This window comes from Parasteatoda tepidariorum, chromosome 11 (genome assembly GCF_982258835.1).
Source record: "Parasteatoda tepidariorum strain Cologne lab strain chromosome 11, Ptep-v5.0, whole genome shotgun sequence".
NCBI classification, from domain to species: Eukaryota; Metazoa; Arthropoda; class Arachnida; order Araneae; family Theridiidae; genus Parasteatoda; species Parasteatoda tepidariorum.
The window spans coordinates 101073317-101217495 of NC_141765.1; the positions used below are offsets into that span (position 1 = coordinate 101073317).

Here is a 144179-nt window from a genome sequence, read left to right on the forward strand (position 1 = left end):
TGTTATTTTTCTAACTTCTTTTAAAGTATTTTTAAGTGAATAAAGTGTTCTATATATGAAAAGAATTATTTTTCTTTGTTAAAGAACGAATAATGGCGGAAAAAGGGACAAAATTCATATCAGGATGCACGCACATATCGCACACCGTAACTCCCTATAATATTAACCTATAAATTTCAAACTCGGCCTGAAATTAGAGATTAATGCAACAAGCTATTGTACCAATGGGATTTTTTATAGACTATTTAGAAGGCCCACAAAGGGCCAAAATAAGTTTTGTTGACTGACCGGGAGTAGGTGTATTTAGCTAAATATTCGTGAGGCTGGCATGTGAAGAGTGGCGCAGTTGGTAGCGCAGTGTACAAGGTTGATGTGTAGTCCTGGAGGTCCGGGGTTCGAAACTCTGTGATGTTCGATTTTAAATTTTTTTATTTATTTTATATTATTTTTTTAAAAATACTTTTCGGTATTACAACGCGAATCAAGTGTTCTGTATATAAAAATAACTATTTTTTCCTTGGAAAATAGCTAATAATAGCTAATAAACGAATAAATTTTGGATATTTTTTATTTATTCATTTATTTCATTTTATGTTATTTTTTTAACTTCTTTTAAAATATTTTTAAGTGAATAAAGTGTTCTATATATGAAAAGAATTATTTTTCTTTGTTAAAGAACGAATAATGGCTGAAAAAGGGACAAAAGTCATGTCAGGAGGCACGCACACATCACACCCCTTATCTCCCTATAATATTAACCTATAAATTTCAAACTCGGCCAGAAACTAGAGTTTAATGCAACTAGCTATTGTACCAATGGAATTTTTTATATACTATTTAGAAGGCCCACAAAGGGCCAAAATAAGTTTTGTTGAGTGACCGGGAGTAGGTGTATTAAGCTAAATATTCATGAGGCTGGCATGTGAAGCGAGGCACGGTTGGTAGCGCCGTGTGCAAGGTTGATGTGTAGTCAAGGAGGACCTGGATTCGAAACCCTGTGATGGTCGATTTCAAGTTTTTTTTTAAATTGATTTTATTTATTTTTTTTAAAAATACTTTTCGATATTATAGAGCGAATCAAGTGTTCTGTATATAAAAATAACAATTTTTTCTTTGGAAAATAGCGAAAAATAGGTAATAAACGAATAAATTTTGGATAATTTTTATTGATTCATTTATTTTATTTTATGTGATTTTTTTTAACTTCTTTTTAAATATTTTTAAGTGAATAAAGTGTTCTATATGTGAAAAGAATTATTTTTCTTTGTTAAAGAGCGAATAATGGCTGAAAAAAGGACAAAAGTCATATCAGGAGGCACGCACACATCACACCCCGTAACTACCTATAATATTAACCTATAAATTTCAAACTCAGCCTGAAATTAGAGTTTAATGCAACTAGCTATTTTACCAATGGAATTTTTTATAGACTATTTAGTAGGCCCTCAAAGGGCCAAAATAAGTTTTGTTGACTGACCGGGAGTAGGTGTATTTAGCTAAATATTCGTGAGGCTGACATGTGAAGAGTAGCGCAGTTGGTAGCGTTGTGTTCAAGGTTGATGTGTAATCTCGGAGGTCCTGGGTTCGAAACCCTGTGATGGTCGAATTTAAATTTTTTTATTTATATTATGTTGATTTTTTAAAAATACTTTTCGATATTATAACGCGAATCAAGCGTTCTGTATACAAAATTAACTATTTTTTCTTTGGGAAATAACGAATAATAGCTAATAAACAAATAAATTTTGGATAATTTTAATTTATTCATTTATTTTATTTTATGTGATTTTTTTAAACTTCTTTTTCAATATTTTTAAGTGAATAAAGTATTCTATATGTGAAAAGAATTATTTTTCTTTGTTAAAGAGCGAATAATGGCTGAAAAAGAGACGAAATTCATATCAGGAGGCACGCACACATCACACCCCGTAACTCCCTATAATATTAACCTATAAATTTAAAACTCGACCTGAAATTAGAGTTTAATGCAACAAGCTATTGTACCAATGGGATTTTTTATAGACTATTTAATAGGCCCACAAAGGGCCAAAATAAGTTTTGTTGACTGACCGGGAGTAGGTGTATTTAGCTAAATATTCGTAAGGCTTGCTTGTGAAGAGTGGCGCAGTTGGTAGCGCTGTGTACAAGGTTGATGTGTAATCCCAGAGGTCCGGGGTTCGAAACTCTGTGATGGTCGATTTTAAAATTTTTTATTTATTTTATATTATTTTTTTAAAAATACTTTTCGGTATTATAACGCGAATCAAGTGTTCTGTATATAAAAATAACTATTTTTTCCTTAGAAAATAGCGAAAAATAGCTAATAAACGAATAAATTTTGGATATTTTTTATTTATTCATTTATTTCATTTTATGTTATTTTTCTAACTTCTTTTAAAATATTTTTAAGTGAATAAAGTGTTCTATATATGAAAAGATTTATTTTTCTTTGTTAAAGAACGAATAATGGCGGAAAAAGGGACAAAATTCATATCAGGAGGCACGCACACATCGCACCCCGTAACTCCCTATAATATTAACCTATAAATTTCAAATTCGGCCTGAAATTAGAGATTAATGCAACAAGCTATTATACCAATGGGATTTTATATAGACTATTTAGAAGGCCCACAAAGGGCCAAAATAAGTTTGGTTGACTGACCGGGAGTAGGTGTATTTAGCTAAATATTCGTGAGGCTGGCATGTGAAGAGTGGCGCAGTTGGTAGCGCAGTGTACAAGGTTGATGTGTAGTCCCGGAGGTCCGGGGTTCGAAACTCTGTTGATGTTCGATTTTAAATTTTTTTATTTATTTTATATTATTTTTTTAAAAATACTTTTCGGTATTATAACGCGAATCAAGTGTTCTGTATATAAAAATAACTATTTTTTCCTTGGAAAATAGCGAAAAATAGCTAATAAACGAATAAATTTTGGATATTTTTTATTTATTCATTTATTTCATTTTATGTTATTTTTTTAACTTCTTTTTCAATATTTTTAAGTGAATAAAGTGTTCTATATGTGAAAAGAATTATTTTTCTTTGTTAAAGAGCGAATAATGACTGAAAAAGAGACAAAATTCATATCAGGAGGCACGCACACATCACACCCCGTAACTCCCAATAATATTAACCTATAAATTTAAAACTCGACCTGAAATTAGAGTTTAATGCAACAAGCTATTGTACCAATGGGATTTTTTTATAGACTATTTAATAGGCCCACAAAGGGCCAAAATAAGTTTTGTTGACTGACCGGGAGTAGGTGTATTTAGCTAAATATTCGTAAGGCTTGCTTGTGAAGAGTGGCGCAGTTGGTAGCGCTGTATACAAGGTTGATGTGTAATCCCGGATGTCCGGGGTTCGAAACTCTGTGATGGTCGATTTCAAAATTTTTTATTTATTTTATATTATTTTTTTAAAAATACTTTTCGGTATTATAACGCGAATCAAGTGTTCTGTATATAAAAATAACTATTTTTTCCTTGGAAAATAGCGAAAAATAGCTAATAAACGAATAAATTTTGGATATTTTTTATTTATTCATTTATATCATTTTATGTTATTTTTCTAACTTCTTTTAAAATATTTTTAAGTGAATAAAGTGTTCTATATATGAAAAGAATTATTTTTCTTTGTTAAAGAACGAATAATGGCGGAAAAAGGGACAAAATTCATATCAGGATGCACGCACATATCGCACACCGTAACTCCCTATAATATTAACCTATAAATTTCAAACTCGGCCTGAAATTAGAGATTAATGCAACAAGCTATTGTACCAATGGGATATTTTATAGACTATTTAGAAGGCCCACAAAGGGCCAAAATAAGTTTTGTTGACTGACCGGGAGTAGGTGTATTTAGCTAAATATTCGTGAGGCTGGCATGTGAAGAGTGGCGCAGTTGGTAGCGCAGTGTACAAGGTTGATGTGTAGTCCCGGAGGTCCAGGGTTCGAAACTCTGTGATGTTCGATTTTAAATTTTTTTATTTATTTTATATTATTTTTTTAAAAATACTTTTCGGTATTATAACGCGAATCAAGTGTTCTGTATATAAAAATAACTATTTTTTCCTTGGAAAATAGCGAAAAATAGCTAATAAACGAATAAATTTTGGATATTTTTTATTTATTCATTTATTTCATTTTATGTTATTTTTCTAACTTCTTTTAAAATATTTTTAAGTGAATAAAGTGTTCTATATGTGAAAAGAATTATTTTTCTTTGTTAAAGAACGAATAATGGCGGAAAAGGGGACAAAAGTCATGTCAGGAGGCACGCACACATCACGCCCCTTATCTCCCTATAATATTAACCTATAAATTTCAAACTCGGCCAGAAACTAGAGTTTAATGCAACTAGCTATTGTACCAATGGAATTTTTTATATACTATTTAGAAGGCCCACAAAGGGCCAAAATAAGTTTTGTTGAGTGACCGGGAGTAGGTGTATGAAGCTAAATATTCATGAGGCTGGCATGTGAAGCGAGGCACGGTTGGTAGCGCCGTGTGCAAGGCTGATGTGTAGTCAAGGAGGACCTGGGTTCGAAACCCTGTGATGGTCGATTTCAAGTTTTTTTTAAAATTTATTTTATATATTTTTTTAAAAAATACTTTTCGATATTATAGAGCGAATCAAGTGTTCTTTATATAAAAATAACAATTTTTTCTTTGGAAAATAGCGAAAAATAGGTAATAAACGAATAAATTTTGGATAATTTTTATTGATTCATTTATTTTATTTTATGTGATTTTTTTTAACTTCTTTTTAAATATTTTTAAGTGAATTAAGTGTTCTATATGTGAAAAGAATTATTTTTCTTTGTTAAAGTGCGAATAATGGCTGAAAAAGGGACAAAAGTCATATCAGGAGGCACGCACACATCACACCCCGTAACTACCTATAATATTAACCTATAAATTTCAAACTCGGCCTGAAATTAGAGTTTAATGCAACTAGCTATTTTACCAATGGAATTTTTTATAGACTATTTAGTAGGCCCTCAAAGGGCCAAAATAAGTTTTGTTAACTGACCGGGAGTAGGTGTATTTAGCTAAATATTCGTGAGGCTGGCATGTGAAGAGTAGCGCAGTTGGTAGCGTTGTGTACAAGGTTGATGTGTAATCTCGGAGGTCCTGGGTTCGAAAACCTGTGATGGTCGAATTTAAATTTTTTTTATTTATATTATGTTGATTTTTTAAAAATACTTTTCGATATTATAACGCGAATCAAGCGTTCTGTATATAAAATTAACTATTTTTTCTTTAGGAAATAGCGAATAATAGCTAATAAACAAATAAATTTTGGATAATTTTTATTTATTCATTTATTTTATTTTATGTGATTTTTTTTAACTTCTTTTTCAATATTTTTAAGTGAATAAAGTGTTCTATATGTGAAAAGAATTATTTTTCTTTGTTAAAGAGCGAATAATGGCTGAAAAAGAGACAAAATTCATATCAGGAGGCACGCACACATCGCACCCCGTAACTCCCTATAATATTAACCTATAAATTTCAAACTCGGCCTGAAATTAGAGATTAATGCAACAAGCTATTGTACCAATGGGATTTTTTATAGACTATTTAGAAGGCCCACAAAGGGCCAAAATAAGTTTGGTTGACTGACCGGGAGTAGGTGTATTTAACTAAATATTCGTGAGGCTGGCATGTGAAGAGTGGCGCAGTTGGTAGCGCAGTGTACAAGGTTTATGTGTAGTCCCGGAGGTCCGGGGTTCGAAACTCTGTGATGTTCGATTTTAAATTTTTTTATTTATTTTATATTATTTTTTTCAAAATACTTTTCGGTATTATAACGCGAATCAAGTGTTCTGTATATAAAAATAACTATTTTTTTTTTGGAAAATAGCGAAAAATAGCTAATAAACGAATAAATTTTGGATATTTTTTATTTATTCATTTATTTCATTTTATGTTATTTTTCTAACTTCTTTTAAAATATTTTTAAGTGAATAAAGTGTTCTATATATGAAAAGAATTATTTTTCTTTGTTAAAGAACGAATAATGGCGGAAAAAGGGACAAAAGTCATGTCAGGAGGCACGCACACATCACACCCCTTATCTCCCTATAATATTAACCTATAAATTTCAAACTCGGCCAGAAACTAGAGTTTAATGCAACTAGCTATTGTACCAATGGAATTTTTTATATACTATTTAGAAGGCCCACAAAGGGCCAAAATAAGTTTTGTTGAGTGACCGGGAGTAGGTGTATGAAGCTAAATATTCATGAGGCTGGCATGTGAAGCGAGGCACGGTTGGTAGCGCCGTGTGCAAGGCTGATGTGTAGTCAAGGAGGACCTGGGTTCGAAACCCTGTGATGGTCGATTTCAAGTTTTTTTTAAAATTTATTTTATATATTTTTGTAAAAAATACTTTTCGATATTATAGAGCGAATCAAGTGTTCTTTATATAAAAATAACAATTTTTTCTTTGGAAAATAGCGAAAAATAGGTAATAAACGAATAAATTTTGGATAATTTTTATTGATTCATTTATTTTATTTTATGTGATTTTTTTTAACTTCTTTTTAAATATTTTTAAGTGAATTAAGTGTTCTATATGTGAAAAGAATTATTTTTCTTTGTTAAAGTGCGAATAATGGCTGAAAAAGGGACAAAAGTCATATCAGGAGGCACGCACACATCACACCCCGTAACTACCTATAATATTAACCTATAAATTTCAAACTCGGCCTGAAATTAGAGTTTAATGCAACTAGCTATTTTACCAATGGAATTTTTTATAGACTATTTAGTAGGCCCTCAAAGGGCCAAAATAAGTTTTGTTAACTGACCGGGAGTAGGTGTATTTAGCTAAATATTCGTGAGGCTGGCATGTGAAGAGTAGCGCAGTTGGTAGCGTTGTGTACAAGGTTGATGTGTAATCTCGGAGGTCCTGGGTTCGAAAACCTGTGATGGTCGAATTTAAATTTTTTTTATTTATATTATGTTGATTTTTTAAAAATACTTTTCGATATTATAACGCGAATCAAGCGTTCTGTATATAAAATTAACTATTTTTTCTTTGGGAAATAGCGAATAATAGCTAATAAACAAATAAATTTTGGATAATTTTTATTTATTCATTTATTTTATTTAATGGGATTTTTTTTAACTTCTTTTTCAATATTTTTAAGTGAATAAAGTGTTCTATATGTGAAAAGAATTATTTTTCTTTGTTAAAGAGCGAATAATGGCTGAAAATGAGACAAAATTCATATCAGGAGGCACGCACACATCGCACCCCGTAACTCCCTATAATATTAACCTATAAATTTCAAACTCGGCCTGAAATTAGAGATTAATGCAACAAGCTATTGTACCAATGGGATTTTTTATAGACAATTTAGAAGGCCCACAAAGGGCCAAAATAAGTTTTGTTGACTGACCGGGAGTAGGTGTATTTAGCTAAATATTCGTAAGGCTTGCTTGTGAAGAGTGGCGCAGTTGGTAGCGCTGTGTACAAGGTTGATGTGTAATCCCGGAGGTCCGGGGTTCGAAACTCTGTGATGGTCGATTTTAAAATTTTTTATTTATTTTATATTATTTTTTTAAAAATACTTTTCGGTATTATAACGCGAATCAAGTGTTCTGTATATAAAAATAACTATTTTTTCCTTGGAAAATAGCGAAAAATAGCTAATAAACGGATAAATTTTGGATATTTTTTATTTATTCATTTATTTCATTTTATGTTATTTTTCTAACTTCTTTTAAAATATTTTTAAGTGAATAAAGTGTTCTATATATGAAAAGAATTATTTTTCTTTGTTAAAGAACGAATAATGGCGGAAAAAGGGACAAAAGTCATGTCAGGAGGCACGCACACATCACACCCCTTATCTCCCTATAATATTAACCTATAAATTTCAAACTCGGCCAGAAACTAGAGTTTAATGCAACTAGCTATTGTACATATGGAATTTTTTATATACTATTTAGAAGGCCCACAAAGGGCCAAAATAAGTTTTGTTGAGTGACCGGGAGTAGGTGTATTAAGCTAAATATTCATGAGGCTGGCATGTGAAGCGAGGCACGGTTGGTAGAGCCGTGTGCAAGGTTGATGTGTAGCCAAGGAGGACCTGGGTTCGAAACCCTGGGATGGTCGATTTCAAGTTTTTTTTAAAATTTATTTTATATTTTTTTTTAAAAAATACTTTTCGATATTATAGAGCGAATCAAGTGTTCTGTATATAAAAACAACAATTTTTTCTTTGGAAAATAGCGAAAAATAGGTAATAAACGAATAAATTTTGGATAATTTTTATTGATTCATTTATTTTATTTTATGTGATTTTTTTTTAACTTCTTTTTAAATAATTTTTAAGTGAATAAAGTGTTCTATATGTGAAAAGAATTATTTTTCTTTGTTAAAGAGCGAATAATGGCTGAAAAAGGGACAAAAGTCATATCAGGAGGCACGCACACATCACACCCCGTAACTACCTATAATATTAACCTATAAATTTCAAACTCGGCCTGAAATTAGAGTTTAATGCAACTAGCTACTTTACCAATGGAATTTTTTATAGACTATTTAGTAGGCCCTCAAAGGGCCAAAATAAGTTTTGTTAACTGACCGGGAGTAGGTGTATTCAGCTAAATATTCGTGAGGCTGGCATGTGAAGAGTAGCGCAGTTGGTAGCGTTGTGTACAAGGTTGATGTGTAATCTCGGAGGTCCTGGGTTCGAAACCCTGTGATGGTCGAATTTAAATTTTTTTTATTTATATTATGTTGATTTTTTAAAAATACTTTTCGATATTATAACGCGAATCAAGCGTTCTGTGTATAAAATTAACTATTTTTTCTTTGGGAAATAGCGAATAATAGCTAATAAACAAATAAATTTTGGATAATTTTTATTTATTCATTTATTTTATTTTATGTGATTTTTTTTAACTCCTTTTTCAATATTTTTAAGTGAATAAAGTGTTCTATATGTGAAAAGAATTATTTTTCTTTGTTAAAGAGCGAATAATGGCTGAAAAAGAGACAAAATTCATATCAGGAGGCACGCACACATCACACCCCGTAACTCCCTATAATATTAACCTATAAATTTAAAACTCGACCTGAAATTAGAGTTTAATGCAACAAGCTATTGTACCAATGGGATTTTTTTATAGACTATTTAATAGGCCCACAAAGGGCCAAAATAAGTTTTGTTGACTGACCGGGAGTAGGTGTATTTAGCTAAATATTCGTAAGGCTTGCTTGTGAAGAGTGGCGCAGTTGGTAGCGCTGTGTACAAGGTTGATGTGTAATCCCGGAGGTCCGGGGTTCGAAACTCTGTGATGGTCGATTTTAAAATTTTTTATTTATTTTATATTCTTTTTTTAAAAATACTTTTCGGTATTATAACGCGAATCAAGTGTTCTGTATATAAAAATAACTATTTTTTCCTTGGAAAATAGCGAAAAATAGCTAATAAACGAATAAATTTTGGATATTTTTTATTTATTCATTTATTTCATTTTATGTTATTTTTCTAACTTCTTTTAAAATATTTTTAAGTGAATAAAGTGTTCTATATATGAAAAGAATCATTTTTCTTTGTTAAAGAACGAATAATGGCGGAAAAAGGGACAAAATTCATATCAGGAGTCACGCACACATCGCACCCCGTAACTCCCTATAATATTAACCTATAAATTTCAAACTCGGCCTGAAATTAGAGATTAATGCAACAAGCTATTGTACCAATGGGATTTTTTATAGACTATTTAGAAGGCCCACAAAGGGCTAAAATAAGTTTTGTTGACTGACCGGGAGTAGGTGTATTTAGCTAAATATTCGTGAGGCTGGCATGTGAAGAGTGGCGCAGTTGGTAGCGCAGTGTACAAGGTTGATGTGTAGTCCCGGAGGTCCGGGGTTCGAAACTCTGTGATGTTCGATTTTGAATTTTTTTATTTATTTTATATTATTTTTTTAAAAATACTTTTCGGTATTATAACGCGAATCAAGTGTTCTGTATATAAAAATAAGTATTTTTTCCTTGGAAAATAGCGAAAAATAGCTAATAAACGAATAAATTTTGGATATTTTTTATTTATTCATTTATTTCATTTTATGTTATTTTTCTAACTTCTTTTAAAATATTTTTAAGTGAATAAAGTGTTCTATATATGAAAAGAATTATTTTTCTTTGTTAAAGAACGAATAATGGCGGAAAGAGGGACAAAATTCATATCAGGAGTCACGCACACATCGCACCCCGTAACTCCCTATAATATTAACCTATAAATTTCAAACTCGGCTTGAAATTAGAGATTAATGCAACAAGCTATTGTACCAATGGGATTTTTTATAGACTATTTAGAAGGCCCACAAAGGGCCAAAATAAGTTTTGTTGACTGACCGGGAGTAGGTGTATTTAGCTAAATATTCGTGAGGCTGGCATGTGAAGAGTGGCGCAGTTGGTAGCGCAGTGTATAAGGTTGATGTGTAGTCCCGGAGGTCCGGGGTTCGAAACTCTGTGTTGTTCGATTTTAAATTTTTTTATTTATTTTATATTATTTTTTTAAAAATACTTTTCGGTATTATAAAGCGAATCAAGTGTTCTGTATATAAAAATAACTATTTTTTCCTTGGAAAATAGCGAAAAATAGCTAATAAACGAATAAATTTTGGATATTTTTTATTTATTCATTTATTTCATTTTATGTTATTTTTCTAACTTCTTTTAAAATATTTTTAAGTGAATAAAGTGTTCTATATATGAAAAGAATTATTTTTCTTTGTTAAAGAACGAATAATGGCGGAAAAAGGGACAAAATTCATATCAGGAGGCACGCACACATCGCACCCCGTAACTCCCTATAATATTAACCTATAAATTTCAAACTCGGCCTGAAATTAGAGATTAATGAAACAAGCTATTGTACCAATGGGATTTTTTATAAATTATATAGAAGGCCCACAAAGGGCAAAAATAAGTTTTGTTGACTGACCGGGAGTAGGTGTATCTAGCTAAATATTCGTGAGGCTGGCATGTGAAGAGTGGCGCAGTTGGTAGCGCAGTGTACAAGGTTGATGTGTAGTCCCGGAGGTCCGGGATTCGAAACTCTGTGATATTCGATTTTAAATTTTTTTATTTATTTTATATTATTTTTTTAAAAATACTTTTCGGTATTATAACGCGAATCAAGTTTTCTGTATATAAAAATAACTATTTTTTCCTTGGAAAATAGCGAAAAATAGCTAATAAACGAATAAATTTTGGATATTTTTTATTTATTCATTTATTTCATTTTATGTTATTTTTCTAACTTCTTTTAAAATATTTTTAAGTGAATAGAGTGTTCTATATATGAAAAGAATTATTTTTCTTTGTTAAAGAACGAATAATGGCGGAAAAAGGGACAAAATTCATATCAGGAGGCACGCACACATCGCACCCCGTAACTCCCTATAATATTAACCTATAAATTTCAAACTCGGCTTGAAATTAGAGATTAATGCAACAAAGCTATTGTACCAATGGGATTTTTTATAGACTATTTAGAAGGCCCACAAAGGGCCAAAATCAGTTTTGTTGACTGACCGGGAGTAGGTGTATTTAGCTAAATATTCGTGAGGCTGGCATGTGAAGAGTGGCGCAGTTGGTAGCGCAGTGTACAAGGTTGATGTGTAGTCCCGGAGGTCCGGGGTTCGAAACTCTGTGATGTTCGATTTTAAATTTTTTTATTTATTTTATATTATTTTTTTAAAAATACTTTTCGGTATTATAACGCGAATCAAGTGTTCTGTATATAAAAATAACTATTTTTTCCTTGGAAAATAGCGAAAAATAGCTAATAAACGAATAAATTTTGGATATTTTTTATTTATTCATTTATTTCATTTTATGTTATTTTTCTAACTTCTTTTAAAATATTTTTAAGTGAATAAAATGTTCTATATATGAAAAGAATTCTTTTTCTTTTTTAAAGAACGAATAATGGCGGAAAAAGGGACAAAATTCATATCAGGAGGCACGCACACATCGCTCCCCGTAACTCCCTATAATATTAACCTATAAATTTCAAACTCGGCCTGAAATTAGAGATTAATGCAACAAGCTATTGTACCAATTCGATTTTTTATAAACTATATAGAAGGCCCACAAAGGGCCATAATAAGTTTTGTTGACTGACCGGGAGTAGGTGTATCTAGCTAAATATTCGTGAGGCTGGCATGTGAAGAGTGGCGCAGTTGGCAGCGCAGTGTACAAGGTTGATGTGTAGTCCCGGAGGTCCGGGGTTCGAAACTCTGTGATGTTCGATTTTAAATTTTTTTATTTATTTTATATTATTTTTTTAAAAATACTTTTCTGTATTATAACGCGAATCAAGTGTTCTGTATATACAAATAACTATTTTTTCCTTGGAAAATAGCGAAAAATAGCTAATAAACGAATAAATTTTGGATATTTTTTATTTATTCATTTATTTCATTTTATGTTATTTTTCTAACTTCTTTTAAAATATTTTTAATTGAATAAAGTGTTCTATATATGAAAAGAATTATTTTTCTTTGTTAAAGAACGAATAATGGCGGAAAAAGGGACAAAATTCATATCAGGAGGCACGCACACATCGCACCCCGTAACTCCCTATAATATTAACCTATAAATTTCAAACTCGGCCTGAAATTAGAGATTAATGCAACAAGCTATTGTACCAATGGGATTTTTATAGACTATTTAGAAGGCCCACAAAGGGCCAAAATAAGTTTTGTTGACGGACCGGGAGTAGGTGTATTTAGCTAAATATTTGTGAGGCTGGCATGTGAAGAGTGGCGCAGTTGGTAGCGCAGTGTACAAGGTTGATGTGTAGTCCCGGAGGTCCGGGGCTCGAAACTCTGTGATGGGCGATTTTAAAATTTTTTATTTATTTTATATTATTTTTTTAAAAATACTTTTCGGTATTATAACGCGAATCAAGTGTTCTGTATATAAAAATAGCTATTTTTTCCTTGGAAAATAGCGAAAAATAGCTAATAAACGAATAAATTTTGGATATTTTTTATTTATTCATTTATTTCATTTTATGTTACTTTTTAAACTTCTTTTTCAATATTTTTAAGTGAATAAAGTGTTCTATATGTGAAAAGAATTATTTTTCTTTGTTAAAGAGCGAATAATGGCTGAAAAAGAAACAAAATTCGTATCAGGAGGCACGCACACATCACACCCCGTAACTCCCTATAATATTAACCTATAAATTTCAAACTCAGCCAGAAATTAGAGTTTAATGCAACTAGCTATTGTACCAATGGCATTTTTTATAGACTATTTAGTAGGCCCACAAAGGGCCAAAATAAGTTTTGTTGACTAACCGGAAGTAGGTGTATTAAGCTAAATATTCGTGAGGCTGATATGTGAAGAGTGGCGCAGTTGGTAGCGCTGTGTACAAGGTTGATGTGTAATCCCGGAGGTCCTGGGTTCGAAACTCTGTTGTTGTTGTTGTTACTTTACGTCGCACTAGAGCTGCACAATGGGCTATTGGCGACGGTCTGGGAAACATCCCGGAGGATGATCCGAAGACATGCCATCACAATTTTGATCCTCTGCGGAAGGGATGGCACCCCCGCTTCGGTAGCTCGACGACCTGCGCGCGAAGTCGAGCACTTTACGGTAGCACAGTTTAACGAGGACCAATACCGCACACCCTCGGTCCCTACGCAGCCTGATCCAAGTGGTCACCCACCCGCACACTGACCGTAGCCAGTGATGCTTGACTTCGGTGATCTGCTGGGAACCGTGTCTTAACGATCAGTCCACTGCGGGACTCGAAACTCTGTGATGGTCGATTTTAAATTTTTTTTATTTACATTATATTGATTTTTTAAAAATACTTTTCGATATTATAACGCGAATCAAGTGTTCTGTATATAAAAATAACTATTTTTTTTTTGGGAAGTAGCGAATAATAGCTAATAAACGAATAAATTTTGAATAATTTTTATTTATTTTATTTTATGTTATTTTTTTTATCTTCTTTTTCAATATTTTTAAGTGAATAAAGTGTTCTATATATGAAAAGAATTATTTTTCTTTGTTAAAGCGCGAATAATGGCTGAAAAAGGGACAAAATTCATATCAGGAGGCACGCACACATCACACCCCGTAACTCCCTATAATATTAACCTATAAATTTCAAACTCGGATTGAAATTAGAGTTTAATGCAACAAGCTATTGTACCAATGGAAATTTTTATAGACTGTTTAGTAGGCCCACAAAGGGCCAAAATAAGTTTGTTGACTAAACCGGAGGTGGTGTTTTTCATCTAAATATTAGCTGGACTGACACGTGAAGCGTCGCACAGTTGGTGGCGCTGTGGGGAAGTTAAATATGTAGTCCCGGAGGCTCTGGGTACGAAACCCTGCGATGGTTGACTTTCAAATTATTTTATAATATTTTTTTCGATATTTTAACGTAAATAAAGTGTTCTGTATATAACAATAGAATAGCTAGAAGCATTCTTTGTTTCTTTCTCAATTTCAGTTATTTGGGCAACAAAATTAATTACTCAATTTTTTTCATTACTTTTTTACACTTGCAAAACTATTTACAGCAACATCAAAAGAATCCCAGTGTTTTAAATGGTGACTGGTGTTTTAAATTCAATTTATGCTATAAAAAACAAACATCGCCAGGAGTATAGAAAAGTCTTCCAATAGTCTACTTTTCCTGATAACAGTTTCTTTTTTAGTCTTTTAATGCAAAAAAGTTGCCGTACTCGCCTCATGCTGAAAATAGTTGCAGTTGAATTCAAATTGTAACAGAGGGTAAATCACACAAGCATTTTATTCTAAAAAATGTATTAAATATTTTTGAAAACAAAAACTCTTCTAGAATATGCTACTTTAAGGTGCAGTGTTTAATTAATAGGCATAAAATAGCCTCATAATTAAATTTTACGTTAATTATATGTAGTTGTAACAGAGGGGACAAATAAAATACCACATTTTTGACATGCACTGCTATTGATGCTTAATTCTGTGATTTGGACTATCCTAAACACTATCTGTAAATTTTTTTTCTCTTTAATTATCACATTTCAAGGTAAAATAAATCATCATACTCTTATGTTATTTAAAGTTGGCAGCACTGCTATAATTGAAACCCATGCTACTTCTTTGTAGTTATATTTGAAAGTTTTTATTTTACCAGACCCTGGTGTACATTAAATATGTCGGGTCCCAAAGTCCTCCAAGTTCCCAAAACAAATCAATACTTTTGTGGGTACTGATCGAGGAGTATCCTTGTATTTTGGAATAGATTCAAAATTTCAAGGCTATGAAGCTAAACATTGGGAACCGTTAACTCAAATTTGGATCTGCTGTTCAACGACGGTTATAAAATAAAAAGTCAATTGAGCGATTGTTGCAAGTCGTTATATTTAGTAATTTTATGCAAGTGTTAGGCAAACAATTGTGATTTTAATAGAAAATTCACATTTTCGTGAATAGCGCATACGCATTTTATATGGTGTTTACCTATGCATAAAATATGGATAGGTCATAGTACAGCAAAACTTCGTCAATTTTTAAGTTTGGTGCATCTGCCTTGATACTTGATATGCTTCCATCAAGGTGCACATTTGGCTTTGCGGACTTTCTGTCCATTTTCGTTGATAATCATGCACTCAGCTCTACCAGAAGTCTGGCAAGAAAGTTTATCAGATGAATAAAAATTTATTACAAGTTTTTTTTGTTTCATCAGAAACTTTGTTACTAGGCTATTTCTTTTGTTTTGGTAGTAAGGTTACAGAGTATGCATAGAACAGTACAATGTTTTCTTGGAGATACAGGTAATACACGGTTTGTTTTTATAATAGCTTTCTTCAATGCCTATGAAATATTATAAAGAGAATATCCTTCCTGAATTTCTTCTGCTTGAATCAGTGCCTTTTTATTTTTTTAAATTTAAATTTTCTCTTAAATTTTCGTTTTATATTCTTTAGCTTTCTTCATACAAATATCTTTTTTACTTGGAACATTCTATATTCTCTCATTCTTTCAGCTGCTGTTTTCCCCATATTAATTACTCACTTAAAAAACTTTTAACTATAAACTAAACACACTATTAAATAAAAACGGCACAGCGTTGTATAAAAAGTGTGCTCTTATAATGGAGAAACTGGTTTAAACTAGTTGAATCAAGATGCATTGGCACTTGTTTACATTCCTAGAGTTCCTTTTGAATTATCAACCTATCAATTTTGTGTAATTGAGTTTTGCCCTCTCTATTACATGAGAAACTTTAAAAAATAATTTCAAAAATATAACATAACATGATTGTATTAATAGACTTTATTGTAAAAACCAAATATTAAGTTAAAAAAGTTTTTTGTGTAATGAATAAAATAAACTTAAAAGAATAAGAAAAAAAAAAATTTTTGACGGTAATCACTGCATAATTAGACTCAGGAACAGTTTATTTTACAATATAAATCAAACTATTTGTAAAATCGTAATATTTTTAATAACTTATTCTTCTTTAAAATAGAGTTTTTATTTGGTACAATAAATCAAAATCATGAATGCTCTCTATTTATAATAAATTTTACTATAATCATTAACAACTCCAAAAAACAACTTTTGAATTCATAAATTACAACAAATTTTCTTTAAAATGATACCAAATACAAGGATATAGCTGAAACATTGAAAATTCAATACTGGTTTCAGTTGGCATGCAATTCAACCAGGGTTGCAAAATACCCAGGTTTTCCAGAAAAACCCAACACAGGTGGGTTTGATTGGGCTTTTCATATTTTATTGGGGGTTTTTTCAAAAGAGAGGGCAAGGATAAGTAAGTATCTTATTTCAAAAAAGCTTATTTTACTAGTAATAATTATGTTTAATTTTATGAATTGACTTCACATATAGGTAATTAATACAAATAAATTGATGCAAAAGTCTGAAAGAAGTTTCTTCTGACATCCCAAAATGTTATATGCACTCACATACATCACACATTTGAAACTTATTTTGACACAAGATATTTTTTTATTTATATTCTTACTAATCAAAACCCTCTTTAGGGTGGGTTTTACCCAGTAAAAGCCACCCGGGCTTAACCGGGTAAGTGGTTTTTTTGCAACCTTGAATTCAACGGCACTTTAGTTGCCCTGTGGCAACACTGAATTTATTTCCCAGAAAACTTACACACAACTAATTATAAATAAGAGAGACAGAGTCTACATTGAGATATAGTTTATTTACACAATAGAACATATTGATAAAAGCATTATTATTTACATTTCTGATAATAAAATAATGTTTATTTAAAATATACTTTTACTGATTATAGGATGAAACGAGGAACATCGAAATATCATCAACAGTCCTCAAAGAATCCAGAATTCAATGCACTTTGAATGGCTTTTTGGCAGGTGGGAGAAAGCCACATTTGCGGTAGAAGCATCGCCTCCGTCTCCAACACCAGGGGGAGTTGAATGTGCAATCGCATCTTTATCATTGCTTTCGTTGCTTGCACACTCTAATCAATATTAAAAAATAAAATCATATTCTTAAACAAGTAAAATATTTAAAAAAAATTTAAACTCAATTACTACATATTTTATCGAAATGAAGTTTTCAAAAGAAATTAACTTAAGACTTTGAAGTTAACTGTAAAAGAAATTTTTTGACTAAAATTCTACATTAATTCTCAGTATAAAAATATTAACTCTCTAAAAATGTAATAGAGAAAAAAAATTATTTAGATTTTGAGGTTGACAGCAAAAAGTTTCTCCAAATTTTTTAGAATTTTAAACGTATTCCCTACATTAAACTTTCAAATCTTTTAACAAGGTATAGAGAAAAAATATACTACAAAATTATAAATCAGAAAAAAGGAATTCAATAATAAAGAAAAATTAAATCAAAATTTTTTTTGTTTAATAATATTATACAAAACATGCTTAGGTGTAAGAAATAATGAAAAAAATATTTAAAAGAGAAAAATAATTATTCTTTAAATGAAATTTTAAAGCAGAGGTAAAGGCTATTGTGTTATATAACATCATTCTAAATTTTTTTTTGAAGATAAAAATTTCAAAACATCATTTACTTAAAAAAAAAAAAAAGTATTTAAGAATCAAATGCTAATCTGAAAAATCAGAACAAATATTTTTGTAAATTTAAGGAAAAAGAATTTAAAAGGCCATTTATGTTTAAGATTAGAGACACCAAACCTCAGGATTTTGCAGTCAACTACTATAAAACAATATATATATATATATATATATATAAGGCCTGGGCAATATACCGTAATACCGTCATTTACCGGTATTTCTTTGATACCGCGGTAATGATATTCGGAAGTATATTCTTCGGCAATACCGAGTTATTGAACTTCGGTATGCCTGCACCTCTCGGTACTCACCGCTAGCCAATATCTTCGGCCGACCGGCGGCGAAGAAGTGGCGGTATGGTGTGGTATCTAGGAGGTATTGGTATGGCACGTGATTGATTTAGGGGTGAAGAACTCAAAGGCTTGCGCGTAATATTTACGGTACCTCCTCTCGGCAGCTAGAAATTTCTCCTACAATATATTGTGGTATCATTTGACTTTAAAGCGCATGCGTCATATCCGTGGTATTGGCGATATCGGATTTCAAACACCCGCGCGTTATATCAACCCTCCATGGTATACTTAGTTACTGATTTTGGTTTCATTTTGAGAATAGCGTGCTTCTGATTTTAAAAATATCCGAGATTGTCGGATCTCCTTGTGATGTTTATAATTGTGTTGATATTTATAATTGTTGATGTTTATAATTGTGTTGATGTTTATAACTGTTTTGATGTTTATAATTGTGTTGATGTTTATATTAGTAATTGATGTTTATATTAATAAAATTTTTCTGTTTTAAAATAATGATGCTTTATAATTAGTTGATTCCATGGGATAATTATGCTGCGAGCTAATATAGGATAAGTACCCCATTTTTTTTAAATGATGCTCTTTAAACACATTAATTTTTAATTACAAAATAGTCTTAGCATTTATAATATACATAACAATTTAATTACCGCGGTATATCATAATATCGTGATATGAAGCTCACAATATACCACAATATCGAAATTCTGACATTGCCCAGCCCTAATATATATATATATATATATATATATATAAATAAATAAATAAATATAAGAAAACACTAAGAAAGTTAAGAAAAACAATAAGTATCATTTATTGCGCTTAAGCTGCAAGTAAACAGCACTCATAAGATAAGTTCAAAATGAAGAATAAAACGAAGAAAAATAATAGACATATGAAAAAAAGGGGGTGGGAAATAATAAGTAAAAAAATAACAAACAACATTTTATTTAAAAAAAAAAAAAATGAATTGTTAATAAAAAAAACGGAAAAAAAAAGATATAATCTTTTCTTCAGCCCACACGATTATATCCGCAAAATAGAGTGCTTTCTGTTATTGTATCAATAAAGCCAAAGCAAAATTTATTAATACAATAGTGTGAGGAGCACTCAAAAAAAAATTTTTTTTATAAAATAACTACATAAAAAAAGATCATAAAAAGTAAAAATAACATGTAAAAACAGATCATAAAATAAAAAGAAAAAACATTAAAAAGGGGGGACTATAAAGCGAGTAGCAAAATCATAACAACTTACATGGACTGTTATTTTTCAAGAATGATTTAAAAATGTTTTCGCAGAGAGATTGCCAGATTACAAAATATGAAAACAAAAGATGAAAACAAAAGCGCAAATTGAGTGTAACAAGAGGGTTTTAAAGTGTCGTTCTTACTGCACTGCTGAAGTGAATTGTTATTCTGGGTTTTGATTTGTTAGTTACCAAGGATGGGCCCGAAATGGATGTGCGCAAGGTAATATTATACTGGATAATTTTAAAAATTGATAATAAATAGTTTTAGAAGATAGATGTTTATTTAAGAAAAATATAAAATAGAAAAGAGAAACATAAATTGCCTGCTTTACAAATAATTTTAGCCGCGTATTTGCACAATATGGATTAGCACATAGAAAAATTATTTAAATTATCAAAGAAAAAATTTTAATAGATAATTTTAACACGGATTTGCCCGAAATGGATTTGCACATGGAAAAATTAACAAAGAAAAAATTTTAGCAGATAATTTTAACCACGGATTTGCCCGAAATGGATTTGCACATGGAAAATTATATAAATTAATAAAGAAATTTTGAGCAAACAATTTTATCCACGGATTTGCCCGAAATGGATTTGCACATGGAAAAACTGTATAGATTTACCAAAGGAATTTTTAGTAAATAATTCTTTAGTAAATAATTATTTCCCACCCCCTTTTTTTCATATGTCTATTATTTTTCTTTGTTTTATTCTTCATTTTGAACTTATATATATATATATATATATATAAGAAAAATTTTATTTTAGTTACTTTTTATTAAATAATTACATTTTTTCTTCCCTATAAAACTAAATTTTATTATACAAAATTTAATTAACGAATTAATATTTGAAGAAAACAAAACTATATTAACATCGAGTGTCAGCCGATATAAGTTTTAAAAAAATGTATTCGAATTTGAGTGGATGAACAAAACATATTCTATTAACGATTGAAGTGTGAACTAATAGTAGGAAATGAAAAATAAAAGTTCACAAAAAATACACATCTAAAAATTTTTTTTTTCTGTTGGTTTATTGTCTTTTCTTTAGTTGAATTCACTGGTGAAATTTAATTTTTGAAATTAAAATGAATTTTAAATAATGTTACATTAGATCTAATGAGTTATCAGCATTTGAGTCCCAAAATATAGTTAGAAAAATGAAGAAACAACATATTGAGTGGCTTCGTCTTTAATATCCCTATATAAAAAAATTAACTTGTGTACAAGAATCATGCTATGTAATGTAGTAGTATTGCATTTTTGAGAAAAGGGTAATTCTCTGCACACAAATAGACTAAAATGACGTACTTCAGTTTTAACTATAGATAAATGAATGTAGTTTCATATTGTTTGAAGATTGTCCTTTTTAGATTATCCCCTAAGTCTGAAGTAAATAGCTGCCAACATGGATAGGAAAACAATCCAGTTGATTTTACGGAATAATATAAATTTCATAACTGTTGCATAGTATACAAAATATTTTACATATAGGGAATTTTAGGGATCTTTATCGTCATCAAAATACAAAAATTTGATTACCCTAAAAACTATAAATGGTCTGCAATATTGGTTGACAATATAACTATAAATGGTTGACAATAGATGAATTTGAAATGCTTTTTTATTATGGTAACATATAATTTTAAATAGTAGTAGACATTATTGATGATTAAAATATTTTGTAATTTAAAAAGGGAGTTCTGTATAAAAATAATCTGAAAATTTCAGAACAAAGAAAAGCTTTAAACTGATTTCTAAAAGTGAGGCTTGCTTCATTATGTATTAGTAATACTTATTTAAATAGTCAAGCAAGCAATAAACTGAGTAAAAAAAATTTTTCACCAGGGATTTTTTTTCGAAAACCTTCTCAATTTTAGGAAATTTTCAAAAATGTACAAAAACCAGAAAAAATTCTTATTATACCAGTAGACAAGGAGAAACTGGCACAATCCAGTAGAGTTGATAGCTATGGAAGTATTACTTGAATGTAATATTTTTCATTAATTTTGAAATCTAAAAAATCTCATTTCCTCGCATGCAACTCTTAGCATCTTACAAATACATATACTTTTCTTTTCGATTTTTATCCTTAAAATCAACGCTTGTAGCATTCTACCTATGCATTATGCAAATTTTTTGGTCCGTCAATGAATTTTCAGAAGGATTTTTTGGAAGGTCAGAACGGGATGTCAAAGATGCTTTCCGAGCTCTCGTAGCTGCTGCCACAAATATGGGCCTTTCTATTAACGAAGATAAGACAAAATTTGTGGAATTTTCGTCCTTAACTGTAAATTACAGTGCCCTTTATATATTAATGGTTATACCTTTGAAAGGCTTAACGAATTCAAATACCTTGGCACTGATGTAAACGATCCAAACATACTTAAAGCAGAAATCGACAATAGAATCAAAATGGCTAATAAGCGCTTCTTTGGATCGAGGACAGCTAAGATATAATCTTCTCAGCCGAAAAACAAAGTTAAAACTATATAAGACACTCATACTTCCTGTGCTACTTTATGGAAGCAAAACTTGGACCCTAAACTCAGATATACAGCAGACACTAGATACCTTTGAAAGAAAAGTCCTGAGAGCCATCTTTGGCGCAATTCAAGAAAGGGCAATAACTTCGAGCTCTACCGACTCTAAGAGCAGCCCCAAATTTCACAAATAATCTGTATTAATAGGCTGAGATGGCTGGGTCATCAATAGAGAAGTTCTGAAAATAGAGCCATGAGAAATGTCACTTTGAGAATCCTGAGGGATCACGCCCCAGAGGCAGACCCCCTACTAGATGGCTCAAGGACATCGAAAATAATTTGAAAACCCTAAAGATAAGAAATTGGAGGGAGTTGCTCTGGATAGGAGGCGCTGGCATTTGTCAGCTGTTGAGGTAGCCAAGGCTCGCAAGGGGCTGTTGCGCTGACGAAGAAGAAGAAAAAATGGATTTTTATTTGGCAAAATAGTTCAAAACTCATGATTCCTACACTCATAGTGATTTGAAATGTTTCTGAGAAAACTGCAAAAGAAATTTCATTTAAATTGGGCTACAGTATGTAAAAAGAAACTGAATGAGCAAATTGGACAGATGTTAAGATAACATTTTTATTCCTTCATTTAAATTTATGAAGGTAATTTATTTTCTAAAAATGTATTTAAGAAAGTTTTAATTTCCTTTAATGGGATGGTTTAAGAATAGACACTGCTATTTCATTCTATTTGTGGGTATAAACAATACTATTTTCTCATTCCCTAACTATTATCATTCCTTTACAAAGAAAAAAATAACACTTGTGAGGGATTGACTTTATGTTTCTAATGACTAGTTAAGAAAGATATTTTTGTTCTTTTTTAATACTTTTGAAAGCAAAGGATTGTCATATAATTAAATACATTCATTAAAATTATTTTTTATAACTTATCATAAACAAAAATTATCATTCCTACACTTTAATAAAAATAATAAGACTGACAGCCTTGTTTTTTCTTGTTTTTGAACCTTCTGTCATATCTTACTACAAAAAAATTAGAAATTTTAGACACAATTTTTTTTAGCTATCACTACCTGAAAATAGTAAAATAGCTTATTTGTAGTGAATGACCCAAAAATTATTGATGTATACCAAGTTATAAAACAAAATTTCTAAAAGGAGTTATTATGCATCTTAAGACAGTTTTCTTAATTTATTCAGTAACTAAATCTATTATAATTAGCTCAATATATTACAAAAAATAATTTATAATTAACAATTTATCTCTGTACAGCATTGAAACAGATAGTTTAATCTACAATACTCAGTATTTAATTGACATTGAAATGCTAGGTTGACTTATTCATAAAAATTATCCACACCAGTGGTCAGAAAACTACATTAATTTATTAGTTTACTACAACTACTTTTTTTTCTTAATGCAGTGACTACTTTGGAATTGTATTTCATTGCTTTAAGGAGACGAACTTACATTAAAGGAGTAATAATTAAAAAATATTTATTGCTGTATACATGAGCCAGTTTGCCCAAAATTTTTTCGTTCATTTAACCTTCAAGTTTTTGTCTTTTTCGACAGTGGATATTTATTTTAAGAAATGCAAAAGTATCAAATACTTCCAAATTTTTTAGTTGTTTAATGCTCTTTTATTTCCTCAGAAATTAGGTACACCGAAAATGCGTTCCTTTCCTTTGAAATATCATCAACATAGCTGCATACTATACTGGATTTTGTTCATTTTGGAAAATTCCCTAAAATTGAGTAAATTTTCTTAAAAATTCCTTATTGAAATAAAATTTTTGTGCAGCTTATTGCTTGCTTGAATATTTAAATAAGTGTTACTAATCCATAATGAAGCGAGCCTCATTTATAAAAATCAGTCAACCGTCCTTGATGAATTAAATGGTTATTACTGTTCAAAAATACGAGTAAACATAATATAGTTTGTCTACGCAAAGAACCCACAACCCTACTTGAAATAGTTATACCTCATTACCATAGTCATCGCCACCAGTCCAGACGAATGGCTAGAGGAGTTCTAACTTTAGAGAAACTATACCTACCCAGTAAGCACACACCTCACGGCAAACGTAAGGCCGTAAGCTGGCATTCTAGGTAGGGTAACGGCAAAAGGCAAGTACAATAGGGTCCTTTATCGTTTGTTTTGAGGCATTTCAGGAAGAGGCGGAATAACTCTTCACCTATACAGGCCCGAAAAATAAAACCGTTGTTTGGCCTCTTACACTTAATTAGTTACTGGACCTTTATTGTATACCGTTGTTTGGCCTCTTACACTTAATTAGTTACAGGACCTTTATTGTATACCGTTAATTAAGTGTAATGTTACAATAGATTAATAATGAATAGATGCAGAGTTGGTAAAAAATGTGCTTTTAACTCAAAAATTTGAAAAAAATCAGGAGAGAATGGAAAAAATCCATAAAACGTTAACCGTATTTTTGAGAGGAAAAAAACAACTTTTATTATTCTTTGAAAACTGCTAATTTTTTACATAGAATATTAAAAACTTGAATTTTATTATTTTACTATAATCTAAATATACTTTATGTGGTATTACCTATTATATTTTTAAAAAAAATAATTTTATTAAAAAATAATCATTTTAAATTTTATTAAAATTTTTAAATAAATATATATAATTATTTATTTTTTCTTTTTGAAATCATTTTCTGAAGTATAATTTTTAACTCGAAATATAATATATTCTTTCTTTCTAGAAAAATTTAATACATATTCCCTTAAAAATAAGAATAAATATTAATACTTTTAACTAGAACAATTCCTTTGTTCATTGAGAAAAAGTTTTTATTTTTTCGATTGTTTATTATAAAATTTTGTTAAATTTATTGTATCAAACATGTACTTAAGAAAGACTTATTGAATTGAATACTTATTGAAGACTTTTTCTTATTGAAGACTTATTATTATTTTTTTATTGAATAAGCGATACATTTATTTTTAACGTTAAAGGATTCAATAAAAAATCCATCATTTTTGTAATTCATGGTAAAAAAAAAAAAATCTAGTATAATTTATATGATAGCAGTAAAAGGCTAAAGGTCCGTCATTGTCTATTTTTTGTCATTTTAGGAAGAAGCGATATGAAAACTTTTCCCATTGTTTATGTTTTGGTCGCTTGAAAATTATTACTGTAAGCCCCAAATGAAATTAACATAAATTTTTTCCAGACTATGACTCCTTTATTAAACCTTCTCTAAAACAAAAATGAATAGGTAAGTTTAAAATTCATGTAAATAAAAAAATCCATTTTATAGAAAATAAATGAATAAAAAAATATTGTAAATTGCTTAAATCCTCCTAGAAATTATAAATATCTTGAATTTAGAGCAAGGATTTTTAATGAGATGGGCTTTTTTATTACATTAATTTACTAACTTTTATTACAATTTAAGTGTTTTGTAATAATGAATGTATACCATTTATAATAGTAAACGTTTTATTTATATAAATTGTTTTTTATTTTATTTTTATTTTAATGTTCATTTCAAATTTAATATCTTAGTTTAATCACTTACTTCTTAAAAACTGGATTCAAAATAGTTTAAATGGTCTTAAGAATTTTGAATTTTAAAAAAATCGTGTTTAAATTTTCTGACTGTTTATAGCAAATGTCTAGTCTAATAAAGTAAATAACTTTTTTTCCCCTAAACTTTTAAGCAATACTTGAAAATAATAATTGTTTAGGAAATTTTATTCTTAAATATACGTTTTTAAGTAATAAAAATACATTTGGATATTTTTATTAATTAAACTTCAAAATATTAAGCAAATAATTTTTTTTAAAAACTTATAATACAGAATATAAATAAAAATTAAAATTATACTTTCAAAACGTTAATTATATTTATTTTTTATTTGCATTACAAAAATATTTTTTCATGCAGCATTAATTTATTTTTAAAATAGTTTATATACATTAAGGAAAAAAAACTGTTTTGAATGCAATACATAGATGGCGCTGTTTTTTATTTTTTACTCTAGACGTGTTTCTGAGTCCTGCGGATAGATGGCAGAAAATATAAAGTGTAGGGTCTTGTAGGGTTGCCTTTCTTTTAACTTTGATAGAATTTCGCCAATTTACACAGAATCACAGTCGGTACGGCTTTTGTCCAGGCATAACCAATTGAGGAGACTGCGGCGACAATATCCCCCCCCTCTCCCTTCTGCTTACTATAGTCAAGCAAATTTATCATTCATGTGTGGCAAGGGTCTGCACTATTTATTCTAGCATAAAATGTGACATAAATAAAAAAATGTTCTACTGCATATTGCCTTAACCAATTAAATAGCGGAGTAGTTATTTAAAACCATAATTGCGTTATTGAGTTTTATTTTGAAACTAAATTCTTTAAATAGCAAATTAGACAAAATTAAACATTAAATTTCTCTGTTTCAATCTTTCTTTACACTACATTCGTCACATACTTCAATTCAAGTGTTAATAAAAATAGCATAGTATTTAAAGCTGGAAAAAATACAAAAGTTACAGCAGGATTGAAAAAAAGTCACCGATTTTTTCTTCTACGAAGTCGATATAAGATTTAAATAAAAATGCATTGTGTGAAAAATTACTCATTTTCCAGTAATGTTCCCTAGTTGTAGAAAAATGAAAGAAACATAACAATACAAAATAATAAACATACATTTAATCATTTTCAAATGTCATTTGCAAAATGTTTCCTATACATGAATTAAAAACATTGTTTTTTTCTCACAAGGGGTTTTGGGTTAACAAATTTTAAAATTGTGCTATGTTTTAAATCTTAGGAACTAATAACAGAAATATGGCTGAAATATTAAAATAACGGTAAGAGAACCGAAATTTTATCTGTTTGTCCCATTAAACTGTAGGTATAGTTTTAAATTTACGGTAAATTTGCAAATCAATATTTCAGAAAAGGCATAACTATTTAGACGAAATTGAATGATTATGTAATTAGAACTAAGTGGAGCTCTTTTAACCATAAACTGGTGAAAAATGAAATAGTATTTCATGCTGCCGAATCGACTTGGCAATTTTCATAGTACAAAACGAATCCAATGAATCATTTTCATACCTCCTTTTTAAAGAATGCAGTTCTTTTTGAACTAATTTATTGAAATCCGGTTAAAGTTTGACGTTAATTTAAAAAAAATTCAAAAACAGGTCATAATTCGTAAACATGCTAATATTTAAATATATTAAATGTTTTTCAGATAGTGATGATAATTTATACCTTGACTGCAGCAGATAAATTTTTATCAATTGATCAGCTTCTACAGTCCTTTTTTAGAGACAATTTTAAATATTAATCATACGCTTACTGATAATAGTTGTTCGACACAATTTATTTTTATGTATCCTTGTTTTCTACATGGAGGCACCGTCACCTGTTCGCTACGCTCGATAATCCCTGTAGTTGAATCTCATTCATCAAGTTTGAAATAATTGAAGATCAAGTACAAATTGTTTTCTTCCACTTTTTTAAGTAAAAATTACGATTGGATTGCCAGCAGTTGCATTTTAAGGATTCCTAAGTTTTGACAAATGAAGAAGAAGGAAAAACGGTCTCGCCGAGAGTTATTACGCATTGAAGATGTTCTATGGAAAAAGCAGTTTATGCCCGCGCGCAAATTCGTTTTTTTATTCTCTCAGAATTAGAGGCATTTGGCACAAACTGTTCTTAACAATGTTCTTAAAAGTTTTTTTTTTCCTGAAAAGTCGATTAAAAATTATTTGCTTAATGTAAAATTATTATACTTTTATTTAAGTTCATTATATTAACTTGTTAATTTTGACAAAATAAAAAGGATAGCTGGATTTGAATGATAAATAACTGCGCTTAAAAAAATTACATTTTAGAAAGGCAGAGTGTGCGACACAATGAAAAGAATTTATAAATTAGAAGTAATTTTTTCTTGTTAACCGATCATATAAGAAACAATTCTTATTTCTCTTTATTCTACACATATTTTCAAATGTCGGTATAAAATGTCGAAGTTTTATATTTGGCAACACCTAGCCTTTTTCTATATAATATTTTTTTCTTTATTTTCATTATTTTTAATATTAAGTCAAGAGGGATATTATGAAAATCGCGTAAATGAAAACTTTTTCCACAACAATCAATAAATAATTATTAGTTAAAGAAAAAATGAAAAAAAAACTTTTAAATTGTAATAACTTTCAAACAAATAAGAGTTTCTAAAAGGAAATAAAGACTCTATGTTACGGTTAAAAACAAATTTGGCTCTTTCAGCATACCAAATTTAACTTCCGCAGCTGAATTCTTGCGGTCACAGAGCGGCCCGCATGTTATTTTTCTAACAAGTATAATAGTAAAAATAATCTTGACTTAATTTTAGAATTATTTTTTAATTCCATTGTAATCTCCGTTCAATTTCCTACATATTAACGTAATTTGAAGTTTCTAAATCAAACAGTGTTTGATAAAATGTAACGTTAAGTTGAAAACCCCAAAACAGTGGCGGTATCAGTGACCTTTTCAGTTTTCTGACAGAGAAGGAAATTTATTCAGTTTTCTGACAGAGAAGGAAATTTATTAATATCTGCTCGTTTCACGTTAATTTAACAATGCAGTTTATTTTTCCAACTTCATATAAAAAGAATTTTCAGGAATGGTCAGTGTTAATGCTATTATTCTAGGTTCTCATGCGTTCGCACTTTTCGATTCGACCAATTTAATCGATTAGATTAACTTCAACACTATTATCTTAAGTAAAGAATTCTAAGAGTCATGAAAAAAATCATGATAGCATCTCGAAAATCAAAAAGCATCTCGAAATGATATAATTAAAAATAAAGAAGATAATTTTTGAAATTCTTGGAATTCATTGTTTTACAGACTGACCTTTTTCTTTTTACTTTCACCAGAGGGTAATTTTAATAGTGTTACATTAAATTACCTTAAAGCAATTTTATATTCGTTTTATAATTAACTTATACACAACTATTGTTCTTCTTTTTGGCAGCAATTATTATATAAATATTAATACTGAAGAAAGAAAAGAATTTTCTGCGAAACGTATATTGGCTGGAATTAAAAATCAATTTAGCCCATTGACTGACAAAAGGACAAAAATTAATTTAGACACCTTCTGTAATTAATGACGACCTTAAAAAAAATCTATCCAAGAAAAAAAAATGATTAATGGGTATCCAGTGATTGGAATAGTGCAATTACAATTCTCTCATGTTATTAAACAAATAGTATTCTGTAACTTCCATTAATCATTTTATTAACGAATAAAATTGTAATTGTATAGTATATTTCTTTCTCTTAATAACACATACTTTTTTTTAATTTTTTACTTTAATAATCTTTTTTTGAATTGATTCTGTTTTTAGAAAACAGTTCAAACCAATCTTTCAATAAAATTTTATATAAATAATATCTGATATCTAGTAACTTATTCTTAGTTTATTTACAGTTAAATATAATAAATTTCGCAATTATAGTAAGAATAAAGAAGTTTAACAAATACGACATAGTTAAGTTAAATTTTTACTCTTTATTTTGTAAAAAAAAAAAAATTATTTGATATGCATATTTTTTGTAGAATATTTATTTTGAAGAACTTGTAATTCAACATAACGTTGAGTAATTTACGCTGCGTAATTCTTTTGCCGCATTAATTTATTTATTCTTTATTTGACTTAGCTCAAATAAATATCCCCATAAAATCAATTTAGAGCAGTTCAGTATACATATCTTAATAGAAAATTAAAGGAGTTTAGTTTCCTCCTCAGAATTTTAACACTTTAATCTTTACGCTACTATGACAGATATTAAATGAAAATATTATTTTGAATTATTTTCGTAAAAACAAAGTTTACTCACTGTCCCTTCTTTACACGACCCATCATGATAATTAATTCCTCGAATTAGTGCTGTTTTAAATAGTTTTCGATAAAATTATAATAATTTGTATTATTGGTAATTATTGCACTAAAATTAGTAGTTTGTAATGCAAGCACTTTTGTACGTGGTAAGAACTAGCGATTTTTTACTGTATATATTAAATGTAAAGTCTATATCAAAAAGAGAATCATAAGAATTTTAATGGTCAATTAATTTTATGCAATAGAATTTCAGGAATAAAAAGGAGTTTGTAAGTGTATTTGTGTGCAAATACACTTACAAATACAGGATCTTATTTTGAGCTTTTCCTCTCTTTGTTAGTGTATGGTAAATTGAGAAGTTAACGACGTCCGGTTATGCGCTTCTTGCATCCCACCCTGTTGGGGGTCAGAGTTCTTGAGGAACTTTACACTTTTCCAATTTTTTTTTTTTTCTTCACTAAAATTTCAGTTTTTATTTATTTCCTTATATTGCTGATGATTATTATTATTTAACATTTTCATAAAACCAATTTTGTTTTCAATTGTTTGCAATAAGCTTTTAATTGAACTATTTATTTTTTCTAAAAAAATAAATAAGCAAATGTATAACAGAAAAACGGAAAATTCTCATATTTCATAGATTGCGAAAAGCAATACACAGTAAAAATCTTTTACAGATCAAAATTCTATTTCTTATGCATCTAACAAAAATCTTTCAACCGGATATGGGAAATTGTAAAAGTAAATAAAAAATAAATACATAAATAAACTCTAACTTTTTAAAAATATTTTTTGATTCAATATTAAAGTCTTATTTGATTAGTAATATAACTTGTTAAAAATGGAGAGAGTTTCGCTTTTTATGATTTATGGGTACAACTAAGCATCATAATTTTTTGCACTTTTTTGGATTTTTAAACCCCTTGTATCTGAACAGTCAAGAGTTTGTAAATGATTCAAATAAATCAAATTCATTCTCATTCATGTGTTTTAAAATTATAAGCAGATATATTTGTTTGTAGGAAAAAAAAACATTATAAAGCGAGAAATCAGTTTCAACCTTCCTTAATTTTAACAATTGATATAATAAATCGGTAGCTTACTTAATTAGCTATATCTCGTGGTTCGTGCACTAATAAAGAAAGCTAAAATATAAAAAGAAAACTATAAACGAAAAATTAACGGTAACGAAATTGTTAAATCTTCTTATTTCATAAATTAGTAAAATCAAATTTTTCTCTCATCTGGACACAAATGCAATAAAAGTTAGATCTTTTGTAATTCATACATTTTAATTTTTTAATGTCCTAATTTTTATGAGTTAAGGTGGAAACTTCTAACCGTATTTCATTTATTAAATTGGCTAAAATGTTCAGACTACACAACATCATTTTTCGTTCTTTTCTTTATCTTCCATCTCTTTATCTAAGCAGTCGAAAGTTTGTAAATTATTTAAATCATGGTGAACGACTATTTGAGTCTTTCACAACTATTGAGATAATATAGTACGTTTATAGTACGCCATGATACAAATTAATCAAGTTTCTTTAAATGCTTCAAATATAAACACATATATATTTTTGTGCAGGTAAAAAAAGAACATTAAAAAACAAGAAATTAGATTCTTTGAACCCTCAAAAATTTGAGTAATTTATCTGATAAATTTGTAATAAGCTTCGTGTTCATGCATCACTGCGATATTTCTTGAATATCTTGATTTTTTTACAACGTAAGCACATTATATTTCTTAAACAAATGCGCAAACAGAAGTTTAACTGTTATGAAACTCTGAAGAAGCATCATAGTATTTTTTTCCCCATTATAGTAATAACTTTTAAGTAGGATTATTTTAAAATTTCTTGTTAGAATTTGTTTTACTAATTAAAGAAATGTTTAATATTTTTTTTCAAGCACAAGTTAGACACTGTTAATAAATTATTAAAAAAAGGAAGAAAATTAATGGTAATAAAATTGTTAAGTCTTCTTATTTCGCAACTTCAAAAATTAGTACTATTCAACTAGACACAAATGCGTAAAATGTTGGATCTTTTATAAATCATGCACTTAAATGTCTATTTTTTAGTATATTTACTTTGAGGAGTTAACTCAGATACTTCTAAACTGGATTTAATCTTTTTAATTAGAAAAATATTCTGCAAAAAATTATCAATATATTGTATTTTTATTTAATTTTTATATGAAAAAATTCATAAACAGTGGCAGGAAAACTACTAAATTATTGAGCCGAATCCTGAAAGAAATATTTACTATAATACGTTTCCCTCTGAATAAAAAAGTCCTAAGGAGCGAAGTCCCCTCCGCTATTTTTGGGTGTTTATTTTAACTTTACATTTTGCTTTGCTGTACAAAAAGTATAAGATTTAGAAGTTTCAAATTACGAAGGATAAGCGGTGGAGGCTCAGGGGAAGGAACGCTAGCCAACTAATGAGTTTTGAGGATTTGAATCTTAAGAATTGCTGGTTGATACGAATTTCGTACCCGGCTGACATAAAATATTCCAAGTGATAGACGCATCGTGGATTATTAGAGTCCCATCTTCGTCTTGCTAATCACGGGAGGTTTTCGTGGTTTATCTCACCATGAAAAAGTTCTCCACGAAGGCAATTCGTTCCCGATACTTTTGTACAGGAGTTCTCTTATTTCTTGGTTTAGATTCAAAATTACAAGGATATAAAGTTGAACACTGGTAACCATGAGATCAAATTCGGGTTGGCTGTTCAACAACAGTTATAAAATAAAATTACAAAGGATTACAGAAAAATGAACAGAGAGTGCGATGAAAATGAAAATGACTATTCTATAATTAGTTTGGAAATTGTTATCTGCAAAATCTGGTGTAAAAAAATACTGTACTGGCTGCTTTGTAGAACACAGAAATGCAAATACTAATTAGAAATTTTGCGCTCTGTAAAGGCTAATTTTGATCTTGAAATTAATACCGGTATTCAAATATGTTCGAAAATGAATTGCAATTTTATTATTGCCTTTTACGCACCTTTTTTCTTCTTTTTCTTTTCACGTGATTGTTCTTATGATGAGTTGTAGAGAAAATTTCGATTTCGATTGTTAACTTAAAAATCACTAATTGTTAATAAAAAAAATACTGCGATTGGTTGATATGTTTGCTAGAAAAGAAAATTTAATCAAAACTACCAAAATATTGTAAAACTTACTTTATTTCCGGCTATAGGGAAAAACCAAAAAGCTCAGTATTTTTTAACGAAGTGGTTTAGTAATGTTTTCGGTAAAGTAATAAAAAATTTAGATTTTATAATATGAGTTGAAATGCGAAAAACGTGGTAAAATTTTATAATTTTACCATGATAGTTTAGAGCACTGTATAAAAACCATTTGTTCAGAAAAATTTACTATTCAGTTTTATATTTTTTACTAAATGTGAGGTTAAAAGAGCTATAATTTTGAAAGCTAGAGTATCCGGTTAACTGCTATCATTTTAACAAAAAAATTACCAAATAAATGGTTTAAATACTTGGTTTTATTAACAGAGCTATGGTTTTGTTTTGAAAAAATGTTATTATCATAGAATGCGGTAATTTAAGAAAAACTTTTTCTTCGCGTAGTTGGCTGAAAGGTAACTTGGTTAAAATTTAATTTGCTGAAAGGGCGGGTTTATGTGTAAACTTAACAAGAATTTTGTTTTGAAATTCCAATATGTTTGAAAGCAATTGAAAATTTAAATACTCATTCGTTATATCTTTCTTTAAGCTTTTTTGCTTTAAATATTGACCATTGACTATTTATCCATTGTCATAAAAAATTTATTTTATAAACATGCGCTCAAGTTGTTGTCAATAAAAAGTAGCGAAAGACAGCCAGAGAGAGAGAGAGAGATTTGTTTGTTGCCTAATATCACTCTTAATAATTATATTGACATTTTTAAAAACAATAAACTTAATAAATAACGCTAAAACCGTTCCCTGTTTAAACTTCAATAAGTCTTGTTAACGAGTAATATTACTTCTCTTTTTTTTTTCCAGTTGAGTTACACAATCTAAATTCCTTAAGTTTTTTTTTCTTTCAAGTACAGATAATTATTTTTCAAATTTATTAAATCCTCTATTTCATTATGCTTAGCAAAATGTTCTTACATAAAGCTGCAATACTTGTATATTTTGAAAATAAAATGTTATGTGTTTTGCGAAAAGTGAAAAATATTGCAGCTTAAGGAAGTATATATAAAGAAAAAAAATCAATGATGAATGAACGATAAGCAATTACGGGAGTGAGCGGAGTAAGAAAAGGGTAAAGCCTGCTATTTTTTATTTTTGTATAAATGGAATGATTTTTAAACAAAAAATAGACAGGTAATTTTTAACTATGCATTTAATGAAATATTTAAAGTTTCAAATGATAAAATAAAAAATAACGTTTTTCATGTGTTATAGCTATGCAAATAATAGCAAAATAAAAACTGATGTTACTTCAAAAAATTTCGATGCATGTTTTGAAATATAAACTGCGTGTATATAAGTGTGTTTCAAAGTATAAATTTAAAATATAAACTAAATAAAACTGTTTGAAAACTAATAATGGATTTCTAAAATCAATGTTGTTGCTTAAACGTAAATAAAATAAAGTTTTAAAGTTAAAGTTACGATTTTTATGTTAAAGAATTTAAAAATCCTGAATTTTAATGCCATAGAAAGTATAAATATGCATAGCTAAATAGAATTTCATCGTATGAATATCGTCTGTAAGAAAGTTAAAAGAACATCATTATCCTTATAAAGATAGTTAAAAGAAGTAAGTATTTAGTAGAAAAATAAAGTAACCTCAAATTTTTGCTTTAAGTATCCAAGGTAATGAATTTGTTGCAGTTGGTTATTTAGGATTTTAAATCTTTCTGATCATTAGCTTTCAACCAAAAATATAATTATTTTTTAGTAATGTAATTGAATGATATAAAAAAAACCAGTCGTCATGCATTCATTCATAAACAAAAACAAAAAAATTCTTAACTCGGGGAGTGATTTATAAAGACTTTTAGACGAAAATATATATATATTTTTTTAAAAATTTATAATTTTGTAGTGCTAATATTATATTTTACTAAACCAGTTTGCTAATGTAAATAAATTTGCCCAATTAAAGTTATTTAATTATTTATAAAAAATAATTCATAAAAGTAGAACGTGTTTTTATGTACTAAAATTGTTAAAAAGCTGATGAAACCTAAAAAATGGTTTATTTACTTAAACGTCCTTAATTATGGAATCTTTACTGTTCATTATAAAGAAACGATATTCTAATTTACTACTTCGCAAATCAAAATATATATGTAAGCATTATTTCCCAGTTTATATGTATTAAAAATTTTTCTTACGAAAAGTACTCAAATGAATTTTGACTTCAATAATTTTTTAATTTAGTAAGCTTGCTTATTGCTAATAGTTAATAAAATATTTTAGTGCAGATTAATTTTTTATTATGAGGACCAGAAATTGTCTTTAAGAATTCAAAATAGATATTCATTACGGTTTGAAATCACCAGATAAGTATGTTTGAAGTCCTTGAACTAAAAAGAATGTGGGGAAGCACATTTTGTCCCCTACCCCCAATTCTAAGAAACATTCCTTTCAAGTACGGAAAAGCTGCTCAGTAGGAGGTCGTTGATTACTTCTATGTATAGAACAAGCTAAAAGATTCATTTGGCGAAAAGGGTGTAAAAAGAAGGAGATAAACGTAGCCCCTAGTTTTCTTCTTTCTTCGAAAAATAGAAATGGTGGCACTAAGTAACAAGTAAGTAACAAGTTTTTTCTCTTTAGTTCATGTAATTTAAAAAATTTTTTAACTTATTTATTAAATAGCTTTTTAAAATTAGTTTAATTCGCTTTGATTTTATTTGCTAAGTTTTTAGAAATTATGTTTTATAACTATAATACTTCAGTTGGCTATTTTATCTTATGCTTTCCTGTTGTTTAGTTTAAGCTGCTAGTTTAGTTTTAAAATGAATTAGACGATTTTTTTAATAAATAAAAGTTCAATTAACTCTATCTAATAAAAGAAAAATTTATGATTTCTTATGCTTTAATTAAAAATGCTTCTTTCATTTTTCGGAAGCATTGATTAATTTAATAATTTACTTCATTTCGGTAGCCATATTTTTTCTCTGAAGGATTGTTAAAAAACATTATTTGAATTATCTAAACCGCGGGTGTCACTTATTGTTTCAAATAATAATTTTGATTAGATATAAGAAGAAATATTTTTTTGAACCACCATAAAATAAATAAATAAATAGTAAGAGTTTAAATTTTCTCATCTCTAATTAGTTACTTTATATTTAAATTATACTTTAATTTTGATATTTTTCTGCTTTGACTTTTTTAAATTAAAAAAAATAATAATAACGTTGGTAAACATGTAAAAATTGTTCCACTAAACACTTCCACTTTTAAAGTTTTTTTGAGTATTTTCAGAATATATTTTTAAACAATTTAAATATTTGTTTTGATACTCAATATAATATATTCTTTGTTCTAAATAAATAAATAACAAAATGACATATTAAATAGAAGGACAGTATTTCTAATTTTTATTTTGTTGTTTTTATACTTCTTTTGCATTTAATGAATTGCTGTAGAGGTATAAGAACATTTCAAATCTTTATATTAAGTTTAATTTTACGATTAAATTTGTTTTAAAATGAATTAATTCGTTATAAAATTATTATGTTGTAAAACTGAATTTTTTATAAAGCAAATTTAATTTAAAATTACGTTCAATTTTTTTGAATAGAAATTAGAATATTATTTCATGGTTATTATTTTTAAAATTTATTCATAAGTATAATAATATTTTCTGTATAATAATTTTTTTCATGAAATAAAGCTTTTTGTATTAAATATTGTTGGTCCTCAATGCTATAAAGACGATTACTAATTCTTTTTTTCCAGTTATTGTGCAAAATCTATAATTTATCTCATGTAATTTATCTTCTTCTTAATTTACTATTTTGAGTTTTTAAATGGTTGTTAATTCTAAAATATACCTGTTCAGCCTTCACCTTTGACAATTTTGTGTTTAAGAAAGTGTATACATTTTCTACAAAAAAGAATTTTTATTAATTGTTTAATTAAAATTTATGATGATAACTGTGTAGTGGAAATATATAATCTAAAAATTGTTGGAAACTATTCCTCAAAAATTCAGGAAATTATATTTTTAAAATTGAGAGGGAGCCCTAACTAACAAAAGCTTTATTTAGAATTTGTCTATTTATTTTAATTCTAATTTATCTATTTATTTTAATTCTAATTGGCTAAAAGACTAGTTCTTTTTTTAAATTAGAATCAAAAAAATTTTAAGAGAAAATTTGGTAAGGTAAAATTTGGTAAACATTCAACTTATCGTCAGTTACCAAAAATATAAATATTCGCCGTAATTTTAATATATGATCCTTCTCTTTCCTTTAAATCAAAATTAATTTCATTTAAATCAAAAAATTGTTTTTAACAAAAATTATAAAATATAATTAGTTAGAAACAGTTTTGATTTTGTTGATTTTTAACTGTTTTTATGACGATCATACTCTAATTTATTCCTTTTCTTTTATGGAAAGACAGGGCGAAAGATCCAAGAAATGCTAATCCAGCGATCAACAGCCATCAACAGCTAAATAAGGTAAGAACATAGTGAAACATTAAATATTAATATTTTTTTCAATTAAATCACATATTTTTGATTTGCAAAAGAATTTTGATTTTTTTAATTAATAATTATTGTGCTTATCAAAATTAAGTTCACTTTATGTATTTCTCTAACACAGTCTTTATTAATAACAAGTGTTTTTATTACTCATATAAGCTTTTATATTTATATTTTTGCAATATTCTTATTTAATAATTTCTTAATAAGGTTTCGTAATAAATGAAAAATGCACTTTATAAATGTATAAATTAGGTGAAAAGATGTGCTGACAATTTTATATCATTACGATATTTTAGTATTTGTTTTCTCTGTTTTCATGCCTGTTATAACATTTTTTTATCATTCTATTTTTTTAATTAGTTAGAAAACAAAATTTTAAAAGAAATTATTTTTACTGTTAAAATAACTACGTAAAGTTATGAATGAATAACGAAATATTTTTCGTTATTTTATTTGAAATGATAATATTATATAACATTTCATTTTTCCATAAGTTTCACCAGCATATAATATTCGTATTAAAGCAATTATTTTAGCAAATATTTTTTACTTAAAAAAATACATGAAAAAAATTAAAAACTTTGTCCACATTAAATTTGGGCTGAAAGGCTAAAAGTATTCCCCTACAAGCTCGTGCTAAGTTTTATTGAATTTATCAATTCACATTTAGTTCCTCTAACACACCACATGCTTAGAGTATAAACAAGATAAATGATAAACAATGAACTTATTGTCATATTCCATAACTGAAATAAAAATATTTACATTAATCTTCATACATGATTTTAGAAACAGTTTTTTTTTTTAATGTTTCGATTTTGTTGTTTTTGTTTTAACTAATTTTACAACTATCATATTCTAATTATAGTTTTTTTTTTCTTTCATAGGGAGTCAGGATGGAAGATCAACAATGAAGATAAAACTCAAAATTTAAAAATCAACAAAAAGGATGGTAAGAAATAAATTTATATTTTACCTTAGGTTACCATATGGTTGAAAAGAAACCAGTTTTTTTTGTTTAAACTGGGGGTTTTGTGTTTTTTTAAAACAATTTGTGGAACATTATTTTAAGCCAATTGAAATTAACCGAGCCAATTCAAGGTCTTTCATAGCATTTAACTATTCCTTTAACTATTAATTAATATTTTCAATAAACAACTAAAAATATCCACTCTTTTCTTTAAATATATTAACAAAATATCTAATAAAAAAGGAAAGAACTAAATATTTAAGTATGCAGCTTTATTTAGCAAGCAAAATAAACATTCAGCATTTAAATTTGATTTTAGTGATACCATAAAGAATGATTTTCTACCTTGCTTGCCCGTAATATAGAAATGCTATATTTCAATATTGTTTAATTAATGTTATTATTTAGATGTGTATAATTTATGATATTAGTATGTAATTAAATTTCATGGAACATAATTATTTTTTAATCCATTAACATAATATAAATTTTTATATATTTAAGGCAATATATCATATATATTTTATATGAATGATAATTAAAAAGTGTTTTCTTATATGGTGCATTATAATTATTTGATAAAAAAGATACAAAATTGATAAGGAAAGATATAATAAAAGTAAGTTTTTATACTAATAGTTTAATAATAAAGTATAAATTTTCTCTCCATTTATTTTAGCATAATAGTTTATTTAATAAGTTAAATAATATCCGAGTTCATAGTCCTGAAATTTCTGAATTCCTGATAAAGAAAAAAAAACTTTATTCTCATGTTTTTTTAGCTTTTTGCTCTGATTTCTGACAATGTCTGTGTTCGATTTTGTTGTTTTTGTTATCACATATTCTACAAATACTAATGCAGTTCCTAAAACTATCAGTTTGAATAATCAAAAGATTTGTATTTCTGATGTAATATATATATATACATATACATATATATATATATATATAAATGCCAAGACACATATATTTACTTTGCCTTCCTTTCAAAATAATTGAAACTCCACTTAAAAGTAATTTATTAAGGATGTCACGAATTTAATTGCAGATTTTAAATAAATATTGGTATGAAATAATATTAAATAATTGATACTGGTTACAGAAGTACTATTAACATTTCCTAATTATCAATCTCAAACTGTTACGAATCGCTCATTAATAGAATTAAAAAAATTATTCAAGCTTTGTTTCTGGAATTAAAAAATTTATATTTAGAGCAAATTATACTTTTTTGTTAATTTTTTTTTACAGTTAACTGATAAATGTATAATGTACCAGCAATTTGGTTATTAATATAATGTCGCATTAAATAAAATTAAATATAACATGAATATTGTTAATAAATTGTTGGGTTTAAGAAAATCATTTAAAAAAAAATTTTTTTTCTACGTTTACCATTCAAAACATTGAATGAATTGTTTTCATAACACTTAACATTACTTTAAAATATTATTATAGCTACAATAGTTAACATTTCTAACTAAGATGGTTAAAATTATTTAATTATTACAAAACTAATTGAATAAATAGAATTATAATTATGTTTTTCATTCTCAATTTGGTAATGAATGTTAAAGTTTGTGATACTATTTTTCAATTAGATATCTAAAGCAGATTAAATTAGTTTAGATCAGATTGCATTGCTGAAAAAACTTTTTTAAATTACTTTGGGTAGAATAAGTCTTGATATCTATGAGCTACATATATATGAACTGCATTTAAATAATTAAAAAATGAAATGTGAATAATTTTAATATGTTTGGCAGTTGATCTATTTTAAAAAATAATAATTTGCTTGCATATCCCTTTCACCATTTCTTAGTAAATAACCTTATTAATGGAAAAAAAAGAAGACTTGAATTAAACATACTATAAATAATGTTTTTATTAGTTACATAGTATAAAAAGTATTTATAATTATAATAGTTAAATGATAAGTTTATTTAAGTAATTGATTTTTTTCAAATCTATTTCTTTAAATCAATACTTTTCTTAAGTATAATCATTAAAGGGATGTATGACTATAATAATTTACATACATATCTCTTTTATTATTTCTTAGTGAAATACTATCATTATCTCTGAAATCAGATCTTAGTTGTTTTTTTTAAATGCAACCTAAAGAATGCATATTTATTAACTAAATTCAATATCATATTTTTATAATTAAATTAATAATTTTTTGTAAAAATAATCAGCTTGTCTTAATCCATGGCTTTTAATAAATCAGTTGATTTAAATCAATGATATTTTTTTTTCTGTGAACATTTAATATATCTATAGTAAAATAAATTGCTTTATTTTTTGCAGGAAAAATGCTCATTGAAATAAAGCTTCTGGAATGGGATAAAGAAAATATATTTGTCCATATGTAAATAGTGTATACAGATGTATTGATTTGTTACAAGGAAATAAAACTCCTTCATGGTTTATTTTAAGCTTTATTGTTGTTAAAATTCCTGCTTTTATATATTTAAAATTACTAAAATGGTGTATTATTTACTAGTACAAAATATTTTTTTTTTGAAAAAACTATTTATGATATATACTGTTTATCTAATATTTAATAAAATTAATGACTTGATGAATATACACAAAATTATAGGATAAATAAACTTTTGTGTGTAAGTTTCTATCAATAAAAGCTAGATGTAGGTTTTAAATATATAAGCATTATTTTAAAAACTTAAATAACTTATTTATTGAGTTGCATTGTGTTTTATTTTAGAATAAAAATTTGTACTTAATTTCCTCTATCTCAAAATGCTTAAAAAATTTAAATACTCAATTCAAAAAGATTTTTTTTTATATGCTTCTACTTTAAATGATAGCGCTTATAATTGTTTAAAATGAAATAAAAAAAAGTCTATTTTATTGTACGAAGATTCATTGGACATTTGGTTATAAATTAAATAATTGTTTTACACCATTTTGTTTTTTATATTGTCATAAAACAGTATGCATGTAATGACAGTTGTTGTTATATTACAATATAAAAAGCTAAGAATCAATAAATTACTATCACTGATATCAGCCGAGTAGAACAAACACTCGTGACAATTTATGTTCCCTAAATAAGAATTGTAACAAAATGCAGCAAGAAGCCTTTGAAATTAAAAGCTAAGTTCTAATAATAAAAAATAAAAAAAATGCCGAGACACCTAAAATAAAGGTGTGATACCGGCAAGGACGCCATTAAAACTTTCTATTGAACCGAGTTTGAGGTGAGTTAAGGGTGGTGCATTGGTAAATAAGGCAAAGAAGTTCGCCTAAACACCTGAAATAAAGGTGCGATATAGGCGAAAACGGCATAGACGTTTTCTAATCAGCCTACAGTTAAGGTGCCTTAACGGCAAGCGAGGCAACGACGTATGCCAGTGAACGTATTCAGCTTTTGATAAAAAGGCAAAAAAGACATCATAAAGGTTCAATAAAAGCCTTTACGGCAATTTTCTCTTTATTCTGTGAAAAAAAAAAATTTCCCCGGTATTTAACAGGCAAAAATGGCAAAGCAATCCAGAGGCAACAAAATAGTCCCGGTCCTTCAACGATTGCCAGAAGTTTGCCTGAAATGCCATGCACTGGCCCTCATTCTGGCCCAGATTTCACTTTATTAACGGAACCGATACGGCAATGAAAAGCCCGCCGTAATGGCACTTTAGGTGAGCCGGCATTGTCCCTTCACTAGCCCAAAAGTTGTGTGCTTGTTGGGTAATATTTCAAGTTTATTTAATGTTAGTCATAACTTAAAAATATTGCAGTTTTTCTATTTCGATGACTATAAAAATCCCTAAAATTTTCTAAATGTAAAATATACTTTGCAACTATTATCATAAAATTTCTATTGTTTCATAAAATCTACTGGATTTTTTCCTATCCATGTTGGCAGCTATGCATCAATATTTCATGAGTGAGTACTTGTATATGAAAGTTTGACATTAATTATTCATTTTTTATAATGGCTAGTTTAAATACTTATACAAGATTTTCAAGCACTTAATTTCTGTTAAAGCTCAGCTACAGGGTCATTTTCATTGATGGACGAAAAAATTAGTTACGTTAGAACCGGGTTTCTTTTCTAAAGTAACGTTAAAAGAAGTTGCCAAGAAACTATTGCTTTATTTTATCGCACTATTCACTACACTACTTTTGTAACAAAGTAGCACATTACAACACAAACTACGAAAAATAGCAGCAACTACTAGCAGCGCGATACTTCTGGTTTGAAATTTTCTAAGAAGACTAATACTAGAAGAGTTGGCAGAAACTGTTAGTTTTATGATGATATTATTTCGTAATAAAAGTATGAGAAATGAACTCACAGGTGAAGAGTTTTGAGCTATTGCTTTAACACGAGATACTAAATCTTGCGGCAAGTGACGAACCTCAACCACTTCATTAACTAGTCCAATATCTCTGGCTTGCTCGGTTGTTATGACTTGATCTCTTAAAATCAAATCCATTGCCTAAATCAGAAAACAAGCACACAAAATCAGCATTTTTTGCAGGTAAAAACCACAATTTTGATATGAATGGGTCAGAGTTTGAAAAGTTTAGGACAGAATGGATTAATCTAGGGTTTAATCTGTTTTGTCCAAAACTGTTTAAAACCCTTTTACTCCAATCACGACATATTAAAAAATATTGTGAAAAATTAAATGTTAATTTTTGAAAAAGAAACAAAATGAAGAAAATTTTTTGTTTTATTAAAAAAGTTGATTATTATTTTAAATATTGCATTACTTATCCTTATGGGAAAACATAATTTATCAGTATTAAAAGCATATTTATTCATACTTAAAGGATTAGGTATTCACTTTTGTAGTTCAATGAATTGTGAAGATTCACAAATTATAAATCTTTTCCTATTATATCATTCTAATTTAACAAGTTAAAGCAAATTGTGTAAAAAGTATCAAATATTTATTAATATATGTAATTATTATGTGTACAATGTGAACACAGATAGAAATTTTATCTTTTACCAAAATTCTAGGTTTTGGACACTTCAAGACAGTTTAAGACAAGTTTAGGAAGTCCAAAACCTCAACCCTGATTTTTAAGTCAGGATTAATTTGCAGATAAACAAAATTTTGACGTATAAAACTCTTATTAGACCTATTTTGGCCAAGGGCTCTCAGACTAGGTCTGATCAGTAATACTTAAATATTTTTGAATGAAAATTTTTTGCCTAATACACTATCAAAGGTTTATTTATTTCACAAAAAAGATTTTAAAGGAAGGGAACAGAAAAAGACTTCCTAGATATTCCAAATTTGCAACAAGTTTTCCCTTAAAAGATTTTAATTGACAGCGACTTTGATAACCAACTTGGCAGACATTAGTTAGTTTTCTATATACCTATGCAGTTAATTGATTCATCAAAGTAAATTATTGTTAGATTACCTTCGAAATACCAATATAACCTGTGCATCGTCGGGGGAAACTTTCGGCAGAGAGCAGCATTCAAGAAAAGTGAAGAAATGTGACCAGTAACATTTTTTTTCTTTAAATAGACGCTAAGTATATTTTCATGACTAACAGATAGGTCTGCGCCAAATGGCTCAGGAGACAGAGCGCTCGCCTTCCAATGAGGAGAACCGGGTTCGAATCCCAGTCGATACCGACCACAGTGCTGACGTGAAATATCCTCAGTGGTAGACTTTTATCATTAAGGTAGGGGCAATTGCATCAAAACTAAAAAAAAGTAAAAAAGTATTTCAAAAACAGATTATTAATAACAAGAAAAACACAAAGCTTAACAACAAAATCTTTTGAATTAACATTTTCCAATTACACAAAATAAATTAAATACTTATATAAAATAAGTATTAACAAAATAAACAGTGAATCGTTTTACTAGAACTTTTTCTTTTGTACTTATTATATTTTGTACTTATTGTACTTATTAGTATTAATTTAGAAAAAGCCCACTTTCATCAAATAGGGAAGCAATCATTCGATGCTAGTAGACACTATCTTCTAATTTTTAAATGTATATTTATGTAATTATGAATATGCTCAGGGTTTAAAAAATAAATTTAAAAAAATAAATAAACAAAAAAATATCTACTAGTTGACGTTTACGAAGCTTAATTCAGCACAATTTTAAGATGCACATACAGCTTAATTCTACACAGGTATGTAATATTAATAAAATTATGCATGAATTTATAATTAAATAAAAAAAGTAACATTTAGATATCGGTACTATATTGAAAATTAAAACTTTATAGTTCAATATAAAATTGTTCCAATGTTGCAACTTGAAGTTAAATTAGTCTCTTTAGCATCCTATACTTGAAGCACTAAAAACTTTCCCTCACAAAATTACAGATTTAAGTTTACATTATAAAGAGAGAAAGTTAGTTTTATGAAAGCTAGAAAAAAATGAAATTCCTCTTTGTTCATTTCTTGGAAAGATGTGTTGTTTATGAAGGAACAAAATTTTCAGCATTTATTTAATTTTGATGATGATTTAATTCCATAAAAACAATACAGTATTTCCATACAAGAATACAGTCGTTTCAAACAAATTGTTTTGGTTTGTTATTAATTTCTTCTAAAATTACGCAAAAAGTAGAAAAAATTATTGTAGATTAGTTTCAAACAATAAAATTTCCTAGCTCTAGAAAATTTGGTTTTAAGCAGATTATTACAGATATTCTCAAAAGCCATACTTTTTTTCCCCTTCAGATTTATGATTTTTGATTTATGCAGATTTTTTTTTGTGGGTTAACCTAGAATACCACCCACGTTTAGCCTGTCAGCAGCACAGCTTGGATTGAACAAATCCAAAGCTAGAAAATATTTTTTTATATTATAAGGCATTATAATACATGTCAAAAATACATTACATAAATTTGCATGACATAATAACAACTTATTAAAAAAGAATCAAATTTTTGAAAAGGGAAAAAAATAATAATACAAAATATAACTTAAAAGTTAAGATTTTACTTATGTTTTTTCTTTTGAAGAACAAGTAAGAACTTTTAAGCACTTTTAACAGTGCTTAATTTCTATGATGCAAAATTATACTCTATTAAGCACATTTAAGGTACGTATGAACTCTAAAGAGAAAGGAAATTCAATTCAAGGAAAAATCCACGAAGTTTCTTGTTCTGCAGCTCCACAGCAGATACTAAATCAAAAGTTACGATAGATGAATAAAATAACTTCTGAATACAGTGAATGGCTCTCTTATATACAATATTTTAAATTTAAAAAAAAAGTTCAGTTAAGAGTAGAGCTTCAAAAATTGGCTATATTGAATGAAATGTAAACAATATGATCTGCTTCTGGGAAAACTGATATAAGTTTGCTATTAACGAAGTCTAGAGCGAGAAAAAAAAGTGAGTATATTAGAGACAACCTCTAAGAGGATAACTGAAAAACAAATTTGAGAGTGGATTTTAAACAATAAGCTAATTTAGAGTAAATTATAAAGAAAAGAGTAATATATTTACCTAAAATGAGTAATTTGGTTTTCGAGAAGTATTCTTTATTGTTCATTAATATCGGCAAAAAAATCTTTCTCTTCAACAGTCACAGTTCCAATGCCGTCCGGCCTTAGGTAGAAAATAACTTTTACTTTTTTAGAATATTATTTTCGTAAAGCACACACAATATTACAATAAAATTAGTATACTTAATTATTTATAATATACATAAACTTGTTCTTAGCATTGATACAATCTTCATAATAAGCTATGAAGTGTATTTAAAAATGGCTAACAATTAAAAAATTAATTAAAAAAATATTGTTTCGTATAAATTTTTATCAAGCATCATTCATATAAAGTAAATGATACATAAAAAAGCTTTCTTTTAATATGTAATTTATACATTCATGTCTCACTGTTTCATACAATTTAAGCTTTTAAAAATAACTTAGGTATGTTTCGACAATATTTTAGACACTGAACAAACCATCCAAATGTAATGCATAAGTAGAAAAATTAACTTTTATAGTATAACAATTTATTTTCATTTTTATGTAAAGTATTGAATGATAATGCAAATTTTAAATTAAATTGAAAACGATACTAGTATGAATGTAAATAATTTATATTTTTGAGATGATTTTCTATTTTTACCACCGATTTCTAAATTAGTTTTCAATATTTAATAAATATGTACAATAAAACTTCATTGCAAAAGGAAGTTTAATTAGTTGAACAACTTTTCAAAGAATAGTAAAACTTTTTGTAAAAAATTCTTTACACTGCAATTGTTCTCTACTACTAACCTATGCAACTAAAACATTTTATTTCACAAAACTCACAGTAACTTTAAAAGCCATAATTGTTGAAAAAAATAAAATGAAAGTTGTGGATATTTCAGTTCATTATTCGTTTTTAGATAAATATAATCCATGAAATAATTTTAATTAGCTTCTGGATAATTTTGTATTTGTGAAAAAAAATGTCTTAAGACCATAATAACATTCAATTTATGTATTATAGCAGTTTTTAAAAAAATAGTACAAAAATGATTAAAATAAAAAAAAACATAGCAGGATCTTCAACAACTTATTATACGCTACTATTCTATATTGTCTACATTTTTTAAATACTCTAAATAGATCCACGCTCTAATATCAAACAAATATAATATTATTTAAGTTAATTTTGTTATGTAAAAATTATCAGAAGAGAAATTTAAATTATGCATAATTAAGATTAACACTAAAGGATCAAATGTGATACAACAGTGCACCGTATCAGATATTAACTGCTGATAAATATATTTTTACTACAACAACATTAATCACAAAACAATAATTCTAAGTCACACTTAACAATAATATGAAAGAAACATAAAGGAAAAATTTTGAATAATATCAAATATTCCAATAAATAAGAGTTAAAAACAAAAAGGTTTCTCCTTATAATCCAATAGATTCTACAAAAATTTTTTTTTTTCCTCTTAAAGTTTTAAGGAATAAATTCGAAGAGAGATGGGTGTCTTTTTTTCAAAGTACTTTGTCGTTTAAATGCATGATATTAATCTTTTAACACTTATTAGGTAATAATATGAACTGTAAAAGTATTAATTTAATATTTCTTTAAAAAAAATGAGTGGAATAAACAAAACAATTTTAGGTTCATGTCTTTACCATTCTTTCCAGTTATGTTTCAGTGCTTGACAATCTAAACTTACATTACGAACATGTGGACTGCAAAAAGAATAGACAAAAATGTTTTTCTTTTCTATAGTCTTTTTCGAATCTATTCTAGAAAGATGTGAGCAATAACTTACTTTATTTTAATAGATTACACACAGATGGATATATTTTTTCATAGCATTTAATAGCAAAATCAGCATTTTGAAACTGAAAATTTTTCTGTCGGTAAAAAAAAATTCTAGCACTCTCATGTCTGACTCAGCTGCATTTTGCAAGATATTCTCCATTTCAGGCTTCATTTTCCACCCTCTAATAACAAACCGAAATATCTCTTGATAATTTTTTAATGGCTAATATAATCAAGAGACGCCTGGTGGCATAGAGGTAGCGCTTCGCGCTGTCGTGCCACAGGTCCCTGGTTCGATCCTCGGGCCGGGCAAGGTGGACTTAGTCTTTCATCCCTTCAGTGGGTCGATAAATGAGTACCAAGCATGTTTGGGAACTAAAAACTGGGGGTTCCGCGTTCGGCTGACCACCTGACCGGAACATCTGCTCCTTCATTCCAGAGCACAAGGTCAAGAAAACTGAGATGGGCACAGTAGGCCTTGGCCCTTTAGGGCTATCTCTCCGCTGAGTTTAGTTTTTTTTTAAAAAAATTCATGACTAAATACATCCACGAGGAAAAATAGCAAATTTTGTCTAGTTATATCATTACTTTGTCTGTGATATAACATTGCACCACTTTCATGGTGCAATGTTATATCACAGACAAAGTTATAACACCAAAGTTATAACAGTTGATATAACATTGCACCACTTTCATGGTGCAATGTTATATCACAGGTGGTTAGAAAAAATAAATCTGCAATCATAAAATAAATACAGAATCAACATGTTAATATTAATAAGCAACAAGTTATATCAGTCTAATGATGATTAAAATGTGGATGCTTTAAACATGCTTTTGCTTTTCATTCCATAATTTAAATCAACACATTCCACAAATTGTCAAAACAATTAAAATTAATTGTTAGTCATTGAATCCGCATTTAGAAGTAAGAGTTTCAAAAAATTCCAAATTTTATTCCATACAGAAAAATAATTTTCTCCCCCAATCCTAGCTACATTTTGCAAAGAAAACATATTACACATGAAATCCAAACAATGTTAAACTTAATCTCAATGATGCAGAGTAAAACATCTAAAAACTAAACCAAGTTAATTGCAATTTATATTTTATTCTTGAATAAATCACATAAATTTCAAAAAACTAACAATATAACCACAAGTTTGAAAAAAAAAAGCAGCAATATAAACTGAATACAATTTGAACTTTTTTAAGCAAGCATAATATTTCTACATTCTAAATTACTCTATTAAGGAAAAAGAAATACTTATGAAATATAAGTGCCTAAAAATGTAAAAGATTTTAACTGGAAGTGGAACTGATAAGAAAGTTGCCAGAATTTTTCTGCAATTCATTAAGTTTAAAATGTTTCTTTTTACAAAATGATGATCAAAATAAATTAAATATAAGATTAAAAAAATTAATTAAATATAAAATTTAAAAAAATCATACTTTTAATTAAGTTTATTGTTATTTATCTAGATCATAAAATGCTAAAATAATGTCCATCATTATTTATCAAAGATTTCTAAATCACAAAAATGGATTGTGTAAGAAAGAAAAATAATTTTTCAGGATGATTCATTCTAAAGCTACCATAAATGTTTCAGGTTTAACTGAAGCATGGCATCAGTTGTTATATAAATTTAGATTTTTAAAAACAACCTTGCAATCAAAGTACTTACTAAAATTTACTTAACATGTTAGCTTTACAATACTAATAAAGTATAAATCTAAAGAACTACAAAATTATCAAGGTTCTAATAGGCTAAATAGTTTTTTTTCTTCTCTTAATTTTACTAAACTACTTCTCTTAATAAATACTAAAGATGTATCCAAAAAAAAAAAAAAAAAAAAAAAAAGGCGCAGTACAACTAAAACTTCTCTAAAAAAATTTTTTTTTCCTGAAAAGTACTTAGAACTTAACAGAATAATGGAAATTTTTATTTTATTTTTTGAGCACATATAATCGATTAATGAGCCACAATAGAAAAGAATACAATATAAAGAAACTGAGCTGTTAAATGAAAAAACTAATGTGAAATTATTATCAACAATGATAATTTCGGAATACATTTATTGGTATTGATAATTTTTTGAAAGAAAAAAAAGACATTATTTTGAAAATGTTGTGTAGTATAACTTTAATTCCTAAATTTAAATTAAGTACATTATTTTATCAGATTTCAAACAATAATAATAACATGAAATTATTATAAAGGAAAAAAGTATTTTTGTTTTTATCCCAAAAATTAAATATAATGAAGGAAAAATTTTACCAATTTGTTTTGCTTTTTGCCCTCCTTACAATAAATATTATTTTTTAATGTTCCTTATCACAGTTTCTATTCATCCAAAAACTAATTTATTAAAAAAAAGTGCTTTCTCGATAAGTTTAATTCTTAACGCTAGGTAAGGATACCATAACAAAATTTAAGTTTGAAATAACTCTACATAAAACTTTATATAAATTTGATTTTTAAATATAAATCAGTGATTCTAAATTTCTGGAGTAAACTTGTTTCAAGCACTTATGCAACAATAATAGCTTAGGTACTTATTGGCACAGTCGATTTAGATGTTGCTCACACAGCTGATGGAAAATTAGAGGCATAAATGGAAATTATGAGATTATCAGTAACTAGAAGACTAGAAAAGTAACTAAGTTTGGGGAAATTTTATTAAATCTTTTCAATCTACATAGCTATTAATGTCTATTAACCCTGTAATGGTTGCATAATTTTGAAAACAATCATATAAGTGCCAAATTTTTTTTATTCAAGGAAATTATATAAAACGAAGTGCATTTACAATATGCATTCATTCTTAATTTACGGTTTAATCGCAAATCTACATGTTCGATGCATGCTGATATCTAGTTTAAAATAAACTTTCTCAAAACGCATTACAAATAGTCTAGTGTTGCCATCTGGAACATAGAGAAATCAACATGTTTACGGGCATAAGCAACAGATTGTTTCAATCCTTTTGGAACATTACTTCAGCCTAGAAATATCACAATAAAATTTTAGAGGGCAAAATTTCGTCTCGTCATTTTTGCGGGAACGAGAAAGAGAAAATTGTAATCAATTGCAAGTAAAACTGATTTTAAAACCTACTTGTTTCAGTTTACCGTGGTCAGACATGTGACTGGACTATATAAAAAGCTTTGACGGCAGAGTGTAGACACGTAAAAGGATAAACAATATCACATAATACTATAAAATAATTTTTCTACCATGTGAAAGAAATTAAAGATTTTTTTACATATAAATATTAAATAATAAGTGTCAATCTAAAACAAGTTTCTTTGTATCTAATTTTTTAAACCTGCATAAGTTCATTTCACTGAAAAATACTGAAGGGGGCACTAGTTCTAAAAAGGAAAAAGAAGCAATGCTTTTCAATGAAAAATAACACATATATATGCCTAATAATACAATATAAACTTAATAACAATATTTAACTTCTTTTTGAACCAGTTACTCTTTTCCCCCTGTTTCTGTAATTCAGTAGTTTTTACTAAAAACAGTTTTGATTAAAAACAGCTGCTTTTTCTTATATTTAAGAAAAAATTATCAAACCCAGATTTTTTCTTATTCATTCTTTAATTTTCTAAACAAATATTTAAAAGGTTTTTCTACCACAGTTGAAGAAAAATGTATTTTGTATAAAAACTTGCTTAAAGTCTATCTTATCAGTAGATTAAAATATTTTTTGTGAGATGAGAACTATCTTAAAATAATTGGGAAGGAGTTATGTCCTATCTCTACTCTAAACGTTAGAGGAGATAAAATATCCATTTTTTACAGTGTCAATCATATGAGCTAATTTTTGAAGCCAAATATTGCTACATACCTCCTTGTAACCTAGATATGGTTTGAAGTTTTTACTGGTTTGAGGTTAAACGAGGGGAACTGGTTTATGAGATAGTCCTGTAGCCCTGTACATGGCCATGATCCATAGATGGCACTCATTTTCATCGCCACTGGCATAAAGTCCGCTATTACCTTCCTCGACCACATTGAAGAAAAATCTCCCACCTTTAAGATCTGAAATTTGAAGTAGCATTAAACAAAACAGGAAAAGAGATTTTATTCAAACAAAAGTGGATTCTTGTTCAGAGATGCCATCTTTTTTTGCACTAACTGAAGTTGCTGTAAATATTCAATTTACTAAATTCTATTTCATTAATTTTAATAAGATAGATGAATTATAACACTGATAACCTGATGAATTTCTAATGTATTTCTTCAGTCTGTGTAATTAAAACCCTTATGGAATAACTTTTATTGTATGATTTATAGTCAAACTATTCTGTTTTTTAAATAAATTTTTTTTCATGAATTCCACACATAATTTTTTTTGCAGATTGTTGTTAGTTTTTTTACCATAGATTCATTTTCTTAGGCTAGACTACAGATATATTTCAATAGAATAGCTCTTTAATATAACAGAGGATAAAAAAGAAATCAATTTTAGAAAAACCCACTTTAGGGTGGGTTTTACTGGGCTTTTCAGAGTGGGTTTTACCTAGTAAAGCCTGACCGGGTTTCTCTGGGCAAGTGGTTTTTTCGCAACCCTGAATAAGATTAATAAAAATATTACAGCAACAGATTTTCTCCAGATAACAGTAACAGATTTCAGAAGACACTTTTAATTAAATGAAAAGGAAGCAAAACTAGTTAGAACACCATTAACTATGAGTAATTTTTGAAAATCACTATCACATTAATGAAGATTAATTTTATTATGAAACATTAACTGGTGATTCATCTCAGATCCTGGAGATAAAAACAATCTGAACAATAAATTAGTTCATTTCATACTGAACAAACCCAAAAACAAATTGCACTCCAAAAAATGACAAGATTTATACCAAAGGGCCAGAAAGCCAGGTTGGTAGGACACCGGGCCCATGTCCAAGAGGTCATGGGCTCGATCTCCGCAAACCCTAGACTCTCCGAGTAGTAAATGGTGACTGATGCACATTAAATCTGTCAAGTTACAAAGTTCTCCATTCTCCCATAAATCATACCTCTGAGGATACTGATTTATGAGTTTCTTCTGTAGATGAGTTCCTTGTCTTCTGGATTGGTTCAAAATTACAAGGCTACGGAGTTGAATATTAGTAGTAGTCATGAACCCAAAAACTTGGGTAGTCTGTTCAACGACTGTTAAAATTAAAAAATACAATTTTTTACCCATCTTAGTTTAAATCAAATTTCATAATACACAAAACTAATGCCTATTTTTTTAATCATAAAATGGGCACATTCCATATCAAAAGTAAGTAAAAAATTCAATATAATTTATATATAAGACATTTGTTACAAATAAAATGTTTAAAAAAAAATACAGTCTGAATAACCCCAGGCCTTCTGGCCCAAAACAATTTTGTTTTATACTAGAGTTCATATTTGTTAAGCTACACTATAACCACCACTCCACTGTGTGTGCAGTTCAGCACTGATTATTTATAAAACTCTAAATTCAAAATAGACCAGAATAAGAAAAATCCATCAAGAATTATTTTAAGTTTAGTTTTAATTGCTAAAGCTTAAAATTCTGCCATTTGTTGAATTGACCTGTTAATTGTTTCAGATTAGTTGTTTAGTGTAATAATCATGTTACATGCTTCTTTTTTTTCTTTTCAGTTAAAGGTCTATTAAATTGGTTGGACAAATTATTTAGAATAATTCGTAAAGATATAAATGTTTAGTTATTGGAGTTTATGCTTATAAATTAAATAGAAACTAAAAAAACTAAGTAAATAAAGTAAAAAATAGAAAATTTATTACCAAGTACTGGCTCAACATAATCTACAGTATATTCATCCAGCTGCATCATTTCCGTAGGTTCCAATTTCTTTTCTCTGTAACTGCACATTGCAAAACTATACTGAGGATAATTGGTAATATTAAAAGATAATATTAAAGAAAGGCACATGCATAAGTTTAATAAATTGAAAAAAGATTTTCAATTTATTAAACTTTTCAAAACAAGATATTTTGCATGATATTTTTTTTAGCAAACATCTATATTTTTATTGAATTGATACCGATGCTAATAAAACAGGCTGTAAATAATATACTATATAGCAAGAATTTGATATTACTCTATTACTTTGGGGGAAAAAAATACAAGTTTGAACATAACATACAGAAAAAAAATGCAAGTTATTATAGTAATAATAAAAGCTAATAGATATTTTTTGTTTTAGTTTTTATTTTGTTTTTCAAAACTCACATTTGAAATATATTACAACTTAATACTAATCACCTAAATTATTCATAAATTGAAAAGCAAATAATTAGACAATAGCAAATTCTTCAAAATCTGAAACAGTCTAAACTAATTACTATTTCAAACCAGAATAGTTAAAAAAAATGAGTTTAATGTAATTTTCTTAATGATATATGACAGTGGTGATATTTAGACAACATTCCTATCTAATTGTCAAAATTAGCCAGTAAGTGATCAGTCTACAGTTTGTTTTCAAATGGTGAGCTACCATTTTGTAAGCGCAATGTTTTTCAAAATTTGCTTGCTTATTAAAAAGTATCTAATGCCTACTAAATAAGTAAACAATGAGTAACAAAGTTGTTAAAAATCATTATTTCAAATCACAAAAAATGGAACCATTTCAAGGATCTAAATTCATAAATGTAGACTATGATCTTTGTCTTTTTTTTTTAATTTGCGTTTGTTTATCATAGGTCAGTTTAATTTATTACTAAAACAATTTTTTTTTTCTTCTTTTTTGTTCAATTATTGATTCATTATAAAATAAAAAACTTATACAATTCAAAATTCCAATAAAAGTAATACTGAAAAAAATGTTGAAATCAATAGTAAATTTAAGTTTATATTCTTCCTTTATTCTTCTTTACACCGAAAAAGGAAATGATTTTAAACAAAAACAACCACAGGAGGAAATTCTATAAAAATTTTGCAATTAGCCACTTAAGGTTTTCATTTTAAACTTGTTTCAAGCTATTCTCTTAATCATTATCTTATATCTGTTTGAAACCTTGAACTATTTAAAATCAAGCCTATACTTTAAATGATAATTGCTCTCTAGGTATCCACCTTCAAATCAATCTAAAAACTGAAGAAAAAATCGGAGAACTGTAAAGAAATGTGAAAATGAATGTTTTTTGGATATCTTCTTATATTAAAGTTAAAAACTGAATTTTTTATTGAGTTATACAATGAATAATTTTTTAGAGTGATTAGGGGGTGTGTTTCTTTTTAGCAACACCAACTTTTATTTGGGCCATAATTTGCTTTAACTAAGAATTTTCACTTATTTTACGTATTTTTTAAAATTTAATTTTCAATGCCTGAAAATTCTAATAGAATTAAATTTTGAAAAATTGTGATCAGAAACAAAATGAATAATATCAAACCATGCAACACATAGTTTGCATAGATTAAAAAAATTTATGGGTTATTTTTGAAATTTTCATAGATTAATATTAGTGTTGAACCAAGAAATATATCGATTTAAAGGATACGCATTACTATTTTCAAACTAATTTAAATATTCCATCATGTTATTCAGAAGTTTCTCTTTCCTTATTTCATTATATTTTGCCTGAAATAGATTTTAATTTGAGATGTGATAAAGTTTAGCAAGGAAATGTTTAATATAAATGTTTAAATGTTAATATGATTCATCTAAATGGTCTCTAAACTTTCTAATTTATTCTTTAAGAGAATTTGAAAGCTGACTTAAAAAAAATGCGATTTGAGAACTTACTTATTTGAAAACTGCCAAATCAGAAAATGTACCAAAGTTCTGATTTAAGTATCGAAGAAGAAAACTACTTTCCTTTCTTATAAATTTAGTTACCAATTTACACAACCATGAAAATTCTACGGAAATGAGATTAAAAAGAACACAATAAAGTTTGCATATTTTAAGAAACCATTTTTATTGCTTTCGAAATGCGATTGCAAAAATAATTATTAAAAATTTAAAAACTTATATCAAAAATTCCCAACATTATTGATTTAAAACATATAATTTCAAATATTCAAACTTATTAGTATACTTATAAGCATCAGTTCAAAGATAACAGTTTGGTCAAAACAATTTGATTAAAAACATATCATAACAGTTATTTTGTTTTTTCCGCAGAAATAGCGAGAAAAGCAGCTTTTGCTATATAAGTGGAATACAATAACACTTAATATATAATTCCATTCATAACTAACATTTTAACTACCAATTTACACAACCATGGAAATTCTACGAGATTAAAATGAACACAATAAAATTTTCTTATTTTAATAAATCATTTTTATTGCTTTCGAAATGCGATTGCAGAAATAATTATTCAAAATTGAAAAACTTGTATCAAAAATTTCCCAACATTATTGATTTAAAACATATAATTTCATATATTCAAACATATTAGTTTATAAGCATCAGTTCAAAAATATCAGTTTAGTTAAAACAAGTTGATTCAAAACAATTTGATTTAAAACATATCATGACAGTTATTTTATGTTTTTTCCCTCAGAAATAGTGAGAAAAGCAGCTTTTGCTATATTAGTGGAATACAATAACACTTAATATATAATTCCATTCATAACCATCGAAAAAATTTCCTAAATTTTAAATCAAGAAATTTAATTATTGAACAAAAACCTAAGACTTGTATTATTTAATAGTTTGATAAAACAAAATCATTCATACTATTAATCTATACTTAATAGTATGAATGGTTTTGTTTTATCGAACTCATGAATTACACTTTTAAAATATTAAATTCAAAGATATTCCGAAATTTTATTCTCTTATAGTTAATGTAATTAAAGTATTTACTTTATTCAAGAAGTGAATTTAAGTAGTTATTTATTCTAGAAATTGCTAAAAAATAGTGTAAATAAATTCATACTATAAAATAAATTCATATTATCAAGTATACTAAATCTATTATCATTTTCATTTCCATGTTTATTCTTTAAAAATTTCAGTAAATTAAGCAAGGAACTCAAAACTCACAGACAAGTTGAGTATGAAATTACATAACAACAAAAAACAAATTGAATGTGTTTGATGCAATTACATAATCATGTAAATTAAAAAAGATCTCTAACAAATTAAGGTATTAATTGTAGAAAAGAATAAATAAAACAATCACATTACATAAAAATAAACAATTACTCAAATATGTGAAATAAAAGTACGAATATCGATACGTTAATGAAGTAAATTGTAATTATTTCAGAAAACATAAAAATTTATAAATCAACTATTGTTTGAAAATTGTAAATAAGAATATAACGAACATTTTAAAATAATATGCAACATTTTTCTTTCAACATTAAAAAGCTAGATTTCATTTATATTAAATTTTCACGAGCATCAAATTATCATATTTACATCATTCTTAATTAAATAAATGAGTAGATTATGAATGAATATTAGTTTTAAAAAATTAATGACTATTTGCTTAACAATAAAAATACTAAATTAGGGGTGTTGAGCAAAACCAAATAATTCACAAATTAGCTACCGTATGAAACAGTTCAAAGCAAGGTGCAACACATAGTGACACATTGCAGAGCTTGCACTGAAAACGGGATTCCTTTCTCATACGTTTACCGCTTGAATCAAAATTTCGGCTACACATAACACATACACGAGTTGGATTTCTTTTCTGTAGCATCTATATATGTTGGGAAATGTCTGCCTGTAAGGCGGTCAACATAATTTGGATTGGGAGCTGACTTCACGTCTCCATATGTTTTTATCAGGTCCTGAATGAGTTCAAGGCGAAAATTCAAATGTGTGAGAACACCGCCATTTTTTTTAATATAGAACATAGGCATTCCAAACGCATTGATTCAATATTTGACGAAAAATCTTTTTGTAATACTTCTTCTGCTGGTTTCGAACTGTGGGGTAGTAAGCCATATCAACACCTCCCATCGTCGAGTTGTAATCAGTGATAGCCTTGGTTTTTTTTAAAGACTTCCTCTCAACTTCCCCATTGTTTTTTTTTCTGATTTTTTCTTGGTCTACAAAATCTATAGTGTGAATAGTGCTGAGCATCAGTATAGGCTTTTTATCCAGGTACTTAAAAACACAAATTTTACCGAGTTGGAAGCCTATAATTTCACCTTTCTTGAGTTTGTGTGATTTCACTTTCTCAGGAAATCCAACTCTATTTATTCGTAAAGTTCCATATATGTCGGTACGCCTGGTCAGGAGATATTCAGCAAGTTCAACTGACGTGTAGTAATTATCCAATGTAACACAATATCCTTGATCAAGTAGATCCTTAATCAAAGTTAAAACAATCTTTGTTGTTGATTTGAAAGTGGCATTATCCGAATAAAAAGGAATCGTCTTCCCAGTGTATATAATGCTGTTACATATATATCCACTATTGGCTTCACATAGCTGGTAAAACTTGACTCCAAATCTAGCTCTTTTTTTGGGGAGGTAAGTTTTGTACACAAGTCTTCCTTTATAGAGAAGCAACGACTCGTCCACTGAAATGTCTCTTTCTGGCACATAGACTGGTCTAAATTTATCATTTATATGCTTGTATACCTCATAAAGTTTCCATAAGCCTGATTGTGGGTGCGAGTCAGGGTTGTAGTTGGAGTTGTTTGTAAAGTGGAGAAATTTCATCAACAGGGAAAATCTCCTTTCTGACATTATCTGTCCAATGTATGGTGTGGCCAAAAGTAGTCGTGTTGACCAATACCATCTCTGTACGGGTTTTCTAATTACCCCCATCAGAAGTATTAGAGAAAACATTACTCTAATTTCACTGGCATTAGTTTCTTTCCAGTCTCTTACTCGAGATCTTGGAGTTATATAATTTGTTTCCAGATAATCATCTGCGAAACGGTTCGTTTCAGTTGCGATATAACTGACAATATCATCATCGAAGAAAAGGCTAAAATATTCCACTGGAGATGAAGTGAACATATTTTCCTTTAATCCTGGATTTCCCGTGAATGGGAACCTGGGATGAGGTGGTCCATGGTAATCTCTTAATTCACACCAAACTCGTCCATCATTTAAAGACATATCGTCTGAATCAGACTCAGAAGATGAATCCGAAAAAGACGATTCAGTATCCGTGTACTCATCTGAATCCATTTGAACGTCAACGATAGTTAAAAAAAATATTAAGTTTTGAAAATTATTAAAAAATTAAATATTAAGCCTTATGAATAATTAAATAATTTAAACATAAAATTTTCAAGGTTAAAGTTAAAGTATTAAGACATAAATATTATTAAATAAATTAAATCTTAGGCCATAAATATCGCTAAGTAAGTAAAATATTACGTATTAAAGACTATTAAATAATCGAAACATAAGCAGTGAAAATAATTAAAAGATCAAATATAGTAAAATATTTTTTTAACGAAAAGTCAATTCTGAAAGATTAAATAATTAAAATAATTAGTATTGCAGAAAATATAAACACGAGATATTAGAAGAAATTATGTTGTCAGCACTGTGGTGCAGAATTTATATCGCAAAGCCATCGCGGGGATTTGAACCCAGGGAATCTCATTCGAAGGCGAACGCTCTATCCCCTGAGTCATCAGAACTCCTACTTAAACTATTAACACTCAACATACTGCAGTACTAGCAGTAGCACTATTTGTTAAGGAATAAGAGAAAAATTTTTGACATCAGATAATTTATCACCAAAATGTTATTTTTCTAAAAAATACCAAATAGTTACCAAATATTTTAACTTTCTTGTTAGAAGCAAATCATGCTTTCTTATTTAGTACTCAGGGAAAAAAAATTAAGTATTTCTGAAAAAAAAAAAAACAACAATCCCAGGTTTTTGATGACCTAATTTTACCATACTCAGTATTCCATGCCTCTTCATTTTTTTCTTCTGAAGTTTTGTTTTTAATCATTTCCTTTAGAAATTAAATTATATGCAACAGTTATTTTCACAATATTTAGAGTAACTGAACATTTTCTCAAACTTTCTGTTCCCTATTTTAATCAGGCCTAGTTCTCAATTATTTTTAACTCATTAATCTTTCCATTGCTTTCACTAATCTGCAAATCAAGATCATTTCCCCTTTTTTCTAGTTTCTTCCCTTTTCTTTTGTCACTAGTTTTAGACTTTTTTTAAGCTTATCTTCTTTTAATAGGTTAATGACTTTTTCACAAGTAAATTTATATCTGGCTGAAGCACTTAGTTAGTTTGAACTCGTACAACCTTGATTCATCCATAATATTAGAGCTTTTATTCAAGTTAAAGTGATTTAAGCACTATTTTATATAAAATTTCCATTCTTTAGGAACAGCAGCAAAATTTGAAGGATGGTGAAATTTTAGGGACAGGGTGCGTAGCCAAATGTTTGAATCAAAAATAAGCACTTTTTAAAAACTTTTCAAGCACTTAACAAAAGTTTTCAAGCACTCAAAAAATTCATATTCAATCAATGATATTATTGAAAAACAAAAACTTTTTATAAACAGTTTTATCGTTACAAAAACCCCAAAAAGAAACGGGCGTAAATCAAAACAATCACTACTTTCCCACATCACCGAGTGAATTCAACTTGACCCTGAACTCAGAACAAAAGTACCCTTACCCCCTACGTCAAAAAAAGTGTTAGAAGTAAAATAAAATAAACAAGAACAAAATTAAAATAAATTAAAAAGAAAAACATTTCATAAGGATCTGATACTCTTTATCTGAATTGGAGCACTCGGGTTTCGGTTTCAAGTGTGCGTGCATGCACAAGTCATAACGTGGGTACGACACGAAGTCCGCGTGAATGATTACGTAGCAAACTCCCCATTTTTTGTGAAATGCATGGGATCCACCAGATATCACTGAAGGGGAAAAGAAAATTATTCGGAAAAAAAAGCACTTTCTAAAAACGCCAGCTGAAAAAAGCACCTTTAAAAGCTTTTAAAAACGAAATCCACAAAAAAGCACCTTTAAGTACTTTTTACAAACGCTACGCACCCTGTAGGGAGAATGATTAAAGTGATTGAAGTAAATTCATTATGATTATGATTAAAGTGAAAATTAAATGAGGTATAAATCATTAGATCAATATTACAAACTTAAGTCATAAACAGAAATAAAATACTCACATCAAAATATAATCTAGATTCTTGACCACCATTTGGATAGATCTTTTTCTTTCTTCCTGTGAGAAAAATTGCTTACTATTATAAATGATATTTCTAAAATAAGATCATTAGTTAATGATACCTAAATATAATTAAGAGTAGAGTTAAATCTAAAGCAAGCTCACCACCCATTTTTTTTAAAGCTACTTAAGAGGATGCCTTATGGCGAAAGAAAAGTTTTCATCTCACATTCTCTTTCTCCTTGATTATTAATTTAAAGTGCAGAAAAAGTGAGTTCAAACAAGCCTAGAGTAAGCTATGAAATTTCAAATGCTGAAAAGAAAATTTAAAAATATTCAAACTAAAATAAATCATGCTATGATAAGTTAGGATTACGCAATGGAGAATTTCTCTTCTAATAATTTGCTTGCATTTTTTAATATTTTGAAGGATTTTAATCTTTTTTTCAGCAATTGAAATTTCATGACTTGCTCTAGGTTTGCCTGAACTTACTTTTTCTCCACTTTAAAATTTAAATTAGTAATGAAGAAGAAAGAGAATTTGCAATGAAATTTTTTTCCATGGTATGGTGTATGGTATAAAAAAAGGAAGGAACAAAGAAAAAGAAACTTACATGGCCAGTACACAAAGATTGTTTAGTTTACCTCTGAAAACTATACTAAAATGAAAGATACAGTGCACAAAATGCCTTTTGATCTTAATTGTTTGGAGGCCTAACCTTAAATATATTATTTAATTTGTACAGACCATGCTTTAGTGTATTCAACAATTATGGACACATATTAGGATATTTCAGGTTAGTTACAAAATCAAACACTTATAACCCTTTGCACTTGCAAGTACTTTTAAATGCTGTTTGATCTAATATCAGCACTATAGTATTTGAAATACACAATATAGTATTATTATACAATTTTAAAATTCTTATAATATTGTGGTCACTAATTATTAAGATATAAAATTTCTTAATTTTAAAGTGGTGACTGTTTCTGGTGCCTCAGTGAAGACATTGGAGTGCAAAGGGTTGTCACTCAAATCTGGAGAAAAAAAATTTCTTGAGTTTTCCCTGTTCATATTATACACAATATATTAAGAGGAAACAACAATTACTGTGCTCTTGTGTCAGCTATATTAGTCTAGCTATACTGGTTTTAATTGCTGGAAAAACTTAAAGAAATAAGGAAGAGCTTAACATACTAAAAACAAATAATGCTAAAGTAAATAAAATAGTTTAGTATAGCTGAAATATCATCTTTAAATATCCCATAGATAGTGCTTTAAGTTGTCACCACTTTTAAAAGAAGAAAATAAGAAATAGAATTCCCAGTTTGTAAGACAAATCCAGAAGACAAGGGAACTCCTGGATCAAGTATTGAGAGAAATGTATCCTCATGGAGGACTTATTGATAGAACTAACCCGCATTTCTGCTACACGGGGAGGAAAACCACGAAAAACTCCCACGGTTAGCCTGACGGTAAGGGGTCTTTAACCCATGACCTGTCTACCACTTAGGATATTTTTACTTAAACTATTAACACTCAACATACTGCAGTACTGGCAATAGTAACTATCTGTTGAGAAATAAGAGAAATATTTTTGCAATCAGCGGATATTTTATCACCGAGTCCTTTTAAACAAATTTCTTCAATAAATACAGAGATATTTGAGAATATATGGGTAAACAGAAGATAATCTTATCTATGACTGTTTCTACATTAATATGATTGAAACTTGGATATTGGCAATATTAGAATAAATCAATCATAATATCACTAATAAAAATAGAAGTTCAATATAATCCTCATTACAATGAGAAGTTCTTTAAACTTTTCAAGTGAAGTCACTCTTAGAAGATTTGTTTTACTATTCCCAGCTATAAAATATTTTATGCATTTATGAGTAAGACCTTCATCAGGGGTCTGTTTAGGTTTTTCTGAGAGGTACCTATTTTGTAAAAAATTTAGACATAATTTGTGAAAAATTAAAAATTATATTAAAAAATAAACACAAAAATATGTATTTAGCGTTTCTTACGGGATACAAATATAAAATTTTAAGAAAAAGTATTTTGTGAAACTACCGTTTTTCCTAAAGTTGAATTTGTGAAGGTACTGCTGAACAGTAGTAAATTTGGCCTGGACAGACCCCTGACTATACACAAGACGAAAAAATATTCCATTGTTTTATTTTTCTAATAAAACACAAGAGCTTTAGAATGAGCAATGATATCACAGACTGCATATTATTCCAGGATGATCAACAATCAGAAAATTATTGAATTTCATACTATTGAGTTTGATTTAATTGATTCATTTAATTTCCTACGCAATTTTCAGAATAATCATTGTTGTAGTTTATGGTCCTTTAAAAAATGAGCATTTATTATGATACAGTAAAACACATTAGTTCAAGTTCTCAGGAATCTGTCTAGGCTTTTTTAAGAAGTACCTATTTATTGAAAATTTAAAACATAATTTGCGAAAATTAAAAATTATATTCAAAAGTCAACACAAAAATATAATTAAGTAAGAAAATATTTTTAAAATTTGTCACTGCAAATAAAAATCATTTATGACATGCAAATTTCTATATATTTTCCCCCTTATATTCAAAAACATTTTTACAATTGTAAAATTTTAGGCTAAAAATTTCATCCAAATTTTAAAATTCATAAAAATCATTGTCCATAGTTAAATTTCAACTTGAATTTTATAAAAACATACATTTAACAGTACTAGCACAAAAGTTATCCTCATAGGGAGATTATTTTCAACTGAGTCATACAGAAAAAAGTTTTACAGAGGGAAAAAAAATGTTTCATAAAAAAATAAAGGTCTATTAGAATAAATTTACAACAGTGTTTAAGAAAATGTTCGAATATCGACTTCCGTAAAGTTCATAGAGGGAGAGCCCCGTCAGAGGGAAAAGGAAAACTTGCTTTGATATGGCTAATCTTACCACATTGCATTATGAGCAAACATGTGCTATCTTTTTGTAAAAGACAGCTGGCAGAAAAGCTCCTCTTTTTCATAGATAGCAACGAGAATGGGGTTTGCAAGAGAACTTGCTCTTTTAAAATATTTTGTGAAACTACCACTTTTCCTAAAGTTGAATTTGTGAAGGCACCGCTAAACAGTAGTAAATTTATCCTGGACAGACCCCTGGCTCTGTCTGTCAATTTTAAAACTTACGAAGGGTTTATATTTTCTTGAAAAATTCTGTTTCCTATAAAAATTTACATGGAAATAAATAAAGTTAATAAAGTTCTAACATTATTGTTAATTTAATGGATTAGATTAAAATGTAACAAGGCTCATACTTTGGTTCTGCAAAAAAATTCCCCGATTATAAAGAGCAATAATTCTAAAAAATAATGCATACAACAATCAAATAAGTACATCAGTTAAGAAAACATGAGAAAAATAATAATTGGTTTAATATCTCCCTGAGGTATATGAAACCCTGTTTGAGCATATAAATACAGAAAAATACATCAGATAATTATAAAAAAATATTTGCTTTATTTAAGTTCTAAACATACCTGCAATTGCCACTATGCCCTTTTCCAAAGATATATGATATTCTGATTCAAAGATATTCTATTGAATTGAGTAGCAATTTGTCCTGATGTCTTGAAGCAATTTATAGATTTAGGGAGAAATTAGGATTTAGGTAGATTGACACATTTATATTTTATACCCGTTGTTGAACAGCCGACCCAATTTTGGGTTTACGACAATTAACAGGGTTGCGACACAAATCTGGGAAAAAAATTCCTTGCGTTTTCCCTATATATATTATACACAATATATTAGAAGGAAACACACAATCACTGTGCAAATGTCTGAGCTATTATTAGGATAACTAATACTAGTTTTAATTGCTATAAAATGTTAGAGAAATAAGGTGCAGTTCAACATACATAAGAAAATAATACAGCCAATGAAATAGTATAGTATAGCTGAACTATATTTAAATATCCTATAGATTGTTCTTTGAGAGATCAACATTTTGTAAAAGAAGAAAATAAGAAATAAATATTCCTGGTATTTTCTCAGTTTATAAGAAAATATTAAAAATTTCCTGAATTTTCCCTGTTATTTTAGTTGATTTTGTAATTCCCTGTATTTTCCAGGTCTTCCCTGTTCCCCCGGTGGAGTGGCAACCCTGACTAAGGTTCAACTCCGTAGCCTTGTAATTTCAAACCAATCCAGAAGACAAGAAACCTCCTGGATCAGTACGCCCAGAGGCATCGAATTGTTATGGGAACACGGAGGACTTTGCGACTTGACAGATTTAATGTGCATCAGTCACCATTTACTACACGGGGAGTCTTCCGCTGGCCTGGGATCGAACCCACGAACTCTTGGATGTGGGTCCAGTGCCCTACCAACCAGGCTCGATTAACACATTTAGAGGGAAAAAACTTAACCATTAGCTGGGATAGCCTAGTTGGTAGGGGTTGTGAATTCGATCTCCGCCAGGCCATTACTCCCCCTGTAGTAAATGGTGATTGGTTCATGTTAAATCTATCGGGTCCGAAAGTCCTCCGTCAAATCATACCTCTTGGGGTCCTGAATTGAAGATTAATCACTCTCTGGTTCAGGTCAAAACTATGATCTGTGGATGAATGAATGGATGCATGAATGGGTCTGCCCTAAAAACGGGCTGTGAGGTGTGTGTGGTTGAAGTCCTATTCTTGGACATAGATGGCCCCACTGGAAACAAGAAACACACCTTCTGCCTTAAATTTGTTTTGTTTTACCACGCAAGCTTGCTGATTTTGGCAGGTGGCATTAGAAATAAGGGGCCGTTCAAAAAGTACGTACATCCCGAAGGGGGGGGAGGGGATTCGCTATTTTGTACGGTTTTGTACGATGGGGAGGGGGGGTGGTATTATACAAAGTACGTACACTATAAGCATACACCAAATTTAAATTTGACTTTTTCCTACACACTCCTTAAATAAATATTTAATTTTATTTAAAACAGAATTATTTTAATTTTTATGAAAAAGGGGGGTAGACTAATAAAATGTACGTACTCTAAGGGGGGGGGGGAGTAAGACCTTATGTACGGTAATGTACGAAGGGGGGGGAGGGGTTTAAAATTTCTCCATTTTTGTGTACGTACTTTTTGAACGGCCCCTAACAGCACTAAACTTAACCATATTTCAGAATTGAAAAAAATAAAATAAAAATATTAGATATTTTGAGTAACAATTTATATTTATATTTATTAATTATGCAAAAATACTATACTAAAAACAAAATTTTTGCAGTTATATGTACTTAAATACAAAAAGGTGAGAAAGGAAAAAATTGTTACACAGATTTTTTATTAATTAATTAGTTCAAATTCATTATCTTAAGACTAAAATATGGACATCCTGTTTGTGGTAAAGAAAATTTTCATGTGAATTTCTAAAATTTTATTCTTAAGTAATTGAATTCAAAACAGTGGAAACTTTTGAAAACACATATTGGGAAGAAAAAAATTTCTTTTGAAAATTTCAAGTGCTACTCTAATATTTTTACAATTATAAAACTAAAATAAATAATCTATGAATTAGGTTAATATTAAAAAAAATTTGTGAAGGGTCCGATTAAAAGACAAATTATTTTGTGAAGCTTCCATTTTTATGAAAAGATATTTCGTTAACGGACCCAAATTTCTTCTAAGCAGACATAGTTTCACTTATGATTGATTCACTTTATTCACTGCTAAAGTGAATCACACAATGATTCAATTTAGCAAAAAACTGTAATAATACAAATCAAATACTGATCAGCAATTTACTAATATAGACAATTTATTAATTAAAAATTTGATTAAATACACAAATTTAATAACTCAACTTCTTACCTTCATAGTTTTAACCGATTTATTATTATTCACTAATTCTTCTACTTTTTCGAATAAAAATTGCACCTTCGTTCTGTATTCAGTATCTGCAAATCGATGCCTTGTTTTTTGAGTTTCTAAATCTTGCTTCCATCTTCTCTTCTTCTTTTCTACCTTAGACAATCGTCCCATTTCTCCACCCTTTCAATAGAATAAAAAGCATAAGTATGTGCAGGGTATTCTGCTACATTTTGGATTTTCAAATCCACCATTTTCCATGAATAATTCTAAGAATTTTTCAGGACTTACCGAAGTTACTATTTTCACAGACAAAAACACAACAAAAAATTAAAAAAAGCATTATAACAACAATAATTGAAATCAGGGTTTGTTGATTTAAATCAGCTTGTAAAAAGTAAAAAAACAGTGTTTTAAATTATTGATACTTTTAGTTTTGAAATTTATTTTAAATTAATTGTTGCATTAACTAATTTTGGTTAACGAACTTACTTTCTTGGTGTGTGGAAAATTCCAACAAATTTTAAATTACATCCTTAAAAATCTTTTGATTCTTGAGATTGAAAGTACACATTAAAGTAAACATTTAATGCTGTGTCGGTTTCGTACACTCTAAACCGTGCAATCGCGTAGGAAATGAGAAAGCTGGAAAACTTGTGTTTCTTTTTAAACAGCTTAGTGGCAAATAACAAACTATTGTATAAATGTTATCCTTAATATTGCGTACACAATCAGAGCTCATTCTAGGCAGAAAAAAGGGCAGGGTGCAAAAGTTTTAAAAAAAGGGGCATTATTATTCTAAAAAGGCAATAATTTCTTTCTATGGGCTTTACACATTCTATTAAAAAACATCGTCAATTTTTTTTTTTTTACTTTACTAAAAGTACCAAAGCAAATTAATTACTAATTTTTATTAATAAAGTAACATATATACATCAAGTTAATGAGCTAATTAGCTTAGTAATTTATTTAAAATAAAATGCATGCATATATTAATAAAATAATAAATGTATGTTTTTAAGTGTCTGTAGTTATCAGGGATGAGATTAGCCGAAAGGCAAAAGAGCTGAATTTCCACGATAGTAAATTTTACGCAAGTGCAACCCTTTAATAATAAATTCCAGGCAGTTTAAGGTAATAAATAATGTGTTGACATACAATTGTGTACTAATCTATTATTATATAAATGATACATTGATACTTAACATTTAGTGAAAATAAAAATTACCAATTGAAAAAATAAAGCTGGAAATTATATTTTTCCTCAGTTCACATAAGAGACAATTATTACTTGAAAAACTACCTGGTTTAGCAAATTAAAACTACTGAGAATATACATTAATATTTCATTTCTTTTAATAAATACTGTTATGTGATTTATAGCAAATATATCAGTAATATTACTTTTTAAATTATATTGGGAAAAAAACTTTAACAATGCACCGAATCATTATGATCATATTATAGTCTAATCTAACTACAGCCCTTTGAAACATATCAATAACAGTGAAGTAGAAATATATAGTAACTCCTTAACATACAAAAATTGCTATTTTAGTTTGAAAAATTACATGACAATCAGCAACTGTTTAGATAATTGTTTTTTATTTGATAAGAATTTTGATGATGAGTTAATTAACTCTTTTTCCAAAAAAATAAATAAATAAATAAAAAAAATTAAATCCCTTTTTAAGTTATTGCTTTTGTTTGCTATATCTTTTATGTTTGTTATATTTAGTCGTTAGTCCATCTTGTGACAAATCCTATTTTTTCTTCTTTGCAAGAACGGAATGTAAGTTTTGAATATATTCCCTTCCAGTTTCTCTAATGTTGTAACACTTACATATACTAATAATCGTCGTTAGAAAAACAGTCACCTTTATAGTAACTAATTAAAAAAAAAAATTTACTTCTCACAAGAATCGCGATAGTTGATCTTAAAATTGCGTGAATATGAATAACAATTATGGATTTTGAAATCACATGATTATGAAACTAGACATACGATTTTGAAAATGAGAAAATACAAACTGGGATATAGAATTTTTAAAACACGTAAATACAAATCACGATTCATAATTTTTAGATTGCGTAAATACAAATCATGATGCGTAATCTTTAGATTGCATAAATAAGAATTATGACGAATAATTTTTAGAATGCGTGAATGTGAATCCCAATGCCTTATTTTAAAATCACGTATAAATACGAAAATCAATGTTTGATATTATAAACTGCATGAGTAAATCAAGACATTGAATTTTAAACTTGCGTGAATACAAATCGCTACATAGGTTTTTAAAAAGGCGTAAATACGAATCACAACGTACAATATTCAAATCGCATGAATAAGAATCGCAACACGCAAATATGAAAAGCTATGTTTGATATTATACAGGGTGGCCACTCAAATCAGATTTCAAATTTCCCTGATTTTTCCAGGTTTTCCAGATAAAAATCTTAAAATTTCCAGGTGTGTTTCTTTTTTCTCATGAAGTGTAGGATGTATACAAGAAAAGTGTTTAGATTATAAAACATTTTATTCAAAATGTCATTTTTTTAACATATCATTTCGAAAAAAATAATTTATTTTGACAATTTGGCAAGATTTTTTTATTTATTTTTTAATGTTTTGCGCAAAATTTCGAATCAAAAATTACATATTGACCAACAAAACAGTAAAATTAAATATTAATATATAGTTAGTTCTTAAAAAAAACCTTTTCTTTTAAAAAATTAAAATATGTTATAAAAGGTTAAAATGAAATTGAAAAAATTATCTTTAATGCAAAAATTTTAACAATTTGCCGACAAGCATTGCTGTTAGCGATTGTAAAAAAAAATTTGTGATTGGTTGGTTTGCTGAGAAAAAATAATTCACAGATTTCTTTGAATGGGAGTACAAAAGCTTTCAGAAAAAGAGTGCAATATAAAATATATTATTATTGAATTAAAACTAACTAATTTCTGGAGAATTCCATAAAGTTAAAAATACAAAAACACTTTGTTAAAATAGAAAAAAATTACCACCAAAGCATCGGAACAAACTTGAGCCCTAAATGGATTCAGCCCAAGGACAGAATTTAAAAACAAAAGCTAATATCCTAATCCCTTCCTCCACCTCCACCACAATCTTTTCTAAATTGCACAGTCCCATAGCATTCAAAGGTTTCTACATTCGTTTAGCAACTGTGAGAGAATTTTATGTGGCATCATTCTAGTCTAACAGAGCTCTAATGGAACAAATTTTTATGCAAGCAAAGTATCGCTAAGTTGATGATATTTCAATTGTTTGGCGATACATTTCCGTCTAAAAAAAAGTGGGCATAATGGATGAAATAATTTAAATTAGTGAGATTAAAAAAATTATCGAAAGAAAAATTTCCAGCTTGTCTTTAAAATTCCCTGATTTTTCCAGGTTTTTATCCAAATTTCCCTGATTTTTCCAGGTTTTCTCCAGCCCATAAGCAGAATGTTTTTGAATGTTCTGCAACAGGACTTATTAATTTATACAAATGTTCTGCAAGCATTGGATTGGGATTGTTCTGTATGACTAATGGAGGCAAGTGGGCGGAGAGGGGGAATTCGCAGCAAAACGCTGTCACTTATTCAAGATACAAATTGTTCTGCAGAATTACGTTTGTTTTGCGACGTACGTCACAGTTTTAGGCACATTCTGCTTCTGGGTTCTCCAGTATAAAAAAATTCCCTAATAATTCCAGGTTTTCCAGGAGGGTGGCCACCCTGATAAAAATCGTGTGAATAAGAATCGAGATATTAGCAGATTCCAGGCTTGGGACCTCTAAAAGGCTTGTCAGAAGCAGCGTCTTTTGAACTAAAAAAATCGGATCTATTTGGAGGGCGGGTAAAAAATTCGGAAAATCTTATCTGCTGCGAGTAAAAGGGGAGAAAATAGCTAAAATAAGTAAAAATGAGAAAGGATTGGTAGCTATGTAGTTTGAATTTTCTGTTTCTCTTTGAAAATCAGTGAATTTTCTGAAAAAGCGGAATACTTATAAAAAAAGTTAATTTTTTAGAAAAATCTGAATTTTTGATAAAAAAGCTGAAATTCAAGAGATAAAAGTGAAAAAAGCAGAAATCCGCTAAAAAGCGGAAAAATCTCATTCCTGAGTTATGATTTAATAATTAAAATTATTAATAATAATTATGATTTAATGATAGTGAAGCAACTGCAAACTTTCAAAGACAAGTTCAACAAGGAGGTGTGATGGCTATTTTTCCTTTCCCATATAAATTTATGTAATGACAAACAAACTAAATAAAAAGAGTTGCAAATAAAGAAGGGTTGAGGAAAGAAAGGGCAAAAAAGGTATGAAGTCTATTACACCAGGGCATTAATTTACTTCAGGGGCAACAGGGTAGATTCTTTTGACTAAAAGGGCAACAGGGTGCTGCACCCTGTTTACCCTGCCTAGAATGAGCTATGCGTACATTAATATCAAATCACAGAATAAAAATGTCTGTTATTAAAATAAATAACCCAGAATTAGAATTGTGCTTATCAATAACTTTTTTTCTTCTCATAATATGTTTACAGTATCTTTGACATTATCAGATTTTCTATAAAGAAATTTTGTGAAAAAAATTCCAATGAGTACATAGATTTAAAAAAAAAATTTTTTTTTTTAGCTTAACTTATCCATTTTGATATTTTATTAAAAATGAATACTTTAATATAAAAATGAATAGATTAAATATTTATTTTCTGATGAATGACTACATTTATAAACACAATCTGTTGCATTTATTTTGTCATTTTAAAAATAAAGAGAGAAAAAAAAGAAATCACATTTTTAAATTAAAATTATGGTTTGCTAATTGAATTTTTGTTTTAATAGTTAAAGAATTCTTTAAATTCTCTATTTCATCTAGTATTATAATGAAAAATTGTTTAGGTAGTTAGTGTTTCTAAAATATTGTTATAATCCAGTTTCAATAGTAATTTAATTTTGATTAAACATGAATAATAAGTTCATTTATAAAGTTTTTTGAATCATAAATCAAAGTTCTTACAGTGCATTTAAATAAAAATAAATCTGATTTTTAAAAAAAAAAATCATGAGCCCTTATTGAAATGACAGGTATAACCAAAACTGTTATACTCTGCATTTTCATATTTATTGATTTTAAACTTAAAAAAACAGAGTAAAGAAAGAGTTGAAGCAATAAAATAGCTGAAAAAAATACAAAACTAAATGCTGTTAGATATATATGTAGTTATTTTAAGCTGAGAGGTTATTTTAAGCTGAGCTTTAAAGTTAGTGTAATACAAAAAGCCTAAACTAGAATTTTAAACTGATAAAATAAAAAAATTCTGAAATTGCAGAAGTTTTAAAGATAATTCATTCTAGAAATGATGTTCTATATTTCCTTTTTTGAGAGAACACCAAAATTTTTAAAGAACAGGATAAAAACATTTCAAATTTTAACAGAATATGAATGTGAGTGGGGATTTAGCAACAAATTTAGATATTTAGAACATTATGATATTGGGAGAGAAGGGGGTAAATTAAAAATTAGATTTTTCCGCGACCTAAACCAGTGACTTTCCATTATTTTTTTAAAAAAAATAGTTACAAATCAAGACAAATTTTGTTCAATACCGAAATTTATGACTTTCTAGGAGTGCGGATACCCTGAATAATAGATTCATTAATAAACAAAGAAACGCAAGCTATTAGAACATGAGCAAGAAATTAAAAATTTCAAAATCGCGATTAATTTTCCTTCAATGTGTGAACATAAAATATGAAACATAAAAGTAATTTAATTTATCACGAACTTATGCTACGTCAATTTATAAAATTATAGAGTTTATTATTCATAGTATTTTAATTCAGACTTTTAAACAATTAAATTGATGGAGCAAAATAAAAGAAATTGACTGAATTAAAGAAAAAGAAATTAGCAAATCTAAAAAATTAAGTATAACCAAAAGAACATTACTGAATAATAAAAGTTAGTGACTGTTTAAAGATGAGGTTCAATGATTATCTAAAAATATTTTTCAATTTGAAAAACACAAATTTAGAGAATAGAATATAAAAATAATACTTGTTTGCCAAGCTCCACGCTTAGAATAAAGTTATTTATTCTTGTTTCTGCTCGTTTTTGAGATGTTCATTTAATAGTTCGCTGTACGTTTTTATCTTACCCCGTATAAACTTTGAATTCCAAAAAAACTGAAAAGTCACAGAAAAAAAGTAAGCTAAAAGCGTAAAAATATTTTCGTGCAATCTTTCGTAACTGATTTTAAACCAATTCCAGTTTTGAATTCCACCAGAACAAAGTCATTATGCTTGACAATAGAGGAAGAGCGATATTTTAAAACTTCTTTCATTGTGATTCTAAGACTTCACTTTATTATGGTCTCTAAAGGGACTTCACTAAAGCGCAAACACAAAGATTTGTTTCAGGGCGGGAATGATAATTCAGAACATTACTCGACATGGGTCGAAGAATTTTCACCGACTGATGTTGTAAGACTAAATATTGTACAACTCATCTGTTCCCTTTTCTCAGGAACGGGTAGACTATATTTTGGTGGTGCCCCTTGATTCCCGCCAAGTTGTGAAACCCAATCGTGATTCTGATTGATTTAGAATTAGATTCTAGCGTTATTTTTAAATGTTCAATGGTTTATGTAATTTCAGAGGTCCGGTAGTTCTACATTGGATAAGGTTAATCTTGCTTCTGGTCCTAAAAAAGACTGCAGTAAATAAGATAAATCTTAAGTTTCTGTGTGATTTGAATAACAATGGAAAAAAAGCAGTGATTGACTGGTGTATGAATGAAGGTTTAAATAGTAATAGATATAAATGTCCTGTTTGTGGGAGTTTTTTTCCTTTTCTTCCTGTGCTTACTTCATTAATTTTTGTTTAGACTCAAATTGCACTTTTTTGGGTTTATTAGTTTTGCTTATATTGGGTTCAATGTAATTTCGGCTCCCTCTTTTAACTTGGAGCACCTCCCATCGAAATTCTCCATGGCCATCGAGCTCCAGAACTTGCAAACCTTGTTATCGAGACTTTTGGAGGACTCTAATCTTTGCACTAGCATAGACACGACAACAACATTGTAATTTTATAAAGTTTTGGCCGATGCTTTGTTGAAATTTTCCAATGTTTTATTGAAATATTATGTTTTGGCCGCATTCCTGTTACCATGGTGTTCCACGCAAACAGGAATGGCGCCAAACATAAGTCGCCAAGGGGCACCCTCAAGTTTATTTTTACCCTCTTATTAATTGTACTCTGATAAAAATGTACTTGTACATTTTTATCAGTGCAAATCTGAAACTGCTCTTTATTCTTGATCTTAAGTATATCTTATAATTTTTGAGATTTGTACTTGTGAAGAATAAGATCTATGGTTTTTTTTTTATGTTTTGAAATTTTGATCCAAATAGAGTTAATTAAAATTTCCTAAGTGTATCTATTGTTGAAATAGCAAATTTATTTGAATATCAATAGTTGTTGTAACTACTTTATTTTTTTTCTTCTATTTGTTTGTTTCTTACAGATTGACTTTTTACGAATCCTTTGTTCAATTAGTTATTTTTCTAAGTACAATACAGAGACTCTTATCCGGAAATCAGAAAACCAAAAATCCGGAACGAAATTTGATAAATTTTCCCCACTATTAAAAAAAAAATTTTTTCTTCATAAGATTTTTCTGTCTTTTTTAAAAGGTGTTTACTTTACCATCATTTTAGAAATAAGCATTAGTTTCATACTCTGTCAAGAGAGGTAAGAGTCTTGTACTAAATAACATCAATCACTCCCTTCTACATAGGTGTTTCTTTTCAATCATAGCTCTGTGAGAAAGGGTGACTTATTGAACATCTGTTTTCTTATCATCTGGCCCTTAAGCAAAGGGAGTCATTACTGCCAGTTTCTTACAGTAAGAATATGTCGATTACTTTGTCCAGAAGAGTTAAAATAAATAATTTATTTGTCTTCTTTGATTCTTGGAAATCTCTTAAAATATGCCCTACAGGGACTGCAGAACTCTTATTATCTCTGTACCCCTTCTTTTTTTCCTGTTATTTCTTATTTTTTTAAAAAATATCTGTAATTTCTGCTATTTCCCCTTTCAGCATAGTGACAGCCAAAGAAATGGGAATAATGTCTCAAAAGGTCAAGTATTAGAACTGCACCTGTTTTTCAATTCATTCATTTTGAATGGGGTGTGAGGAGGGGGCAGAACATGGTAGAACATGAATTATTTTTATTATGTCTGCTTGCTAATTTAACTGAAAACTGCTGGTTTAACTGGAGTAGAGGAGAAATAAAATCACTCATCTTGATGAGGAATAAGATTGTGATACACATGTTTTTCCTTCTGATTTCAATTAATGTTTTATCAAAATGTTGAAACCCAAGTTAAACTCTTCTAGATAGTAATTGCTTGCCAGAATCGCGGCGATATTGTCACAGAACATTACAGACTTTATTGTAGAAAGAATTTTCCTTTGGGAAGTAAAAAATTTCTTTTTCTGCAGAAATTTTCGAAAGATTTTTTTCCCCATCCAGAAATATATATTCAAACGATGTCTTTCTAGCTCATAGGAGGAGGGAAAAGAAATGCTCGCGATTTTTCCCTTCTCATTTGAGATTAATAAAGAATAACAAAGTAAAAAATTTTGTTTTTCTCCAGAAATTTTGGAAAGAATTTATTTTTCATCCAGAATTATACTCAAATGTTGTCTCTCTCAGACATAGGAGGGAAAAGAAAAGCTCTGAGTTTTCCATTTTAATAATGAAGTAAAAAATGGAGTGGATGGTTTTGAGTCCTGAAGCAGATAATGGCGAAGTAGAAGAAAACAATGTGGAAGATAGAGTCCATCTCCCCCTTTTTTTCATTTTACCTTTGTTCATTTTATATTAATCCTGTATGTATTTTTATTTCATTATTTTTTTTCTTTTATATGCTATTAATCTTATGTATATTACTTTATTATTTTTTCTTCTTTTTAGAATTATTTCTAAATAATTTTTTTTGGTTGGGTTTGACAATAAAAAAACAGCATTTTGTAGCGACTTAGAAAACCGTAAAAATCAGTTATTCGGAATAGCGATGGTGCAGATCGTTCCGGATAATAGGTTTTCTGCTGTAGTAAAATTTGCTTGATTTTTTTTTCTTCTACCTAGATATAATAAAATTTCAATAAAGAAGTTAAATAAAAATTTTCTTTTACTTAAAAAAATTTTCTCAAAATTAATATTTCATATTTTATTTAATATGTTTTTGTAAAAAATAATGAACTATTGATGAACTATTTTCTTTTTAGGAAGAGCTTGCAATTCATAAAAAAAAAGTTTCTGAAGTACAAGTCTGGATTCAGACTGGAACTAATAAACAGAATAAAGTAAGTTTTTGCTTTCTTGTTTTATTTTGAAAGGGCAGTTCCTCTCATTCAAATACAAATGCAGTAAAGCGAATTTTAAGTATTTATATTTTTAATTAAATTAATGAAGGGAAAAAGTGGGGCAAGACCTGGTAGCTCGATTGTGTTGGAAATTTGTTGTTTTCTAATGAACAAACTCTGATTTACACTTAACTGGTGAAGAAGAAAGATGATGTAGATGTAATTGCTCGTTCCCTTCCTGCCCTGAAAGACGCATTTCTTGCCCTTGAGGTGGCTGCAAGATAAATGGGCTTAGTTATAAATGTAGAGAAAAAAAATATATATTATTCTCAAGAAACAGAGTCCCATTCTCCTATCTTGTAATAGATTCTTATGGATTTGAAACAGTAAGGAGTTTTATTTACTTAGGATCAATTATTACCATTGACAGCAGAATGTCTCCTAAAATTAAAAACCGACTCTATTTGGCAAATAAGGCTGAGAAGAATTATTAAATCTAGGTTTCTTTCTAGGAAAGCAAAGTTCTTAATCTACAAAACTCTTGTCCGGTCAGTCTTGACATGCGCTTCTGAAGCTTGGACAATGACAAAACTGGAAGAAAAGTATTCGCAATATTTGAGAGAAAGATTTTGTGGAGTATACATGGTGGTGTAAATGAAAACAATTACTGGAGAATGAGATATAACTTTGAACTATACAAGATTTATAAACGACACTATACAGTATAGGACCTCAAATCCGGCATTCATGGCACCGATGAAATTCCATGTTTCGGAAATCCCTCGGAATTCCAGTTTCAAGCTAAAAACTAATAGAGATAAAAAAAACAAGCTAACAACTAAATATGATTAAAAAAAACAAATTATCAGTTAATAACTAATAAGAAAACAAAAGAGTATAATTTACATCAAATAAAAAAAGCAGCAAAAGGGATAGTTCATCTTGTACCCCAAGTGGTTCTTTTAATGTCAAAAGGGTGTGGCTAATTTATGGTCAAATTGGAGAGGGAAATGTGTGGACTAACCAGTAGCACTTGCATAGCTGTCAAGATTGATTGATCAGTTTTTTCCAACTTCCATTTCTTTATTTTGTTCATTGGAAATGCAGGTGTTTTTACTTTTCCCTTTATTTTAAACTGCTTTAGAAACAGATGTTTCCTTTGACACTGATTTATTTTTTTTCATGCTTTTTTTTATTTTTAAAAGATAAAATAAAGTTACTTGCTTCAGCAGAATAAAATTCCAAATAAAAAGAGAATATAACTGATTTTTTTTCCTCTTATCAATAAAAATTTCTTGAAAAAAAAAAATGAGATCGGATTAAGTGCTGCCGGATTAGGGGTCCCATACTGTATTATTAAATACATGAAAATAAATAAAATAAATTGGATGGCCCACGTGATTCGAATGAGTGATGACAATACAATAAAAACGATGCTGCTTTATAAACCAACTGGAGCATGAAAGAGAGGAAGGCTATGGTTGAGATAGGCTGCCTCGGTGGAGTCTGATTTTTCTGCAATTAATACAAACAATTGGAGATCAAAGATAAATCGGAAGTCCTCATGGAGAAATCTTCAGAGGAAGGCATTGGCCCACATTGAGCTGTCTGGCCAACTATGATAATGATGAGTAAAGAAGGAAGACCTACAATTTCGTTATGTTGTTGATTAATTGAAGTTGTATGTGTAAATAAGTTAGAAGTTTGTTTTATTTTGAATTTTATTAGAAAATGTTAAAAAAATTCCAGTAATTCAAATATATTTTCTGGTTTATTATTCTCCAAATTGTTTTTAATTTTGAAATGTACTGAGCTATGCACAGTAAATTATAAATAAACATCTCTCAAAGGCATAAAGTAAGCGATTGCTTTTAAATCTGTTGCTACAAGGAAAAAAAATTGAAATTCAAACTTCTTTTATCATTTGAGGAAATTTTGAGGGTGAGCCCTGTGGCAGAATTTTTTCTGGCTTTCTGCGACAAACCTAACTAGAACCAATATCTCTCTGCGAGATATTTTTATCGTTATAAATACAGTACAGAACCCGTTATCCGGAAATCGGAAACCCAAAAAACCGGAACGAAATTCGATACATTTACCTGCCATTTAAAAAAAATGTTTTTTTTCCTCATAAGATTTTAGGATTTTTCTTTCTTTTTTGAAAGATGTTCACCTTACCATCATTTTGGAAATAATCATTAGTGTATTACTTCATCGTGTTTTATTCTTTTTAAGATTATTTCCAAAAAAAAAATGTTTTTTAGTTGGGTTTAACAATAAAAAAACGGCTTTTTGTAGCGATTCAGAAAACAGGAAAAATCAGTTATCCGGAATAGCGATGGTCCCGATCGTTCCGGATAATCGGTTCCCTACTGTATATGTGTAATGAATTCATAATAATAGATGCACTTCGTGGTTATAAAAAGGCATACATGCATAGAATAAAACTGTGTAATTGTTTTTTTCTTAATTTCATAATATAAGTTTACATTTGTTTAAGTTTAAATTTGTATAATCTTATAATAAAGAAAAATTATAAATGTATAGATCTGCAAACAAATGCTTACTAGAGCATAAATAAGGATTACCCAGAACCTGTAAAAAGATAGAATAAAAATAGCTAAGAATGGAGAAAAAGATTAAATTTAGATTTAGTTATCAGATTAGTATCAGTTTAAAAAAGATTTGAAGTATCAGTTTAAAACAGTATGATTTAATGTTTTATTATAGTAGTTATATCAGGTACGGAAACAAATCAGGTGAAAAAATTAATATTAAAGTTGAATAATACTTAATATAAAATATTTTTTTAATCATTTAAAGCATGGTAAACAATTGGCTTCTGTATTCACTTTGTTAATTACTTTGGAAGTGATAAAATTTTTCATTAACTTGTTACTGTTAAAATTCGTAAAATGTACAGCGTAATTGGGTCCATACATATCAATTAAGCCTGCTTTTATGAACTTTCGATTATTTTTGTATCCAGCTAGTGGTCTATTTATTTGAATAAATGTTCTCTTATCATTTGTTCCAACATCTTCATTTCCTTCTTTATATCTTAATCTCTGTTTATTTACACGGTCAATAATTGATCCCCATGTTTTACAAACAGCTTCTGAAATTGGTATGTTAAGTGAAGAAGCAAAAAAATAAAAGTTGGTATCCTACTGTTTAATTCTTGGAATGCGGTTTTGAATAGTAAATTTTGAGAACAAATATTGTCATCACATAAGTAGCAATGTAATTTGGAATACATCCATTTATTAAATGCAGAAAATTCAAACCAAAGAGTTTCCCTCAAAACTGTATCTTTTGAAACAAGGAATTTCATCCAATATAGAGTTAAAATTGCTTTATCAATAGGAAATTGCTTTATCATCTGTTGCTACTAGGAAAAAAAAATAGAAATTCAAACTTCTCTTAGTCTTGGCAATTTCCGGGCAGAGGCCAGCGAGAAACTAAAAAAAACATCGCAGAAAGGACTAGCTTAAAAGGTATTACTCGCTTAAAAGGTAAATATTTTTAATAATATTTAAATACTCGTTGCTATTCCTGGACAAATATCTACATGTTTTTTTTAAATTGCAAGTTTAAAATCTATTTAGCACCTTATTTATTATAGTTAGCATGACAGATCACAATATGGAAATATCCCTCATTTGAGTTAAAATAGCTTCCTCAAAAAGAAAAAAGAAGAATCTGCCCTGACTAAGGATTTCATAATTAATGTTATGAAAGTGATTGAATTATCTTCTTAGCTTAATCAAAAGCTTTCTTCTTTTAATATTCACTTTATTTTTTGCATCAGAAATGATGATAAATCAAATAAAGTAGGAAGTGTAGGAGGTCCTCTCAATTGGTTGTTGTTTAGGAAAAAAGTTACATGTTATCTATTTAGTTTTTGTGAGGAGCGGTTCTGGTAATAGTATGATAATAATGACAAATGTAAAGAGCACTTATGATGCTACAGAAACAGATATTTGAATATATGAGCGAATTTTTTTTAATGTAAAAAAAGTTTTATTAAATGTTACTCAGAAATGATACATGCTAAAAGGATTATTTTTCAAAATTTAAATGTGTGATTTTTTTAAAAATAAATATTTAAACCATTTAAATTATGATTTGAGTAGTAATCAAGCTGATTCTAATTGGCGTTTACTGATTTTTGTATTGTAACACATTGTTGAAAAATTAATGTACATTTTTGTTTAATATAGGAGTGTTTCCTTATTTTGAGTGGCCCACCGGGTGTAGGAAAGACTGCAACGGTCAAAGCTTTATGTAAATCTCTTGGTATTGAGTTATTCACTTGGTCAAATAAGCATCAAGAAAATGCCCAAAACACATATGATGGTAATTTTTTTTCCTTTCTTGAATTTTATTTAAAAAAATATTTATTATGCGTAAAATTGTTAAAATATAAGGTATACAATTTTTCCTGTGATATTTATGTTTGACTTGCCTTCTTTATTTTAAAAAACCTCTGTCAAAATACATTTTAAAATAAAAAAATAAATGAAAAGATGAATGATAAAAATCATGATTAAAAGGTAAAAAAGAAATCAGATTTATTTGATTGAAATCAATTTTGTACTTATTTGTTTTAAATTTACCAATTTAAGATGCAGTACAATTTATAAATATTTTTAATAACAATATGAACCAAAACTTATGAATAATATGGTTAATATTATCATACAATTATTAAAAACAAATCCAACAAATTATAATTTTTATTCAAGCTCAACAACCCCATGAAGTGTTATAACATTAAGGCTATTTTTAAATTCGCTAGGTATTTACAATGGTAAGCAAGTTGCAGACATTGATATAAGAGTATAATAACTATTTCTAATTTGAAGAAATAAAACTTGTAAAATCCACAATTAAAATCTATTTTTTTTAAAAAATATTAATCCATTCTAAATCCCTCATAACTTCCAGAAAGCATTTTATTACTTTTCTAAGAGTGCTAATCATTAAGTTATTTTTAACACAAAAACCCCTCACTTTCTGAAATGGGGAGTCCATGATTTATCAGAAACTGACGTCATCTGTTCTTTCCTGTCTGCCATTCATTTACAATCATTATGTTGAGAATGCCATTATGTCTTGTCTTCGTTTAAATTTTCATAATAAAATCCAATTATTTTAGATGGGAAATAACTATGTGTGAACAAAGATATATAAAATAAACTGTCTCCTAATTTGGCATACTGAAAATGTGAGCTTAATCTAACGTATTTTTATAATATTGTTTAATTTCAATGGTACCCATTGAAACATTTCTTAATAGTTGGCGAGATTTTTGAGTTCTGAATGTTTAGGAATTTTTAGTTCAATAAAAAGGTTTTTGTAATGAGTTATGGATGTCTAATATTACTGATTAAAATAATGCATTATAAATGCAAAATAAATTTGTACTTTAATTTTTTTAGCCATCTTAAACTTAATTTTAAAGTATATTTCAATTTAATTTTGAAGATTTATTTTCATGTTAAGTGAAAAAAAATGTTAAATCTATTTTTTTTTATATTGAATAGTTTTAGATTTAAAAAATGTAGAAAAGCTTAAGTTATTGATTTTATTTATTTATTCTAGCTTGAATTTAATGCAGGAAATTATCTTCAGCATAGCAGTAGCCTTTAATAAAACTTGTGAGCCCAGTAAGAATTTTAATTCATTCTTTCAAAATATAAAGATAATAATAATAAATAAATAAATAAAATAAGTAAAAAGAAAAAATTACAAAACTAATATATTATAGTATAATTTATTAATTTTATTTTAATTGCATTAATCCGGAAGAGTATTAAAATCAAACATGTGTATTTATTTAGTTCCACATTACAAAAACAGGAATTAAATTTTATAAATACCATATAAAAATAATTTTCGCAGAATTAAAAATGTTCAAAAAAGATATCAACATTACTGTCTCTATAATCATTTAATAAATAATTAAAAAATGTGCATTAGAATTTCTTTTCATTTTGCATAAGGGTCATTCTCACTGAAAAGGTATAAATAGACTAAAAAATTTTCTTAAATTAAAGTAATTAAAAAAGTGATAAAAATTACATAAATACCTTTATTTATTTTTGTTATATGTCTTTATAATAATGGTCAAGTTTTCTATTTTATTTTTCACAAGATTTAAAATATTTTAAATTCTGCCTTGTCCATGGAGGACATGTAATAGTCAACTGAGGAGACATTTTATGTTATAAAATATGAAATGTCAATGAAGACTAATTCATTAATTATTGGGTACAACTGATATGAGTTTAACATTAATAAGTAAATAATAAAATATTTCATTATTAGAGATAGAGCTACTTCCGATTAATCATGCTGCTATGAAAGGAAACATCCATTTTTAACCTAGGTGTACAATTTTTTAAGTAACTCTTACTGAATATTAATAAATTAAAATGTAAAGACTATTGAAATAAAAATTCAGATTCCATGTGAAAGTTGAGTGTTGAGGGTACTCTTTAATGAACATTTTATGCAAATTAAAATTACTGTCATCTAAATAACGTTTTTGTTTCTTCTTTTTTCTTCTTGTTATTGTTTCTTTTTTCCCTGGGCACAAACGACTTGCTCTATCAATTTCTAAAAGTTTAAGTGCATTTAATCACGATTTTTCTGTTAAATCTTTTTCTGATACAGATTTTAAAGTTTCTTTCTCTTTTTTTTATTTTTTTATTTTTTTACTTTCTTCAAACAATATAGGGTTTTCTTTTCATTTCTGTCTAGCTTGTTTCATACTAAGTTTTTTCCGTTCCCTTCTCTATTGCATTTAAACATTTGATTGCTTTCTTTTTTTACATTTTGGTTTTGCCATTGTTTTCCTAAAATTTGAAGAGAAACAAAATGTTAAACATCACAGAAATTATTTAGAAAAATTGCCAATATTTACTTCACCGATAAGAAAAAGTTAAACTTAATTGATTTTCTTTAAAAAATAAAAACAAATTAACACATTTGTTACATTTAAAAAAATATCAATTAAAAGAAAATAGTTTTTTAATTACTAAAATTGTATTATGGTTATCTAACACATTGTCTCTTCCATTGACTGTGACATAACAAGTCCACGGAGGAGACAAAAACTAGCTCTTGAATTTTACTGATTTTTAATTTTAAAATTACAATTTTTTTTTACAGTTCTTTTTATTAAATATACTATTTTTGCAATCTAAAATTCATCTATCAAAAATAAAATAATTTTCTCTTGCCTTCTTTATGATGACCACGGAGTATACGGTGAGAACTTTGCCAAACCCCGGTTGAACACAACAATCCAAAACTGACACCAAAGAGAACAAAAACAACTGATAGTTAACATTAGAAAATAGAATGGTTACCTTTCCCAGCAGCTGTCTTATAGGGATTTCGCATATGCTGCCCTTTATTGCATATTTACCGAACTATATTAATTGACCATGGAGGGAGATTTCATTTTTGATGGACAAAGTTTACTGGTCATTTATTTTATTAAATTTTTTTTTTTTTTAAAATATTAAATCAGAAGTTACTATAAACATTTAACTAGGTAAAACTACAAAAATCATTAAAATAACAATTAAATTGTTTAACAGCCATTAAAAATTATTTTGTGTCACAGAGGTAGGGACGTCCACGGAGGGGATTTTCAAGTCATGTTTATTAAAAAATAAGAATGAAATATTAAATACATTTAGCAGAAATACATATGATTTGTTAGTTAGAACTTTACAAAAAATGATGAAGAAAAAGATTAAGAAATCTGCTGTATTTCCTAATATCCTCTCCAAAGTTTTTGTTGATTTTACCATTTAATCCTCACATCAAAATACTGTCTTAAATTTAATAAGCTGCATATCTTTATTAGTATAAAGTTTGTTATTTTCACTTAAAATTAGCACATTGAAAGTAATTTTAAGTATTTAAATATTCATTTGCTACTTTTCTTTTCTCAGAAAAAGAATATCCTTTTGATATATAAATGTACTTTATACGTTACTATATGCTTAAATGTACTCGACATGCTAATAAAAGATCTGTTTGCTGGAAACTCTATAGTTGTCAAGCTACTTTGAAAAATACATTTCAATGATTGTAAAGTACTTTAAACATTCAAACAATTATATATGCCATTATTTCTTTACATAGAATAAAATAGGGTGATTTGAAACTTTTAAGTTTAAAAGTTAAATTACTGATTACAAAACATAAAAAATTTATACTTTTATTAACTTTTTTTTTCATATTTACCGAACTATATTAATTGACCATGGATGGAGATTTCATTTTTGATGGACAAAGTTTACTAGTCATTTATTTTATTAAATTTTTTTTTAAAAAAAAATATTAAATAAAAAGTTACTATAAACATTTAACTAGGTAAAACTACAAAAATCATTAAAATAACATTTAAATTGTTTAACAGCCATTAAAAATTATTTTGTGTCACAGATGTAGGGACGTCCACGGAGGGGATTTTCAAGTTATGTTTATTAAAAAATAAGAATGAAATATTAAATACATTTAGCAGAAATGCATATGATTTGTTAGTTAGAACTTTACAAAAAATGATGAAGAAAAATATTAAGAAATCTGCTGTATTTCCTAATATCTCAAAATGATGAAATATTAGGAAATATTTTATATTAATGATGAAATATTAGGAAATTAATATTTAGGAATTTATTAGGAAAATTCAAAATGATGAAATATTAGGAAGAATTACTAAGGGACTTAAAAAATCACCTTTTTGTGAGAATGACCCATAAGTTATTTTTAATTCTTTAGCTTTAGTGAAACAAAGATGTCTAGCTTAAAGCTATTCGCTGAAATTATGTTGCTAAATTAAATTAAAATTTAAGTATAAGCACATAGATTCTTGAAAGTGTTGATTCGTTTTTGGGGTTACTGGATGCTTAACCTGAGATTTTTTTTCACCTGTTTCAATAAACAGTTTTTCCTTAGAAATGTATAATGCATTAATTTTACGATTTTATAATTCTTCTTTGCAAGCTCTGACAAGCAGATTTGCAGAATTTAGAAGAAAAATTAACGGTAACCATATTTTGAAAATGCTATATAGCAGGAAAAGGAATTAAAAATTATAAATTTAAAAATAAAAATAATTTCTACGTGGAGAAATTCCTATTTGCTCAAAGAATAATATTGAGAATATGTATGAGTCTTAATGTGTGCCTAAATATTTAACATATAGCGAAGAAGAAGAAGGAAAAAAACACTGCATTATTAAATATTTACTTAAAGAAAATCCTTCAACTCTAGATAAGGAAAAAAAAGAGGCAAAATTAGATTACATTACCTGAATTTTTGAACATTAGCACAAAGAATGTAAACAATGATGGATAGAATTATTTTAATGTACTAGATTTATGAAAACACTGATTTGTTTTTATGCTATGACGAATAATAAAGTCATCCACCTTATATCTGAATGAGTACTACTTCTATCCAAATTGTGACTGATTTTAATTAAGCTATAGGGCTGCAATGGAACATTATTTTATTTTTAAAAAAAATTTAAATAAAATAATATCAGTGCTCTGTCCAGGACAAATTTGCTACCGTTTAGCTGTACCTTCACAAATTCAACTTAAGGAAAAACAGTAATTTCCCAAAATACTTTTTAAAAAACAAGTTCAAAGATTCTCTACCCTCGTCTTCTTAAAATTTTGTTGTTATATCCCCGTAAAAATGATGAACCCTGGGTTAGTTACGCATTTCGATTTGCAATGAAACTTTTCTAACTTATGAACTATTATTTTGAACATTATTTTAAATTTATTCTAATTAATTCTTTATTTTTTTTTATGAAAATTTTTTTTTTCTCTGTGAAACTTTTTTCTGCATGATCCAGTCGAAAATGTTCTCATAAAGTGAAGATAACGTTTAGTGCTAGTACTGTTAAATGTATGTGTTTATAAAATCCCAGTTGAAACTTGTGTATGGATAATGATTTTTATGGATTTTTAAATTAGGATGCAATTTAAAGTCCAAAATTTTACAATAGCAAAATTGTTTTTGAACATATGAGAAAAATTTATGTAGAAATTTACCAGCCATAAATGATTTTTATTTGTAGTATCAATTTTTGAAAATAATTTCTTATTTCACCATATTTTTGTGTGGGCTTTTTAATATACTTTTTGGTTTTCACAAATTATGTCTACATTTTCGCAAAATAGGTACCTCTTTAAAAAGCTTAGACAGACCCCTGAATATTTTCTGTGAATTTTAACACCACTGATTTCACCCAAGAAGAAAAGTTGATTCTCTGTGAAGAGCTGCATAACCATTTCTTTAGTTATTTTAGTGATAAATGTACAGTTAAAAGTTATAAAATCTTTCTTCTATTTTGGACACCGTAAATTCTATTCACAAAATTTTTACTTATAATATACAAAGCTGACTGTTCCTACAAGTGATATCAATGAATTCATCAATATTCAATATATCAATTCTATAAGAGCATTGAAATAGCCTTAGCGGATGGATGAGGTATGTTTCCATTCAGCACATGCGACGTCATAACCAATCAGAAATAGTTTTTGATTGCATCCACTACGGAGGCCTTTGTGGGCAATTTAAACGTTTAATAATTAAGTAAATAAACATTTAAGGAAAAAAAACTATTAGATTTTTTTGTTCAGGAGAGAATTTTCAGTAAGTTAGGATTGAAAATAAAGAAAAGAGATGTTGTAATTGTCCATTATTTATTTATTCAAACTAGGATTTTTACATAAATTTTTTTTATATTTGCCTGTTTATGACTTCTCTAACATCTTCTATACCTTCCAAAAATTAAATGATATTTTCTATTTGTATAAATGTTAAATATTTTTAAAATGTCTGCTAGGCTTGTTCTGCTTTGGAGATCAGATAACCACCAGGGAAACTCAAGCACAGTCCTTCAGTCGATTTCTCTTACAATCTTCAAAATATTTCTTATATTCAAACGGTAAAAGAATTATACTTATAGAGGTGAGACTTCTTTATTCAATTATTAAATTATCAAACAAAGAAATTTTTAGGAGTGGGAACTAAGATCATATTTTTTTTTAAAAAAAATTAAATTTCTGTGTTATTTTTAAAATTTTTTTAAAAAAAATCTCATTCCTGCATTGAGGCCTTTTTTTTAAACAAGGAAATTCATTTTTCTATGGATTGTTGACTTTTCTTTAAAGATGCTTCATAGTGATCTTGTGTACATTTTAAAAACTAAGTTTACATTATGATGAAGATAATTTAATTCATTTTCTGTTGTATGAAAAATGATAAAATATTGTTAAAAACAAACAAGAGTTAAATTTTTTAATAAGTTAAGTGCTTATTTAAAATATATCCTAAAATACAGACTATTATTATTATTTAAAAAAAATTAAATTTTTTCCACCTAATAATAAAATAAAAAATTGTCTAATAATAAAAAATTCTAATAATTCTAATAATAAAAAATTGTAACTTAATGTTAAATGTTTTAAAATAATTCTTTTTTTTTCTTTCACACTTTGTATCATTTTTTCTTTTTAGAACACAATTCTATAAAATGTAATACATTGAAACAAAGAACTCGGATAATTGTTCGTGGATATGAGAACAAATTTTTTTTTCACCTTCAAGTTTGACTTAAAACTGTTTCAAACTTTACTTATCAATGAGATTGTTGTAATAATTTAAAAATTGACGGAGTCCTCCCGTCTTCGCAAAGTTGTTTTGTTGTCCATGGGGACTCAAAAATACAGCACAAAAAAATTATAATCACTGCCCACTGGAATGGTATGGAACTTTCTAAAAGTTTTAAAGACGAAGTAAGAAAGATAAATTTGTAGAATTCACTTAGAGCCAATTCACCTATTTGTAGAATTCACTTCTACCCAAAAGTGGCTTATAGGGTTTTCAATTTAATCCCTGAACTGTCTTAAATAAAATTACTAAGAAAATGAACATAACAAAACAATTTTTTTTTCCAACTGCATTCTTCATTTACTGATCTACTTGTAACCTTTCTCTCATTATTGGATTGCAACAATTTTGTTTTTAAAGTCTTGTTTATTATCATAGGTTCAGTATTTGCAAGGAAATGTAATTTTAAATTTGAACAAATAAACTGGGGAAAAAAATTAAAAATTGAAAAACGAATAAAAATAATTATAAGTGAGACCATCACATTAATTTCAAACTAATTATTAAATTTTTTTATTTTTTTGATTAACAGTTTGAAGCAGATGAAAATTTTAATTTCCTGTTTGTTTTTTTACCATTTTTTGCACTCCTATGAATTTGTTATAATTGTTTCAAAATGTTTCCTATGTTCAAATTATTTCCCATGATTCAAAAATTGCTTTTTATCCGTGGTACATGAAAATAATTTATGGAAAAAAATTAATTTTCAAGTACATTTTTCTTACAAATGTTATCGATGGCTGCTTGTGACAAGCTTTTATATATAACAGTTTATTGTGTAAACTTTTTTATATTGATCTTACTCAAAAGAGTATCAAGTTTAATTCTTTTCTTCTAATAAAAATACTTCGTCGTAATTACTTTTTATTAAAAAAATATTTATCTAAGTACAATTATGAGAGTTCAATTATTTTCTCGGAATATTATGACTTTGGATTTTGACATGCAAATATTTTCCGATTATTCATACCTCTTTTTTATTTACTCATTTTTAAACATAAAAATGTTTATGAACAGTAATTTTTTCATAATTTTCTAGTTGGTTTTATGAATGCGTTATTAAAAATTATTTGAAAACTATTGAGTTCCTCATTAAATCATGTTTACAGTTTAAGATTGTGTTTCAAATAAATATTGTGTATTATTAATTTTATTTATTTATACTCTTTCAAAAATGCACCAAATACTTTTTAAGTTTTTTTCTCCATTAGGAGTTTCCAAATGCTTTTATAAGAGATCCAATACTGCTTCATTGCATTCTAAGGTATATTTGTTTTTTATTCATTTGTTTTTACTTTAGATTGAAGAATTCATGTAAAAATAAAGAGAAAATATATTTTTATTTAAAATTTGAATTAATTCTTAGAACAACTTTGTTTCCCCTGTGCATTATTTTTCACTGTCAAATATTTTTGGCAAATTTTTGCTGCTGCCGCTTTTGTTACATGATAAAAACTAACAAATATTGGAACCCTACTAAACTCAAAATTCACTTTTATTTTTGGGATACAAAGTTGAAATGAATTAAATCTTTTGATTTAAGTCATGTTTTAAATCAACTATATATATATATTTTTTTAAGAAAACCACTGTTTTAAACAAATTGATTTTTTTTAATAATTGAGTCTCTAATTTTATTTATTTATATTTCTAATAAATAAATAAAATTAGAGACTGAAAGTGGATAAGAGTAGTGACAAACTGTTAAATTATAATTTTCCACTAACTGTATGTAAAACAATCAGCTAGGAATTTAACATAGTTCAATTATACCCATTTAATTTTATGTTTATTTGAATGCTTTAAGTGTTTTTAAAACATATTTACTCGCTATTAGTGTTTAAATACTGATAACTATATTGATAAAATATAGCCCAGAGAAAATTTCAATAATATTTTCTTTAATGTGTTCTGATATTAACTATTATACTCTTCATTAGGTATCTAACTGTCAAATTGCTTCCCTGTCCTTAAAAGTTTAGATGTTTAGTTTGTAATAATAATTTTTTTTTTTAAATAGCATTTGAAATAGAAATATTAATAGTTTTAGCTATATTATTGTTTTGAAATTGCACTTTTAATTCATAACTATTGTTAATGTAATTTATCAGATAATTTGGCTAGTATATAGAATTTTTTTTTTTTATTTAAATGAAAAAAAAAATCAATTTAAATGAAAATTCGATTTAAAAAAAAAATTTGGCAACTATGTTGGGATTGTTATTTATTAACATCGAAAAATATACACTTCCTAAATAAAAAATATGGAAAATCAGGGGTGATTGAGCTCCGAAAAAAAATCCGAATTTTTCGCTAACCGCGTTTTGAAAGTTTCCGGAAATCCAAAGTTCAGAAGTTTCAAGAAATCAACGATCACATTTATATATAAAAATTCTTGTATATTTTATTTACTAGAATTTATTCGAACTAGAATTTATACTTGGCATCTCTTTCATTTTTAAATATTTTTTCTGGTAGAATAATAAATGTGATTTGAGATAAAAGTAAACTTACACATAATTATTCATTTAAATTATGTTGCATATAATTCATTTAGAATATCATGGCTTGAAAATTTCAATAAATAAAGTTAATTTTATTTTATAAAGTAAATATTTAAATTTATAAAGATATTAATTTTTTGAATGATTTTACTCTAAAAATTTTCAATATTTATGAGTTCGGCTCACAATCACCCCTGGAAGATCTTTATAAGATTTTTTTTCTCTTTTGCAAACATTTTGTTACCTCTCAGCCTCAAGTTTCATAAAACTATAGCACTATATATGCACAAATCTATGTTAATGTTTGTTAAATGTAAAAGGTGAAAATGAATTTAAAATATATTATGAACATACATAAAATGAATGTTTTTCTATGTTCACATTTGTGTATAGTGTCTGAAAATATTTATCAAAAGTAAGGTTAACTTTTTACATGGGAAATTTAATTTGCATTGGTTTTTGCATTCAAAACATACCAAAATGTTGCATAAATATGAAAACATCAAATATGTTTGTTGTCGAAAATATTATTATCTTTACTACTGAGTGCTTACATATTTTCATTATTTTGAAACAAAGTGTTTGTTCTCAAAAGGAGGTACGCTGTTCAGTCTTATCATCCAGTCATTTTCATCATTAGTGATAATGCTAAAGGAGAAAGTCTTGAAGGTTCTCTTTTCCCTAAGGATCTGCAGTTTTCTTTAAAAATCAAAAATATTAGGTAAATAGTTTTATTGTAATGCTACTTTTATGTGTATTAAACAAAGATAGCTCAGGGAACAGATTTGTTACTGATACACTACAGGTTTTATGTAATATTTGTTTTCATCACCTAGTATTTTGGATTTGTTTTGTTGGTTTTGTAACATAACGTATTTGAACATGTTTGTTGACCACTATATAAAATATGGTAAAGTTTGCAATTTTCAGAAGAATGGAGTGCCTAAAAATGAGCATTTCTCAACTAAAAATACAGTTAACCGATGACAATTGTGAGCCTCCGTTATCTAATTTGACAAAAGTAAACCATTTTTAAACCCTAAGCACTCTCATAATTACAAAAATATACATTTAAAAATTAGACGATATTGCCAACTAACATCAAATGATTGCTTCCCTATTAAATAAAAGCTGGCTTTTTTTTAAAAATTAGCACATTTATAAATGCAAAAGAAAAAGTTTCAGTAATCAGTTTTACTGTTTATTTTATTAATGCTTATTTTGTATAAGTATCTAATTTATTTTGTGTTATTGAAAACTATGAATTCAATGAATTTTGCTTTAAAGCTTTGTGTTTTACATGTTATTAATAATTTTTTTGTTGAATACTTTTATTTTTTTTTATAGTTTTAATGCAATTACCCCAACCATGATGATGAAAGTGCTCACAAAAATTAATAACTCTCCTGCATTAAACTTCAGATCTCATTGAAGGAGACAAATTAATAAGTTTCATTTCTTTTAAATTTTAGGTGCATTCCTTCTACAAAGAACTAAGCAAGTCTGAAATTGAAAATATTGTTGCCGATTCTTTGGGAGATATACGGAATGCCATAAATTCTATGCAGTTCATGTGCATGTCTTGTATGTTATCTACATAATGATTCTAATTTTTATAAACATATGATTCTTCATTTTCCATGTTGCAAAAACACTATGCGTTTGATAAAATTATCTTAGGATTGACTTTATGTTTATTGCATTTTTAGAAATAACTTAGAAACATTGTTAAAGTTTATCATATAATGAACTTCCATTGTATGTTAGACTTTATAAACTTTCCTTAATGCATGTAATAATTATGATTCTAATTTTTACGTGATTCTTTATTGTTTGTGTGACAATAGCACTAAGGTTTTGATAGGATTATTTTTATTGCATTTTTAGAAATAACCTAGAAACATTGTTGAAGTTTATCATATAATGAACTTCCATTATATGTTAGACGTTATAAACTTTCTTTAATGCATATAATAATGATTCTAATTTTTATGTAGTTTTTTATTTTGTGTGTGACAAAAGCACTATGGTTATGATAGGTTTATCTTGGAATTCACTTTTATTTATATTGCATTTTTAAAAATAGCTTAGAAACATTGTTAAAGTTTATCATATAATGAACTTCCATTATATAATAGACTTTATAGACTTTCATTAATGAATTTATTAATAATGATTTTTATGTGATTTTTTAATTTGTGTGTCACAAAAGCACTATGGTTTTGATAGTGTTATCTTAGATTTGACTTTTATTTTTATTTCATTTTTAAAAATAACTTAGAAACATTGTTAAAGTCTATAATATAAAAATAAAGAAACTTTAAAGTTTATTCCCTTAAATGTTTATATATTTATAAGATTTTTTTTCAGTTAGCACAAAAACTTTTTAAGTGCATGAATAAATTTTTACAGAGTATTGAGTGTTATAAATATTGTTTGCAATCAAAGTATGAAATTGATTTTAAAAAAATTTTAAGATAAAAATTTTAGGTTAAAACTTTAAAATAATAAGTCAAAATGGAAAAGTGTTAGAAGCAGCTAAAACCAAAATTGTCTTATGTAAACAATTGAAATAAAAAGTTAGAAACCAAAAATAAGCAAAACATTAGTTTAGTTAGTAGTAAAAACAGTTAGCACAAAAACTTTTAGAGTGCAAAAAAAATAAAAAATTATTGGGGAGTATTGAGTATTATGAATATTGTTCGCAATCAGAGTATGAAATTGGTTTAAGGAAATTATAAGATACAAATTTTTGGTTAAATTAATAAGTCAAAATGGTAAGGCTCTAAAAGCAATTAAAAACCAAATCTGTCTTATGTAAGCATTTGAAACAAAAAGTTAGAAAGCAAAAGTAAACAAAACGAAATTTTAAAGATATGTATGTTAGCAAATTTTTTCGGTTAGCATTTGTTAACATACATATGTTTGAAATTTCCTTTTGCTTATTTTTGCTTTCTAACTTTTATTTCAATTGAATATTGTTTGTTTATGAGGAGTAAAAGATAACTTTTTAAACTTCATACCTATGCAAAATTTTACAATACGCTTATTACATTGTGATTCAGAAGCTTTTAGAGATATGTTATCTTAAGCATTAAATTTTTTTAATGTTAAAAGAGAAAAGGAAGAAATATGTGAAAAATCTTCAGTCGAAATTAAACATATATATTTCAAGCATAAAAAATATTGGATAAAAAAGAAAAGAAACCTAAATTACTTATTTTTTAAAACAACAGAACTCTATGAACAAACATTTAAAAATATTATATCTAATTAAAAGATTCCTGAAAGAGAAAAAATATTCCCTTTTAAAAGTGAAAGAGTAAAATTACAAAAATTTATTCAATAATTTTTATTTAAAAATATCCAGAAAAAAGAAAAGAAAATGCAATCGAAGTTCACAGAAGTAGGAAAATGACTGAATGACATTAAAGTTTACTTTCAACTAAAGAAATTAAATGTTAACAGAAAAAGTAGAAAAAGAATATGTTTTTCTTTATTTATTAAGTTTTTGAAACTAAAGTTATATTTTTTTCTGACACTTTAAAAGCCACTTAATATTTTTTTTTGTCATTTCTATTTCAAATAAGAGTGCAAATATTATTTTTATATGAATTTCATGGCTGCTAAAGATTCTTGGTTGTCGTAATTTAAAGCATTTTGAAAATTGTGTGAACTACATGAAAAAAAAAAAAAAAACAGAACTTGTAGGATGCTTAGTTTAACACTTCACTTTGTTTCTCTGAATTAGTGATATATTCAGTTTATTGAATGTCTTAATTTATAAAAATACAGCAAAAATCATAAAACAATAATAACATATTGTGTAAGGAAAGATTAATTAAAATTTAAATTGCTTCTTTCTCTTACTTTCAAGAGGGGTGACCAGACTACGTAGGGATCAGGGAACTGACCTTGTACCAGGAAAGTTTTGGGTTAGAATCCCATGCAAAGCATGGATGTTCTTTAATCCTCTAGTATCTGTCCTTACTGTGAGAGCAAACTTTGGCCCACCTGATATGGTACACCTGAAAGAGTGGCCAACAAATCTGCCCTGTAAATGTCTAAATTGACAAAATTTTAACATGGGTGGGTATTGGAAATAAAATAAAAAAACGTTTCAGAAGTTTCATATTTATTTTCACATTAAATTTGATGACTTTAACTGCAACTCTTTGCACTGTAGGCATCTTGTAAGGGTTAGTATTTCCTTTTGTTGATGTTTATTATTTTTCTTTTTCAATTTTAAAATTATCAATATTTTTTTTTAAGACTTTAAGAAGCCCTTATCTGTGCAAGGGAGTGTATCTTCCTCTGAAGATGGTAGTAAAAGGGATTCCTCTCTGTTTCTGTTTCATGCATTGGGAAAAATTCTTTACTCCAAGCGTAAGTTTATTTCCTATGGGATACAATATTGATTGTGGTACTTGCTAAATAACTTAAATGTTGATATTTATTTTATTTAGGTGATGGATCAAAGAAATCAAATCAAGATGTACTTCCTACTCATCTGAAAATGTTTGAAAGGGGGGTTTGAAAGGGAAAGGGGAAAGGGTTTGAAGGGAATTTAGAAATAAATACTGTCATTATTCAAATATAAACTGCTTTCAAGTGAAAGCCACACTCCAAATTCTCAGCCTCACTCCAAATTCTTCTTTTGTTTCACATACAAAATAGGTTTTTTGTTGTTGTTGTTTCTAATGCGACTTGCCATACAGGCTAGCCTGCTTGGTGAAACCAAGCAAATTTAAGGTAGAGTGTGCGATTCTTGTTCTTTCAGTGGCGCCATCCTATGGCCAAGAATTCGTCTTCAGCCACACACACGCTACAGCCCGTTATTTATAGGGCGGACCCATTCATTCATCCACAGATCGTAATTTTTTACCTAAATCAGAGAACGATCGATCTCCAATCCTGTACCCCCAGAGGTATTGATTTGTTATGGGAACATGGAGAAATTTGCGACTCAACAGATTTAACGTGCATCAGTCACCATTTAATGCACGGGGAGTCTTTGGCCGGCAGGGTTCAAACTCTCAGACATGGGGCCAGCTCCCTACCGACCAGGCTATCCTGGCCCATGAGTAATATAATAATACTAAAAATAGTGTAAAGAGTTTTATTGATATCATACATTTATGACATTAAAAGGCCGGGATAGCCTGGTTGGTTGGGTGCTAGACTCACGATTGTGAAAACAGGAATTCGAATCCAGCCATGGATTCTCTATGTAGTAAATGGTGACTGGTGCGCATTAAATCTGTCGGGTCACAAAGTGCTCCATGCCCTCATAACAAATTATACCTCTGGGGGTACTTGATAGGAGATTGATCATTTTCTGCTTCAGGTCAAAATTACGATCTGTGGGTGAAAGAAAGATTGTATGAATGGGTCTGCCTTATAAATAGGTGTGACATATGGGCAGTGTTATAAAATGCCCTAAAAATTAAAAAGAGAACCCAAAATTTTAAACATGTATAAGTATTATAAAATAGTATAAAAGTTAAATAATGTATAGAAAACGTTGCTTTAATACTTTTGAATATTTTATTATCAAGAAATTAATAATGTGCTGATAATTGAAAAAAGGATGAACAATTGTACTATTAATTTACCATTAAACTGATTTTTGTGTTCCCAATCTTTCTTGTACTTTTGTATGTACTTCTTTTTTTATTTATCCTTTGTTATTATTTTTAAACCATGCAAGTTAAAATTTTTAAATAATTTGTTTTCAAATTCACCAAACGTGCAGGTTGATCGAGCTACGTAATAAGTTACTATTAACATTCAACAAAGGGGTTAAGCTCTAAAATTAAATCTTAATCTTTTTGTTTTGGTTTAACATTGATTTTCATATTACCATCTCACACATTCAGTTATAAAATTTGATATTAGAGTGTAACCAAATTGAAACTAGTAAAATTCACAAATAACTCTAAAACAAACTATAAACAAGTTCCCCTAAAATACCCACTGAAGATAAAACATCCCCCTAAATTTCGGTGGTAAACCCCTAATTTGGCAACATTGCATATGGGCGAGGCAGAAGTCAAAATTCTTGGGCATAGACTAGAAAACAAGAACAATCACACCTTCAGTGCCTTAATGGTCAACAGCATGGAATTTTTAAAAAAAAATTTAAATGAGGACTAATAAGAAGTGCTTTACCAGCATTACAAACTTATATGGACCTATAATTTCTCAAACTGTCAGTATTATGTTCTGAAAATTATTTCGTCCTCTCCCACTATTACATTTGATTTCAAGTGTTTCTTATACAATGTCATCTTTTGTGCCATACAATGCATTTGTTATGTGAAGTTTTTGTTAAAACAATGTATTCTAGTCAAATTAGATACTTTTTCCCACTCAACAAGTATTCATCCTTAGCTTTTGACTTACGAATTTTTGCTCCTTCAATTCTAGGCTTCTGCTTAGAGTCGAATATATCGGTACTTAACTATATAGTCGACACTTGATATGGGGACTCGTACCGTGTGGTCTAAATGAAATTACACTTCTAAACACGAAGTTGCTGCATCATAAGTACCTAAAATTACAGCAAGTATTTATTCATAAATGCAGAACTTATTTTGACAAAAATATTCTTCTTCTGCTATTCTATCTACTTTGTTCTAAATTTTTAATTTCTCTTCTAAGCATATGTTGTTATGCTGATTACTAAAATACATTTCTGCTAAATAATATATATCCAGATAGCTCTTATTTCTAAGCAATACTAAAATCAAGAAGAATACAAATACCTTAAGTTTTATCTTCAAAAAAAGAAAAAAAACTATTAATTCCTTTACTTAACGAAAAAAGAGAGTTCAAACAAGAAAAATATGAGTCATGAATTTATTGAATCCTTTTTAAAAAATTTACTTATGTTATTAATGCATTGCAAGCAGAAGACTTTTCTGTTTTGATGTGATTTTCTTATAAGCATCTGGCCAGCCTCATATCTAATTTGTTCAACAGCTAGGTTAGAAAAAATATTTTCTAACTTTAGATTTTTTTCAATCCAAGCTGTGCAAGTGATTAGGCACTAACAACGCAGAAAAGTTACTTTTATGTTCAAATATTTTAACGAAAAGAAATGAGTGAATTAGTGTGGTTTTAAAATGTTAGTAAAATAAAAATGACCTGATACTTCAGCTAGATTCTTATATATCGGTGACAGTAAAAACATTTAATGTTTGAGAACTTTTTCTTCTCTTTGTCAATATTTTGTTTAATTTTTATATTGAAAATATACTAAAATTTTGCATGTATATAAAAACATCAGATATTTTGGTGTTTTCAGAAATATTATGATCTTTACTACTGAGAGCTTTCATATTTTTGTTAATTTAAAACAAAGTGTTTGAAAGAACAAAAATGTTTAACACTTATTTTGGATGTGATTTTCTTATAAAAAAAAATTGAACAAAATTTCATGTTTTATTAGAATGAACATTCAGACTTTCTAACTGACAATAAAATAACATTTTGTCTATGGAATAGATGTATTGGTTGCAATGCCATATCTGCCTAGTCTCCAGTTTTTTAACGAACACTTCTGTATTTTACAACTATCTCCTGATCTCCTGTTATTCTCAAATTTTTCCATATTTGCTGACGAAATTTTAAAAAAAAATTTTTTTGATAAAATAACCGCTTAAGGCAAAAATACTTCTCTTTTTCCTCAACGGATAGTGCTATTGCCAGTACTGCATAATGTTTAGTGTTAATAGCTGTTGATAGTTAGTGGTTTTCCTCTCCATCTAGCACAAATGCGAGTTAGTTCCATCAAAAAGTCCTCCACGAAAGCAAGTTTCTCCGAATACTTGATCCAGGAATTCCCTTGTCTTCTGGGTTGGGTTCAAAATTACAAGGCTACGGAGTCGAATATTAGTAGCCATATACCCAGGATTAGGTTGGCTGTTTAACAACGGTTATAGAATAGTTTAAGTAACTATAAATAATGGTTTTAAAAAAAACTTCTTTAGATTAAGATTTATATACATATTTTTTAGTTCGCTAAATGTAAGTGCTTTTGTTATTTCTAATTTTGAATTTTTCTTTTTGACTTACATGATTATGAATAATGTTTCAAAACATTACTCATAGCCTAAAAAATGTCGCTAGTAAAATCTCCACTATTTTATTTCGCCAATGTTGGCAGGTATGCAATGCAGGCTGTATTTAATAATTATCACTTTAATTCATTTGCTGATGTTTACTAATCTTGTGTTGTATTATTTTAGGAAGTGTTTGATAAAACATCTATTTCTGCTGAAGCTTTTACTTTGTTTTTGCAAGAGAATTATATTCCCTTTGCTGATGACATTGAAGCTAACTTTGAATGTGCACATTGGTTAAGTGAAGCTGATTACGTCAGCGCTCTATGGAATGTGTGTATCACTTTTTTTTTAAAACTACTAATAATTTATTTAAAAACTTTAAGAAATAGTGTTCTATTCTTTATGTATCTTTTAGTTCACAAATTTGAAGAGTGGAAACAATAACCCCCAAAATAATTATCTTTTTAAAACCAAACACTCTATTTTTATATTTACATTAGCTTAAATTTCAATGGAGTGTCCATCAGCTTTTCCAAACTTTCCTCAATTATAAAGTAGGGCAAAGTTTTCAATACCCAAAGGCTCTTACGATTGAGGAATTTTTTCCTTCGTCCGTAGGGCACTGGATCCATGTTCAAGAGGTTCTGAGTTCGGTCCCTGCCGGGCCAAAGACTTTCCGTGTAGTAAATGTTGACTGATGCACGTTAAATCTGTCGTGTCACAAAATTCTTTATGTTCCCATAACAAATCATTCCTATGGGGGTACTGATCCAGAAGTTTCCTTGTTTTCTGGATTGGTTCAAAATTGCAAGGCTAGGGAGTTCGACATGAGTAGTTGTAAACCCAAAATTAAAACGGCTGTTCAACAACGGTTATAAAATAAAATAAAATGTTGTATGTTGAGCTGCAGTGACTCAGGGATTAGAGCATTCGCCTTCCAATGAGGTGAACCGGGCGCAAATCCCAGCAATGGCTGGTTGATACAACTCCGAATCTCGCTTGCACCAACCACAGTGCTGACGTGATATATCCTTAGTGGTAGACGGATCATGGGTTACAGTCCCATTACCGTCAGCCTGTCCCTGGGGGTTCTAGTGGTCTTCCTCTCCATGTAATGCAAATGCGGGTTAGTTTCATCAAAAAGTTCTCCCAGAAGGTAAATTCCTTCCAATACTTGATCCAGGAGTTCTCTTGTCTTCTGGATGGGGTTCAAAATTACAAGGCTATGGAGTTGAACATTAGTAGTCGTAAGTCCAAAAATTGGGTCGGCTGTTCAACAACGGTTATAAAATAAAATGAAATGTTGTATGTTCATTAAGGAAACCATTTGGCTGAAACTCTCTTGTCAAATTCTTGTTTCTAAATCAATTTGTTTCATGTCAAAGGTTTTATTGGGACGTTAATTTTTTTTCTGGAACAGAAAGTCATGTGACATTTGATTTATTTAATATACTCCAGTCCCTAATCTTGGAATCACTTGTTTCAGTTTAATTTTTATTTTTTCTGTGCCATGTAATTTAGTTAAGCAAAATCTCTTTGCTGTATAATTTGGAGTTTTTGAAGTCTCATATTCATATGTCTGAAGAGATGTATTGTATTTTTTTTCCTTTCTAAAAATTTTTGAATTAGTCTTAAGGTTATTAAAATTAAATTTAATCTTTATTCCCTAAAGAAAGACTTAAAGAAAAACTAATCACATAAAAATTATTATTTCTTGCTCTTCTCTTTTGTCTGAAGATGAAATGATCTTTGCCTTTATTTCAAAATATTTAAAGAACAACTTATTTAAATATTTAATTTCTTCATTCTTTTTTTTTTTTGTGGGGATCTCGATTAAACTGTTTTTTTTTTCTTCATAATTTTCAAGGTTCCCCTACCTCAAGGTAAGCTTGGAATTGTTAGGGAATTTTTTTTTTTACTCTAAAAATCAGGGAATAGTCAGAAAACGCTGCATTTTCTTTATAAAAGCTTGGAAAATTTCTATATCATGCCTGGAAAATAACCAGTCTTAAAATTGTCCGTAACAGTAATCAGTTATTGTGATTAAAGTTAAATAATTCTGACATCTATTATTTGTTATAAAAATTGCACATTTTAGTCAAACTGAAATACTCCCATCCTCATTTAATGACATTTTTTTTACACAAAAAATCAAATATTTCACATTACAGATAAAAGAATCAAAGTTTTCCGAGGAAAATATGATCTTGATTTTAATTGAAATTTACTTGGTACACCTGAAAAAGTCAAAAATTTTTTTCCCGAAGTTTAATGGAGGCCTTGATTTTGCGGTGAACCGCAATTAGCAACTAATGAAAAGAGTACTGATTTGAATATCTTAAAAATTTTAAAAATCTCAAGCATTTTTCTAAGTAATTTTTTAAAAGAAATCACAAAAGGTTAGCGTTTTTCACAAATTTTATTTTGTAGTCTCGCCTATTTTTTCCGACATCAATTTTAATAAATCTTGTTTTATAATATAAAATGAAACTTGTGGAAAGACCCTTATCATTTTGAGCTTTCTTTTAAAAAATATAAAAACAACTTAGAAAATTGTTAGACACTTTTACAATTTTTAAGATATTTAAATTAGATAATTTTCATTTGTTGCCAAAATACAATTTATTACAAAAATATGAATTTTTTTTTAAAAATTTTCTGTGTGTGCGCAATATAAGCGAACTACTTTAAATACTCATATCTTACTTACTTACTTATCCTCTACGTGCCTTAGGCACTTAAGGCCTCTAGCATATCCCTCCAACGCCTCCTGTCTCTAGCAATTGATCTTGCTTCCTCCCAGCCAGATATTCTACATTCTTTTAATTCGCCTCAAAACATGCGCTGGATGGTAAGTCTGGGTCTTCCTCTTGTTCTTTTACCATCAGGGGTCTTACTCATATCTTAAGTAGTTTTTGTTGATTTTTTTTTCAAATTTTAAATCTATATTTTTGTAAATAATTTTAAATTTCTCTAACAATTTTGTTTAATTATATTAGATATTGAAGTTATAACAAAAAAAAAAAAAAAAAAAAAAACATAAGACAAGGGAATAAATTTTTTTTAAAATGTCTATAACTCCATAAATATTTAGGCTAGGTTTATGAAATTTTATGCTGTTATTGCAAATAGCAATCAAAATAATCAATACAAGTTACAAGATTCTTGATTGGCTTTCTGGCATAGGGTGTTAAAAAATCCTTTTTTTTGTAATTTATTGTTGGTTTCTCAAACTTCTGACAGCTTTAAGCTTTATAGCTAAGTATAAAAAAAAATCTCATGAACTAAAAATCTTGAGAAATTTAAAAAAAAGTCAAAAACTGAAATTGTCTCTACCATTATTCTAGGGTAAATTATGTATATATTTGTTTCAGAGTCGTGACACAATGAATGATTATATGGTGTCTTTGGCGTCTAGAGGTCTGATGTTCAATTTGTCCTCTGTGACTAATAGGAGGTGGAGAGCACTGCACAAACCTCAATTTTATGAAAATTTATCTAAGGTATATATGAAGATTCTTTGATTCTTTGCCAAAATTATTGATTTGTGATTTTATATCTGCTTTCATTTTTTTTAAATTTTATTTATTTATTATTTCTTTTTTTATCTTACGGCAAAGGCGGTTGCAAAAATCTCTGAAGTATGCTTTTAGTGGTAGGACTTTATTTTAATAGTTACTTTGTTCCTATTTTTTATTTTTTTAAAGCAAAATTATAAACTTGCTTCCAGCATTACCACTTAGTAAAAATATCTTAACTGAACTTATGTGAGTAGTTGAAGATTAATTGCAGTTTTGTCAAATGAATTTTGTTATCTTTGTTTTAATACATCGCGCATAGAGTTTTTAAAAAGTGCTTAAAGGTGCTTATCTTTGATTTTCTTTTTTTAAAGGCCCGATGCTTTTTTTATTCAGTGTTTTTAAAAACTGCTTAATTTTCCCTTTTCAAAAATCAGATTTTTTTTTCTTTACTTTGTCGATTTTTGCCGTATATTATGCAGAAGCGTGTTTTTCACATTATTCTATTCAACGTTTTTACAGTTCATTCAACCACAATCCATTTCAATGTACCCTCGATCCGTAGCATATGAAAGTGCCAATCATTTTACTTGTTTGATGAAATACTTGCGGGTCTGCATGTAAGTCTTCTGAGCTGGGCTCACTGACATTCTTGCTCTCTCATGTGCAACTCTGCTGCATTTTGCTAGATATTCTCAATTTTAGACTTCATTCTCCACCACCTGATATCAGACTGGAAAAACTCTTGATCTTTTTATAAAAGCTAATATAATCAAGAAAATAGTTCATTGTCAGAAACTGGTTATTTTATCATGATCATGTAAAATTTGAAAATTATTTTGCATTTTGTTAATGTATATAGTGATTAAAAATATATTTTGAACTCTTAAAAAGTACTTAAAAGGTGCTTATTTATTGTTGGAAGATTTGGCAACGCTTCCTGCAATAATAATACAGTCAATGCTTCATTGCTGTCTAAACTGTTATGTTGTGAGTTTTGAAAACAATATAACTGTAAATATTCATTAAATTCTCTCAAAATAGTTTTTTTTTTATTGGAAAGAAATTATAGTTTTATTTTTTCTAATAATAAAGGAGACACTATGTTACAATGCCACAATTAAAAAAGGAACCAAAGCCAAATCCAAAAGCCACTAATTCTTCCATGCATTATAGTTGATATAAAATTTGCATGGGCATAAATAGCATGATTTTCTAAAATGTTTCATTCTGCTCAAAATCTTTTAAAATAACCTAACAGTTACTATAGATTACAATTAACAGAGAAAATATTTCTAGTGTTTTTTTTTCATTATTAAGAAGCATTGATCTTCCTAGAAAGCTTTAACTTTTTTAGACTTTGGAAATTTTTAACTAGATTCTTGGATCCACCTAAAATATTCAAAATTTGCATTTGTATGTTTTTAAACTTTTTCAGAAGTTTAAACTCACTTGAACTTCGTTTAAACTTCTTGAGAAGGCCAAGGCCCACCCTGGGCTGTCGAGCCATTGATGATGATGATGTTTTTAAAATGGGTATTCATAGCTGCCAACTCTCCTGGATTTACCAGTCGACTACTGGATTTTGCCATTTTTTCCCAAGTCTACTGGTATAATAAAAATTCTCCTGGTTTTTGTACATTTTAGAAAATTCCCTATAATTGATTAAGTTTTTGAAAAATATCCTTAATCGGAATAGAATTTTTACACAATTTATCACTTGTTTGAATACTTAAATAAGTATTGCTAGTGCATAATGGAACGAGACTCACTTATTGTAATTAGTTTAAAGCTTTTCTTTTTTCTGAAAATTTAAGTTTGTTTTATTCTGTACTTAAATAGTAAAATCTTTTAATCATCAATAATGATTTACTTGTCTTTTTAAAATAGATGTTCAAAATAATAAAAAGAAACATTTCAAATTCATTTAATATTAATCATAAATGGAAAATATTGCAGACTATTTATTAGTGTAATAAAGTTTTATAGTGTAATAAACTTTATTAGTGTAATAAAGTTTTTGTATTGTGATGACTATAAAATCCCAAACTTCTCAAAACGGTTAAAAAATTATGGAACAGTTATAAAATTTTTATTTTTTCGTAAAATCTACTGGATTTATTCCTATCCATGTTGGCAGATATGGGTATTTATGGTTATGAAATGTTGGTAACTTTCTAATTTATATTTTATTGTTCAATTTGGATTTTTTTATAGCTTATGAATTAAGTGCATTGCCTATTCTTTTCAGGCTCTTCTCTTAGTATGAGACAGCTACAAGTTGACTTAGTTCCTTATCTTTCAAAATTGCAAATAAGGGATTTAAATCCTGGTATTAACACTTTAATATTCTATTTGAAAAAAAAAAAAACATAATAAATAGATTAAAAATATTTGTTTCATTTTTTTTTTTTTATTTTAGCTCAAGTAACACTAACAAAAGAATTAGGAGATATGAAAATAAAAAAGTTTTTTAGGTAATTAATTATCATTTTATGTTAACTTTTTAATTTTTAAAACCTTGTAGTGATGCAATCTACAAATTAAGCTGTATTAAGTCCAATATTCTTCAGAGATGATTCTGCTTACCGCAATCCGAAAATTTCATAAAATCCAAGATCTAGAAATTTCAAGAAATCATTGATCACATTTATGCATAAAAATTGTTGTATAATTTATTTAGAAATATTAGGAACTAGAATTTATGCTTGGCATCTCTTTACAGAATTATTAATTTAAATTATGTTGTATATAATTTATTTAGAATTTCATGTTGTGAAAATATCAATGATTTAAATTTATAAAGATATTTATTTTTTGAAATACGTCATTAATGATTTTACTCAAGAAATTTTCAGGTTTTTTTACTTCGGTTCAAAATCACCCCTGATTCTTTCAAACAATTAAAATCTCTTCAATTTGGTTTTTATTGTTATTGATTTTAGTTTTAAAATTATCAATTATATTTTTTAATAAATTTGTAAATTATATTTTGAAAAAATATGTGTTAAATATTTTAAAGCTAAAAATATTCCAACTTGTCTTAAAGGTGACCACATACAATTGCTATTACTTTGTACTTGTATGTATACTATCTTTCTTTTTATTCTCTAATGTAGTACATTTGCTTTGATGTTAGACCTTGTAAAAGATTGTCTTTTTTGAAGAATTTTGTGTTTTTTTTTTTTTTTTTTTTTGTTTTTTCTTCCAGTTAGATGGACTAGATGCATTTGTCTTTACACTCTCAAGAAAATGTTTTATAAATATTGAAAATTATATCTTCTGAAGCACTGTACCTCAATTTAGGATTCTAAATTAAGTTTTGTGCAAAAATTGTGTGCAACATTACAAGGGTTGATTAGTCCCAATATTTGATCCAGGAGTTTTCTTGTCTTCTGGGTTGGGTTCAAAATTTACAGGGAAACATAGTTAAGCATTGATGGTTGTAAACCTGAAATTGGCTTGACTGTTCAATGCGGTTGTAAAATGAAATATAAAGTTGCGCTAAAGATAAATATATTGAGATAATACTATCTTTAGTTAGAGAAGAAGACTGTTCCATTCTTTTTCTTCTCAGAATCGTAACTCTTAACACTAAATTTTTCAACAGCAGATTATTTGGAGATCATGGCTTTTCTTTCATCTTCATATTGAAATTGAATGTCTGCTTATTTATGAAAATATTTACACAATTTGTTCACACCTACTCCTTCTGAATTTACCATCAACTGGCATCAAAACAAATGTTGAAAATAGCATCACACTCATATTCCTGTGCTGTTTTCAGAGGTGCTAACCATTACAATTTCTCTTAAATTAAAAACTATTTTAAGATTTCTTCAAGAAAATAAGGGTCTTATGATTGAAAAATAAAAATTATAGTTTTAAATTTTTTTTTTGTTTTTTTGCAGCTATTTAACAAATCTTCATTTTTTACTCCTTGGAACCATTTTTTAAACAATACAAACATAAGAAAGTAACCGTACATAAGCGTAGATAATCGTACAAACATAAAAATAAACCGTATAGGAGAACAAAAGAGCTTAATCTCAAAACAGAAGCGCTGTGAGAAAATATTTTTAAGGATTTAAATTCAGTTGTCTATAAAGGTAATATGGATTAGTTCTAATTTAACCAAAAATTAGAACTTTGATTTCAAATAATAGATGCAATTTTATATATTTTACAATGAAAGTATAAAATTTTAGTGTCATATATTTTTTAATTTAGTATATTTGCCAAGGTATTTTTTATTTTTATTTTATAAATATATACCTAAATGTATTAATTATTCTTTAAATATATAGAACTAAGTAATAAATACATCTTAGAATTGCACGATTTTGGAACGCTAACTTGTATTGAATTCTGTGTTGTTGTAGGGTTATACTGTATTGTTTTTATGGATATTAAATAAATACTGAGCTCAAGGGTCTGTCCAGGGTAAATTTCCTACCGTTTAGCGGTACCTTCACAAATTCAACTTTAGGAAAAACGGCAGTTTCACAAATAAAAAAGCAAGTTCTCATGCAAACCTGTGTTCTTGTTGCAATCTATGAAAAAGAAGAGCTTTCCTGCCAGCTGTCTTTTACAAAACGGTAGCATGTGTTCAGTCAATGTGGGAAACCTAATCGGTCGTTTACGCATTATCAAAGCGAATTTTTTTCCCTCTGAGTTTTTTAAAATTAAAAGCAAGGCTCTCCCTCTGTAAGCTTTACAAGAAGTCGAAATTCGAACATTATCATAAACACTATTGTAAATTTCTTTTAACTGACATTTCTAATATTTTTTTCTCTGTGAAACTTTTTTCTGTATGACCCAGAGGAAAATGTTCTCATAATTAGAATAACTTTTAGTATTAGTACTGTTAAATGCATGTTTTTACTAAATTCAAGTTGAAATTTTACTGTGGACAATGATTTTTTACAGATTTATGCTTTTTGTAATTTAGATAAAATTTTTAGCCCAAAATTTTACAATACCAAAATTATTTTTGAGTATATAGGGAAAAATATATAGAAATAAGTCATAAATGATATTTATTTGTAGTGACAATTTTTGAAAATATTTTCTTCCTTTACCATATTTTTGTGTTGATTTTTTAAATATAATTTTTTATTTGCACTAATTATGTCTAAATTTTCACAAGATAGGTACCTCTTAAAAAAACCCAGACAGATCAATGATTTTGCTCTTTCATAAACGACACACCTTTCCAAGAAAACAAATATTATTATCATTTCAAAAAAAGACTTTCTGATATTTTTCACTAGAGTTACATTATTTTTAATTTAACTTCTGTAACTTAGTGATAATTTCATTCACCGCATGTTAGCTAGTTTAGAAAGTTGCATTTTGTTTTTAAGAACCATTTTAAATCAATTTTAAATACTTTCTTGCAAGCTGTTTTATGAAATCTGTTTTATGCAATGTACTTCTTCATTTAAAAACTCTGATTGGTTATTACTTTTGTATTTTTGATTATGGCATTGCAGTGCAACTTATATACCTTACAGCAGAATTTACTGAGTCGATCTGCAGCAGAATCTTCATGTTCTTATATTCAAAATTTCTATATCTTCATTTTCGCAAAATTAGGCATTGTCTAAAATATATCAAGCAAAAAATTTATATTAGATAAAAAGTCATATTTTATGTAAATTTCAGAAATTCCGTAAATAAATAAATAAAAAATTCTTAATTTTTTTAATTTAATTTAATTTAATATCTTTAAATGAATTAAGGAAAAGTAATTAAAATTTTCATCATAGTTTTGTGTTTGCTGATTTTAATATTAGAAAAAAAAATCTGTTAACTTTAAGAAAATCTTCAAATATGCTCAGGAAATAACCCCTACTCTTACTGCAAATAATTTTGTAATATAAAATTGAAGCAATGTGAAAGTGCAAGGTATATAGAATTATCTGAAAATTTTATTTTACTAATGACTTCTTTATACTTAGTAGTATTCTGTCAATTCAGTTTTCTAAGTTTAATGAGAAACAAACATAAGTTTAAGGATGTTTTTTTTTTTTTTTTAAATTGAAAATTATTCAATATCTTTCAAAAAGGAAAAAAAAATCATTTCTCTATCTTTCAATCTTTATTTTCACCATTATTGATAATCATTTTCATTACTATTGATTTACTGATTATTAACTTTTATTGTTGTAAAATTTCATATATTAATAGCCAAGTGGTAAAGACGTTAGATGAAAAAGACCACTTTTGTTTCGGAGAGGAAGAGAGCGACCCAATTGATGATGCTAACAAGTCAGATGAAAATGTCAAGTTATTGCCTGATGAAGAAATTGTTATAGAAGAATACGACTTTTGAACACAGAGATTATTTGTTGTGAAATATTTATATAATGAAGATATTTATTAAATTTTTGATTTCTTTTTTACTTGAATTAAAGTCACTTTCTATTAATGACTTGGTCTCAATTTAATTGCAAACAAGAGATTGTTTTTTTTTTAATTGACTCTAATTGAAGTTTGCTTGTATAAGTGTTATGCAGTGTTCATTTTAATTGATTTTTCGAGTAAAAAAATACAGTATTTTCATACCTTTTATTGTAAAAAAAAATACAAAAGTGATACTTTGTGTCTAGGTTTTAAAAAAAGGATTTTATACCTTGGAGGTTGAGTTTTTTTGGATTTCTTAAACTGGTTTTTGACAGTAATACTTGAAATTTTCTTCCAAAACTGTCTTAAAGCTCATAATACTATAAATAATCAAAATGCTTCTAACATGAAATATTTTCTGTTAATAAAAAAATAAATATTGTTTCATATTAGCTTTAAATATTCGTTTATCAAGTAAAACAACGTTGAATTTTTAAGGATACATTTATAAATTATAAATGTACATCGATACAGATAAATATTACTATAAACACTGATGACCTAAACTTGACTAATACTAAACTTGAGAGCTTATAATAGTTTTACCAATCTATTATATGCTCTAACTAAACTATTATAAGGGTATATTACTAAAACTTGAAAGCTTGTAATAGTATTGTATAATAAGAAAATAGCAGTTACTTTTGACTGTGCCTCAAAGGAAAAAAATCTCTACCGCGCTCCTGGAATGTCATGAAAAATCATAGAAAGTCATAGATTTCAGTATTAAACAAACTTTGTCATGATTTTAACTATTTCTTTTTTAAAAAAACATGATACGTCATGGATTTAGACTGCCGAAAAATCTAATTTTTAAAATAGAATTTTCACAGTGTAAATATCTGAATTTGTAACAAAATCCGCTCTCCCAGTCATATATTATTAAAATATGGTTTCTTTCTAAAAATGAAAGAAAGAACGTAATTTCTAGAGCAAATTAGCTTTTAAACTTTCGTGATTTCAAAATTTATTTATTTATTTTTTTATTAATTTAAAATTCTAGTTTAAGCTTTTTATATTACACTTTTAAGAAGAAATAAAGCAGCTTTAAATAACATATATCTGACTGTATTTAGTTATTTGCTTTCATATTTTTTTTTTTAGCCATTTCATTGCTGTAACTCTTTCTTTACTTTGTTTTTTAAGTTTAAAATCAATTAATATGAAGATGCAGAGTATAACAGTTTCGGTTATATCTATCATTTCAATTATTGTTATACAATGCTTTTTTAATTTATGGTTGTGTTTTTGTCGGAGAAAATTGTAACTTCAATTGTAAGTGTTTTGTGTTTGTGATGTATCGCTCTATTAACCAGTGGACTGTAACACATAAAATAATTTATTTACAAGTTTAAAGATATAAAAATGATAAGGTCATTGTAAAGTGGCAAGGAGATGCGCCCTGTTCCAGAGTTGAATGGCAACTGAATAATATTGATTTAAGCACCGTGACATAATTTCACAATTCTTAACCGTAAGTAACTAAAATTGTAAGTAATGAAAAATTCTTAGAATTATTCATGGAAAGTCATGAATTTGAAAATCTAAAATGTAGCAGGTACCCTGTATTTAAAAAATTAATCTGTATTTAATCTTTCTGCCTGTTATACAATTTGCCTTTGTTTTAACTGGAGAGAGTGAAGCTGCAATCTCGTGCACAGATTCAGAGTTCTTGCTTCGGACCAGGCAAAGTTGACACAGCCTTTCATACATTCAGTGGATCAATAAAATGAGAACACAGAAAACCTAAAATTTTCAGGGAATTTTATTTTGACTCTAAAAATCAGGTAATTGTCAAGGAAAGTTGAATTGTCTGGAAAAATCCTTCAACAAACCTGGTAAATGATCAGTCTTCGAATTGTCAGTAACAGTTATCGAGATTCGAGTTAATTCCAGCATCTAGTAGAATTATTTTATAAAGTATGTCTATATTAAAAGTTGAATATATATCTACCTTAGAAGTGGAATTCTTTTTCTAGTGAAACTTTTATATGTTTCCATTCTCATTATATTATGTTTTTTTGCTCACATTACCAGAAATTTGACAAGAATTCAAAGTTTTCTGATGAAAAATTTCATGGTATGATAAAATATGGTTTGGATTTCTATTGAAATTTACCTGATATGCATGGAAAAGTTAGGAAATTTTTTTCCAGAAATTAAGTGGGAAGCCTGCTGCAAGATAGGATTAATTATGTTCAAAAAATAGAAGAAAAAGAAATCAAAAGATAGGAATATGTTATCAAAATAATAAGTTTTTACTCATATCTTTTTTTTTCTCTTAAAAAGTTTTCAACTGTAGATCAGGTAACAGATTTGTTTCTGGTAATCCACATTTTTTATGTAATCTTTTGAGACAAGTAATTCTGATATCTATTACAGTTATTTGTTGCAAAAATTTCCCATTTTAGCCAAACTTGCATTTTTTATTCCTCTTTCAATGATATTGTTTTGTTCTTAAAATCTAGTATTTGACACTACAAATAAAAAGTAAAATCATTTCTGATGAAAAATTGCATGGTATAGATAAAATATGATATGGATTTTCACTGAACTTTTTCTAGCAAAGTCATGGAATTTTTTTTCCTTCTGAAATTGAGTGGGGGACCCTGAATAAGTGCCAAACATTGGGGATTTCCACACTTGGTTGACCACCCAACATTTGCTCTGGCACTCCAGAGCCTAGAGTCACAAAAACTTGGATGAGCACAGTAGGCTTTTATCCTTCATAGGCTGCTGCACCACATAGTGTAGAATTAAAAAAAAAAAAAAAACATTTTAGCATACATGTTAAAATTAACTCTTTTTAATTCAAATATTTTGTAGTAAATATGATTTACAGGTATGTATCAACATTTGCTAATAGTTTAAATAAAATATTTTTAGTTTGGCTTTACATTACAAGTTACTGCTATCTTTTTTTTCCTTTTCCGAATATTACTCTAAAATTGAAGGTAAGAAAGAAAATAAATAAAGAATAAAACTAAATAAATAATGCAAAGAGATTTATTGGAAAAGTAGTATCAAGCATTGTTTTTCACTGCATTGTAGCTCAAGCAATAAAGCAAAGCATTCTTTCAACAGCCCATTGTATGCCAAGGGGGTGATAAGGGTTAGGGCTCCACAATTTCATGACAATCACAGATTTTTCGGTCATTTTTCTTAAATATTTAAACTTCTGTTGTAACATTTGATTTCAAAAGATTTTGACCAACACTTTATGTGAATAGTTGCAATATATATGTTATAAAAAAAGAGATGGTTTTCCTAAAGACTGGTAGTTTTCAATAAGCCAAATTGAGTGGTGCAGAAAAAGACTGATTGTCTTTTTTTTTTTGACGACCACTTTTTGGGAGGCACTGACTTTTTTTCATAGATTTTGTGATGAAAAAAAAACCTTCTAGGAGAGACCATTAAAACCTCAACCAGTGACCTGACAAACATCTGCATCAAATGCGAGAAAGATCTAACAAGGAAACGCGAAAAAATATAAAAAAAAATTTAAATTTAATTTAGTATATTAAAATGTATTCAAAATATTTGTGCGAAGCTCTTACTTAAAGAGGTCTTTTTGACGATACAACCTCATGTCAGAGTGCACTAAAAACGGTGCTGCCAATGATCTGATTCTTGAGTAGAAGGTTAAATTAGAAAAAAAAGTTATTTTTGAAAAAACAAGCATCTCAAATAAACCAACCTTTTCTTTCCTTTTAAAGCTAACTAATTTTTATGATATAAAATTGAATGCACATTAAACATAAAAGATAATTGTTTATTTATTTAAAATTAGTAAAATTGTCATCGAAAATTAGTAAATTTGTTTTTACACATAATTATATCAGTTAGGATCCTTTTTATAAACGCTAAATTGCACAATTTAAAATAAAATTAAATTAAATATTTTGACCGGACGCAAATTATCTGTATTACAACAAATAAAAAAACATTTATTAAAAACAGAAAAATTTATGTTAAGCCTGAAAAATTTAAAAGTCTAAAAATAGGTTATTATCTATCTATATATATATATGAACAGAAAGTGCAATGGGGCTATGTATGAGCTCCGGTTCTGTGAAAATGATAATGTAGTTACTGTAAGTATGAATTTCATTACACAATTATTTTGCCTAATCATGTATATGAGGAGTGCAAGACAGTAGAAACTTCTCACGTGCTGAAGGAATGGAGTAAATTATGTGGTGTCAACGATGGGATTTGAACCCCTGTTTAGCTGGATTGACAGCTAAAGTATATACGCAGCTTCAAGAAGCTAAGTGACTTTATGAAACATTTACCTAGAGCCGTGATGGCTCGGGGGATAGAGAGTTCGCCTTCCTATGAGATGAACCGGGTTCGAATTCCAACGATGACTGGTTAATAAAAATTCCGCATCCGTCTTTCACCGATCTCAGTGCTGTGTAAAATATCCTCAGTGATATATAACCGTCATTGAACGGCCGACCCAATTTTTGGGTTTACGACTACTAATGTTCAACTACTTAGCCTTGTAGTTTTGAACCCAATCCAGAAGACAAGGGAACTCTTGGATCAAGTATTGGAAGAAATTTGCCTTTGTGGAGGATTTTCAAATTTCTCCCAATACTTGATACAAAAGTTCCCTTGTCTTCTGGATTGGGTTCAAAATGACAAGGCTACGGAGTTGAACATTAGTAGTTGTAAACCTAAAATTTGGGTTGACTGTTCAACGAAGGTTATAAAATAAAATAAAATATTTTACGTGAAACTAAGTTCTTCCATCATTAATAGCGAAATTCTTTCATTTAACTGCTATCTATGCAATAGAATGTTTTTGCTTTAACATCTGACGGAACTTCTTTACCTTACAACAGTGACAGTGTGCATTGATGTTTCTTACAAGATGGTGAACATAAGCTTTGTCGGATTCAATGGTATGTTACGGTGGATATTTATGTGTTTGAACTAGCATGTTTGTATACAGAGTTTGTTCGAGATGGATTTGAAAAAAGAAATTATAAAACGATTTTACAATATATGACAAGTAACTATAAATTTCTGATAACATGAAACTTTTAACTATTAAATTCAACGCTGTAATTAAGTTGTGTTTACGTAAAAAAATTTAATAGAGATGAAAATTTATTTATGATCTTATTTAGTTTTCTTATAAAATATAAAAATGCTTTTTTTTTAAAAAAAAAAAAAAAAAAAAAAAAGCAATGCATTGAACAGTGACACTTAAGCAAGAAAGAGTAAGAAGAACTTAATTTACTTTTCAGAATCACAAATTATTTATTTTAAATAAGAAAATTAAATAACGACGTTAAAAATAAAAATATTATTTTTCCCTTTTGTTACCTAATATTTGAGAAAAAGTTGTGGAAAGAAAGATTTAAATCAGTAACTTAGAAAAACAATAGAAAGTCATGGATATCATTAAGTATTGAGTATAGTTAAGTGCGGCGAGCTCTCTGCTTATCGCTGTTTGCTGTTGACTTGTTTTAAATTTGTTAAGTATCTAACTTTATTGAAAAAGCGATCACAAACAGTCCCTGGTAAAATTATTAGACGAACTATAAGATTCTATGTAAAATCTTAATTATCACGTGATACTATACAGCTTTATTGTTTTTCAGCGTCTGAAACCGGTTTGCACACTAGTTTACGTTTGTGAATCGATTGGCTAACATTGTAATGCAATACGTTAAAATTAATATAAGTAGGAAGTATATAAAAAATCTCCTGAATAAAAACCCATTACATGTATATTTAAATATAAAAGTATTGCGTATAAACTCGTGCAAATAATGTAATTATTAAAAAACTACAGCGCATCTAATAATTTGGTCTAATTACTATAATATACTAAGATAATAAATATTCTACATTTATGTAATATATCGTCTAATTCATCCAATTGTCAAATTTATATTATATATTGTCTAATTTAACCCATTGAAACACGAACGTAAACAAGTGTAAACCGCGTGAAAACAATAAAGGCGAATAGTTATCAACCGATAAATACAATTTTGCATAGAACCATATAGCGCGTCGAATAATTTGGTCAGGGAGTGAAAGTTGCACAATAAACAATGTATTAGATAACAGAACAGTTTTCTTCGGCAGCCATGTTTGGACCATAGACCCCTACATAGGGTCCGAGTTTGAAAATTATACCTTGATATTAAAGGGAGCTAGGGGGTCTCGAAATTTGAACCTTACTCGAGCCATTCTGTTTTCTTCATCTTTTTTTTTATTATTCCATTACGCTTTCTTTGCTGAATTTCACACACGGAAAACACCCCATGCATGCTAGAATATCCAAAATGCTACAAAAGGAGTCGTAAAAGAGCAAATAAACTGATTTTCCAGGATTTTTCTTTTTTTTCCCATTTTCGCAATAAAAAAAATTATTTCCTATATGCAGGACCCTCCAGAATATCGAAAAACACATTAAAAAAATATTATAATGTAAAATAAACAAAAGAAAAAAAAGGAAAATTTTTTGAAAAAGTGTATGTCCCTGGGATTCGAACCCAGGACCCCTCCCTCCAGCAGCTAACTTGCTTGTCTAGTGTTCAACCACCCAGTCCACTGTGACACGTGAAGCCTACCTCAATTTCGTTTCAAAAGCTCTCTCCTATCATCTTCGCAATATACCTTTAGATGTCCACTGTGACCCCCCTATATGACCTATAAAAATTATCTTCGGCAACCATGTTTGACCATGGACCCCTACTTAGGGTCAGAGTTTGAAAATTATACCTTGATATTAAAAGGAGCTAGGGGGTCTCGAAATTTGAACCTTACTCGCGCCATTTTATTTTTTTAATTCTTTTTTTTAATTATTCCATTACGCTTTCTTTGCTGGATTTCACACACAGAAAACACCCCATGCATGCTAGAATATCCAAAATGCTACAAAAGGAGTCGAAAAAGAGCAAATAAACTGATTTTCCTGAATTTTTGCAATTTTTTTTCCATTTTCGCAATAAAAAAAAATTATTTCCTATATGCAGGACCCTCCAGAATATCGAAAAACACATTAAAAAAATATTATAATGTAAAATAAACAAAAGAAAAAAAAGGAAATTTTTTTGAAAAGGTGTATGTCCCTGGGATTCGAACCCAGGACCCCTCCCTCCAGCACCTAACTTGCTTGTCTAGTGTTCAACCACCCAGTCCACGGTGACACGTGAAGCCTACCTCAATTTCGCTTCAAAAGCTCTCTCCTATCATCTTCGCAATATACCTTTAGATGTCCACTGAGACACCCCTATATGACCTATAAAAATTATCTTCGGCAACCATGTTTGGACCATGGACCCCTACTTAGGGTCCGAGTTTGAAAATTATACCTTGATATTAAAAGGAGCTAGGGGGTCTCGAAATTTGAACCTTAATCGCCCCATTTATTTTTTTATTCTTTTTTTTTTTATTCCATTACGCTTTCTTTGCTGGATTTCACACACAGAAAACACCCCATGCATGCTAGAATATCCAAAATGCTACAAAAGGAGTCGAAAAAGAGCAAATAAACTGATTTTCCTGAAATTTTTGCAATTTTTTTTTCCATTTTCGCAATAAAAAAAAATTATTTCCTATATGCAGGACCCTCCAGAATATCGAAAAACACATTAAAAAAATATTATAATGTAAAATAAACAAAAGAAAAAAAAGGAAATTTTTTTGAAAAAGTGTATGTCCCTGGGATTCGAACCCAGGACCCCTCCCTCCAGCAGCTAACTTGCTTGTCTAGTGTTCAACCACCCAGTCCACGGTGACACGTGAAGCCTACCTCAATTTCGCTTCAAAAGCTCTCTCCTATCATCTTCGCAATATACCTTTAGATGTCCACTGAGACCCCCCTATATGACCTATAAAAATTATCTTCGGCAACCATGTTTGGACCATGGACCCCTACTTAGGGCCGAGTTTGAAAATTATACCTTGATATTAAAAGGAGCTAGGGTGTCTCGAAATTTGAACCTTACTCGCGCCATTTTATTTTTTTATTCTTTTTTTTTAATTATTCCAATACGCTTTCTTTGCTGGATTTCACACACAGAAAACACCCCATGCATGCTAGAATATCCAAAATGCTGCAAAAGGAGTCGAAAAAGAGCAAATAAACTGATTTTCCTGAATTTTTGCAATTTTTTTTCCATTTTCGCAATAAAAAAAAATTATTTCCTCTATGCAGGACCCTCCAGAATATCGAAAAACACATTAAAAAAATATTATAATGTAAAATAAACAAAAGAAAAAAAAGGAAATTTTTTGGAAAAAGTGTATGTCCCTGGGATTCGAACCCAGGACTCCTCCCTCCAGCAGCTAACTTGCTTGTCTAGTGTTCAACCACCCTGTCCACGGTGACACGTGAAGCCGACCTCAACTTTGCTTCAAAAGCTCTCTCCTATCATGTTCGCAATATACCTTTAGGGGCCCACTGAGACCCCCCTATATGACCTATAAAAATTATCTTCGGCAACCATGTTTGGACCATGGACCCCTACTTAGGGTCCGAGTTTGAAAATTATACCTTGATATTAAAAGGAGCTAGGGGGTCTCGAAATTTGAACCTTACTCGCGCCATTTTATTTTTTTATTCTTTTTTTTTTAATTATTCCATTACGCTTTCTTTGCTGGATTTCACACACAGAAAACACCCCATGCATGCTAGAATATCCAAAATGCTACAAAAGGAGTCGAAAAAGAGCAAATAAACTGATTTTCCTGAATTTTTGCAATTTTTTTCCATTTTCGCAATAAAAAAAAATTATTTCCTATATGCAGGACCCTACAGAATATCGAAAAACACATTAAAAAAATATTATAATGTAAAATAAACAAAAGAAAAAAAAGGAAATTTTTTTGAAAAAGTGTATGTCCCTGGGATTTGAACCCAGGACTCCTCCCTCCAGCAGCTAACTTGCTTGTCTAGTGTTCAACCACCCCGTCCACGGTGACACGTGAAGCCTACCTCAATTTTGCTTCAAAAGCTCTCTCCTATCATCTTCGCAATATACCTTTAGGGGCCCACTGAGACCCCCCTATATGACCCCCCTATATGACCTATAAAAATTATCTTCGGCAACCATGTTTGGACCATGGACCCCTACTTAGGGTCCGAGTTTGAAAATTATACCTTGATATTAAAAGGAGCTAGGGGGTCTCGAAATTTGAACCTTACTCGCGCTATTCTTTTTTTTTTAATTATTCCATTACGCTTTCTTTGCTGGATTTCACACACAGAAAACACCCCATGCATGCTAGAATATCCAAAATGCTACAAAAGGAGTCGAAAAAGAGCAAATAAACTGATATTCCTGATTTTTTGCAGTTTTTTTTCCATTTTCGCAATAAAAAAAATTATTTCCTACATGCAGGACCTTCCAGAATATCGAAAAACACATTAAAAAATATTATAATGTAAAATAAACAAATGAAAAAAAAGGAAAATTTTTTGAAAAAGTGTATGTCCCTGGGATTCGAACCCAGGACCCCTCCCTCCAGCAGCTAACTTGCTTGTCTAGTGTTCAACCACCCAGTCCACGGTGACACGTGAAGCCTACCTCAATTTCGCTTCAAAAGCTCTCTCCTATCATCTTCGCTATATACCTTTAGATGTCCACTGAGACCCCCTATGTGACCTATAAAAATTATCTTCGGCAACCATGTTTGGACCATGGACCCCTACTTAGGGTCCGAGTTAGAAAATTATACCTTGATATTAAAAGGAGCTAGGGGTCACGAAATTTGAACCTTACTCGCGCCATTTTAGTTTTTTATTCTTTTTTTTTAATTATTCCATTACGCTTTCTTTGCTGGATTTCACACACAGAAAACACCCCATGCATGCTAGAATATCCAAAATGCGACAAAAGGAGTCGAAAAAGAGCAAATAATCTGATTTTGCTGAATTTTTGCAATTTTTTTTTCCTTCTTCGCAATAAAAAAAATTATTTCCTATATGCAGGACCCTCCAGAATATCGAAAAACACATTAAAAAATATTATAATGTAAAATAAACAAAAGAAAAAAAAGGAAAATTTTTTGAAAAAGTGTATGTCCCTGGGATTCGAACCCAGGACCCCTCCCTCCAGCAGCTAACTTGCTTGTCTAGTGTTCAACCACCCAGTCCACGGTGACACGTGAAGCCTACCTCAATTTCGCTTCAAAAGCTCTCTCCTATCATCTTCGCAATATACCTTTAGATGTCCACTGAGACCCCCCTATATGACCTATAAACATTATCTTCAAAAACCATGTTTGGACCATGGACCACTACTTAGGGTCCGAGTTTGAAAATTATACCTTGATATTAAAAGGAGCTAGGGGGTCTGGAAATTTGAACCTTACTCGCGTTATTTTATTTTTTTATTCTTTTTTTTTTAATTATTCCATTACGCTTTCTTTGCTGGATTTCACACACAGAAAACACCCCATGCATGCTAGAATATCCAAAATGCTACAAATGGAGTCGAAAAAGAGCAAATAAACTGATTTTCCTGAATTTTTGCAATTTTTTTTCCATTTTCGCAATAAAAAAAATTATTTCCTATATGCAGGATGCTCCAGAATATCGAAAAACACATTGAAAAAATATTATAATGTAAAATAAACAAAAGAAAAAAAAGGAAAAGTTTTTGAAAAAGTGCATGTCCCTGGGATTCGGACCCAGGACCCCTCCCTCCAACAGCTAACTTGCTTGTCTAGTGTTCAACCACCCAGTCTACGGTGACACGTGAAGCATACCTCAATTTCGCTTCAAAAGCTCTCGCCTATCATCTTCGCAATATACCTTTAGGGGCCCACTGAGACCCCCTTATATGACCTATAAAAATTATCTTCGGCAACCATGTTTGGACCATGGACCCCTACTTAGGGTCCGAGTTTGAAAATTATACCTTGATATTAAAAGGAGCTAGGGGGTCTCGAAATTTGAACCTTACTCGCGCCATTTTATTTTTTTTATTCTTTTTTTTTTAATTATTCCATTACGCTTTCTTTGCTGGATTTCACACATAGAAAACACCCCATGCATGCTAGAATATCCAAAATGCTACAAAAGGAGTCGAAAAAGAGCAATTAAACTGATTTTCCTGAATTTTTGCAATTTTTTTTCCATTTTCGCAATAAAAAAAAATTATTTCCTATATGCAGGACCCTCCAGAATATCGAAAAACACATTAAAAAATATTATAATGTAAAATAAACAAAAGAAAAAAAAGGAAAATTTTTTGAAAAAGTGTATGGCCCTGGGATTCGAACCCAGGACCCCTCCCTCCAGCAGCTAACTTGCTTGTCTAGTGTTCAACCACCCAGTCCACGGTGACACGTGAAGCCTACCTCAATTTCGCTTCAAAAGCTCTCTCCTATCATCTTCGCAATATACATTTAGATGTCCACTGAGACCCCCCTATATGACCTATAAAAATTATCTTCGGCAACCATGTTTGGACCATAGACCCCTACTTAGGGTCCGAGTTTGAAAATTATACCTTGATATTAAAAGGAGCTAGGGCGTCTCGAAATTTGAACCTTTCTCGCGCCATTTTAGTTTTTTATTCTTTTTTTTTAATTATTCCATTACGCTTTCTTTGCTGGATTTCACACACAGAAAACACCCCATGCATGCTAGAATATCCAAAATGCGACAAAAGGAGTCGAAAAAGAGCAAATAATCTGATTTTCCTGAATTTTTGCAATTTTTTTTTCCTTCTTCGCAATAAAAAAAAATTATTTCCTATATGCAGGACCCTCCAGAATATCGAAAAACACATTAAAAAATATTATAATGTAAAATAAACAAAAGAAAAAAAAGGAAAAGTTTTTGAAAAAGTGCATGTCCCTGGGATTCGGACCCAGGACCCCTCCCTCCAACAGCTAACTTGCTTGTCTAGTGTTCAACCACCCAGTCCACGGTGACACGTGAAGCCTCCCTCAATTTCGCTTCAAAAGCTCTCTCCTATCATCTTCGTAATATACTTTTAGATGTCCACTGAGACCCCCCTATATGACCTATAAAAATTATCTTCGGCAACCATATTTGGACCATGGACCCCTACTTAGGGTCCGAGTTTGAAAATTATACCTTGATATTAAAAGGAGCTAGGGGTCTCGAAATTTGAACCTTACTCGCGCCATTTTATTTTTTTATTCTTTTTTTTAAATTTTTCCATTATGCTTTCTTTGCTGGATTTCACACACAGAAAACACCCCATGCATGCTAGAATATCCAAAATGCTACAAAAAGAGTCGAAAAAGAGCAAATTATCTGATTTTCCCGACTTTTTTCAATTTTTTTTTCCTTTTTCGCAATAAAAAAAAATTATTTCCTATATGCAGGACCCTCCAGAATATCGAAAAACACATTAAAAAAATATTATAATGTAAAATAAACAAAAGAAAAAAAAGGAAATTTTTTTGAAAAAGTGTATGTCCCTGGGATTCGAACCCAGGACCCCTCCCTCCAACAGCTAACTTGCTTGTCTAGTGTTCAACCACCCAGTCTACGGTGACACGTGAAGCATACCTCAATTTCGCTTCAAAAGCTCTCGCCTATCATCTTCGCAATATACCTTTAGGGGCCCACTGAGACCCCTTATATGACCTATAAAAATTATCTTCGGCAACCATGTTTGGACCATGGACCCCTACTTAGGGTCCGAGTTTGAAAATTATACCTTGATATTAAAAGGAGCTAGGGGGTCTCGAAATTTGAACCTTACTCGCGCCATTTTATTTTTTTTATTCTTTTTTTTTTAATTATTCCATTACGCTTTCTTTGCTGGATTTCACACATAGAAAACACCCCATGCATGCTAGAATATCCAAAATGCTACAAAAGGAGTCGAAAAAGAGCAATTAAACTGATTTTCCTGAATTTTTGCAATTTTTTTTCCATTTTCGCAATAAAAAAAAATTATTTCCTATATGCAGGACCCTCCAGAATATCGAAAAACACATTAAAAAATATTATAATGTAAAATAAACAAAAGAAAAAAAAGGAAAATTTTTTGAAAAAGTGTATGGCCCTGGGATTCGAACCCAGGACCCCTCCCTCCAGCAGCTAACTTGCTTGTCTAGTGTTCAACCACCCAGTCCACGGTGACACGTGAAGCCTACCTCAATTTCGCTTCAAAAGCTCTCTCCTATCATCTTCGCAATATACATTTAGATGTCCACTGAGACCCCCCTATATGACCTATAAAAATTATCTTCGGCAACCATGTTTGGACCATAGACCCCTACTTAGGGTCCGAGTTTGAAAATTATACCTTGATATTAAAAGGAGCTAGGGCGTCTCGAAATTTGAACCTTTCTCGCGCCATTTTAGTTTTTTATTCTTTTTTTTTAGTTATTCCATTACGCTTTCTTTGCTGGATTTCACACACAGAAAACACCCCATGCATGCTAGAATATCCAAAATGCGACAAAAGGAGTCGAAAAAGAGCAAATAATCTGATTTTCCTGAATTTTTGCAATTTTTTTTTCCTTCTTCGCAATAAAAAAAAATTATTTCCTATATGCAGGACCCTCCAGAATATCGAAAAACACATTAAAAAATATTATAATGTAAAATAAACAAAAGAAAAAAAAGGAAAATTTTTTGAAAAAGTGTATGTCCCTGGGATTCGAACCCAGGACCCCTCCCTCCAGCAGCTAACTTGTTTGTCTAGTGTTCAACCACCCAGTCCACGGTGGCACGTGAAGCCTACCTCAATTTCGCTTCAAAAGCTCTCTCCTATCATCTTCGCAATATACCTTTAGATGGTCGACTGAGACCCCCCTATATGACCTATAAAAATTATCTTCGGCAACCATGTTTGGACCATGGACCCCTACTTAGTGTCCGAGTTTGAAAATTATACCTTGATATTAAAAGGAGCTAGGGGGTCTCGAAATTTGAACCTTACTCGCGCCATTTTATTTTTTTTATTCTTTTTTTTTATTTATTCCATTACGCTTTCTTTGCTGGATTTCACACATAGAAAACACCCCATGCATGCTAGAATATCCAAAATGCTACAAAAGGAGTCGAAAAAGAGCAATTAAACTGATTTTCCTGAATTTTTGCAATTTTTTTTTCCATTTTCGCAATAAAAAAAAATTATTTCCTATATGCAGGACCCTCCAGAATATCGAAAAACACATTAAAAAATATTACAGTGAATTCGCGATAACTCGAATCTGATAGGACTGACGATAAACTTCGACATATCGGAAGTTCGACTTACCGTTAGTTTCGGTTTTGAACTTTCAAAATGTTGCCGGATTATTTAATTAATGCTTATTAATTACAAATCTTCTAAATGCTTACAATATTTAAGATCATTTTTCTGACAAGCTATTTACGGGAAGACTGTTTGAAGCACTTTATGATACCCTGGTCCATCGGCTGCAACTTTGCTGTTGTGTTTTGGCGGGAGAAACTGCAAGTTTACTGCTTTCAAATTAGGTAGATCACTATGCGCTGTGCATTTATCCATAAAGAGTACCACTTTTCTCTTTTTAGCGAAGAATTTCAGATCCAATTTTCTTACATAGTCTTCAAATAAAACTGATGTCATCCAAAACTTTTTGTAAGACTTGTAATCCAAAGGATTCGTTTTTACATTCTTGAAACATAGGGGATTTCGGTATTTTCCGATAACAAGTAAGGGCAATTTCTCTGTCCCAGACGCATTTCCTCCAACTAGGGCAGTCAAACGTTCCTTGCTTATTTTACCCCCTGAGCAGTTTTCATCCTTAAACATCAAAGTCTTATTTGGAAGACATTTAAAAAATAAACCCATTTCATCAATATTGAAAACATCATTTTAACTGCATCCTTGAAGTAAATTTGGTAACGTTTCACTTAACCACTGTTCACATACTTCAAGAGGGACAGCTTTAGCTTCTCCATGAAGAGTGCGAAAGACATTGTGTGTGTGTTGCAAAGGAAGGGGCAAGATATCAGCTCCTAGGTTTTTTTTCTTGCTTAAAAAGATCCAAAAAAATCGAGTTAAAGGGAGTGAAATTCGAATAATCGAGAATAATTAACATGAAATTGAAGATAATAGGGTCGGGACCTCATAAAAAAATCGAGTTATAGTAATATTCGAGTTATCGTACTTCGAGTTATAGCGAATTGACTGTATAATGTAAAATAAACAAAAGAAAAAAAAGGAAAATTTTTTGAAAAAGTGTATGGCCCTGGGATTCGAACCCAGGACCCCTCCCTCCAGCAGCTAACTTGCTTGTCTAGTGTTCAACCACCCAGTCCACGGTGACACGTGAAGCCTACCTCAATTTCGCTTCAAAAGCTCTCTCCTATCATCTTCGCAATATACATTTAGATGTCCACTGAGACCCCCCTATATGACCTATAAAAATTATCTTCGGCAACCATGTTTGGACCATAGACCCCTACTTAGGGTCCGAGTTTGAAAATTATACCTTGATATTAAAAGGAGCTAGGGCGTCTCGAAATTTGAACCTTACTCGCGCCATTTTATTTTTTTATTCTTTTTTTTTAATTATTCCATTACGCTTTCTTTGCTGGATTTCACACACAGAAAACACCCCATGCATGCTAGAATATCCAAAATGCTACAAAAGGAGTCGAAAAAGAGCAAATAAACTGATTTTCCTGAATTTTTGCAATTTTTTTTTCCAATTTCGCAGTAAAAAAAAATTATTTCCTATATGTAGGACCCTCCAGAATATCGAAAAACACATTAAAAAATATTATAATGTAAAATAAACAAAAGAAAAAAAGGAAAATTTTTTGAAAAAGTGTATGTCCCTGGGATTCGAACCCAAGACCCCTCCCTCCAGCAGCTAACTTGCTTGTCTAGTGTTCAACCACCCAGTCCACGGTGACACGTGAAGCCTACCTCAATTTCGCTTCAAAAGCTCTCTCCTATCATCTTCGCAATATACCTTTAGGGGCCCACTGAGACCCCCCTATATGACCTATAAAAATTATCTTCGGCAACCATGTTTGGACCATGGACCCCTACTTAGGGTCCGAGTTTGAAAATTATACCTTGATATTAAAAGGAGCTAGGGGGTCTCGAAATTTGAACCTTACTCGCGCCATTTTATTTTTTTATTCTTTTTTTTTAATTATTCCATTACGCTTTCTTTGCTGGATTTCACACACAGAAAACACCCCATGCATGCTAGAATATCCAAAATGCTACAAAAGGAGTCGAAAAAGAGCAAATAAACTGATTTTCCTGAATTTTTGAAATTTTTTTTTTCCATTTTTGCAATAAAAAAAATTATTTCTTATATGCAGGACCCTCCAGAATATCGAAAAACACATTAAAAAATATTATAATGTAAAATAAACAAAAGAAAAAAAAGGAAATTTTTTTGAAAAAGTGTATGTCCCTGGGATTCGAACCCAGGACCCCTCCCTCCAGCAGCTAACTTGCTTGTCTAGTGTTCAACCACCCAGTCCACGGTAACACGTGAAGCCTACCTCAGTTTCGCTTCAAAAGCTCTCGCCTATCATCTTCGCAATATACCTTTAGGGGCCCACTGAGACCCCCCTATATGACCTATAAAAATTATCTTCGGCAACCATGTTTGGACCATGGACCCCTACTTAGGGTCCGAGTTTGAAAATTATACCTTGATATTAAAAGGAGCTAGGGGGTCTCGAAATTTGAACCTTACTCGCGCCATTTTATTTTTTTTTATTCTTTTTTTTTATTTATTCCATTACGCTTTCTTTGCTGGATTTCACACATAGAAAACACCCCATGCATGCTAGAATATCCAAAATGCTACAAAAGGAGTCGAAAAAGAGCAAATAAACTGATTTTCCTGAATTTTTGCAATTTTTTTTTCATTTTCGCAATAAAAAAAAATTCTTCCTATATGCAGGACCCTCCAGAAGATCGAAAAATACATTAAAAAATATTATAATGTAAAATAAACAAAAGAAAAAAAAGGAAAACTTTTTGAAAAAGTGTATGGCCCTGGGATTCGAACCCAGGACCCCTCCCTCCAGCAGCTAGCTTGCTTGTCTAGTGTTCAACCACCCAGTCCTCGGTGACACGTGAAGCCTACCTCAATTTCGCTTCAAAAGCTCTCTCCTATCATCTTCGCAATATACATTTAGATGTCCACTGAGACCCCCCTATATGACCTATAAAAATTATCTTCGGCAACCATGTTTGGACCATAGACCCCTACTTAGGGTCCGAGTTTGAAAATTATACCTTGATATTAAAAGGAGCTAGGGCGTCTCGAAATTTGAACCTTACTCGCGCCATTTTAGTTTTTTATTCTTTTTTTTTAATTATTCCATTACGCTTTCTTTGCTGGATTTCACACACAGAAAACACCCCATGCATGCTAGAATATCCAAAGTGCGACAAAAGGAGTCGAAAAAGAGCAAATAATCTGATTTTCCTGAATTTTTGCAATTTTTTTTTCTTTCTTCGCAATAAAAAAAAATTATTTCCTATATGCAGGACCCTCCAGAATTTCGAAAAACACATTAAAAAAATATTATAATGTAAAATAAACAAAAGAAAAAAAAGGAAAATTTTTTGAAAAAGTGTATGTCCCTGGGATTCGAACCCAGGACCCCTCCCTCCAGCAGCTAACTTGCTTGTCTAGTGTTCAACCACCCAGTCCACGGTAACACGTGAAGCCTACCTCAATTTCGCTTCAAAAGCTCTCGCCTATCATCTTCGCAATATACCTTTAGGGGCCCACTGAGACCCCCCTATATGACCTATAAAAATTATCTTCGGCAACCATGTTTGGACCATGGACCCCTACTTAGGGTCCGAGTTTGAAAATTATACCTTGATATTAAAAGGAGCTAGGGGGTCTCGAAATTTGAACCTTACTCGCGCCATTTTATTTTTTTTTATTCTTTTTTTTTATTTATTCCATTACGCTTTCTTTGCTGGATTTCACACATAGAAAACACCCCATGCATGCTAGAATATCCAAAATGCTACAAAAGGAGTCGAAAAAGAGCAAATAAACTGATTTTCCTGAATTTTTGCAATTTTTTTTTCCATTTTCGCAGTAAAAAAAAATTATTTCCTATATGTAGGACCCTCCAGAATATCGAAAAACACATTAAAAAATATTATAATGTAAAATAAACAAAAGAAAAAAAGGAAAATTTTTTGAAAAAGTGTATGTCCCTGGGATTCGAACCCAAGACCCCTCCCTCCAGCAGCTAACTTGCTTGTCTAGTGTTCAACCACCCAGTCCACGGTGACACGTGAAGCCTACCTCAATTTCGCTTCAAAAGCTCTCTCCTATCATCTTCGCAATATACTTTAGGGGCCCACTGAGACCCCCCTATATGACCTATAAAAATTATCTTCGGCAACCATGTTTGGACCATGGACCCCTACTTAGGGTCCGAGTTTGAAAATTATACCTTGATATTAAAAGGAGCTAGGGGGTCTCGAAATTTGAACCTTACTCGCGCCATTTTATTTTTTTATTCTTTTTTTTTAATTATTCCATTACGCTTTCTTTGCTGGATTTCACACACAGAAAACACCCCATGCATGCTAGAATATCCAAAATGCTACAAAAGGAGTCGAAAAAGAGCAAATAAACTGATTTTCCTGAATTTTTGCAATTTTTTTTTCATTTTCGCAATAAAAAAATATTCTTCCTATATGCAGGACCCTCCAGAAGATCGAAAAATACATTAAAAAATATTATAATGTAAAATAAACAAAAGAAAAAAAAGGAAAACTTTTTGAAAAAGTGTATGGCCCTGGGATTCGAACCCAGGACCCCTCCCTCCAGCAGCTAGCTTGCTTGTCTAGTGTTCAACCACCCAGTCCTCGGTGACACGTGAAGCCTACCTCAATTTCGCTTCAAAAGCTCTCTCCTATCATCTTCGCAATATACATTTAGATGTCCACTGAGACCCCCCTATATGACCTATAAAAATTATCTTCGGCAACCATGTTTGGACCATAGACCCCTACTTAGGGTCCGAGTTTGAAAATTATACCTTGATATTAAAAGGAGCTAGGGCGTCTCGAAATTTGAACCTTACTCGCGCCATTTTAGTTTTTTATTCTTTTTTTTTAATTATTCCATTACGCTTTCTTTGCTGGATTTCACACACAGAAAACACCCCATGCATGCTAGAATATCCAAAGTGCGACAAAAGGAGTCGAAAAAGAGCAAATAATCTGATTTTCCTGAATTTTTGCAATTTTTTTTTAGTTCTTCGCAATAAAAAAAAATTATTTCCTATATGCAGGACCCTCCAGAATTTCGAAAAACACATTAAAAAAATATTATAATGTAAAATAAACAAAAGAAAAAAAAGGAAAATTTTTTGAAAAAGTGTATGTCCCTGGGATTCGAACCCAGGAACCCTCCCTCCAACAGCTAACTTGCTTGTCTAGTGTTCAACCACCCAGTCTACGGTGACACGTGAAGCCTACCTCAATTTCGCTTCAAAAGCTCTCTCCTATCATCTTCGCAATATAATTTTAGGGGCCCACTGAGACCCCCCTATATGACCTTTAAAAATTATCTTCGGCAACCATGTTTGGACCATGGACCCCTACTTAGGGTCCGAGTTTGAAAATTATACCTTGATATTAAAAGGAGCTAAGGGGTCTCGAAATTTGAACCTTACTCGCGCCATTTTATTTTTTTATTCTTTTTTTTTAATTATTCCATTACGCTTTCTTTGCTGGATTTCACACACAGAAAACACCCCATGCATGCTAGAATATCCAAAATGCTACAAAAGGAGTCGAAAAAGAGCAAATAAACTGATTTTCCTGAATTTTTGCAATTTTTTTTCCATTTTCGCAGTAAAAAAAAATTATTTCCTATATGTAGGACCCTCCAGAATATCGAAAAACACATTAAAAAATATTATAATGTAAAATAAACAAAAGAAAAAAAGGAAAATTTTTTGAAAAAGTGTATGTCCCTGGGATTCGAACCCAAGACCCCTCCCTCCAGCAGCTAACTTGCTTGTCTAGTGTTCAACCACCCAGTCCACGGTGACACGTGAAGCCTACCTCAATTTCGCTTCAAAAGCTCTCTCCTATCATCTTCGCAATATACCTTTAGGGGCCCACTGAGACCCCCCTATATGACCTATAAAAATTATCTTCGGCAACCATGTTTGGAACATGGACCCCTACTTAGGGTCCGAGTTTGAAAATTATACCTTGATATTAAAAGGAGCTAGGGGGTTTCGAAATTTGAACCTTACTCGCGCCATTTTATTTTTTTATTCTTTTTTTTTAATTATTCCATTACGCTTTCTTTGCTGGATTTCACACACAGAAAACACCCCATGCATGCTAGAATATCCAAAATGCTACAAAAGGAGTCGAAAAAGAGCAAATAAACTGATTTTCCTGAATTTTTGCAATTTTTTTTTCCATTTTCGCAGTAAAAAAAAATTATTTCCTATATGTAGGACCCTCCAGAATATCGAAAAACACATTAAAAAATATTATAATGTAAAATAAACAAAAGAAAAAAAGGAAATTTTTTTGAAAAAGTGTATGTCCCTGGGATTCGAACCCAAGACCCCTCCCTCCAGCAGCTAACTTGCTTGTCTAGTGTTCAACCACCCAGTCCACGGTGACACGTGAAGCCTACCTCAATTTCGCTTCAAAAGCTCTCTCCTATCATCTTCGCAATATACCTTTAGGGGCCCACTGAGACCCCCCTATATGACCTATAAAAATTATCTTCGGCAACCGTGTTTGGACCATGGACCCCTACTTAGGGTCCGAGTTTGAAAATTATACCTTGATATTAAAAGGAGCTAGGGGGTCTCGAAATTTGAACCTTACTCGCGCCATTTTATTTTTTTATTCTTTTTTTTTTAATTATTCCATTACGCTTTCTTTGCTGGATTTCACACATAGAAAACACCCCATGCATGCTAGAATATCCAAAATGCTACAAAAGGAGTCGAAAAAGAGCAATTAAACTAATTTTCCTGAATTTTTGCAATTTTTTTTTCCATTTTCGCAATAAAAAAAAATTTTTTCCTATATGCAGGACCCTCCAGAATATCGAAAAACACATTAAAAAATATTATAATGTAAAATAAACAAAAGAAAAAAAAGGAAAATTTTTTGAAAAAGTGTATGGCCCTGGGATTCGAACCCAGGACCCCTCCCTCCAGCAGCTAACTTGCTTGTCTAGTGTTCAACCACCCAGTCCACGGTGACACGTGAAGCCTACCTCAATTTCGCTTCAAAAGCTCTCTCCTATCATCTTCGCAATATACATTTATATGTCCTCTGAGACCCCCCTATATGACCTATAAAAATTATCTTCGGCAACCATGTTTGGACCATAGACCCCTACTTAGGGTCCGAGTTTGAAAATTATACCTTGATATTAAAAGGAGCTAGGGCGTCTCGAAATTTGAACCTTACTCGCGCCATTTTAGTTTTTTATTCTTTTTTTTTAATTATTCCATTACGCTTTCTTTGCTGGATTTCACACACAGAAAACACCCCATGCATGCTAGAATATCCAAAGTGCGACAAAAGGAGTCGAAAAAGAGTAAATAATCTGATTTTCCTGAATTTTTGCAATTTTTTTTTCTTTCTTCGCAATAAAAAAAAATTATTTCCTATATGCAGGACCCTCCAGAATATCGAAAAACACATTAAAAAATATTATAATGTAAAATAAACAAAAGAAAAAAAAGGAAAATTTTTTGAAAAAGTGTATGTCCCTGGGATTCGAACCCAGGACCCCTCCCTCCAACAGCTAACTTGCTTGTCTAGTGTTCAACCACCCAGTCTACGGTGACACGTGAAGCCTACCTCAATTTCGCTTCAAAAGCTCTCTCCTATCATCTTCGCAATATACCTTTAGGGGCCCACTGAGACCCCCCTATATGACCTATAAAAATTATCTTCGGCAACCATGTTTGGACCATGGACCCTTACTTAGGGTCCGAGTTTGAAAATTATACCTTGATATTAAAAGGAGCTAGGGGGTCTCGAAATTTGAACCTTACTCGCGCCATTTTATTTTTTTATTCTTTTTTTTTAATTATTCCATTACGCTTTCTTTGCTGGATTTCACACATAGAAAACACCCCATGCATGCTAGAATATCCAAAATGCTACAAAAGGAGTCGAAAAAGAGCAAATAAACTGATTTTCCTGAATTTTTGCAATTTTTTTTCCATTTTCGCAGTAAAAAAAAATTATTTCCTATATGTAGGACCCTCCAGAATATCGAAAAACACATTATAAAATATTATAATGTAAAATAAACAAAAGAAAAAAAGGAAAATTTTTTGAAAAAGTGTATGTCCCAGGGATTCGAACCCAAGACCCCTCCCTCCAGCAGCTAACTTGCTTGTCTAGTGTTCAACCACCCAGTCCACGGTAACACGTGAAGCCTACCTCAATTTCGCTTCAAAAGCTCTCGCCTATCATCTTCGCAATATACCTTTAGGGGCCCACTGAGTCCCCCTATATGACCTATAAAAATTATCTTCGGCAACCGTGTTTGGACCATGGATCCCTACTTAGGGTCCGAGTTTGAAAATTATACCTTGATATTAAAAGGAGCTAGGGGGTCTCGAAATTTGAACCTTACTCGCGCCATTTTATTTTTTTTATTCTTTTTTTTTTAATTATTCCATTACGCTTTCTTTGCTGGATTTCACACATAGAAAACACCCCATGCATGCTAGAATATCCAAAATGCTAAAAAAGGAGTCGAAAAAGAGCAATTAAACTGATTTTCCTGAATTTTTGCAATTTTTTTTTCCATTTTCGCAATAAAAAAAATTATTTCCTATATGCAGGACCCTCCAGAATATCGAAAAACACATTAAAAAATATTATAATGTAAAATAAACAAAAGAAAAAAAAGGAAAATTTTTTGAAAAAGTGTATGGCCCTGGGATTCGAACCCAGGACCCCTCCCTCCAGCAGCTAACTTGCTTGTCTAGTGTTCAACCACCCAGTCCACGGTGACACGTGAAGCCTACCTCAATTTCGCTTCAAAAGCTCTCTCCTATCATCTTCGCAATATACATTTAGATGTGCACTGAGACCCCCCTATATGACCTATAAAAATTATCTTCGGCAACCATGTTTGGACCATGGACCCCTACTTAGGGTCCGAGTTTGAAAATTATACCTTGATATTAAAAGGAGCTAGGGCGTCTCGAAATTTGAACCTTACTCGCGCCATTTTAGTTTTTTATTCTTTTTTCTTAATTATTCCATTACGCTTTCTTTGCTGGATTTCACACACAGAAAACACCCCATGCATGCTAGAATATCCAAAGTGCGACAAAAGGAGTCGAAAAAGAGCAAATAATCTGATTTTCCTGAATTTTTGCAATTTTTTTTCCTTCTTCGCAATAAAAAAAAATTATTTCCTATATGCAGGACCCTCCAGAATATCGAAAAACACATTAAAAAATATTATAATGTAAAATAAACAAAAGAAAAAAAAGGAAAATTTTTTGAAAAAGTGTATGTCCCTGGGATTCGAACCCAGGACCCCTCCCTCCAGCAGCTAACTTGTTTGTCTAGTGTTCAACCACCCAGTCCACGGTGGCACGTGAAGCCTACTTCAATTTCGCTTCAAAAGCTCTCTCCTATCATCTTCGCAATATTCCTTTAGATGGTCCACTGAGACCCCCCTATATGACCTATAAAAATTATCTTCGGCAACCATGTTTGGACCATGGACCCCTACTTAGTGTCCGAGTTTGAAAATTATACCTTGATATTAAAAGGAGCTAGGGGGTCTCGAAATTTGAACCTTACTCGCGCCATTTTATTTTTTTATTCTTTTTTTTAAATTTTTCCATTACGCTTTCTTTGCTGGATTTCACACACAGAAAACACCCCATGCATGCTAGAATATCCAAAATGCTACAAAAGGAGTCGAAAAAGAGCAAATAAACTGATTTTCCTGAATTTTTGCAATTTTTTTTTCATTTTCGCAATAAAAAAAAATTCTTCCTATATGCAGGACCCTCCAGAATATCGAAAAACACATTAAAAAATATTATAATGTAAAATAAACAAAAGAAAAAAAAGGAAAACTTTTTGAAAAAGTGTATGGCCCTGGGATTCGAACCCAGGACCCCGCCCTCCAGCAGCTAGCTTGCTTGTCTAGTGTTCAACCACCCAGTCCTTGGTGACACGTGAAGCCTACCTCAATTTCGCTTCAAAAGCTCTCTCCTATCATCTTCGCAATATACATTTAATTGTCCACTGAGACCCCCCTATATGACCTATAAAAATTATCTTCGGCAACCATGTTTGGACCATAGACCCCTACTTAGGGTCCGAGTTTGAAAATTATACCTTGATATTAAAAGGAGCTAGGGCGTCTCGAAATTTGAACCTTACTCGCGCCATTTTAGTTTTTTATTCTTTTTTTTTAATTATTCCATTACGCTTTCTTTGCTGGATTTCACACACAGAAAACACCCCATGCATGCTAGAATATCCAAAGTGCGACAAAAGGAGTCGAAAAAGAGCAAATAATCTGATTTTCCTGAATTTTTGCAATTTTTTTTCTTTCTTCGCAATAAAAAAAAATTATTTCCTATATGCAGGACCCTCCAGAATATCGAAAAACACATTAAAAAAATATTATAATGTAAAATAAACAAAAGAAAAAAAAGGAAAATTTTTTGAAAAAGTGTATGTCCCTGGGATTCGAACCCAGGACCCCTCCCTCCAACAGCTAACTTGCTTGTTTAGTGTTCAACCACCCAGTCTACGGTGACACGTGAAGCCTACCTCAATTTCGCTTCAAAAGCTCTCTCCTATCATCTTCGCAATATACCTTTAGGGGCCCACTGAGACCCCCCTATATGACCTATACAAATTATCTTCGGCAACCATGTTTGGACCATGGACCCCTACTTAGGGTCCGAGTTTGTAAATTATACCTTGATATTAAAAGGAGCTAGGGGGTCTCGAAATTTGAACCTTACTCGCGCCATTTTATTTTTTTATTCTTTTTTTTTAATTATTCCATTACGCTTTCTTTGCTGGATTTCACACATAGAAAACACCCCATGCATGCTAGAATATCCAAAATGCTACAAAAGGAGTCGAAAAAGAGCAAATAAACTGATTTTCCTGAATTTTTGCAATTTTTTTTCCATTTTCGCAATAAAAAAAATTTTTTTCCTATATGCAGGACCCTCCAGAATATCGAAAAACACATTAAAAATATTATAATCTATACATCTATACATAATAATAAACGCGGCTGTGTGTGTGTCTGTCTGTCTGTAATCACAATATATCGCCCCAGAAGCCTCGCCCGGGCACGAAACTCGGCCCATAATTGTGTTTTGACATAATGAAGAAGTATTTTTTTTCTTTTTCAAAAATTTTGATTAGTTATTTAGTTATCAGTCATTTTGTAAGTCTATGCTTTTCGTCTGCTTTTTCGTCTTCAAAGAGCCATATTCAAAAAACTATTAAAAAATGCATATACTTTTTCCCACTCTTATAAATGTATGCTAATGCGAACCTCACAATTGAAATATTAATTTTCGACAACTTAAACCAATAATATACGAAGGAATTAATAATTTAATTGTAAAGTTCGCATTAGTTTACATTTAAAGTGGAGAAAAGTTTAACTTCTGTATTAAAAATGTGGCAACATATTCGATACGTAAATAGAACGCTTCGCTTTGATATATTTGTCGCTGTTCATAATTGTTATAATAAGTTTTTCTTCTTCTTTCCACGCTCTATTTTTTTTTCTTAAGCGAAGACGATAATTTTTATAGCGATATTGTAGTACTTTGTACAACTAAAAATTCTTTTCACAACACTTTAAAAATATTTACTTTATTCTCTTTATATATACAGAGAACAGTCGGCAAAGAATTCGATTAGGTTGAAAAACATTTCGCTAAAAAGGAACAAATTCCAAAAGAAAAAATAAACAACTTAAAGAATAAAAATGCTGATGCCAGCCAATTTTTTGAAAGTTAACTTAGAAAAAACAAACCAAACGATGTTAAATAACAAACCAAACGATGTTAACAAAATGACGTAGAAAGCGCAACTAGATCAAAATTATAAACTCCTGTTTGTGAAAATTGCAACACCATGAAGGAATCGTCATAATTGAATGAAATTTAATACACAGTTGAGTGGTAGTGGTACAAATAAATGATTAAACTTTAAAAGCAAACAAACAATAACAAGAGATCGAAATCAGTATTTTGTGTAACCACCACAGTCCGCAATAAGTGCTGCTACACGACATGGCATGGAGTCAAGCAAACTTTGAATGTCTGTCTGAGGAAGAGAATTCAATACTGTTTGTATGCGTACCCAAAGTTCGTCTGTAGAAGCAACAGGACGAGGATTACGAGCGAGACTCCGACCAACGAAATCCCACACATGTTCAATCGGTGACATAACCGGGGAATACGCCGGCCAAGGAAGAAGTTGTACCTGTCGCGATGCAAGGAAGGATTGAACAGTCCTAGCAATATGAGAGCAGGCATTGTAATGTTGAAATACAGCACCTGGCAAGGCTTGAAGGAAGGGAACAGCTTGGGGCTGTAGAACTTCACTGATGTACTGGTTGCTGTTCAGATTACCCACAATTCGTAGCAATTGAGATCGTCCATGATATGCTATGTCACCGCAGACCATAACGCCGGGTGTTCGTCCACTGTGGCGTTCGATAACGCACTCCGGAAGATGCCGTTCACCGGCATAGCGTCTGACACGAATGCGGCCATCATGGTACCACAAATTGAAGCGAGATTGGTCAGAAAACACGACACGCTGCCAATCAGCAAGCCAGTTCCTATGCTGGTTGGCTCATTGCAGCCACAGGCGGCGAAGGTTTAGCGTGAGGGGGATCCTGTATAAAGGAGTCCTTGCGCGCAGTCCACGCTGCAGCAGGCGTCTACGAATTGATAAAGCACACAATGAAACACCTGTAGCTATTGACCACCGTGCTGCCAGTTGTCTAGAGGGAGCCGTACTGTCCGTTAGCGCAACGCCGAACAGGTGTCTATCCTCGCAAGCTGACGTGACATTTCAGGGTCCACTCCCGGATTTCCGAGTTGTCCGACACTCGTCCATCCACTGCTTTCAAACACGCATCACTGTGCTGCTGTTACGCTGCACACGAGCGGCTACTGCACGATAAGATAATCCAGCTTCACGAAGGCCGATGATTCTCCCCCGTTTAAACTCCGTAAGTTGTTGAAATCTCGCTCTCTTTCGTCGAATAGGCATAAGTAATGACTAAGCTAACATTTACCACTAGCAGATAACCACCTATAACCATACTCGCTTGGCTACAGTCGTCTATTTATTCGGATCCATCCGCCGTTCAGAGGGCGCTGCTCAACATACGCATGCGCTACGGGTCTGAAATTCTAATCATTTGCATATCACGCTCTACTTTGCATTTCCTGAAAATTTCTGCTCATTCGCGTAAGTCCTTCATGGTGTTGCAATTTTCACAAACATGAGTTTACAAGCACAACTAGATCAAATTATAATACCTGAGTGCTTGACGTAACAGATATAGAAATAGAATTTGATACCATAAAAAATTATATAGAAATAGAAATTGATACCATAAAAAATTTATTCGTTTTCGTGTTCTTTTCATGTATTTAGCATTTTAGTTTTTTTTTTCTTAAACGTTGTAGCTATATAATTTCAAACATCCTCAAGAGCTATAACACATCTGCAGCAGAACTGGATATGAAGACAAAATTGCTGGACAGGAACACTTTAATTGTCCACTAATCTTCAGATTTCCGGCTATGTTTTAAAAAACTTTATTTGTGAAAACCTTTAGCTTGGCGGACAGCTGGGCGCCTTTGGCGGCTATACATAATAAAAGCGGCTGTGTGTCTGTCTGTAATCACAATATATCGCCCCAGAAGCCTCGCCCAGGCACGAAACTTGACACAAAATTGTGTTTTGACATAATGAAGAAGTATTTTTTTTCTTTTTCAAAAATTTGGATTAGTTTTTTAGTTATCAGTCATTTTGTAAGAAAATCTATGCTTTTTCGTCTTCAAATAAGAGCCATATTAAAAAAACTATTAAAAAATGCATATCTCTTATAAATGTATGCTAATGCGAGCCTTACAATTGAAATATTAAATTTCGACAACTTAAATCAATAATATACGAAGGAATTAATAATTTAATTGTAAGGTTCGCATTTGTTTACATTTATCAAAGTGGAGAAAAGTTTAACTTTTGTATTAAAAATGTGGCAACATATTCCATACGTAAATAGAACGCTTTGCTTTGATTTATTTGTCGCTGTTCATAATTGTTATAATAAGTTTTTCTTCTTCTTTCCAAGCTCTATTTTTTTTCTTAAGCGAAGACGATAATTTTTGTAGCAATGTAGAAATAGAAATTGATACCATAAAAAATTATATAGAAATAGAAATTGATTTTTAAAAATTAATTCGTTTTTGGGGTAGACTATATTTGAGGGTGCCCCCGCCAAGTTGTGATCGAGGTTGATCGCCAAGCTGGGCGATGTTGAAAACCAATCGTTATTCTGATTGGTTTAGATTTTAATCGTGATTCTGATTGGTTAAGAATTTAGCGTTGTTTTTAAATGTAATTTCAGAGATCCGTTAGTTCTACTTTGGATACTGGCTGGTAAGGTTACTTTTGCTTCTGGTACTAAAAATGAATACTGTCAATAAGACAATTCTTAAGTTTCTGTACGATTTGAATAACAAAGGAAAAAAAGTAGTGATTGACTGGTGTATGAATGAAGGTTTAATTAGTAATAGATATAAATGTCCTGTTTGTGGGAAGAACGTAAAGATTGATCAGATGGATTTGAATGGGTCGTGTGAAAGGTTCAAATGCTCCCAACATAAAAAGATCTATTAGAAAGGGATCGTAGTTTAGACAGTACCTAACTGCAATTGGAGAATTCTGTGCACCAAAATCTGAAGATATTCAAGCTTAATGAAGAAGTGAGTTATTTTTCTCTTTTTCTTTCTGTGCTTACGCCATTAATTTTTGTTTCGATTCAAAATGCATTTTAGTGGGTTTATTAATTTTGATTCTATTCTGTTCACTGCAATTTTAAAAAGCTTTGTTTAAATTTTCAATTGTTTCATTGAAATATCACTATGTTTTGGCCGCTATTCCTGTTACCACGCAGTTCTGGCAACCAAGTAAGACGCCAAACATAAGTAGCCGATTTCGCCAAGGGGCACCCTCAAGTATATTTTCCCCCGTTTTTGTGTTCTTTTCATGTATTTAGCATTTTAGTTTTTTTTTCTTGAGCGTTGTAGCCATATAATATATAAAATAGGAGTTTGATTGTTTTTGAAGGAACGATCACACTTACCTTGGATCTCTTTGGTTTTTCTATTCTTTATTTTAACAGTTTTTATTAAATGTAATTAGTTATTTCAGAAAGTTTCAGTTTGCAGGTAAGCACTTAGATTTTAATACTGAAGTTTCATGATTTGCTTTCATAGTATGTTCTAAAGTATTCGTTGACTTCTTAAAAACCCGATTACTGACATGCATACCTGCCAACTTTTAATCCTTTCAAGGATGAATTTCCCCAATGGTAGTAATATGGAATTGAAGAGTTCAATTTCAGGTAGAAACATACGCTGTATTTTGAACAAGTTTATGACAACTAGCGCAACTGTGTTACAAATTTATATATACGCTTTTTTTAAAAAAAAAATTATAAATTAAGTTAATAAATGCAAGAAATCAATAGGAAGCTTACATTTTGTTACCACATTAAATATAGTAATACAATTTTACGCCAAATGCGTAAAAGTTAGCAGGTATGGACATGGCAGAACCGCCTTTTAAAAAACTTTGTATTTTGTCAAAGAAAAGGATATTAAGAGATTCTCAAAGAAGAAGAAGGGCCCAAGAAACATTTGTGGAACGTCAAAGAAGGATGGAACATGACCGAATTTCGACAAGCAATTCTAGAGCCCAAGAAGTATCAGAGAAACGTCAAAGAAGATTAGAAGAGGTTTTCACCTATTGGCCAATGATGATTTCGAAAGCAACTTTTGTATTATGCTTTTACAATTTCTAAGGCCTTTTTTTTTAAAAAAAAAAAGCAAGTCTCCACCTGATATTTATATTATAGGTTAGATTACCATAGGCCTTAGGTTACCATAGGCCTTATGTTACCATACCAAAGTTACATCTTCAAACATCCTCAAGAGCTATAACACATCTGCAACAGAACTGGATATGAAGACAAAATTGCAGGACAGGAACACTTTAATTGTCCACTAATTTTCAGATTTCCTGCTATGTTTTAAGAAACTTTATTTGTGAAAACCGTTAGCATGGCGGACAGCTGGCCGCCTTTAGCGGCTAGTGTAAAATAAACAAAAGAAAAAAAAGGAAAATTTTTTGAAAAAGTGTATGGCCCTGGGATTCGAACCCAGGACCCCTCCCTCCAGCAGCTAACTTGCTTGTCTAGTGTTCAACCACCCAGTCCACGGTGACACGTGAAGCCTACCTCAATTTCGCTTCAAAAGCTCTCTCCTATCATCTTCGCAATATACCTTTAGGGGCCCACTGAGACCCCCCTATATGACCTATAAAAATTATCTTCGGCAACCATGTTTGGACCATAGACCCCTACTTACGGTCAGAGTTTGAAAATTATACCTTGATATTAAAAGGAGCTAGGGCGTCTCGAAATTTGAAACTTACTCGCGCCATTTTATTTTTTTATTCTTTTTTTTTTAATTATTCCATTACGCTTTCTTTGCTGGATTTCACACACAGAAAACACCCCATGCATGCTACAATATCCAAAGTGCGACAAAAAGAGTCGAAAAAGAGCAAATAATCTGATTTTCCTGAATTTTTGCAATTTTTTTTCCTTCTTCGCAATAAAAAAAAATTATTTCCTATATGCAGGACCCTCCAGAATATCGAAAAACACATTAAAAAAATATTATAATGTAAAATACACAAAAGAAAAAAAAGGAAAATTTTTTGAAAAAGTGTATGTCCCTGGGATTCGAACCCAGGACCCCTCCCTTCAGGAGCTAACTTGCTTGTCTAGTGTTCAACCACCCAGTCTACAGTGACACGTGAAGCCTACCTCAATTTCGCTTCAAAAGCTCTCTCCTATCATCTTCGCAATATACCTTTAGGGGCCCACTGAGACCCCCCTATATGACCTATAAAAATTATCTTCGGCAACCATGTTTGGACCATGGACCCCTACTTAGGGTCCGAGTTTGAAAATTATACCTTGATATTAAAAGGAGCTAGGGGGTCTCGAAATTTGAACCTTACTCGCGCGATTTTATTTTTTTATTCTTTTTTTTTTTAATTATTCCATTACGCTTTCTTTGCTGGATTTCACACATAGAAAACACCCCATGCATGCTAGAATATCCAAAATGCTACAAAAGGAGTCGAAAAAGAGCAAATAAACTGATTTTCCTGAATTTTTGCAATTTTTTTTCCATTTTCGCAGTAAAAAAAAATTATTTCCTATATGTAGGACCCTCCAGAATATCGAAAAACACATTAAAAAATATTATAATGTAAAATAAACAAAAGAAAAAAAGGAAAATTTTTTGAAAAAGTGTATGTCCCTGGGATTCGAACCCAAGACCCCTCCCTCCAGCAGCTAACTTGCTTGTCTAGTGTTCAACCACCCAGTCCACGGTGACACGTGAAGTCTACCTCAATTTCGCTTCAAAAGCTCTCTCCTATCATCTTCGCAATATACCTTTAGGGGCCCACTGAGACTCCCCTATATGACCTATAAAAATTATCTTCGGCAACCATGTTTGGACCATGGACCCCTACTTAGGGTCCGAGTTTGAAAATTATACCTTGATATTAAAAGGAGCTAGGGGGTCTCGAAATTTGAACCTTACTCGCGCCATTTTATTTTTTTATTCTTTTTTTTTAATTATTCCATTACGCTTTCTTTGCTGGATTTCACACACAGAAAAAACCCCATGCATGCTAAAATATCCAAAATGCTACAAAAGGAGTCGAAAAAGAGCAAATAAACTGATTTTCCTGAATTTTTGCAATTTTTTTTCTCCATTTTCGCAGTAAAAAAAAATTATTTCCTATATGCAGGACCCTCCAGAATATCGAAAAACACATTAAAAAATATTATAATTCGAACCCAGGACCCCTCCCTCCAGCAGCTAACTTGCTTGTCTAGTGTTCAACCACCCAGTCCACGGCGATACGTGAAGCCTACCACAGTTTCACTTCAAAAGCTCTCTCCTCTCATCTGCGCAATATACCTTTAGGGGCCCACTGAGACCCCCCTTTTTGGCCTATAAAAATTATCTTCGGCAACCATGTTTGGACCATGGACCCCTACTTAGGGTCCGAGTTTGAAAATTATACCTTGATATTAAAAGGAGCTAGGGGGTCTCGAAATTTGAACCTTACTCGCGCCATTTTATTTTTTTATTCTTTTTTTTTTAATTATTCCATTACGCTTTCTTTGCTGGATTTCACACATAGAAAACACCCCATGCATGCTAGAATATCCAAAATGCTACAAAAGGAGTCGAAAAAGAGCAAATAAACTGATTTTCCCGAATTTTTGCAATTTTTTTTCCATTTTCGCAGTAAAAAAAATTATTTCCTATATGTAGGACCCTCCAGAATATCGAAAAACACATTAAAAAATATTATAATGTAAAATAAACAAAAGAAAAAAAGGAAAATTTTTTGAAAAAGTGTATGTCCCTGGGATTCGAACCCAAGACCCCTCCCTCCAGCAGCTAACTTGCTTGTCTAGTGTTCAACCACCCAGTCCACGGTGACACGTGAAGTCTACCTCAATTTCGCTTCAAAAGCTCTCTCCTATCATCTTCGCAATATACCTTTAGGGGCCCACTGAGACCCCCCTATATGACCTATAAAAATTATCTTCGACAACCATGTTTGGACCATGGACCCCTACTTAGGGTCCGAGTTTGAAAATTATACCTTGATATTAAAAGGAGCTAGGGGGTCTCGAAATTTGAACCTTACTCGCGCCATTTTATTTTTTTATTCTTTTTTTTTAATTATTCCATTACGCTTTCTTTGCTGGATTTCACACACAGAAAAAACCCCATGCATGCTAAAATATCCAAAATGCTACAAAAGGAGTCGAAAAAGAGCAAATAAACTGATTTTCCTGAATTTTTGCAATTTTTTTTCTCCATTTTCGCAGTAAAAAAAAATTATTTCCTATATGCAGGACCCTCCAGAATATCGAAAAACACATTAAAAAATATTATAATTCGAACCCAGGACCCCTCCCTCCAGCAGCTAACTTGCTTGTCTAGTGTTCAACCACCCAGTCCACGGCGATACGTGAAGCCTACCACAGTTTCACTTCAAAAGCTCTCTCCTCTCATCTGCGCAATATACCTTTAGGGGCCCACTGAGACCCCCCTTTTTGGCCTATAAAAATTATCTTCGGCAACCATGTTTGGACCATGGACCCCTACTTAGGGTCCGAGTTTGAAAATTATACCTTGATATTAAAAGGAGCTAGGGGGTCTCGAAATTTGAACCTTACTCGCGCCATTTTATTTTTTTATTCTTTTTTTTTAATTATTCCATTACGCTTTCTTTGCTGGATTTCGTACACAGAAAACACACCATGCATGCTAGAATAACCAAAATGTTACAAAAGGAGTCGAAAAAGAGCAAATAATTTAATTTTCCTGGATTTTTCCATTTTTTTTCATTTTCGCGTTAAAAAAAATTATTTCCTACATGCAGGGCCCTCCAGAATATCGAAAAACACATTACAAAAATAATATAATGTAAAATAAACAAAAGAAAAAAAAGAAAATTTTCAGAAATGGAGTACGTCCCTGGGAATTGAACAAAGGATCCCTCCCTCCAGCAGCTAACTTGCTTGTCTAGTGTTCAACCACCCAGTCCACGGTGACACGTGAAGCCTACCTCAATTTCTCTTTAAAAGCTCTCTCCTATCATCTTCGCAATATACCTTTAGGGGCCCACTGAGACCACCCTATATGACCTATAAAAATTATCTTCGGCAACCATGTTTGGACCATGGACCCCTGCTTAGGGTCCGAGTCTGAAAATTATACCTTGATATTAAAGGGAGCTAGGGGGTTTCGAAATTTGAATCTTACTCGCGCCAATTTATTTTTTTATTCTTTTTTTTTATTATCCTATTACGCTTTCTTTGCTGGATTTCACACACAGAAAACACCCCATGCATGCTGGAATATCCAAAATGTTCCCATGTTTCCCATTTTTCCAATAAAAAAAATTATTTCCTACATGCAGGATCACGTATTATATTACCGGGTAATAGCGTGCCCTTCCAGAGGAAATAATTATATACCTCATAGGGGGTACACAATGTGGCTCTTTAATTTCCTATGTATCTAAAATAGTGTGTTCAATATCTTTAAAATGAGGAAATTCGTCTTCTAAAAACCTTTAAAACGAGGCGATACGAAGTCATTTTTCAATATTTACGCAAGGCCCGACATCAGACCTTAATATTGACCCATAATATTTTAATTGAATCACGTATTCTATTACCAAGTAATAGTGTACCCCACCAGAGGAAATAATTATAGACTTCATTGGGGGTACGCAAAGTGGTCCTGTAGTTAATTATGTACGCATATCTAAAATAGTGCGTTCAATCGCTTTGAATAGAGGAAATTCGTCTTCTAAAAACCTTCAAATAAATAATATAATGTAAAATAAAAAAAATAAAAAATTTTAAAAATTGACCACTGTCGAGGTTTGAACCCCCCCCCCCCCCCTAGCTCCAATAGGAAGTCACATGGTAAGGGAGTTAGTCGGTCTTGAAATTTCAACCTTTTCCCCGCCATTTTATATTATTTTTATTTTCATTATGCGTTCTTCTTCAAAGAAAGACAATTGATTTTATACATAGAACACCTTTGATATGCCAAACTATCGTGAAAGTATTGTAAAACAAGTTTAAAAAAATAATATTATTTAAATAAACTACGTTGCCATATGTATGTATTATATAAATAAACTCTTTGAATTATTTAATACATAAAGAATTTTATCGATCGTATTTTTTTTCCTATTATTTTATTGATAATATAGGAATATAGGATGATATATAGGAAGGGGAAACAGTAGTGATAACTCAGGAAAATATTATTCTGGTTTATCTGATTTTGTTGCAAAAATCATTAACTGAGCTGTTGAGTTTAAAAACCAGTCATCTCCTCTTTTTTTTTCCAAAATTGATGTTCTCATTCACGCATTAAGTTTAGCTAACTTAAATATAACGCTAGGATAAAAAGAAAAATTCAATTTTATCTTCTTGGTTTAGTAAATTTTATGAAGTATAAAAGCTCAATATATCAGGATTATACTGAAGTTTTTTGTCTTTCCGGTAAAGTTATGTTTGTTGGAAATGACGGGGTTTCGTACTCAATGATTCAATTATTGCATGAAAATGAAATATAATTTTTATCCGTTGTATGAAAAATGAAGGATGAATGCAAATAATTCAGATCAAATACTGTGGCATCTTAATTTTGTGGGCATCTTAATTTTGTTGAGAGTGACACGTAAACACTTGGGGACAACATTTTTCCGGTGAACGCAGAAGAAATATTTTCAGGCTTCGCGCTG

General features: G+C 29.7%; 2 protein-coding genes and 2 long non-coding RNA genes across 19 annotated transcripts; 3 read left to right on the forward strand and 1 right to left on the reverse strand.

Annotated features, from left to right (window-relative positions):
• Positions 1-17215: 17215 nt before the first annotated feature.
• LOC147802042 (calcium-dependent secretion activator-like) lies at positions 17216-73179 on the reverse strand. 11 transcript variants are annotated; one of them, XR_015430513.1, is made up of 9 exons: positions 73011-73179; positions 66939-67118; positions 61073-61128; positions 53760-53839; positions 51817-52010; positions 46171-46272; positions 44108-44398; positions 43024-43167; positions 17216-17516 (listed from the first exon to the last, which is right to left on the reverse strand). XR_015430513.1 is itself a non-coding variant. In XM_087155251.1 (6 exons), exons 2-5 carry the CDS (start codon positions 67107-67109, stop codon positions 51862-51864), a joined length of 486 nt encoding a protein of 161 aa, XP_087011377.1. In that variant the 5' UTR covers positions 67110-67118; positions 72903-73090; the 3' UTR covers positions 17216-17516; positions 51817-51861. The 11 variants fall into 11 exon arrangements, 6 of the variants coding, with proteins under 6 accessions (XP_087011377.1, XP_087011378.1, XP_087011374.1 ...); XR_015430511.1 differs by having other exon boundaries at positions 53760-53854; XR_015430512.1 differs by having other exon boundaries at positions 72903-73088.
• LOC147802043 (uncharacterized) lies at positions 35557-41133 on the forward strand. Its single transcript, XR_015430516.1, has 3 exons — positions 35557-35820; positions 37643-37704; positions 38619-41133. It is a non-coding gene; the product is annotated as an uncharacterized LOC147802043 (long non-coding RNA).
• A 121-nt stretch (positions 73180-73300) lies between the features above and the next one.
• Positions 73301-102120, forward strand: LOC107442197 (cell cycle checkpoint protein RAD17). Of its 5 annotated transcripts, none has more exons than XM_087155242.1 (10): positions 73306-73435; positions 74751-74858; positions 76249-76326; positions 80550-80685; positions 87218-87342; positions 89256-89308; positions 91144-91269; positions 92021-92132; positions 94821-94934; positions 101992-102120. In XM_087155242.1, the coding sequence occupies exons 1-8, from the start codon at positions 73322-73324 to the stop codon at positions 92043-92045; spliced, it is 765 nt and encodes a 254-aa protein (XP_087011368.1). In that variant the 5' UTR covers positions 73306-73321; the 3' UTR covers positions 92046-92132; positions 94821-94934; positions 101992-102120. The 5 variants fall into 5 exon arrangements, with proteins under 5 accessions (XP_087011369.1, XP_087011368.1, XP_087011367.1 ...); XM_087155241.1 differs by lacking the exon at positions 101992-102120 and adding an exon at positions 95015-96189; XM_087155243.1 differs by lacking the exons at positions 74751-74858; positions 101992-102120 and adding an exon at positions 95015-96189 and having other exon boundaries at positions 73301-73435.
• Positions 102121-102126: 6 nt separating this feature from the next.
• On the forward strand, positions 102127-108571 carry LOC147802044 (uncharacterized). 2 transcript variants are annotated; one of them, XR_015430514.1, is made up of 4 exons: positions 102127-102272; positions 104387-104467; positions 104558-104612; positions 108328-108571. It is a non-coding gene; the product is annotated as an uncharacterized LOC147802044 (long non-coding RNA). The 2 variants fall into 2 exon arrangements; XR_015430515.1 differs by lacking the exon at positions 102127-102272 and adding an exon at positions 103603-103745.
• The last annotated feature ends 35608 nt before the right edge of the window (positions 108572-144179 follow it).

Bases quoted from the DNA above. Each gene is read 5' to 3' on its own strand.
- LOC147802042 (XM_087155248.1), bottom strand. From the start codon at position 67,109: ATGGGACGATTGTCTAAGGTAGAAAAGAAGAAGAGAAGATGGAAGCAA. The intron at 61,129-66,938 runs GTAAGAAGTTGA...TTTTTCTCACAG, and splicing joins AATCGGTTAAAACTATGAAG to GAAGAAAGAAAAAGATCTAT. The intron at 53,870-61,072 runs GTGAGTATTTTA...TAATATTACCAA, and splicing joins AATCTAGATTATATTTTGAT to TTATCCTCAGTATAGTTTTG.
- LOC107442197 (XM_087155242.1), top strand. From the start codon at position 73,322: ATGGTCTCTAAAGGGACTTCACTAAAGCGCAAACACAAAGATTTGTTT. The intron at 76,327-80,549 runs GTAAGTTTTTGC...TGTTTAATATAG, and splicing joins GAACTAATAAACAGAATAAA to GAGTGTTTCCTTATTTTGAG. The intron at 91,270-92,020 runs GTAAATAGTTTT...TTTAAATTTTAG, and splicing joins TTAAAAATCAAAAATATTAG to GTGCATTCCTTCTACAAAGA.